The 134,783-nt window shown below is 37.2% G+C and overlaps 15 protein-coding genes and 2 long non-coding RNA genes across 20 annotated transcripts; 8 read left to right on the top strand and 9 right to left on the bottom strand.

Moving 5' to 3' along the window:
- Positions 1 to 16,937: 16,937 nt before the first annotated feature.
- Positions 16,938 to 53,459, top strand: LOC137574276 (putative uncharacterized protein DDB_G0282129). Its single transcript, XM_068286511.1, has 4 exons — positions 16,938 to 18,307; positions 45,965 to 46,126; positions 51,577 to 51,968; positions 52,038 to 53,459. The coding sequence occupies exons 1-4, from the start codon at positions 17,780 to 17,782 to the stop codon at positions 52,948 to 52,950; spliced, it is 1,995 nt and encodes a 664-aa protein (XP_068142612.1). The 5' UTR covers positions 16,938 to 17,779; the 3' UTR covers positions 52,951 to 53,459.
- Positions 53,460 to 54,381: 922 nt separating this feature from the next.
- eIF4E5 (eukaryotic translation initiation factor 4E5) lies at positions 54,382 to 55,532 on the top strand. The gene is given in 4 exon segments (XM_068286512.1): positions 54,382 to 54,947; positions 55,007 to 55,194; positions 55,275 to 55,334; positions 55,337 to 55,532. Coding segments are annotated over 4 exon segments (636 nt in total). The 5' UTR covers positions 54,382 to 54,657; the 3' UTR covers positions 55,435 to 55,532.
- pbl (epithelial cell transforming 2 pebble) lies at positions 55,521 to 68,064 on the bottom strand. 2 transcript variants are annotated; one of them, XM_068286489.1, is made up of 12 exons: positions 67,703 to 68,064; positions 67,589 to 67,643; positions 64,414 to 64,654; positions 59,731 to 59,866; positions 59,556 to 59,662; positions 59,239 to 59,488; positions 58,103 to 58,234; positions 57,666 to 58,031; positions 56,655 to 57,599; positions 56,472 to 56,582; positions 56,268 to 56,417; positions 55,521 to 56,194 (listed from the first exon to the last, which is right to left on the bottom strand). In XM_068286489.1, the coding sequence occupies exons 1-12, from the start codon at positions 67,724 to 67,726 to the stop codon at positions 56,081 to 56,083; spliced, it is 2,631 nt and encodes an 876-aa protein (XP_068142590.1). In that variant the 5' UTR covers positions 67,727 to 68,064; the 3' UTR covers positions 55,521 to 56,080. The 2 variants fall into 2 exon arrangements, with proteins under 2 accessions (XP_068142590.1, XP_068142591.1); XM_068286490.1 differs by lacking the exons at positions 64,414 to 64,654; positions 67,589 to 67,643; positions 67,703 to 68,064 and adding an exon at positions 61,099 to 61,212.
- On the top strand, positions 65,317 to 66,057 carry LOC137574323 (uncharacterized). The gene is made up of 2 exons (XR_011031976.1): positions 65,317 to 65,467; positions 65,772 to 66,057. It is a non-coding gene; the product is annotated as an uncharacterized lncRNA (long non-coding RNA).
- An 841-nt stretch (positions 68,065 to 68,905) lies between the features above and the next one.
- LOC137574273 (protein ECT2-like) lies at positions 68,906 to 82,702 on the bottom strand. Of its 3 annotated transcripts, XM_068286486.1 has the most exons (12): positions 82,184 to 82,702; positions 79,053 to 79,293; positions 74,355 to 74,490; positions 74,177 to 74,286; positions 73,862 to 74,111; positions 72,768 to 73,694; positions 71,471 to 71,602; positions 71,034 to 71,399; positions 70,023 to 70,967; positions 69,840 to 69,950; positions 69,636 to 69,785; positions 68,906 to 69,562 (listed from the first exon to the last, which is right to left on the bottom strand). In XM_068286486.1, exons 1-12 carry the CDS (start codon positions 82,215 to 82,217, stop codon positions 69,449 to 69,451), a joined length of 3,516 nt encoding a protein of 1,171 aa, XP_068142587.1. In that variant the 5' UTR covers positions 82,218 to 82,702; the 3' UTR covers positions 68,906 to 69,448. The 3 variants fall into 3 exon arrangements, with proteins under 3 accessions (XP_068142587.1, XP_068142589.1, XP_068142588.1); XM_068286488.1 differs by lacking the exon at positions 72,768 to 73,694 and having other exon boundaries at positions 82,184 to 82,698; XM_068286487.1 differs by lacking the exons at positions 79,053 to 79,293; positions 82,184 to 82,702 and adding an exon at positions 75,722 to 75,830.
- LOC137574324 (uncharacterized) lies at positions 79,955 to 80,695 on the top strand. The gene is made up of 2 exons (XR_011031977.1): positions 79,955 to 80,105; positions 80,410 to 80,695. It is a non-coding gene; the product is annotated as an uncharacterized lncRNA (long non-coding RNA).
- Positions 82,703 to 82,820: 118 nt separating the features above from the next.
- Positions 82,821 to 85,280, top strand: Mo25 (calcium binding protein Mo25). Its single transcript, XM_068286301.1, has one exon. It carries the CDS (start codon positions 83,199 to 83,201, stop codon positions 84,216 to 84,218), a length of 1,020 nt encoding a protein of 339 aa, XP_068142402.1. The 5' UTR covers positions 82,821 to 83,198; the 3' UTR covers positions 84,219 to 85,280.
- Positions 85,281 to 85,537: 257 nt separating this feature from the next.
- On the bottom strand, positions 85,538 to 86,004 carry LOC137574217 (protein anon-73B1). The gene has a single exon (XM_068286386.1). It carries the CDS (start codon positions 85,935 to 85,937, stop codon positions 85,638 to 85,640), a length of 300 nt encoding a protein of 99 aa, XP_068142487.1. The 5' UTR covers positions 85,938 to 86,004; the 3' UTR covers positions 85,538 to 85,637.
- Positions 86,005 to 86,211: 207 nt separating this feature from the next.
- Tmem43 (Transmembrane protein 43) lies at positions 86,212 to 87,839 on the top strand. The gene is made up of 4 exons (XM_068285825.1): positions 86,212 to 86,386; positions 86,459 to 86,809; positions 86,869 to 87,452; positions 87,531 to 87,839. The coding sequence occupies exons 2-4, from the start codon at positions 86,484 to 86,486 to the stop codon at positions 87,740 to 87,742; spliced, it is 1,122 nt and encodes a 373-aa protein (XP_068141926.1). The 5' UTR covers positions 86,212 to 86,386; positions 86,459 to 86,483; the 3' UTR covers positions 87,743 to 87,839.
- On the bottom strand, positions 87,751 to 89,213 carry LOC137573788 (uncharacterized). The gene has a single exon (XM_068285824.1). The coding sequence runs from the start codon at positions 88,983 to 88,985 to the stop codon at positions 87,852 to 87,854; it is 1,134 nt and encodes a 377-aa protein (XP_068141925.1). The 5' UTR covers positions 88,986 to 89,213; the 3' UTR covers positions 87,751 to 87,851.
- A 230-nt stretch (positions 89,214 to 89,443) lies between these two features.
- On the bottom strand, positions 89,444 to 90,826 carry Gorab (Golgin, RAB6 interacting). Its single transcript, XM_068285724.1, has 3 exons — positions 90,664 to 90,826; positions 89,846 to 90,545; positions 89,444 to 89,781 (listed from the first exon to the last, which is right to left on the bottom strand). Exons 1-3 carry the CDS (start codon positions 90,752 to 90,754, stop codon positions 89,550 to 89,552), a joined length of 1,023 nt encoding a protein of 340 aa, XP_068141825.1. The 5' UTR covers positions 90,755 to 90,826; the 3' UTR covers positions 89,444 to 89,549.
- Positions 90,827 to 90,937: 111 nt separating this feature from the next.
- Positions 90,938 to 96,355, bottom strand: Coq4 (Coenzyme Q4). The gene is made up of 5 exons (XM_068285725.1): positions 96,220 to 96,355; positions 91,744 to 91,943; positions 91,481 to 91,685; positions 91,190 to 91,413; positions 90,938 to 91,116 (listed from the first exon to the last, which is right to left on the bottom strand). Exons 2-5 carry the CDS (start codon positions 91,938 to 91,940, stop codon positions 90,960 to 90,962), a joined length of 783 nt encoding a protein of 260 aa, XP_068141826.1. The 5' UTR covers positions 91,941 to 91,943; positions 96,220 to 96,355; the 3' UTR covers positions 90,938 to 90,959.
- Positions 93,501 to 95,908, bottom strand: frc (fringe connection). The gene has a single exon (XM_068285723.1). The coding sequence runs from the start codon at positions 95,577 to 95,579 to the stop codon at positions 94,422 to 94,424; it is 1,158 nt and encodes a 385-aa protein (XP_068141824.1). The 5' UTR covers positions 95,580 to 95,908; the 3' UTR covers positions 93,501 to 94,421.
- A 25-nt stretch (positions 96,356 to 96,380) lies between the features above and the next one.
- On the top strand, positions 96,381 to 101,354 carry LOC137573713 (transcriptional regulator ATRX homolog). The gene is made up of 6 exons (XM_068285721.1): positions 96,381 to 96,665; positions 96,730 to 96,874; positions 96,944 to 97,000; positions 98,861 to 98,920; positions 99,475 to 100,529; positions 100,606 to 101,354. Exons 1-6 carry the CDS (start codon positions 96,468 to 96,470, stop codon positions 100,897 to 100,899), a joined length of 1,809 nt encoding a protein of 602 aa, XP_068141822.1. The 5' UTR covers positions 96,381 to 96,467; the 3' UTR covers positions 100,900 to 101,354.
- LOC137573715 (uncharacterized) lies at positions 97,002 to 98,975 on the bottom strand. Its single transcript, XM_068285722.1, has one exon. It carries the CDS (start codon positions 98,773 to 98,775, stop codon positions 97,081 to 97,083), a length of 1,695 nt encoding a protein of 564 aa, XP_068141823.1. The 5' UTR covers positions 98,776 to 98,975; the 3' UTR covers positions 97,002 to 97,080.
- A 1,480-nt stretch (positions 101,355 to 102,834) lies between the features above and the next one.
- Positions 102,835 to 121,550, top strand: LOC137574206 (uncharacterized). The gene is made up of 4 exons (XM_068286372.1): positions 102,835 to 102,933; positions 103,584 to 103,802; positions 116,931 to 118,048; positions 118,140 to 121,550. Exons 2-4 carry the CDS (start codon positions 103,715 to 103,717, stop codon positions 121,533 to 121,535), a joined length of 4,602 nt encoding a protein of 1,533 aa, XP_068142473.1. The 5' UTR covers positions 102,835 to 102,933; positions 103,584 to 103,714; the 3' UTR covers positions 121,536 to 121,550.
- Positions 121,551 to 130,919: 9,369 nt separating this feature from the next.
- Positions 130,920 to 131,519, bottom strand: LOC137574020 (uncharacterized). Its single transcript, XM_068286125.1, has one exon. The coding sequence runs from the start codon at positions 131,517 to 131,519 to the stop codon at positions 130,920 to 130,922; it is 600 nt and encodes a 199-aa protein (XP_068142226.1).
- Positions 131,520 to 134,783: the final 3,264 nt, after the last annotated feature.

The following is a 134,783-nucleotide window of genomic DNA, read 5'->3' as shown; positions in this document are numbered from 1 at the left end:
CCCGCGTGTTTAATTTTTATTTTTGGCAACTTTTTTAGTGAAGCGCGCGCAACTCACTACAACAACAAATAGCCTTAAAGACAACAACAGCAACAATAACAAAAACAACAGTTGCTTGCAATAAACTTTAAATTCTATCGAAGTTTCAAATACCCTAGGAGCAAAAAAAAAACTTTGGGTATAACCAATGCAAACACTCATCCGGTTATAAAGAATTTAGCACAAAGCCGATAACAATTGCCGTTACTCTTACTCAGCTGTAAGCTAACCGAACTGGACTTGATTTGTCAGAAAAATTATTTATCATGCGCACACACACACACACACACACATAAATATGTAATAATTCCTTCAACTAGATAAACTGATCAGGAATGAATATGTATGTATGTATGTATGTCAATGTAATACGTGTCAATGCATTAAATATTTACTTAAAATATTTGGCTAAAAACTTATATACCCCATTGTAAGTGTGTACAAAAAGCTCTCTCAAGCTTAGACAGAAGCTTACAGAACGTTTTTGAAGTACAAATTCTAATGGCATTTTCCATTTCAAAGTTCAATGTGATATTGCTTGCTGTCGCTTGTCGCTCTCTCTCTCTCGCTCTCTCTCTGTCGTGCTCAGAGGGAGAGCAAGATCGCAGCATTAACCGGCGGCAGGCAACAACAACAACATCACACAACTCGTTGAAATTCATTTTGTTTCTGTTTCGGATTCGGTTTTTTTTTTTTTTACTCATGCTCGGGACTTTGTTGTTGGTGTTTTTGCTATTACGTCAATGCTGACGTTTGCTTTTGTATGAGCATTTCGTATTTCGCATTTCGCATTTGTATCTGTATCTACGGCACTACGGCACTGCGGTTCTCCCCCTTCTCTCTCACAAATGCCATCTCTTTTCCACACTTGCTTGCTCTCTCGCTCTCTCTCTCTATCTCTTGCTCTCTTGCTTTGTCTATGTGTGCATGTGTGTGTGTGTCGCTATTCTGATTTATCTGTTGGGCTGCTTCTAATATGTGTATTTGTGACGCTGGCAACACTCACGTGAGTTTGATTTCATCTACTATAACAACAACGAAAACAATTTTTAATGTGCGGTTGGAAATTTTTTTGTTAGTTTTATTTTGTTTTTATTGTATGTATGTGTGTGTAGGTTTTTTTCTATTATTTTTTTTTTTTTTCTTTAATAGTTTTTCTTATGATTTTTGCATTATTCATTGTAAATGTGCAATTTCTCATATAAATAAACTACTCCACCAATGTTGAAAAACCGAATAACATGAAATGTTATTAGAAAATTAGCACAAATAGCCTTGAAAATCGGCAATCGGTTGGCAACAGAGGGGGAGGGGGAGGGGTTACGCGAAAGGTTTCATTTGGAATAGAACTTTTTTAAAACCCATGAAATTTATGTTTTATTTATTAATATTCAAGTATTTTACTATATATTTATTAGGTAGGGTATATCCCCCCCCCTGCTTTTAGTCAGTTATTTATCTTGATGAAGTCATCCAATACTTAAACCTTTGTTAGGTCTCTATTTTGATTTAATGTCGATTAAATGGATTCAATTGAATTCTTAGAAATTTGATTTGCATAGTAATTTAATTCAAAGAAAACTTTAAAAACTCTTTTTCTGTGACTTGCAAGCACTCTGTCTCTTTCTATTTCTATTCCAATGTCATTCACCTGCAATATCCTTTTCATTACAAAGGCGTTGCCTACTTCTAAGAGAACGCCTAATGATAGGCTACAAATATTGCAATTTTCCTTTCTTTCTTTGATTGATTTTGTTATACTAGTTTTTAATTTCCACGAACTCGATATCGATAATGTGTGAAAATGTGAAATTTCCATTTGCAAATGACATCTGTTTATACTAATTATACAATTTAGTAAGTAAATATATGATATTTACCCAAAAACATGTACATACATATATGTATGTATCATTTGACATTGTTAACAAATTACATACTCTAACTCGCTTGCACTTTAAAACTTGCTATCTATCTCACTCGCACATCATGAAATACTAATAAACTAAAAATTCTCGTAGTTTGGTGTTATTAATTCATTTGCGTGATGTTAATAAATTGCTGCAACATTCAAATAATCGGACTGCCAGATCACACACACACACACACACACACACACACACACACACACACACACACACACACACACACACACATTTAAACAAATGTTTGTTTGTATGTTATTTCCATGATCCAATAATGTAACTGAGATTATTTATAATGTAAATATACATCAAAATTTTCGACATGTTCATTTACATATACATACATATGTACATTTACAACCCTTAAATGACTATAACCTCCAACTTCTTTTACTTTTTCACTTCCACTCTTCTCATCTATCTTTGCCTTCATCTCCATCTCCTCCTCCTAGTCCCCTAGTTCATTATATTCCTCACTGATCTAACAAAGAGCACACGTACTAATTCCGTCATTCATTTGTACGTTAATTTGTACAAGTTTGTTGGGTTGTCGTCGTCTTCGTCGTCGTCGACGTCGTTTCGTATAAATGTGCGAGATTTTCAAAATGTAGTTCAGATCGTATATATATGCTTATATATGCATCTAGCTGATAATGGATCTCTATCCCCCTCAGACAAATTAGACAAGCAAACATATAGAAAAAAAAAAAAAGGGAAAAACAAAATCGATCCGAAACGTAAATCAAGTGTTTTTTTTTTTTTCTTTTTTTTCTTTTTTTGCCTTCTTAACAAGTCGGTGTTAATTTTTTTTAGAAACTTTAATACTTAATTATAAATGATTCCATCAAAGAAATTTCAATTAAATTTATAGTTTATTTTTTTGTATTATAATAATATGTTTCATCAATTTATTATTTAATACCATGATTAATGAGGCAACTATTAACTATTAGACTTTATGTACATATATGTGTAAATATATGTACATACAAACAAACATACACATAAATTTCGTGTTTTATTTTTGTTGTTTTTTTTGTTACAATGATAAGTAATCAGTCTCTCTCTGTGTCATTTGTTTCACCGACTACTTGGTTAATTTCCACTAGACTTCAATTAAAATGTAAAAAAAAAAACCCCATCAATGGTTAATCAGCCTATAGAAGTTTGTATACCCTTAAACATATGTATGTACATGTGTGTATGTGTGTATAGGGTATAGTATTATCGTCTGGATCGTGAATATTGCATTTTTTAGGAATAATTCTTTTCTCGAGTTCGAGCTTGAGGTGGACTTTCTCCCCGATGAGGCAATACTGAAAGGTTGGTTCTGTCGGGGATAATGGAAACGATTGTGGATAACGAACTTAAGACCCCAAATCCCATTCAAGATCCATTTCCCCCTTTCAAAAAGGACGATCCTCCTCAACTGGTTAGAAATTCTCTTTCAACACCAAACAAAAAGGTAAAAACATTGGCTAGACATTCTTTTACCAAACAATTACCATTCACATTATAATGGATAAAGACATTTGATCAATTTACATTTGGTAGTAGTGAATCCCTCCAAAAGGAAGAGGATAATTGTAGGTTCTTACAGAACTCAGAACTTGCACTTTGCTAAGTAAATCTGATCATCGATCCGACTTTGGATCCTTTTGGGGACTTTGTTTCGATTAGATTAGGAATGGGCATCCACAGGAGAGAAGGACCCCCGAATCTAACTTGGTTTCTAACACATTTTTTTCATTTCCCTGTCCTTTTTTCGTTACATCAAGGGAAAATGAAAAATACATAGATTTACCTATGTGGAAACTCTTTTCAGTAAGAACTTCAGTGTACTGTGTACAGAGACTTTAATTGAGGAGGTTTTTTGACCCTAAAGTATGCAATAGTTTGTCAAACAGAAACAACAAGCCTTCCCACTTATCACATTTAACTTTGTTTCTATATCAAATATCATATCATTCAAAGAATTCTTCATTTGTTGTCAATTCTTTGACTTTTGGTGGAAAATTTTTAACTATTTCTAAGGTAAATGTTAAAATCGTTGTTAGAGAAGTGAAATGTCTGTTTTAATTTCTTATTTTTTTTGTTTTTTGTTTCAAGGCTGTGGCGATTTGTCTTTTACGGCATGTAAAATGGATGATCGTTCCCATGTCACATAAAACATACATATAACATTTACATTCACATGTATAACTATATAATCTTTAAGCACGTTGCAGCCAAGGCAATTTGTGATGATTTTGATAAGAGGAACACTAACAACAACAACAAGAACTACTGCTCAAAACTCTCTATATATATATGTATGTATGTATGAAGGTATGAGAGAGTTTCATTTCATTTAATTTCGTCTGTTTATTTTGTGATATGCAATGCGTGTATTGTAGATTCGTTTCCCTCAGAGTTCCTTCATTCTGATAAGACCTACGTACACACACACACAGACACACACACACACTAAGACAACTGTGTGTACAATATTTGCTAGGGAGAGAGACAGTGAGAAAAGAATTTCCATCCATTTTCGGGTTGCCGGCGACATTTTAAATGCCAAAGCAAATAAGTTGTGTGTAGGTACACACGATATATCTACAAGATATATCGTATATAAATATATATATATACATATATATATATGTAGGTATACATATATAGGTATGTATATATAGTTCCTTGACAGTCGGACAACTCGCTGACGCTGATGGCATATACCTAAAACACATTGTTGGAACTATTTTTTTTTTTTTTTTTTCTCTAATCTAATTTCTGTTTTTCAGAAAATGCGTGCCGCTAAGCGAAAGAAAAACCGAAACATTTTTCAGCTTTGTCTTTGTTGCATTAGCATTTAGTTAGTGGGGGCGTTAGATGTTGGGAGATGTTGGATGATATACACACATACATATGTACATACATATAGGCAGATGGATACCGGGTCGAAACGGGAGGAGAAGGTGCCTTGAGGGTTGGGGGTTGACGGGGGTCAACCCTCTGGTTTTTTGGCTGCCAAACTTTGCCGTCACTCGACGTTGGGGCTCATTTATAATTTATTGCGCTTGAACACGTTTGCCTTTCTTAATTTTTTTGTTTTTTTTTTGTTTTTGGGGGTTTCATTTTGGATGTGAGATGACATTTCCGCGTACTACTACTAACACAGACCATACATACCATACAATGTACAATACTTTTTGTATTTCTTTTGAAATGTCTCTATATATGTCTCTATGTATGTGTATTAGACTAGTAGTTGTAGTAGTAGTAGTAGTAGATCGGAATTCTGTTCTTCTCCTGTTCACAAGTTTCCTTCAGTTTGAGAGAAATGTCACATGAAAACTAATGACATGCGACAGTCGTGACGAGAACGTTAAGGAATATACACAACAAATACATATACAAATTTGTCTATATGTATGTATGTATGTGATGGCAAGGGAGAGAAAGTCTTTAAAAGTTTTGCCTAATTCTTCTTTAACGCGTACTCAATATTCTGGCATATCTCTGCCCTGACTCATACCCCATAATCTGTCAGAAATAGATACCAAAAGAATAGATATACATATATCTAAATGTATGATCCTCAAGATTTTTTTCTACATATGTAGTTTAATTTTAGTTTTCGCTTTGTAGTTAAATTAGTTGAAGGCTCTATTAGATACTTTGGATGGCAATTTTTCAAAAAAAAAACATATGTATACAGTGGAATCTGGTCAAGGGACCGACGATTTTTGTCATTATATTCGGAAGACCCACTAAACGGAGGATCTTTCATATATAAGTTTGTCTTACAATTCGAACCAACCAATCACTAATCGATCTTTAGTCGCTATAAGCGGACTCTACTGTATATATATTTAGATGAAACTTTATTATTATGGTAATGAATATTAACTGAGCTCGTAAACTAATTTCGTCCTCGTTGCATTAAATTGTCTGCCATATAACCAATGTTGTTAAACTAATTGGCCACAATGACTTGTCTGAGTAGACAATTAATTATCTTATATATTTAAAGACATTTCGAATTTAAGGATCCTTGGTGTTTTTGAGATCCATACACTACATGCAGTAACTTTTGAATGGTTCTTCTAGCTAAGTGACTTCAAATACTATCCCTGAATGTTGAGACTAATCACAAGTCCTTCTGAATACAATAAGGATTCGGCATGACATACAGGATAACCAATATGGCAGAGTCAATAAATGTTTTGTCGATTTGCCAACCAACCAAAAATGTGTCTTAGCCAATACTTACAAAACTAATAAAAAAAACAATATTGATAATATCAACTGCATTTTGTTATAACGTGAAATGCAAACAGAATGTTTAAAACAAACTCACGACACAACGACGACGCAAATCAACTATTTTTTTTTTTTTTTTTTTTTGGAGCACGTGAGGGCCAACAAAAAAGTGAATGAGTGGGGGGGGGCAGGGGGGAGATAAAAGCGGCAACAGTAGCTAAAGCAAACAAAACGACACGCACGACTTGGCCAGACCCCCTTTCTGGCCTCCTCTGCCATTCTACTCACAGTTCCCACTTCGACCACAATACCATCCAATTCTACCCTCCCTCTGCTCGCCCCTCTGGCCACAAACTTAACATTTTCCACCCACGCACGATCATTTATAAACTGTCAGTGTGTCAGGGCAACAAGGGCAGTGGCAACGGAAGGAGGTTTAATTCAAGGCAAGGCAAGGCAAGGCATGGCAGGAAATGCCCTAAACTAACTTAAAGTGAAAGCTCACGCAGACCCTTAAAAACTAAAGGAGAACGAGAAAGAGAGAGAGAGAGAATGCAGCTTAACCTAAACACGCCAATTTTGATTGAGCTTTTTATACTTTTCCTCTCTTACATACATACATACATACCTTCTTCTTCTTCTTTTTTAACTAAACTATTTAAAGTTTACACTTATTTTTGGCCAACAGGAATGAGATTACTGTCAGATATGTACATATATAAATGTTTGTATCAGAAGGAACGCTTCTAATTCTAATACTTTTCTAATGGATTAGAATGCCCTGAACACAAATCCTAGTTCAAATATTTCAATTCATATTGGTTTAACAGATATTATAGATTGTTTTCCGTTTTTGAGGTTATCTAGGAGATTCTAACCTAAAAAGATAAAAGTGAAGTTGGATCTGAGCGAAAACTTTCGATTCGAATGTTAAGAAGATTAAGGGTTAAAACACATCGCTAAATAAAAGAAAATTAAAAAACTTAAAGATGAAAAGTAATTGTAATGAAAATTCACAGACAGAGTTTTTTGTTTTTGTAAAACTAAAGGGTATAAGATTTTCCACATGGAAATGACTAGTTTCATTGGTTAGAACGTCTGACTGTCTGGCATTTAATGGCATTTTGTTTTTATTTGTATTTTTTGTATTTTTTTTTTTTTAGTTGTTGTTTTAAACATTCTGTTAATTGAATTAGTTTTGGTTTTCATCTTTATCAAATGGCAAACTATGCATAGATATATGTTTTCCATTTTCATCTATGCTCTTCTATTCTATTTGAATTTCTCTTTCTCTTTCTATTTTATTATTCTATTTCGATGATGTTGTATTTGTTGTTGTTGTTTGTAGTGCAAATGTAAATTCAATTAAAATTTTGCGTGTGACGTCTACCAAGACAGCGCGTGTTTTGATACGGTAAGAGCAAGGGTGGAAGGGGCAGGAGGGTATTAGAGAATAAATGTGTCGGGATGGGGCGTGGCAGGGCGACGGGTGGTGTATGGGTGTATGGGTGTATAAATAATTTATATTTTCATACTTTGACCTTGAACTAAACACAACATTTTTTCGTAAAAGTTTCTAATTTATTTTACGTTATATCTTTAGACTGAAGAAGAACAAATAAATAAAAATTTCTTCATTCAGCTTGTTGCCGTTTTTGTGTTAAATGTTATTACATACAAACAAACATTCAGATTTTGAGATTTCTGTTTTGTTGTTGTTGTTGGTGTATTTTTGAAACACAATTTTAATTTACTGTCAGACAGACGGACAGAGGTGGCGACGCGGCAACAACAACAACAACAACCGAAACTGTCAATTAAGAAGAAAGAGAAAGACAGCCAGTGAGCGAGAGAGAGAGAAGCTAAATAACCGGAGTGAGAATTTCTGTGATTGATCTTTTCTTCAAAAAAAACAACAACAACAAAAAGTTCTTAGCGGGGGCAAAAATGGAAATTCCAAGTAACAGGAAAAAAAAAAAAGAAAATGTCAAATCTAAAATCTAAAAACCCGACAAGTGTCACTTACAAAAGAGTTCAAACGAACAACAACAACAAAAGCAACATTAAGAACAACAGAACTAAAGTCAAGACGACTTCAAATACCCTCGTTAATCTTGTTTTCCCATAGCCAACTCCTGTCTGAAGAATCCTTCGAGACAATATTTTCAATCTGTTTTATAATTATCCAAAGGAAATTACTTAAATTGTCCTTAGGGACTAAGGGAACCTTGGCAGGAGCAACTTTAACCAGCTTATAATCTCATTCGAATTGATTAGAGAAAGCCAAAATTCATGTCTCTAAGGACTCTTCAGGACTATCTTAATATCTCTAAATATTGTATACCCTGCAACTCTGTCTATGGGGTAGAGGGTACTTGGGGATTTGTCAGTTTGACAATTTCTCATGGCGTTCTCACCTTTCACGCACACTCACAGATGTCTGTGTGTGTGTGTGTGTGTGTGGACATGTGTAAAAGAATTTTTCCAATCTTTCCCTTTCACTGACATTGACTCCTGCCAATACATCACAGCAATAACCGCAGAAGCAGCAACAACAACAACAACAACAACGCTAACGCTCTGCTCTCAAGTGGCACACATTTTTCATCATCTGCTCAACGCGAATGAGAGACAACAACACGAAGAGCGAGCAACAGAGACAGCGAGAGAAAATGAAATAGATAAAGGGGTTTCACGAAGGGGATTATAAGTGACCATCGTGCAAACAGCAATTCAAAACATTCCCTCCCTCCCATTCCTCACTCCCACACACCCGCAGCAGCAACAGCAACAACAACAACACCACAAAACACGCTACCACGTGGTTTTATTCTTCGCATTCAAGTTGGCTTTTCAATTAAACTTTTGCCGGCGCTTTATTGCGGCGGCCTCGCTGTCTGCGTCGCTGCCGGCGTTTGCACTGTGCATTGAGATGCTCTTAACATGCGGGATAATTATGAATCATATACAGATGCACATGCACACATACATATGTACATATGTATGTGGATGTTTATGTATACAGACATAATTGCTTATTAAAATCGTGTTACAAAACTTTTAATTGAAAAGGGACGACCAATTCAAAAAAATATATGTTTGAATATATTTGGGTCAACAAGTAAAATTAATTAAAACCACTTAATTTTTAAATAGCTTAATAGTTTTGTTTCAATAAAGTTGTTAAAGTGTCATATGTATTTTTCCTTTATAATTAATGATCTCTAAAATTGATGTAAATACAATTTGACTGAAATTGAAATAAACATTTAGACAGTATTTATCATACTACTTTCTGTCTATTCTAAATTTAAAATAATGATGTTTAAATAGCCTAACTATTTCGTTTGGTTTCGTTTCCTTTTAATTAATGATCTGTAGAGAATTCATATAAATATTAAAGGAATTAAAAGGATTAAAATTTGTAAATACATTTTCGAATCCTGAGATTGAGCAAGGGGAATCGAAATTCACTTGTTCTAATGCACTTCGCACCACTGTCTTGAGACGGGCGACTTGGCGCTTTTAGTTAAAGCTCTGCCTCTGTCCCTCTCTCTCTCTCGCTCCTTAGAGGCTCTCTTTGTCTCTCTGTTTGTAATGACGGTTTCATTTAAGTTTGGCCTTGTCTTTTGTCTCGAGTCAGGGCTATCCCCATGTGCTAATTATGTTTTAATGTTTGTTTGAAAATTTTGCAGAAAGTGACAACTACATATTTTGTAGTTTCTGTTTCACTTAACTCTCTCTCTCTCTCTCTCACACACACTTACTGTTTCTGTAATCCTATCTGGCTCTTGGTCGTAATTTTAATTGTTAACTCACTGAGAATTTTTAGTATGACATGCATTTATTTTCTGTCATAAATAAACAACCGTAACAGGTCTCTCTATCTTTCTCTCTCTCTCTCTCTCTTTGTCGTTGGTTGGGGAGTGCAAAAAATAAACAAAAAAGAAAACAAAAACAAATTGATTGCTTGCAATTTAAATGCGTGGCGTAAGTTGTATCCAAATATACCGTTTTGTATGTATGTTTTATGGCGCCTTTTAATTGAGCCGCTGTTTCTCGGCATGTGTGTGTGTGTGTGTGAGAGAGGGGGCTGCCCAGTTTATTCCCTCTCATACTCTATGCAAATTTAAGCTGTCGTGGCGTGGCAGCGAACGATCTGTTTTTTCAACACGTGTAAGCTTGGCTCTCCCGTCTTCTCTCTCTGTTTTTTTTATCTCTCTCCCGCTCTATTTGTCCCCCACTAATTACACACACACACAGACAAAGTGCTAACCGCTCGTACATGTATATGTGACATAATAATAACGAGCATCAAGCTCTCTCGATTCATTCTCACCCTCTCTCTCTGTCTCACTCGTCCTAACCGCTCGTACATGTGTATGACATAACAATAACGAGCATCAAGCTCTCTCGCTCCATTCTCACCCTCGCTCTAACCCTCACACTCGTTCTAACCATCCATTCAGCCATCCCTCTCCACCGCCCACGACCATTTGCATTGACATTGCAATTGTAATTCTGCCAGCCACTTTGCCGGGAGCTCGCGAGTAAAAGAGATAGCATGCTTATTACCGCATTTGATGGCGTCGTTGTCGTTGCACAAATTGTACGTGTATTGCAATTGTTGTTGTCTCGTCTTATTTATATTGCACACGCTTACACACACACACACACACACACAAACATTGACGTAATATCAACGGGAACAAGTTAAAAGGGAATCGGTAGATAAAGTCGGCAATGATCCAAAGCTTGGTCAATTAATATGGATTTTGGTCTAAATATCGCTTACAACGGATATTGGCAAGAGAATAATCTCAACAAAACTCTCAGGGCACGTTTTGGTTTTTTGGGGGTGTTCGAAAGTCGGTTTTCTTTTTAGTTTTCAATTCAGTTTCAGTTTCAATTTGTTTTTCTTGAAACTAAATTTATGCACCAGGTGAAACAAATATTTTAAATTTCGATTTAAAACAAACAAAATTTGCGCGCCTACTAATCTAGTATACACACCAAATTCGGTGTCTCTAGCTAGTATAGTTTTTGAGAAAATTTGTTTTATTTAATTTGTGGGGGCGGAAGGGGGGCGTGGCAAAAATTTTGAATAAACTAGATAACTGTACATACTACACGAGTCTACATACCAAATTTGGTGTCTCTAGCTCTTAAAGTCTCCAAGATCTACTGGCTCATACAGACGGACGGACGGACATGGCTAGATCGTCTACTTTATGGGTTCGGAAAAGCTTCCTTCTGCCTGTCACAAACATTTTGGCGACTTTAATATACCATTTCACGCTATGGGTGCATGGTATAAAAATAAGAGTACTAGCTACAAGGCCCTAGACTCAATATTAGAATCGTACACTTTAACAACTTGAAGTCTTATATGCTCAATTTAATGTTGTTGATTATTTAAAGTTAATGTATTGTTTCATTATCAATTAATAAGCCATTAAGCTAAATTTGTTAAGCCTAATACTTAAAACACAAAAATAAATCCAATTTACTAAAAAAGACATTTAAGCCTTTAGTTTAGAAGTTTCTATACAAAATCATTTCATTTGGGATAAAATTGTTGTATAAACTTCTCCAGTCAAAAGATAACAATAATATTGTCTCTGGCTTGTGCCTTCTTTCATATATTTTTATATGGTCAATTAGATTCGGAAATACTTAGTACATAATATAGATTATAGGTGTAGGTTCTTTCTCTCTCTATCAGCCGACGTATTTTTGTTTAAGCCCAATAAATCCAACCCGTCTAATCAGTCTCCTCTTTACTACTTATTGAGTTTCATTCAAAAAACCAAAAAAAGAAGAAAAAAAAAACTAGAAACAAAGTCTTATACCTATCACACACTATCACTATCGTTGAGCAATCACAACTGTACAGAGAATTAATTTAGCCATCGCCGAATTTATCACGCCACCAAAAGTCCAAGTCCATGGCACTGACCCCAAAAACAAAAAAAATGCCTGCCTGACTCAGAGAGACCAAGATCGAGATCAGTGAATCGAAATTTTCCAAAACTGCCCCAGACTGATGATGATGATGTGGATGATGATGATATTGATGATGGCTTTGGGCGCGTGCCAAGGCTTTGCTTTCAATATTTGAATCGCGTGTTTTAATTCACAAAACACTTTTTGTATAATAAGTACACAAATGAGATTAGAAAATCTGGAGGCCCGTGATCACATTGGGTCATCATTTGCAGACCTTCTGCTCTGCTGGCTCTGTGTATACAAAATTTTTCCATATGGTCAGACATTGGCATTGTTATCATCATCGAGGTGTTTCTCAAACATGGAATCATTTTGGCGTCATTGATTGATTCTGGGTCAATCTCTAAAATGAAATGTTTCAATTATTCTGTGAGTGACTAGGACTAGGGTTTCTTGTAGTGTGTTTAGCGTCACTGATATGCCCCACTGATATTGAAGACGTAGGAGACATGTGATCGGAGAGTCAAAGCGTTAGATAGATAGTGAATAAGAGAGACAGAGAGAGAGAGAGCGCGCGCTTTTGCTATGTCTTATCAGAAAAACTGTAGGTTAATTTCCCTCAATAACCCAGAAACCAAAAAATATACGAGTCTCTCGTAAAAGTTTATAATTAAATTTGTCTTCCTTTCATCATCATGATCCTCATGCTTCTTCTTAATCATCATCCACAACTCATTTGGGTTTTATATTATTTTTGTTAAATGTATTTGTTGTTGTTGTTGTTGTTTTATAATCATGAGGGTAAATATTTATAGTCGCCTGGTAACCTCGACGCTATGGTTTTGTCTGATAACGCACCCGACGACTACAACGACAAAGCTAATAGTGCCCATGATGACAGTGCATTTGATTATTAGATGACGATGGCGTCGTCGTCAGGCTATTTTCATTTTTACTACATATTTCACCAATTCTGGACACAAGTCCATCATATCTCTTAAAGGCTAAAGGCTTCTTTCCTGCCCCGCCCACTTCCCCCCTCTGACCAAATTTTATCATAAATACGTTTGATTAGTCTGATATCAAAGGCCATAAAAGCCGATTTCGTTCAAAAGTCAATGGAGTCTATCTCTCTCTCTCTCTGTCTCTCTCTCTCTCTTTATACCAGTTTCTTGAATGATTTCTAGTTTTATCGATTCCAAGTTTTAAGTATAGGTTTTTAGTATCAAAGTGGGTGGGGCAGTCCAGCCAGACAGGCATCACTCTCCGATTCTACATACATATATCAATTAAGCGGCATCTGGTCTGGTCTACGCTAATTACTGGCACACATTGTTGTCTATTTATTATGAATTATTTACTCAAGAGTATTAGTTTAATAGACAGTGGAAGCAAAGATGACGAAGACGACGACGACGGCGACAGTGAAACCACCTGGGCAAGTAAATAAAATTTATGAAAATATCTCAAATATTTCAAAAACACAAATGACACTCGTTTAAGGAAAATGAAAATGAAAAGAAACTTGTAACTGGTATTTTATTAAGAAACTGATAACGGCATATCATAGCCAAAGTAGTTTCTTTCTCAAAGATGGATTGAAATGCTAAAATAGGACCAAATATCAAAGAAACTAACTTTGGCAATAATATTTCTACATACGATACTCAAATTTCTTTGCATATGTATTGTTCCTTCTAGAACTATATGATATAGTAGTCCGATCCTTATGACTTTCATACTTTATCTCACCTGGGCTATACGTGGCTCAAATACCAAGTTTCATCGCAATAGCTCTTAAGATGGCTGAGTAAAACGCATCCGAACCGACGGACGGACAGAGGGACATGGCTATATCGATTCAGTTCAGCTATCATGCTGATCAAGAATATATATACAAGAATATATAGACATTTCTAGTTTAAAAAGTTTGTAGAACATTCAAGTTTTCATTCGAAATGATTAATCGTTTTCACGACTAAGCAAAACTTCCATCTTCATCGGCATGAATGAGTAAAACGCATACGAACCGACGGACGGACATGGCTATATCGATTCAGTTCAGCTATCATGCTGATCAAGAATATATATACAAGAATATATAGACATTTCTAGCTTAAAAAGTTTGTAGAACATTCAAGTTTTCATTCGAAATGATTAATCGTTTTCACGACTAAGCAAAACTTCCATCTTCATCGGCATGAATGAGATTAGCTCGTGTGTACCTTTTGGTTTTTTGAACTCATCACTGAAGAAGTTTGTACATATATCATATGTATATTTGTATGTATAAATATAAATTTTGATTTGTTTATTCTCTTTTATTGACTTGTTTTTTACTGCTTTACATTATTTACATTCCGATTGCCCCCGTTCAAGTTGCACCATATTGATCTTGTTGCAAGAACCAAATGAAATAAATTTCATACAACTACAATATACCCTGTATAGCAAAAGAAATAGAAACTGGTATATGTAGGTCCTTATGATATAGGATTCATCAAGTGTTCTTATAGGCACTTCTAAGTCTTTTTGTTTTCAATTTTAGAGTACTTAGTATATGGTTATCAAATGGAATGGCATATGAAGAAGTAAAATAACAAAGGATCCCTAGGGTGGTGGTCAGGGCTTGGCTCTGTCGTCTCACTTATGTTCGTGTGGCTTCGGCAAAGGCAACCGAAAGGATAAAACTTGATCAAGACACATTGACGACTCAAATATACCCTTTATATCACTTGTGAGTTCTTACTTATTATCAATTGTTTGTTTACAACTTGAACTGCCAGAAATACACAGAATTCGAGATTGGGGGGCGAGGGGGTTAGTGTAGGTAGATGCAGCAAAAGAGTGTGTGGGTGAGGAAACAATAAATAAATATAATGAAATGAATTTGCACAGAAAATCAAATAATTTGTCACATGGCTTTGGTAATTGAAATTGAAGGGGGGTGGGGCTCGCACACACACACACACATACCTACTAATAAACATAGCAATCATACGGTAACCGCTCTCACCGTGAGAGAGAGTATCGTGTGTGTGTGTGTGTGTGTGTGTGTAAACAAACTACAAATACATATGCAAATGCACGTGTTTTAATATTATTCATTTTACCTTTTTATTTTTCCACTACAGAAATTTGAATGGATCGGAAATGGGTGGCATGGGGGGTGGTTGGGGGCGTGGTAATGCACAATGTAGAGTGTAGAAAAGTGAATTTAATAGAAAGTACTTACCTTTAATTGATAAATCCATAATTCCACTCAGCTTATTCACTCAATCACTCACTTGGTTACTCACACAGCTCAAATGCCACTTCCAACTGAAGTTCAACTCAAAATCTCATGAAATTCTGAAATGGAAAATGAATCTCTTGTAAATTAAAGATCAGCAGCAGCAAGAGGCAGTGATTTTCAGAGAGAGAGAGAGAGAGAGCGCGCGACAGAGAGGGAGAGTGCAAACACTGCAGCCGGCATAAGTGTATTGTGGGTGGCAGGAGTGCTTGGGGGGTTGGGGTGAGATATGGAAGCCTTGGCCATCACGTGGTCCATGGCTGGAGCTACAGCGGATCTCTCTCGTTCTCTCGCACACACACACAACAAGTGTGAGAATGTGTGCCAAGTGCTTGACAACTATTTCGCTCTCGCTTGCTCATTTTACCGTCACTTATATAAGCCTTATGTAATTCAAAGAGCGGGAGAGAGAGAGAGTGAGACATGCGCACTGGCACAGTGGGCTTAATACTAACGATAAAAATAGAAATGAAAATACAACAAAAACAATATAAATGTATACATATGTATATAAAAATTTAAATTCAAAATTATTTCTCATGCTGACGTCCAAGATGTTCTTGTAGTTGATGACTAATCTTGATCGTTCTATTTCTGTCTCATAAAATAGGCGGGTCAAGTTGCAAAAAGGATTTTCTTTTAACTCACATTATTATGGTCAAATATTATCTGACATAAATATTTTTTTTTTGTTGGTTCCCCCTCTTTATTCCTTCAATTTTCTTATCTTTGAGAAAAAAAAATTATTAAAAAATACAAAAAAAAAAAAAACAATGCAGGAAAAGAAACTACACAAAATCAATTTGATTGGCAACCTGTCCGCCCATTTAGATACCGTGGGCATTAAGCATGGGAATTTGTTTTCTGTCTGCTGGTTAGATTACAAAATGCTGAATATGGGCATACAAAATCGCCACTAATACCTTTCGGGGCTGGTTGGACAGGTGACGGTGGGCGAAGGGGGGTTCAGTGCTCACTCAAACATTTTCTAGGTATTTAGATAAGTCAAATGATAATTACTTTTATTTGCTTTGCTCGATGAAGAGGAAGGGGTGCAAATATTGAAAATGTTGTAATATTTTGTAAATTGTACACTGAGAAAAACTACAAAAAAAAAACCAAAACCAAAAACTGAGTTTTTCCTTTTAAAATATCTATTTTCTTCAATTGTTATCCTAGATTCCCTTTTCCTTCAAATAGATAACTGTTTTTTCATGTTGCCATGGCATAATTTTGGGCTTAGAAACATTTAAAGCATACTTTTTGGGTTGCCATGTGATCTCACAATGTGTTTGTAACCTGAATTCGCTGCGTGCAACTTCATTTCGCCGTGCCGACGTTTTTCGAGTAAAATAGTGGATCAAACAGCTGGAAATGGGCTCAAATAGAGGCGTGAGCAGAGAAACTTAAAAGCGCGATCGGTTTTTGAAAACAAAAGCTTTGCAACGATTTTATGCGCGATTTTCTTCGCCAGTGTTGTTTTTGTTGTCAAGTTGAATAGTCGTGCGGACTCTCCGGGTTCTCCGAGCGAAACACACAGCAAAATAAAACCAAGATTGCAAAAAAAACCAGGGAAACGAATTGTTAAAAAAAAAAAAAACAAAAATATAAATAAATAATTAATAATGTCAGTGTTAATAATCAATCGGAAGTAATATTAATATAAGCACTAGTTTTGGAGGTTTTTTTTTTTTTTTTGATTTTGTTTTTGTGTTATTAGTTTTTTGTGTTTTCTTCGTGTTTCGCGCGAAAAGTTTTGAATTTGAGAGAAATTGATTAAATTGATTTGTAATAAATTCAATTAGAATTGATACATTCTAAACTAAAAATCAATTCAACGTCTGTTTTGTGTCTCCCTCTCTCTCTCTCTTTGGCGGAGTGTGTGAGCCTCTGTGCGTGCACGAGTGTGTGTGTGTTTGTCTGAGTGAGTGGTAAGCAGCAGCTGTCCAGAAGCGTGAAAATATGCGAAAAACTAACAACAATGCCAATTTAAAAGCGGAAAGCACACACAGCAGCAACAACAACAACAACAACAGCAATAGCGACAACAACTAACGGTATCCAAAGGAATCTCTAAAAAGAGATAGAGAACGCAATAAAAAAAATAAGAAAGAAAAACTTGAAAATTAGAAGGACACAAGCCATAACACCTAGAAGAAGAAAAACGAAAGAGAAGAGAAACGGAAAACAAAGATCAAAACAAAAAAAAGAAACTTTGTCAGCGGCAAGCTAACTTCATCCCCTCCTCTCTAACGCTTTCTATCTCTCTCTCTGACTCACTGTTAACAATTTTAACAGTTACAAGCAGAGAGCTCTCTCACGCACAATGGATGCAGGGGATTTGGATTTTCAAATGCCGTGTCGCTATTTCAAAAGTTCTTTTGCGCGTTCGCTTTCGCTGAATAGCAACAACAACAACAACAACAATAATGGGAACGTTGCCTTGGCATTGCCCAAGAAACCGCAAACAACAATTGAGGCCAACAAACAGCAGCAGCAGCAGCAGCAGCACCAGCAGAAGGAGATAGATATGAAGATGGCAATGATGATGATGAAAGAAACACAAGCGGAGGACAGTAAGAAATTGATGTCGGATTCATTGTCTTGCCTAACCCCACCGCCTCCTGCATTGCCGGCGCGGCGTCACACTATCAGCAACAACAACAACAACAACAATTTGTTACATTTTAAACCAGCAGCAACAACAACAACAACTAATCAGCTGCCTCCTCCTTCCTCTTCATCTTTATGTTCATCATCATCGTCGTCGTCGTCAACTTCGCCTCATCCAGCTACTACTCCAGTTCCCCCTCTACCAATGCAAAGGAATCTCAATCTTGTCTGGCCATTGCAGGTTTGTATCTCGAGCCTTTTTTGTAGTAGTTGGGATATGTATGTATTTATGTCACCTTGTTGTTTGTCACGTAGCCTTGACAGCCGACCCCCAACCAGTTGTCCCCTCTCACCACCTTCCAGGAATGGCAATGGGGATCCGTGTATTATGACAGAGGTCTCCTCTTAGTTTTTTTCTCTGTCTCTCTCTCTCTCTCTCTTCTCCGGTCTTTCATTTTTTAAGGTCAACTTGATTTATGTGCGAAAAATTGTATGAAAGTAAAGTGTTGATAGCGTCTATGTGTGTGTGTGCTTGTGTGGGTTTCACTTGACCATCATCATCATCATCTTCATCTTCATCTCAGTTTGTCGTAGTCAACATCATTCAAAGTACTTAATGGCATTTCAGGAGTAGTTTTAGTAGCCAGTTCATGGGTTTGCAATTCATTTAAGTTAAAAGTTGGCCTAATTATATTAACAAGTTCTAAGGAAAAACTACAACAAATTGAAAAACTCATGACCAAATCCCTTTATAGCAATTTTCTCAACATTATTTAAGTTTTGTTGACAATTTTACTTACTAAAGTCTCCGCTTAATGCCCACAACGACAAAATTTTGTGTAGGAAAAGTCATCAACCATTTAGGTTAAAGGCTCTTTCTAGGCATCCTTATCATCATTTAGAATAGGTGACAAGTAAGAGCTACTAACCAACTAACCAGAGGTCATTCTCTTCATTTTATTAATAAGTATTCCCATTTTAAATTTCCCAAACATTCTCCATTCTGCTTACCTGGTTTTTAAAATTGATGGGCGTTGAATCGCAACTAATTTTAGGCGGATTTTCATAAAACTTGTATCATTTAAAGGGAAATTTAATTTAATTTGAACTGGTATCGTAAAACGGCGTCGAACCAAATGACCTCAAGAATTAGATATAAAAATCCAAAATTTCGTTTGGCCCCAAAACAAATACTGAACAGTTTTATCATGGATTACCTAGATCTACAACATTGACAGTGTATGTGAGACGACAGCGCTGCGGCAGAGCTAGACCCTAGTCCGGGGAATGGGCCGTGCCGACCACTGTATTAAAGATTTTGGAAAGACTTGGCTAAACTATTGACCATATATTCTCGAAAGCTGACATGATAAGAATTAACTGTCATCATCTAAATACAATTGGGAGTCGAGAAAATCAAATTCAAAACGGGCTAATTTTCTGACCACCACTGTACATACCTATGAAAATGTCAGTCTCTTTATACTGTTAAGTAAAAGATTTCTATAGAAATGTTAAATTAAAGTATGTAGTCAAAATCAGACAGAAAGAAATCTGAAATTTAGTCAGAATTATCACTTTACTTTAGAAATTAAAATTAATTATTTTATTGGTAAAAGATGTTCCAATGTCTTTTATTTCATTTGTTTATTATTTATTGCTTATCAAATGTATAATATTCATTAAAACAAAGAAGCTTAAGATCATCTTTTCATTTAAAGTAAATATTCAAATTGATCTATATAGATCATACAGTCATGATGAACGCCTAGTCGGTGGCTCAATGGAGGCCTACTAAAACTAGTTCGAACCCCGACTTAGGTGAAGTTAGTCCCCGATGAAGCAATACTGAAAGATAGTTCCGTCGGGGATAATGGAAACGATAGTGGATAACAAACACTTATGATGAAAATAATGGGTACACCCCTTAAAATTTAACTTTATTGACTTTACAACTTTCTTGCTTTAACCTTAATCAGCAAAATTTAAATGCACCTTTCTTTAGTGAACATTTGTTTATAAAAATACCTCAATTTGGAAAAGAAAACAAAGTTACAACCAAAAAAAATGATACAGCAGAATTTTGTGCTTGATCGAAATAATATTTTCACATTAATTGACTAAGTTATTTCACGGAAAATCTATTTCTGTTTCATTGTGTGTATCAACCTTTGTTTTAGCATTACTTTTCTCATCCGGTTGGGCATATTCTTAACCAAATCGAAATCTTTTTTTCGATTGTTGGCACTTGATTCTATAGCTCATCCCACAAGTTATCGATGCATATATGAATTGGAAAATTAAAGTTCAAACTTATAAATTTATTTAATCCATTCCAATTCCTATTCAAGTTGATCCGCCTACAAGCTATAGATACATACGTACGTGTGTATATCAAACTTTAAGATCTTTAAAGATCTTTGCAAAATTTCCTTTAACAAGAATCTAGAAAAATGTAGAAGGCAAACAAACAAATATACAAAATTTAAACTTTTCCATCTACTTTGGGAAATGTTTTTGTTGGAATTTTCACGAAATTTAAACAACGGAAAAGTGCAAAGAACATTTCGTGTAATATTAATGAAGCATTCAATATAAAATTGAAGGCATTGTTCAAGGTTATACACACCTCGTCCCCACCTTTCCACATATCTCCAGCTGACTGTAGTTAACCTTCAATTATGGCACACATTTTTGGCTATTTCCTCTTTCCTTTCCAAATTGTTTGAAAAATCAAACGCATATAAACATTGAAAAGGGGGGCGCACAACAAGGCAAGGTCTGGGTCTACATATACACTATTCCAAGTGGTAATAGGTAGCCTAGGCAACAATTAGAATTTTAGTTTGTGTTTAGTTTTTCCCCCTCTCTCTGACACATTCCTGCCTCGAATGCGTGATGCGAATGCGTGTGGTGAGCCACAAGGCAAAGGTCAGCCCCAAGTCGAAGATAATTTAATGATTACTATTATATGGCTAAAAAGGTGGGCTGAGAAGGAGATTAAATATATAGCAGAAAACTGAAAGTTGTTGCCAACAATGAAATGGAAACAAAAGGCAGGCGGCAGCTAAAATACTCAACAAGTTGGTTGGCCTTTGTCATAGTTTCTCGAAACGGTGGGGGTGGGTGATTGGTCGATTGGTTTGGCTGGATGGTAACTTGAAGTTGGCTCATTATGAAATGTCGTCAAGATTTGCGGCTTTAATAGTTGTCAATAAAATGTAATGAGAAAAAGTAGCACTGACTATTTCACCAGAGGAAGGGGGAAGAGTGCGAAAAAGAGAGTTACTCGAAGAGTTACAAAGTTTAGTTAGTAACTTCTTTATGTCAAAACTTAATACGTAATGTTGCAATTGATTTCACTTAGAGATTGGACTTTTGGCAATGATTAGGGCAGATGCTTCTAGAAATGCTTCACAACCTCTTGACTAATGCAGAAAAAGGAAAGCCCAGTTGGGATTCACTTGAGTTTGGTATTTAAGCCTTAGTGACAACTTTAAGTTTGGCCCTCGTCTTACTTGCTGTCTCTCTCTCTCTCTCTCTCTTTCTCTCTCTGTCTCTCTCTCATCTTTGATTGTCACTTGATACTTGCTTGGATTGCCTGGTTGCCATTACCGTGCCGTGCCATGCCATGCCATGCCTTGCCATGCCGTGGTCGTTGTGGCCACACTTCAATGGCTCTGAGGAGCATAATTTGAATTTTTCTAACGCAGCTGCTGCTGCTTTGACTTTCGCCTCCCTGCACCCCTGCACGCCCTCCTCCTTGCTCTTGCCATGCCGCCTTTCTCACCTTTTCCATCATATTGGTGGTGTAGGAGAGTTCATTGCATTTCTTATTGCAGCTTTTCACTTTCAATTGGCAAAAAAAAGAAATAAAAAAAATTTCCAACAACCGCAAGGGGGAAAAGCGTGCGTATATGTTGACAGCAGCTGCCACATGGTTTGGTTTTCGGTTTTTGGTTTTTGATTTTCGGTTTACGGTTTCTTGGTGACAATTTTTCTTCTTCTTTGTTTATTTCACTTTATGAGCCATGTCAATTATGTTGACCTCCACCGTTTTGGCTTACCTAATCGCATGCGTTTCACATAATCTTTTAGCTTTAAAGATTGTCATTCGTCGTTGTCGTCGTCGTCGTTGGTTGTCATCATCATATCAAATGTCTTCATTTTATGAGTTATAGACCATGACGAAAATACAAAACAACAACGACATCAATTCATATCTACATAAATGCTATATTATATACCCAAAGTTGAGGATGGAACCTGTGTGTATGTGGGTAGCTAATTAGACGTTTAGTCTAATTGGTTGACATTTATGTATATGTATGTATATATTTGAATGACTAGGAAGCTGAGAAGGGCAAACAATCTCCATCAATCGTCCAAAAGGTTTCAATCACGCTAAATGTCTAACTCTTGAGGCTTTAAAACCAATTACTGAATTGCGGTTAATTTATTCCAAAATTTCTTCGGCAATTCCCATACCTTGAAGGCTTTTGAGCCTGGCTTGAACTGCTTACTCTTTGCACTTAACTATTCAGTTAAGAATTTTCATCAAATCGTCAAATCGGGAGCGTATTAAAAGAGAAATGGAACCAATTCTGGGTTTTTTTGATACAAATCTTCATACTGATTTAGTAGATAGGACCGCTTTTTGAACCAGAATATCTAGTAACTAGTTTAGTTTTAATTTTAGTTGTATTTTAACATTTCGTTTCGATTGAATCCTTGAATCTACATCTATGTTTAAAGATATAAGTGCTTATACAGCCGTGGCAATAAGTATTCGGACAATTTGATCTTTTCATTTTTTAAATTTTATTCAATTAAGATAGTTTCTTACTTTTTTATAACTAGTTAGTATTTGGTTACAGTAAGTGAGCTTTACATTAAGTTCTGTTATAAATTTAAACCTATTTGTTGATGTTTCCATCCCTCCTAACCTTCAAAAAAACTTTTAAAGTCACTTGAGATAAAATTTTATTGTTTAAAGTGTTTTTCGATATACCCAAATATACTCTGAACATTAAAAAAATTGCCATATCTTGATGGGAATTTAAACTGTAACTTTTATTTATAGTATTCAAATAAATCTGGTTTTATGGGGAATAAAAACATTTACGTACACATACATACATATGTATGTGTGTATGCACATGTTTATTTATATAGTGTAAGCAAACTTTTGGCCAACAGTGTAAACATTTTTGCCAATCTCATTTCTGGCTGTTTCGTTTAACAAAAATTCATTTTAATTGTTTCGCCCATTAAATTAAACAATTTATGAATGTGTAGATGAATTTGTTTATGACTTTTTCATTTCATTTCATTTCAAAAAAGAAAACAAGATTAATGAAACTATGAAAGGAATCAGTTCTAAGAACTTTATGAGCATAAATCACAGAGAGAGGAGTAAAGAAGAAGAAAAAGCCAATATTAAAGTTCTTTAAAAACGAAAAACCACACACATTCAACACATGAGAAAGGCAAACTTGGTGAAGGTGGGGAGGGAAACGCTGCTGCAACTGCTCTTCAATCGTCAATGACATTAGCGAGGAGAAGACAGGAGGATAAGAGAAGAGAGGGAAATTGGTGGTACTAGCCTGGGGCAGGTTACATTACGCAAAAAGCCAAAACCAAATGAAAACAAAAAACGAAAAAAAACCAAAAACAAACCAAAGGACCATAAAATAATACCCTCTTTTGAATACTCTACCAACTTAGAGTGCGACAGCTTTGATCCTCACAATATTTATAATGTCATTCAGTGAATGGATCCATTATTTGGAAAGGGTAATAAAAAAAAAACGCCAACCAGAAAGAAAGAAATAAATGTGTCTGTTGATTTTACGTTGCATTTTTTGTTGGCCACCAAAGGGAGCAAGCTCCTCCAACAACAACAACTCACTCTTGCCGGCTCCCACATAAATTTTTTTTCCATTTTCTTTTTTTTTTGGCCATTGGCAAAGTGAGGAGTGAGGAGAGGGGGGTCCCATGCAAGAGAAGAAGAATTTCCTCACTTTATTTTCCCAAGTGCTTCTTCTCTTTTGCAGACAAGTGTGATATTTATTTATAGCCAGAAGTTGGAAAAGCTTCAAGATAAATGGAATTGGGTTAACATTGCATTTGAGTATTATGCCAAACCCCCAATTCCCTACCCAGTCCCTCATCACATATGTTATTCAAACGAACTCAAAGCAATGTATGAATAAATAAATGAATTAAATGATTCAACAATTGAATAACACATTAAACAAACTTACCCAAAAAAAAAAAAAACTATCCAATTACTCTCGTGATATTTTCATTCAAGTATTTTTGCAAATATAATTATTGTTATAGAATATTTATTGAATTGTGATTGTAATTTCATTTAATTTGATCACTCTGTATTTGTTATGAGCTATGACAATCATTTCAATGCTACAACCAGTTGAGAATTACAACAGTATTCAACTGAAAGAAAGAACTTTCAAAGAGCTTTGCGTTTTTTCACAAATATGCGAAATTATTTCTGACATATTTTAATCAAATTATAAAATAAATACCTACCTGAAAAATCAGTTAGTTAGTTGGAATTTTCTTTTGGATTGTGAAATTTGTTGTCGTTGTCATTGTCGTCTTCATCTCATTAGCTTCGGCTTGCCGGAAACTAGTTGACCATTATATTTGGCCATTTATTTCTATCTATCTATCTATGTATCTATCCTATCGCTCCATCGCTCTATCGCTTCAACTTGCCTATGCCAATTAAGCCACATTGCATGTCTCTCTGTCTGTGTCTGCATTTGTATTTGTATCGGTGTTTCTCTCTTCTTCGTCTTCTTCTTCTCAATTGCCAATCGGCAATCTGTCTCCTTTTGCCTATTGATTGACACATTGATATACATACACCATAACATATTAGACGTTATACATAGATAGTTTGATCAGTTTGAAAATGTTGCCTAGTTTGAATTTGGCTTTGGGTTTTCATTTGCGTTTAGGCCATCATTTAAATGCCAGTTGCACACGCATGGCCAAAACAATTAGCCTTTACTTCACTTTTGTGGCCATTTGAAAAGATAAGTTAAGTATATGGATATGGCCCATACATATGGGGATATGATTATGGTCAGCGACGAGAGCCAGTCAAGAAATGCATAAAATTGCCATTGCTAAATGTGCTATGGAATGGGTATGATGGAATGTGTGCATTACAAGAGAGACGGACAGACAGTGAGAGAGAGAGAGAGAGAGAGAGAGAGATTAACTGAGATGCCTATATGCAAGTAGTAAGCTCCTTATTTGAATAGCTCCAAACTACAATTATGATTAATTAATGTTGTAATTTAATTTCCAAGTTCCCTCATAAGGAGATCCACTCTAGAATTGGCATTAGCTATATCAACTAAGTATTTCAAAGCTTAAACTGGTTGGGAATTACAACTATATTTTGTGTTTTGCTACAGCCAATTGGGAGTTTCAAAAGAGAACCTAGAAAATTATGTTTTTCACCATATATGTACCTAGCCAGATTCTAGAACTATTCAATCTAATTCGAGAAGAAATTATTTTATTAATCTCAGAGTAGTCTCCATGTCAACAAAGTTCTTTGGCAACGTCCCAAGGAATATGTGAATATTTATTAAACATTTCAACCAGAAGTTTTTGCCAATCTAGTCAGAGATTCGTCTCGAGAAAGGTTAGAAATGTTTTTTTTATTATATTGGATTTCTGTCGATCTTTTCGAATTTTATCATTCCTTTGATTGTAGTCTTCAAATCAGAAAGTTGCATATATAAAAAGGAAAAACAGAAAAAAGCTAAAAATTAGTTTGAAGATTATAAATTTCCTTAAGACGAAAAAATTGCCAAAAAAATTATGATCCATTTTTGACGTGCTTAGTGTTTGAATTGAAATCGAACATTTTGGAGGGAAAATCATTCTTGGAAATCGAAATTCGACTAGTTGGAAAGGAAAAAATCTCAGTTTTGGGGGCAATTTACCTATTGACGATCCCTCACTGTTTATCCTAAACCAAATCGATGTTAAACGATAACAAAATATATTGATTTGTTTGAAATATTCAATCAAATTGCAAAAATATTGTTTGCACTAAATCTCTCTCTCTCTATCTATCTCTCTCTCTCAATGTATTTCAAAAACGCAAATTCTAATTCTAACACCACCTCCCCCGTGGCTTTAAGTGACGCATTAGCATTTTGCGTCTTAAATTAGGTGCTCACCTTTTCACACGGTACTTAAAATTAATGCCACAAAAGAATTCACCCCCAAAAAAGATGAGTCACACACACACACACACACACATAGGCAAATTTTTAAATAAACGGAAGGGGGCGACTTCTATTAAAAATATATATGTATTTTCCCACAAAATGTCTACATTTAATGGGCCCTTCGCTTTCGGTTCGGTTTACTCTTCTCTCTATCGCTTACCTTTTCTTGTGCGTTTTAATTTAAACACTGTTAATTTAGTTGTTACGCTTAAAAACCCAAAAAGCATCTTGATAAATAAAACAAAAACACAAAAAAAAAAAAAAAACGTAAAATTTTTTTCTCTTTTCAACAACAACAAAAAGAAAAGTTACATGAGCAAAAAACCAGAGGGCCGGGGCTAACTTCGACCGCGTCAAAGTTTGTATACCCTTGCAACTTTTTTGGTAACTCTTTCCTTACCCATTAGCCATCAATGTGGAAGAACGTTTTATCTAAAAAGGCTTAAGCTTGAGAAAGAAAGGCCTACAATCATAGGAAATAACGAAGATATTGATCAAAGTCACTCTTTTCCACCGATCGTTCCTATGGGAGCTATATGATATAGTCACCCGATCTTTATCAAATTCGACACAGTCATTAACAGATATATTAAATTAAGAAATGTTTAATTTGAAAACAATCACGTTAAAAGTAACGAAGTTATTTACAAGTCACTGTTTTCGACCGATCGTTCCTATGGGAGCTATATGATATAGTCACCCGATCTTGATCAAATTTGGCATAGTCGCTTATAGGCGTAGTAAACTCTCTAATATTAAGTTTCACGATAATAGCATAGAAAATAACGAAGTTATTGAGAAAAGTCACTGTTCGTGACTTTGGGGTTTGTATGGGAGCTATATGATATAGTGGTCCGATCCGGCTGAATCCGAGATATACAACGCCTGCAGTATATACAAGCCTACGTGCAAAATTTCAGCTCTGTAGCTCTTACGGTCTAGGAGGAGTTTGCGTTGATCCAGACGGGCGGACGGACGGACGGACATGGCTAGTTGAACTCGTCTCGTCGTGCTGATCAAGAATATATATACTTTGTATGGTCGGAGATGCTTCGTTCTATGCGTTGCACACTTCTGACCAAAATTAATATACCCTTTTTGCAAGGGTATAAAAATAAAGAAGAAAAATGAAATAATTTCACCTCCAAAACGAGTGATATCAATCCTTTTGATTTCTTCTTGACTCATATGTGTGTGTCTGTGTGTGTGTGTGTGTGTAGAGTAGTATGTATGTAATTTGGACAACAACAAAAGCCAAAGTCGTCGTCGTCGTCGTCGTCATCATCGTCTTCTGTTGTGTCGAGCTAGAATTTATTATTTCCGCCAACATGTTGCCCGAAACTCCCTTTTTGTCTTTCTTTAACCTCCCTTCCCTGCCTCCCCCTCCTTCCCCCCACCCATACATACACATAGTTGACAAGCATTCGGTGGCGTTATTCCATTGAGTCAGAGCAACAGGTACGCATGCGCAACATCATGATGGTTGTTGTTGCTGCTTCTACTGGGGTGTCCGCTGAAGAGGAACGACAGCAGCAGCAGCAGCAGCGAAGTTGACGTAGATTTGCGGCGCAAACGCAGCGAAACGTGTTCACTGCGGTCCCTATATACAGATATATATATACATATATATGTAGCTATATGCCGGCTGCTGTTTTACTTTAATTTGGTCTACCCTGATGTTGTTGTTGCTGTGTTATCGGCGCAATTCCGCCTTTTGAAATTTGCTGCTCCGTTGAGCTTTTTTTTCTTTTTGTTTCTGTTTGGTGAGCTACTCAAAAGCACGGTGGAAAGGGTGCGGGAAGGGGTTTTAGTTAGAGTGGGGATTTGTATTTATTTTACACTTGATGAACACTCCCCAAAACGTCTACACCTCCACCTCCTCCCCCTCTAGAAACCACCCACCTAACATTTTCAAAGAACTTTATTTTAGCGATGAAAGCGTGACAAATACATATAAATTCTATATAGCTTATGAATCTCAAAAATATATAGAAAATGATTATTCTTGAAAATATTTGTGTGGTTAAGCTTTCAAATTATCCGATAAAAACATTGGTTTCTTTTCATTTTGTTATTAGTCAACATTTTCAATTTCTCATCATCGACTCAATACTCTTCATTAGATTAAGCTTAACTTAGTTATTAATGTAGTTTAAACTATGCGCAGAAATTCTCAAATATAATTAAAGATATTCCATTTACAATTGAAAAGGATAATGGGGTCCAACTTTGTCCCGTGCCCTTAATATTCCTCCAAAAGTAAATACTAATTATTTTTCAGATCGATCTTTTCTATGATGAGATGAGATCTTGATCAAATTTTGCAAAGTCACAGATTGTTGTTGTTGAAGTTTTATTTCAATTGTTAATTGATGAATCATAAGGAAATCAAATCAAGAAACCATAAATCATTATTGAATCTTTTAGGAAACCATTTGTGAATCATTAAAGAAGAAATCATTCGTGTGTTTAAAGATAAACATTTTTTTCAAAATTTCAAAAAATTCTTATCCAAATTAGCTCATTTGAAGTGCAAATAAAACTAAAAAGAGTTCATAGTTAGTTAAGCTATAGAACGCCGTTTAAATAGAAGAAGTCAGAAAGGAAAACGAAATCCACCAGGCACTCATAGGGTAATATGGTATATTAAAGTTGCCAAAATGTATGTTACAGGCAGAGGGAAGCATTTCCGACTCCTTGATCAGCATCAACAGGCGTCTGTCCTTCCGTCCGTCTGCTTATGCACCTAGATCTCCGAAGCTATATAAGCTAGAGCCACCAAATTTGGTATATGGACTCGTGAAGTATATCAAGTAATCAAGTTTATTTCAAATTGCCAGAGTTTATCTCACAGACTAATCTATTTGGTATGTTAATTCGCTTAGTAAAGGCACACAATTTTTGTATGTGTAAAATTTGGCCAAGCCCCCGTTTTTTTGCAGTCAATTTTTTGACACTTAAATTTGATATTAATATTTAGCAACATATCAAATTTGAACAAAATCGGACCAAAAATAGCCAAGTTATGCTTAAAAACGTTTCTCCATAAGGCCGGAATAGACCGTTGGCTGGTGGGGGCGCCAGAGTGCTCATATGATTAAGAAAGCGAAATACTGAGAAATGCCTTTAAAAACTGAAATACCTTTTTAATATTGCAGGACATATTTTTGATGATTTCTTCATCATCATTCTACATCTTAAGTATCCTTTGAAAATTGTAAACTTTGTTACACTTTTCATTGAAGAGTTTTATATGCAAATTATTTTACTCAAATTTATTTGGTAATATGTTTGTATATATAAAAATCAATTGGTTTTCTGCCCTATTGCTTTCTGTTTTGCTGGTTCGTCTTTTGACATCAACTAAGAGCTCAATTGATAATAATAACAATAATAATAGCAGCAATAATATACATATAAGAAGGAAAACTTCCTCGAGGTCAAAGCAATAATCATGAATTCATTCACAACAACAACAACAACAATAAATTCCTATATATTTATAAAAAAAAAAACAACAATCCTCAACAATTTTTGCCATTACGTGGATGAGGGGGAGGAGATTTCTTTATGGCCAAATACTCAAAACTAATTTCATGGCTTTAGTGTTAAGCTTCAGTGCAGTTAAAGCAATAACAACAACAACAACAACAACAATTTGTAATAAGGTCAACTGCGCTGCTTTATAAAGGTCACGGCATTCCTTGACTATGGTGAATGGATAGATGGTATATAGAGGTAGGTAGTTGAGTGGGTGGATAGGTGGCTTGAGTGGGTGGCTGGGTGGTTGGTATGCTCCTCGAGCCGCTGCTGGTTGGCTTGTCGCCCCAAGTGGCTTAACGAAAAAAAAAAAAGAAAAGAGATTTTATTCGAGGTTTTTAGTTGTTTGTTTTGCCATTGCAATTCCTTTCCTGATGCAACTGCATCAACAACAACAACAACAACGAGAAGTAAGAAAAACGTTGAAATAATGACAGCCCCAGGGTGGCTCTTTTTTTTCGTGGTGGTGGTGGTGCGCGGAGAGACAGAGCAGATGCTGTGGCTGAAATCAAAACATAACCCAAAACAATGCAACAAGCAAGACAATGCCATGAGGTGGATGAGTAGCAGCAGAAAGATGGGGGGCAATGCCGGAAGAGGGGGGCAATCCACCACAATGCTACCATTAATGAAAATGGCCAGCATGGAACTGCGAAATAGCGATAGTGAGATGAGATGAATGAGACAGAAGAAGAAAAATAGACAGAGGGAGGGAGAGAGAGAGAGTAAGTGGCAAACGGCGTAGTTAGCAGGGGGCAAAAGTCTACCAAAAGACAAACTACCAACTAATCTCAGTTACTCCTGCTAATTCTAAAGAGAGAGCCTTCTAATGGATTTTACTTATGACCAGTTGATTATAATGAGATATTATGAAGATTGATCCTTTTTGATGAAAAACTGTTTTTCTAGAGTGATTAGTTTAAATTACTAACATTTAATTTACTATCTAAAATAAACTAAATTGATCTAGATTAATCTTTTGAAAAATGTCTGAATCTTCAATTCAAAGAGTCAAAGATTAGCCCCAAATGCCTTTAATGAAAGAGTACTCAGAATTTTTATATTTCCCTGCTTAAGTCCTATTAAAATCGGAACACATTTAGAATTAACAATCCCGATCATGATATATCACAAAGACATGACTTTTTCTAAAGTATTCTAAAGAATACCTAAATTGGCCACATATCATAAAAATTTCAATACATTTTATAAGAATACACTCCTGGGCAGCCGATTAGCGCCACCCTATCCATATTTAGTTAAGGCTTTTGAAGTTTCATGCTTAATAGTTATAGAATTTCCTCGACTGTTGTACTTATAAGAAGTACAGACATACATATGTAAAAGTATATACCCGTGTACACCTATATAAATCGCTTAAGACAAGTGATTTAAAAATTAAATTTTTGAATTTGAAAACTGAGCCCCATTATCAATTGAAAAACGTCTGTTAACGACGCTCTTGAGATTGGCGCCCCATAAGTATCTCTAGTGTAGAGAGAAAATGTATCTGTATCTCTCTTTCTCTCTCTCTGTGTGTGTGTGTGTGTTAGACCATGCCCGCATTGTTTTCATTTCAGAAAACTGCTCCGTTTTCGCATGCTTAATTATGGCCATTGACATGCAACGTGTTGCAGTGATGACTGTGCGACTATTTGTTGGTGTTGTTGTTGTTGTTGTGTATCTATGAGATACACAAAACTAATAAGCACACTCTGTCTCTCGCTGTGTGTGTGTGTCCCTGTCTTGGCAGCAACAACAACGACAAGGCCTATCAAATTAATCATGTCGTATCGCATTTCGCCAGCCCTGTGTGCCGCTTGTGTGCTACAGTTACATTTATAGCTCTATTCGGTTATTTAGTTGGTTCCCCCACCTCCCACTTTGCCGGAATTTATCTTTTTTGGCTGCGACATAAATTACTCGCATTTGCAACTTGCAAATGGGACCCAGGCAGAAAAAAAAGGGATGGGTAGACGAGGATGGTGTGATGGCTAGTTGTTGTTGTTGTTGTTGTTTTGCCAGACACTTAGTCAGGCAGAGAAAGAGAGCTCTTTAAATTTAGTTTACGTCTCTCTCTCTCTGTTTTTATATACTCCTTTAGCCTCCTCCTCCCGCCCTTCACTACCCGCAATCACAATTTTGCTCTCTCAATCTCCATCTTTTGCTTCCTTTTACCATATTTCCCTCTATTTCTGCCATCTCATAAATCAGCTGGTTTTAGTTACAGTTTACAGTTTTGTTTACAGTTGTTTTTTTTTGCTTTTTCTTTTCGTATCTTTTGGTATGCACATATTTTAATTAGATTTCCCCACAGCCACACTTTGCCTCAGGGCACTTTGATAGTGGCAAATATGCTGAAAGGCAGCTAAGTTATATATATATTTGATAATTAGGGTTCTTCTTTTTTTTCCCCCCATTTCGAGTACTTTTGAGGCAAAAAGTGGGTTTAAAATTTTGTTTACATTGAGATTTGGTTTAAATTTATCATTAAATACATTCAAACTGGCAATGTTTAATAGAAAAATTTAGTGTTTTGAAAGTCGTTTGGATAACTTTTATTTAGGAGCTAGACTTTTCTCTCACTTTCTGGGAAATGTCCTGGAAAAAAGGCACTCAATCAACGGTAACTACAAGCTTAACTAGGATTATTTAAAAACACACAAATTCATTTTTCAAAACTAACTTTGTCTTACATTATTTTTGATGGTCATGGCTTTCGTGGAGTCATTTTAGGCCCTTAATTTCTCGCTTCTCAAAGGACAAACCACACAGCATTAAGTCAATGATGTAATCTGCTCCTTTAGTCTAATGATGAATGATTCAAAGATCAGATGAATCAATGATGTGTCAGATCTGTACGAAGATCTATGACTGATTCTATGACGACATATTATAAGAACCTTTAGATTTGAATGCCTAAAACAAATGCCTTGAAATCGTCAATAAAAAGTTGTCCCCAAGTCTCGTTTGACAATGGTTCTTCATTCTTGGATGGTCCAAGGGTAGCTCATAGTTCAGTAGTCTCCCATAAGCTGGACATATGAAGACAGAGTCATCCAGAGTGGATGATTTCTATCATCATTTTCTATTATTTAAAACCAACGAACATCGAAAAATCCTTTGAAAAAAGGAAACTTTCCATATATTATTAATTTTTCAATTAAATATCAGAAGGAAGAAACTCCTTAACTCAAGCCTTTCTTTCTCTCCGACCAACGCCATTTGGATTTAGCTCAAGTTTTGGTAATTGAGTGACTTTACTTTTAGTTTACTCAACTAACAATAAGATATTTATAAGTTTCTAATGAGACTGAGAGATTTTCAGTAGAGAGAAGGAGAAAACTAAATGACATTTAACTTTAAGACGTTTAAACAAACAAAAATTCACTAACTACTCGACTTTTATGTATAAAAATTTACAAAAGAAGATATCAAATATAAAATTTGGCAATGGAATCTCATCTCTGATAGAATTTGTTAGAAAAATATTTAAAAATTTAAACAAATTTTTAGCAAGCGCCAAGCCAAAGAAGCCAAATGGAAGCGTACATAAGTAATAGGCAACAGCAACAAAAATATATGTTAAAAGGCAATTAAACGCAATTAGCCAATTAGCATGGGTCATCAACTTGGCCAACAGCAGCAGCCAGCAATACAAGCAATAGAAGGCGAAGGAGGAGGAGGGAGGGTGGGTAAGACGGGCGGTTAGCAGCGCCATCAACTTCCGTTAGAATACAAAAAAAAAAAAAAAAAAACAAAATATGTACATATATTTAAATTGTGTTTGTATATTTGTTAGTTACTTTTCATTTTGGGCTGTTGGTCGGTTGTTGTTGTTGTTGCTGTTGTTGCTATTGCAGAGCGTGCAAAATGTTGTCCCAATTTTTCAAGCATAAAAAAAAGCAAACAAAAACAAAAACAAAAAGTGTCTGCCAGCCGCTTGTTGTAGCCCACATGAAGTTGAACATATAGATAGATAGAGAGCGAGAAGGAGAAGGAGAGAAACATAGACAGATGCATATATCCACCATATACATATACATATGTGAAAAGTTGTTTTATTTTGCAACAAAACAAACCAAAAAAAAAAAAAAAAAAAGGCAGACGGCATAGACATAATAATAAAAAAGAATTATTATGCAATATATAAAGTTTGGTTTTTTTTTTCTCCTTTAATTATTATTTTTATTTGTTTTTGTTGTTAGCCGGCACTCTTTTTTGTTTCTTAAATGGTTTTTGCTTTAAATGATTGTCCAACAATTGAAGATGAAATAAGAGTTTTTGTTGTTTTTTGTTGTTGTTGTAAGTTAAATGATTAAGCAAATAACTTATGAGACTGAAAAAGTGATCAAGGTAATTGCTTAGTTACCTAAAAACACAAATCTCTATAATAATAATAATGATTTGGCCAACACCCACCCAAAAAAGAGGCAACTCCATGACTTCCTACTGATGTTTTCTTTCAGAATTTTCAACTTTAAGTTTAGGTCTAGTTAGAAGTAAAATGAACTCATTGACATCGTTAGATTCTCAGTCAATAAGAATGAGAAATATTCCATATTAAATATCATTAACTACATATATGGATAATCTTACATAAATGATGATAAAGTTTTCAAAATTTACAAATAAATAACAAGCCTTTAAGGTATTTGCCAAATGTTACCAGTTCGTTGAACTGTTCAAAAAAAATTGCCTTAAAAAGTGAATTCTTTCATCCAATGATACATTTAATAGCAGTGAGTTTTATAAATAAATTATAAACATTCAGCAAGCAAACGTGTTGAAAATTTTTAAGTGACTTTAACAGATCCGCTAAAAGAAAGAAAAAAAAAAAAACTAGAGGACCGCGCCGAAGTTTGTATACCCTTGCAAGTTTATTCTGTTAATCTTTTCTCAGCTATAGCCGTCAAAGTGGAAAAGTTTTATCTTAAAAGTCTAATGGACGGTCTACAATCATGCCATATAACGAAGGCATTGACAAAAATCATTGTTTTTCTACCGATCGTTCCTATGGGATCTATATGATATAGTCACCCGATCTTGATTAAATTTAGTACAGTCATTAATAGCTATGTAAAACTGAGAAATATACATTTTTATGACAATTGCGTAAAAAGTAAGGAAGTTATTGACAAAAGTCATTGTTTTTCCACCGATCGTTCCTATGGGAGCTATATGATATAGTCACCCGATCTTGATTAAATTTAGTACAGTCAATAATATATATGTTAAACTGACAAATGTTTAATTTTAAAGCAATCGCGTTAAAAGTAACCAAGTTATTTACAAAAGTCACTGTTTTCGACCGATCGTTCCTATGGGAGTCACCAGATCTTGATCAAATTTGGCACGATGGTTTATAAGTGTTAAGAACTAACCAATATTAAGTTTAACGACAATATCTCAGAAAATAACGAAATTTGTAAGAAAAGTCACTGATATAGTAGTTCGATCCGGTCGAATCGAAAACTCTATCGAAATTTGAATACCCTTATGGTCAGAGAGAAACAATCATTCTCTATATGTAGAGAATCTCTATTTTAAGAGAAGGTTTAAGGAGAGGTTTATTCCTTCCTTTTTTTTTAATATCTATTTATAACCGGTTTAAATCTAAATAAAATTAATTAACCAATTAGAATGGTTGCAAGCTAATATCATTTATTAAAGTTAAGTTTGAAGTAAATTTCAAGTTACCCCATTGATTGTAGGGTATTTGGTAAACTACATGACATCGTTAAAGAAAATATTGCAACATTTCCGAAATACACTTAAGTTTTATTTTGGTAGGCGCGCAAAAGTGTCGTCATGTTGGAGCATCTGCTGCGGGTATATTTCACATTAAAGGCCAGGACATCCACCAGGATAACCAGACTTGACTCGATTCTCTTCTGTTGCTATCTCCCTTTCTCAATCTTATCTGCCTGTTTGCCTGGTGCTTGTATGTATGTGTGTGTGTGTGTGTGTCTTCTATAGAGTTTGGCCAGCCAAGTGAACCAATTAAATTGCACTTTTTTTGTGTGTGATTTTTTTTTTTTTTTTTTGAAAGCAAGCAGCGAGGCAAATTAATGTTACTTCACACTCTGAATTATGAGTCTTGCCACAAGCGGCGCATAAATAAAATCAGTCTGCCAAAAAAGCAGAACGAAAAAATCAAAAAATAAAAAAAAAGGAACAAAATGAATCAAAAAAGAATCAGAAAAACACACGAATGAGGGGCGGAAAGAGTGAAGAGTGGAGAATCGTGCAGAACTTTGCTCTCCTGAGCTCATCGTATATGCAGGGCTCGTCGTTGGCCCACTCAGTTGTACACCACCCTACACAGTCCATCCCAGAACCACCTCCTAGTCCACCTCCCTGGGCTACCTCCACCATTGTAGCAGCAGCGGTAAAATTTGCTGCACGAGTGTCGAACCTATTTGTAGTTATCAGAAAATTAAAAAGAACGTGAAAGAAGAAAAATGTTTCAGTTTGCCCGCTACTCAGCGGGTGAATCAGGGGCCGGGGTAGGCGGAGTATGGAGTACATACTATGGGGACCTGGACAGAGGTGCGGTCGTGCCATGTGTTTAACTGTGAATTTCAGCTATAAGTGAAATAAATTGTTGAGAGCACACAGAAAAAAAAATGCCTACACTTTGATTTCGATGGATACCACGACATGCGAGATACCCATCACTTTATTTTTAGCATTAGTTTTCATATACCAACTACAGATGGAGAAAACTGATATACCCTTTCTTACATCAACTTATGCCCAAAAGGCTATGTAGAAGAAGAACAAAAAAGTACCAATTGAAGGCTGAAATTTGAAATGGGTTGAAATGGGTTAGTTAAAGGGGTCTTAAGGTTTTTGGATATAAATTAAATTCTCAAAGCACGAATTGGTCGCTGAATTGTGATATGATAACTGTAAAGTTATTATACAAAATGATTTTTTTAATACAATTTAATCTATATCTATTGCGCATTTAGAAAGAACTTGCATTCAGAGCGTTCCTTTAATTTGAAGTGTTGAACCAACTTTTAGGAAGTTTAGTTTGAGGAATTGAGTTTAATGTACATTAAATAATAACCTACTTTAAGAAAATTCCATATACCATTAGTCTTACTGATCTGGTATATACATACATATAGAATAGTCGAATCGTTGAAGCCACTTCTGTCCGTCCGTCTGTTTAAGCACTTGGATTTCGGACAACATAAGAGACAGAGCTATCAAATTTGGGATGTGGATACGTTTAGCTTGTATGTAGATAGAGTTTATATTAAATTTAAATAAATAAAGATTTCCTTCCAAAATATTTAAACTACAGCTTTTAAATTTGGGACACTAATAGTTTCTATAAATATCCATCTGGTATCCAAATTTCATAAAAATCGTATTTAAAATAATCAAGTTATAACTCGTTTAGTAACGATTTTAAATGCTGCCCACAGGCAACACTCGTCCTGCAAAGGGGATTTAAAATCTTTTGACTTTGATCAGAATTAAACCCTTATTTGCAGCAATGCCAATTTCAATCGATATCATCAAAAACAAAGTTGAAACCATTTTGAAAAAAAACACAAAAGAAAAATCATCTTTAAAAGTTACTCAACAAATCCGAAATCGGTCAAAATCATCGACACAATCAGTCCGTAGGCATTATTATTATTATTATTATAAATGTATTATTAATTTGAGACATTTTTATTGATTTGTTAGCCCATTCGAATCAATCAGTTCACAAAAATGTTTTGCTACATTTTTGACAACTTGAAGTTTTGTATTTTTCTTTCGCTTGATTTTCGACTCTTTAAAGTTGATTTTTGTTGTTGTTTTGTTTCGGTTTTTCGATTTTTGGATTTTTTTGATTTTTTTGATTTTTCGTGCCTTGCGGCTAACATTTCTCATAGCCGTTTTCAAGTAGCTACCAAAATTCGAATTTGGTTTTTGGCCTGAGGCGGCAATTGAACACTTGAGAAATGGTTTTGCCTGGCGGGAAGACTCAACTCGGCTCTTGATTCAACTCTTTGGCCTTTCTCTCTACACATCACCGCGTTTGCCAACTCTTGCTCTCCTCCTCGTCTCCTTCTCTCGTTATTTAGCACAATTTTCTTGCAAATCACGCAAATGGATTGATTACGCCTTAAATTGATTAATTTTGCTGCCAAAAGCAACTGGAAAACAAAAAAATGTTCTAATGAATTTCAACCCGCAGAATTCGACTCAACTCAACTCAATTGAATTAATAAAGCAAAAAACGAAAGAAAGCCAAGGAAAACGAACAGAGAATTCTTTTTAGTTTTTTGGGTCCAGTTGTTTGAATTGGCCTGTGTCAAGTGTTTGATGCTCTAACGCTTTGAAGTTGTATTACTTGTACGCTTGAATTAGTCTAGATTCGAAATAGAAACGGACAGGCCGGCCAAGATGCAACATCATCATCATGATCATCATCAATGGTTAAAAGGGGAAATCAATTTAAAAGGAAAAACAAAGAACATTGCCACTAAAAGCAAACACCTTAGCAATTATCACGTTGCATCTTTTAGAGAGAATATTTTTCCGGTAATCAAAACCATTGGCCAATCGAAGGCATTGGCCTTCCAATGACCAAGCCTAAAACGAGCAACAGACAACGGGTTTATGATTAGGGGATGGGTAGGCGGGGGATATACATACATACATATGTATGTATGTAGGTAGGTAGCCAGTTGGTAATAATAATGCCTTGAAGAACGGAAATGCAAAAGCGACACGCGAGAGGAATTGATACACGACGCCAATGTAGTGAATTGAATATATCAATAGAAGTGCACGATCAACCGATCCATTGAGCGGAACTTGAAAATTGTCGGTGTCCCTGTGTGTCTCTCTCTATCTCTCACTCTAGCTGTGCCTCTCTTCTAACTGCGTTTTGTTATACCTGTTTTTCGAAATTGGTTAACACACAAATAAACACAAAAAGGTGTGCTACTAGAGGTCATTCTTTTTGCCGTATTTGAAAGTTGTTTACCAGACAGAAGAGACACCCTCAAAGGGCCAGTGATGTCAGAGTTGTAATCAATATATGTAAATATAACTATTACGATTCATTCAATTATGCAATGAATATCATTGCAACGTTTCACACCGGGAAAAAAAGAGGTGTTGATCAGCATGAGTAAAGTTTCTCGACTACTGAAATGGAGTTATGATATTGTTTGGAGTAAACTTGAATCATAGGCCATACTGGAACTTGCATTCGATGATCCTTTTTGGCTTAAGAGATGGCTAACGTTAGTATATAATTAAATATATAGGATATAGTTTAATGTACTAAAAATTATAACTATAAAAAGTTATATTAATTTATGTTTAATTTTTTCGTTGCTAAATTGAGGACAATTGATTTTTAAGGTAGATTGCTTGATGAATTCAAATGGAGGGGTGAGAGAGAGAGAGAGAGAGAGACAAATCGCTGGTAATTTAACTGATTTTATCTGTAATAGAAATCAGCATTGTTGGAAATTGATTAAGCGGAATGACTATAGCTTCCAGTAATTGTAATAATAGCAGCAAATGGCAATCCAAGCCAACGCCCACACACAAAGAGACAAGAGACAAACAACAACAGACAATGCAATGCAGAAACATAATACCAATAACCAAATGAGTCAAAACAAAAGCCGCTTAAAGGCACAAAAAAAAAAAAGGGTTGACTGGCTGGATGAATGGAGTACGGAATGAAAATTGGGAATGCCACATTAGAGGGCCATTTAAAATGCATTTGTTGGCCAAAGCTTACACAACAATAGAAAAAGCCATGGCTAACTAACTAACTAACTTGCCCATGACGACAAGATGATGATGATGATGATGATGACAATGGCCAGGTTCACTGTCAAACCGAAACATTGTCAGGCAGTCAGGGAAAGAGATGAAAATAGAAATTACCAAGCCAAGTTAAATTGCTGACTGATTGACTTGGGCCTAATCAAGGTCGTCCTAGCATTTATCTCTTGTCTTTAATGCTGTACGGAAATACATTTTTTCCTCTCTCTCTTCTGTAACTAACCCAATTTCGTGCAAATGATTTTGTCTCCATGATACCCCCAAAACGACAGCTGAAAAATGGCAATAACAATAATAATAAAAAATAATTATGCTCAATAATAAACAGCAATCAGTGATTGCAAAAGGCAAAACACAATTGAAGAGTTTGAAGTTTTCAACTTTTTTATATTGTCAACATTTTCAGTTTTGTCATTGTTTTGTTAAGCTTTTAAAGTTTTCAGTGTTCATTCGTTTGCCCACTCATGTGAGAAAGTCGTGCCAAATGCAGATTTTTCCATTTAATGATCATGATAATGCTATACAAATATTTCACATTTTATACTCTTGGCAAACGGGCATTATAATATTGATCAGATGTTTGTAACAAAGAGAAGTATCTTGATTAGCATCAATAGCCCTCCCTCTATTCGTCTGTTTCAACAGACTCTTCATTATCAGTTTAAGAGCAATTCGTATAAAACTTGGTATTAAAGAGTCTTTTGGCCATACGTAAGTCAAGTTTGTAGGATCTCTTCTATATATCTATTCGATCATTGTTTAATCAGTCCTAACTATCCAAAGTTCCATATGCATATAAATGGGCCACTTTAACTCTATTAAAGGGTATATAAACTTCGCCATAATCGAAATTAGCTTCTATTTGATATTTATTACAATTTCTGGACTGTGTTTGACAATTTTTGTACAAAAAAAATTTTTATATATATATATATTCACTTTGATGCTATCTATCATCAAACGAAACCATGTTGAGCAAATCTTTGTCTTCACTTTTACACAATAGAAACGACCCTCCGAAACTTCTCCTCCTTTTTCCCCCCAATAGTGGGCAACAATGCGGCTGGATTTCTTTACTCTTTGCCTTGAATTACAACGTTCATTACAATAGAAAATGGAAATTAAAGTGTGTGTGTGTGTAAAGCATACCAAATTGCTGTCTTTAAGCTTTGATACGATTTACTTTTCAAACAAAAGCAAAAAAAAAACCCACAAAAAAATGTATTTCAAATATTTGTAGTTGAAAAAAAAAAACTTGAGTTAAAAGCGGAATATGTCTGCAAGGAAATGTTTTTAAATTTATCAAATATTTGTGATTAGGATAGCGTAAATCTTTAAAAAAACTCAATGATTGAATTAAACAGAATTTGGACAAAAGAAGTTGAGGTTAAAAAGTTGACTTATAAGTTTAATAGTCTATGAAAGTCTGTTCTATTTGAGTCCTGAGAGTTTAGGTATTCCTCCTAATGTATCAATTCAATTAACTTTTCATTCAAATATACACATAATAAAAGTAATTGCATCTTGAAAAAGTTCCTGAGGGAAGATACAGATTACTTTTGATATACTTATATATAATTATATTAATGCCCAACACCTAACTAACTAGTTCACATTAAGAAACTAATCAAAGACTATGCAAAGTTGAAATTATCTTTAGATAATACCAATTTAAGAAGTACTGCAAGAGTAATTAACATATTCATAAGACCTACATACATACATACATACATATGTGTGTGTATGAGGAAAATTGCCTAAAGAATTCTCAAGATTCAGTTTTAGAAAAGGCATTTCCATTAGCCAAAGTTCCCAGTTTCTTTCTAATATGTACATACTTATATTTTTTTTTATTATTATTTGCAACATCCCACCAAAAGAATCTAATTAAAATGCGCGCTAGAAATACCAGAACAAGTTGCAGCTAAAGTAGAGAAGCTGCAGTAACACTGAAGCTGACGACCGACCTCAATGCAGAATGACTTTGGGATGCAAATTTTGTTCTATCTATCTGCCTGCCAGTCTGTCTGTCTGTCTGTCTGTCTATCTAACTGACTGTCACGCTGCCTTTCTGCCTCTTTGTCTGTTGGTTGGTTACCAACAAAATGTCAATTGTAAATGCAACACCAACAGCAGCAGAGCATCAGCATCAGAAGCCCAAAAACCAGCCAACCTAACCAACTGCGGGCTCTAGTTACAACAAACAAATATTCCGTAAATTAAAATTAGTTGTTCAATGCTGACTTTAAAAATACCCTTTACTTAACAAAGATACTGCAATAGTTGTCTGATGCGTTTCGCTTTGGATGGTTGTTTAAATATAAGAAACACTATTTCAAATAACAATTGAAAATAATTCAATATGTTTTTTTGTTTGAGATATAATCCGCTGACTTTCTTTACTGTAATACTAATATGGATAACAAAGACGAGAGACTTAATTAGCTTTATAAACCACTTCAAACTTCTGAGTTATAAACTACGTTATTCATTTTTCACATCATTTAGTTATAATTCTCAACTAGTTTTGGCTTTGAAGACTTTAAGTCGTTGTCATTAGAAGTCTCTGGAATGCTGATGATCAAATTCAATAGTTTGGCTATAATTTTCGCTTTGATTATCAACTTAGTCTACTATTTAAACCTATTTTGAAACTTTTTTACAGGGTATAATCAAGCTTACCAGCTTTAACACTGTCTCTGTCTCTGACTCTACATTAGTTGTCCTCTCTCTCTCGCTCTTTGCCTCCTTATCAATGTGCTATTTATATGTAATGAAATCAGTTCTACTACCCCATCTGAACCCAGCATCTCATTCCGTTTGGCACGATGGTTTACTCCCCCGTCATCGTCATAGTTAAGTTGGTTGCCAACTTTAGAGTAGAAGTGCAAGAAATCTGCATTTCAAATCAGCGACAACAAAACACAGAGAAATAAAAAAAAAAAAAACCCATATATATATATATATACTTACATATGTATAGAAAAAAAATGTAAAATAAAAGCAGCTCTTACAATTGCATGCTCCAGTAATTTTCACCCAAAAAGGGGGGCACAGAATGCTGCGGATGGGGCGGGGCGGTTCAGCATCAACAAGTGTCTGTATGTGTTTAAAGGGTTACCACATGAAAATGAATGAAATTCCCAGGCCCAACAGAACGGGGCCTTCCATATAAATGCATTTACTTACATACATATACATATATTTGAACCGTCGTCTCCATTACCAACTCACTTACCGACAAAGCTTGTTATTCAAATTGATAGAGCAACACAGAAACAAAGAGAGCGCCAGAGGAGGGGGAGGCAAAGAATGGGGCACTGCAATTGTCGGGGGGGTGTGTGCAACATTGCAACAAAAAGGGTCAAATAGAATTTCATGCTTGAAGAGTTACGCCGGCAATTTCCACCTCAACATCTCTGCCTCCTCTTCCATCTCTTTTACGTTTTCAGTTTAGTTAGTTAAACTTTTTAAGTTTTTGATATGTTTTACAAAACAATGAAAACTGTCTCGCTTCTCTTTTGTGGCTAAAGTTATGACCAGACCGGACTAGACCAAAAACAAAAAAGCACAAACACACACACACACACACAGAAAACCGGAAGTTAATATGCAGTAAGGCAAACAAAAGAGAGAGCAAGTGAGTGTGGGGTAAAAACCATCTCAATCTTAGTCATGGACTTGAAATCTTTTGGCTTTTTTTTTTTTTTTTTAAGTCAGTTGACGATCTCTATTTGACATTATTCTTTAATTTACTTTGTGGAAAGTTGCTGATAAACATTAGACTAACTAGAATTTCATCAAAAATTTTAATGGAGTGAAACCACGTTGTAAGAGACTGAGAAAGAGAGACAAAGAGAAATCTTAAATGCCATATAGAATACCTACTATTTGAGGGTTGGACTATGTTTGCCTGAATTTAAATTGACTATAAATAACTTTTCTGTTAATTACCCAGTTTGCTGATAATCCCAACGAAAAAACAAGTAAATTTCGCATCGCTTAATCCTTTGGAAACTATATAAATAGTCGTCTGATTCTTATGAAATTTAGTACATTTATTAATGACATTATAAAGATCGGTGGAAAAATAAAAAAAATATTAAACAAAAACTTCATTTTCGATCGATAAGCGCAACCATTCAGGAAGAAGAAGGTTATTAATGAGAAGAATTAGAAAATTAGTTATGACTTGTGACTTTTTTATACCCTTGCAGAGGGTATGATAAAATGGTCAGATGTTTGTAATGCACAGACGCCATAAAGTATATATATTCTTGATCAGCATTAGAAGCTGAGTCGATATAGCCATGTCCGTCTGTCTGTCTGTGCAAATCAACATCACGCCGCCATTTTAGGAGCTATCGGGATGAAACTTGATATTTGAGCTACTTATAGCACGGAGCAGATAAAGTATGAAAATTTTCAGGATCGGACCACTAAATCATATAGTTATAGAAGGAACATAAATTAAGAAATTGAAGTATCTCTATGAAATTTACTAATATGATAGTTTTGGATATAAAACATCAGATCGGATAAATTGAAGCCAGCCTACTACGTCATTGCTTGAAATCCACTTGAATCCAACGCTACAATCGCAGCATGCAGAAGAAGAAGAAGAAATGGAAATTGTATTTGAAAGAGTTGAAAGATTTGCAACAAGTAAAAATATAATGGCCAAGGACTGCAAGGGCATACAAACTTCGGCAGCCGAAGTTAGTTTATTTAATTAGAAAAAGGATTTGAATAATGGTAAATGTTTTTTTTTCTCTCCGAAATGATCTTCGGACGATAATAAAATCATATTAATTAAAAGTAAAACCGCACCTTAAAAATTCTTGTAAATTTTGTTTGCCTTTTTGCGAAACATTTGCACATTCTTTGGTGAACATTTCTAAATAACCAATTTGATATGCACATTTTGTACATCAAACAAGCCGCTCACAGACTCCCATATAGAATGCGATAGATAAATCAAAATTACATTAATTACCAACCATGTAAAATTGCGGCAAATTGTGTTTTTTTTTTCTCCTTCTTGTTCGTTTTTCTAAATTGACCACAATTTTTTTTGTTGTTGGTAGGGCGTGTCCAGCCAAAAACCACAAATGGTAATTTGACTAGTTGTTTGGTTGTGTTTTTGGTTGTCAGTTAGTTGGTTAGTTATTTGGCAAAATGAAATTTGCAATTTCTGATTGTCAAAGTTTAGACACTGACACACTCACACACACACACACACACAAATATTTCTAGATCATCAACTAGTCATCAGTTATTAGGTTTATCGTTTATGACAATATACCCTAACTTAAAGATAAAGGTTTTTCCTAGGGTATGTAAATGTATGTACTTTTCATTTTCCGGATGTGGGTGTGGTTGGTTAGGGAGGGTGGGGCGGTCATGTTGAGCATAACAGATTACATCATAATTTAGTTTAGGACAAAAATGAAGAAAAAAAAAAAACAAATTAACAACAACAATTTTCACCAACTTTAAACAAATAGTTTTCATTTTTTTTTTTTTTGCGTTTCTTTCGTTAAAGTTGTGTGGGTCAAAGTCTTTGAAAAAATGATGTTATAAAAGAAAAAGTAAACCATGAACATAAAAAAAAATCAACAAAAAACAGAAACAAAACCAAGTTATGTATAAGAAAACATGGCGCATAACTGACAAACGAGTTCTGCAGCGACAACCCTCCGCCTTCTCCTCTATATCATCATCCCCTTGCCAATCCGCCCCCCCCCACTCCCCCTCCACCATTTGCAGTGCACTCTCTTCGCTTCAATAAATGTGGAAAATGTTAAGTATACCAGAAATTTATTGCAACTATTTTTTAATGTAGTGTGAAAAAAATACGAAAAAATAAATCTGAATTAATAATGAATGAAATGAAAAAAAAAAAAAATAAACAGCAGAAAAACCCCAAAATAGATGGAAAAGAAAAAAAAAACAGCAAAGCGAGCAGAGTAAAAAATAATTTCTCTAATTAATTGTACATGCGTTTAAAAGGGGCAGGGGGCGTGGGGGGGAGGTTGTTTCTTTTCGAAATTTTCCACCATTTTTGGCCAAGACAATTTTCTTATGAAAAACCACGCCAAATGAAAGCCAACAACGATATATCTGTGTGTGTGGCAACAACTTGGCGACACTTTGACAACATTTTTAAAATTTTTATTTATTTCTTTTCATCTGCTCGATCTCTTGGCTAATTTAACGCGCATTTTTTTTCTTCCATTTATTAAAATTGTTTTCAGGATGCCAACAACATTGGCTGCAGCGCACCCAACTATGGACAACAGCAGCAGCAGCAGCAACAACAACACCAACACCAACAACAACAACAACCACCGCAACTAAATGTCGAGGCTGTCATATTACAGAATCAGGTGGATTCATTGCAATGGCAATTGAAACAGGTGAGTTGTGAATTGGTTTTACTTACACGTAGCTGACTAACAAATGGAAGGAGAAGAAGGTGGGAGAGAAGTGGGAGAAGAAGCGGGGTGGTCACATAAATCTTGGCTGAAAAAAAACAAAAAAAAAAAAACGAAAGACTTAAGACACAAACGTGAGTGCTGGGTAGTCAAATGCTAAATGCCAATACCAAACCAAACCCAATTCCCATTTCAAGTGAATGGATCTGAATGTTTTTATTGTTGTTGTTGTGGGATATATGTTACACATGCTTTGCATAAACATTTACATAAATATATCCACAGACATCCGTCTAACCAACCATCCATCCATCCAGTTGCCATTAGTTAGAGTTGTTTCCTTGTCTTTGGACTTGCCTTTCTTTCCGCTCATTCTTTTAAATTGTTCTCACGCCTAATTATCAAATAGAATTCTACTTTAGCCATTTGTCTGTCTGTCTGTCTGTCTGTGTGTGTTGGGTCTGTGTTGGATAAGTGGATTTTTAGCATTTCCTTTAATTTTTTTTAGTCTTTGTCTATTCTATTCTTTTCTTTTTATTATTTCTTTTTCTTTTTTTTTTTTTTTTTGTTCGCTCCTCTTTGAGGGCCACAATTAGTCGGCATATTCTGGTCTGAACGCTTAATTATAGAGCTTCACCCCCCTCCCACCCCATATACAAGAAGGAGAAGAAGAAGTCGGATCTCTCTGTCACTCTCTCACTCTTCTTCTCTGTGTTTATTCTATTCTGTTGTGCCTTGGTCTTGGTCATCAGATTGTCTTGACTTTGACCATTTCCTCTACATGCAGCTGGCAGCTGAGAGTTAATTTTATACTTCCTCAACCTCGAAAGGTTGATGATAATGGGGGCTAAGACATCGTCTTCCTTGGATTCTTCTTTGCTTTGTATTGAATATTCTGTGATGGTCCATCAAAGATTTCTAGTAAATGATTAACTTTATGTGTATGTTGAAAAGCAAAAGCAAAACTAAAAGAATTGATGCTGTACACAAGATGATAGTGATCTTATATGATATGGATGTATGTACTTGGAATGAGGGACGACTTTAATAACTAATTGCTTACAATGTAGTCAAGTCATGGAATGACTTGTCAATTAAGCGTTATAATTTGGCTTTGATCAGAAATCGTTTTCATGAAATAACAGCAAGTTTTAAAAATTATTGCTAAAATAGGTACACATAAATCTAAAGTGCCCCCAAACGTATGCTATGTAAACTTTTATGCATGCTTACTAAGGCATTAATTGATAGTTAATGGGATCAAAATAGTTTAACCACACCACACAAAGAAACAGATACTTACTAAAACTTAAAACCATATTGACCCCTAAAATATGCAACAGTTTATACAAATTTAAGCTATAAAGGCAATTGACAATTGTTTCATTTATAGACTCGATGGATATTCGATGCTTTTGTTTTTAATGAAATAAACTAAAGTAAAGTAATAAAGTAATAACAAAGATTATTTGCCCCTTAAAGTTGTCTATGAAAAATATTGACATTTAAAGTAAAACTGTCTGTATCATGTTTTTTTCGTTTTGGACTTTTTGTGAAATCAATTTCATTTTAAGACTGTTATAGAACTTATAAATCTACACACACATACACAAACACACACAAACACACACATTCATAAAATTTAGGTCATTTTCTATTTTCTTTTTGGCTCTTCTTTTTCTATATTCTATCAACTAAGCTTTCTCATAGATTTTCCACTTGCCAGCATCATGAACTAACCCACTTAGCACCTTTAAGCCGATTTTACTTGCATCTTTGCACCTGCTGACCTTCAATGTAGCATCACATACAAACACTGACACACACACACAAACACACACATAGATACACACTTCACTTTCAATTCCAATTCCAATTGAGATTCTACTAAAAAAAATATATATATATATTTACGCTTTCCATATCGATTTAATGCGCTCTCAAGGGGAAAGCAGAGAGAAACATAGACTGATGGAGAGAGAGGTAGAGAAAGGGAGTAAGAAGGGGAGGCGTAACTGAGAAGAAGGTAAAGCAAAGAGCATTGCAAAAAAAGAAAAACAAAAGCCAAAGAAAAATAGAAAGAAAAACACATATAATCAGTGATAAATATTTTTCCTCTTCTATCGAGAGAGTTGTGGCCAAGGAAAAGACTAGGAAAAACTAGGTTACTCTACGAAGAGAAACAAAAACAACAACAAAAAAAAAAAAAAAACTTCATTAAGAAGAAAAACATCAAGTTCGTGTGGGCAGACGTGATTTTTTGATTGATTGATTGATTGATTGACTGATTGATAGGCAAAAACCAAAGAAACCATTGAACGAACAGTAAAATCTAAGGTGGATGGGGGGGAGGGGGCAAACGTTTGCTTTTTATTAAAGGAAATGCGTAAGTTAAGCAGCTGACAGAGCGGAACTAAGCCATGAAAATATCCAACAAAATCTGGTGCAGCAATTCCCCAAACCAACCCATCATCACCCCCACCCACCGCTCCAATTGCACATTAATGAATTAAACAAACCATAACAACAAAATTAAAAGAAAGAAATGAACGCCAGACAAAAAATAAAATGCATTTCCACATACTTTTTCAAATAAATCAGCAACACAGCAAACGATTTTTCCAAAAAAAAAAAAAAAAAAAACAACAACAAAACACGCAGTAGGAAAAACTGCCAATGAAAAACATTAAACAAAACAAAAAAAAAAAAAAAAATTACACCAACTTGCTGCAAAACTTACATAATCATCTAAACGGGCTTAAAAGAGGAAAAACAGCTAACCAAAATTAACATTTTTCGCCAGCTTGCCAACTCTGTGTGAACCTTTTTTGGCCAATTTTCAAATTGTTGTCGCCAAGGCGTGGCCGCGCCCTCTCTATGTTGATGAGGCGAAGGTGGCAAATGTTGGCCAATTTGGCAAACACCTTTTTAAATGGCTTTCGATAATTGGCCATAAGACAAGACTGGCTTTTGGTCTTGGTCTTTTTTTTATACCCTTGCAAAAAGGGTATATTAATTTTGGTCAGAAGTGTGCAACGCATAGAACGAAGCATCTCCGACCATACAAAGTATATATATTCTTGATCAGCACGACGAGACGAGTTCAACTAGCCATGTCCGTCCGTCCGTCCGTCCGTCTGGATCAACGCAAACTCCTCCTAGACCGTAAGAGCTACAGAGCTGAAATTTTGCACGTAGGCTTGTATATACTGCAGGCGTTGTATATCTCGGATTCAGCCGGATCGGACCACTATATCATATAGCTCCCATACAAACCCCAAAGTCACGAACAGTGACTTTTCTCAATAACTTCGTTATTTTCTATATTATTATCGTGAAACTTAATATTAGAGAGTTTACTACGCCTATAAGCGACTATGCCAAATTTGATCAAGATCGGGTGACTATATCATATAGCTCCCATACAAACGGCCAAGTCACGAACAGTGATTTTCTCAATAACTTCGTTATTTTCTGAGCTATTGTCGTGAAACTTAATATTAGAGAGTTTACTACGCCTATAAGCGACTATGCCAAATTTGATCAAGATCAGATGACTATATCATATAGCTCCCATAGGAACGATTGGTCGAAAACAGTTACTTTTGTAAATAACTTCGTTACTTTTAACGCGATTGCTTTTAAATTAAACATTTCTTAATTTAATATATATGTTAATGACTGTGCCGAATTTGATAAAGATCGGGTGACTATATCATATAGCTCCCATAGGAACGATCGGTGGAAAACAGTGACTTTGATCAATATCTTCGTTATTTCCTATGATTGTAGGCCTTTCTTTCTCAAGCTTAAGCCTTTTTAGATAAAACGTTCTTCCACATTGATGGCTAATGGGTAAGGAAAGAGTTACCAAAAAAGTTGCAAGGGTATACAAACTTTGACGCGGTCGAAGTTAGCCCCGGCCCTCTGGTTTTTATATTTATTTGGCTCTCGAGAAGTGTAGCAAAACCGATATAAACCAAAACCAAAAAACAAAAAGAGAAGCGAAGCGACTTTTATTATCTAGATTGAGTTGATTTTATCATACTCTATTTAGTCATAAACTAAACGGGTTACTGAAGTAGATGACAAAAAAAAGCCTTAACTCAGTTTCATGATGTTTTCGAATTGAAAATTAAAATATTTGTAAGAAATTTCAAGATATTCCATAGCCAAGCTAATCGAAATACTAAACTATCTTATTTATTTTAATCACTTGACTGTAAACGGTTGGAAATATATAGAAAAAAGTTCAAAAATCTTTTTAAAGATATGTAAATCTGTCCAAAAATGAGTTAAAAGCAAATCATGTGAATCAATAATTGAAATCATTTTCAAAATATACAAAAATTTTCGAATGATTTAAATAGATAATTCTAGAATAGTCAAAAGAAATCGTCAAAAACCGTTGGGATTTAGAAAAAAAAAGACGAATTTGAAAACTATGCCAAAATGAGAGAGGAAACAAGATGAACATTAGTTTTTTTTTTTTACTAAGTTATGCCTTCTATATATATATCTTAGGAATTTATGTGTCTTTCACAACTATCTTAAAGAAGTTTTCACTTCAACAGAGAATTTGGAGAATACAAAGGAAACCCTAAAGTTGTAATATTCTAAACAAAGAATAAGAATCAAAAAGAATATAATATTAAAATAGGGAAATCGGAAAAGTAAAAATTTTGAAAATTGTAGAAAAAAAGGGAAATGCATTTAAAAATTGAATGAATATTTCACTCAGCTAAACAGAACGAAAAGAGACTTAATATAATTCAATATGAGGGTATCTAAAAGTCGTTTAGCACTTTTGTTTATTAGTGGCCCACAGACCCAGAGATCAACAAAAAAAAAAAAAAAAAGAAAGAAGGAGGGTAACAGAAGTGAAAAAAAAAAAAGAAACAAAAATCAAACGGCATTTAAGTGAAAGTTATAGCCAAGGAGAAGGCCGGGCCGGGCCGGGCCGAATGTTGATGCTGCTGCTCCACTAAGATAAATCTGCATTAACAACAAGTCAATGTAAATGGCTTGATACAGATAACCAGACACACACATATGATTATTAACATAAATTATGAATTTATAAGCATTTTTAAATCACACTTAATACACATTTCATCTTTGTGGGCAATTTGAATTCATTGACCTTTTGATGCTGGTTACAGCTCAAGACATTGTCTGATGATCTAACTTTCGCCACCACACAAAACAAACTCACGCCTACACATAAAAAGTCTGAAAAGAAGAACTTAAATAAGCCAAGTTTTCATAGCCATTAATTGTTAGTTTTAGCCACTTGCCATTTTAGGGCATGAAAGTTATCTACGTTTTATAAAGATGATTGTGATGAAGCAAGAATTATGCAGAATTAGCAATAGACGAACCATGAAATGATATTCCTTGTCTAATCTTAGCCTTCTCTCTCTTTTTTTTAGACGGAAACCAATTGCGACATGTATCGGGCCGTAATGGAGGAAGTGGCCCGTTTCTTTGATCGTTACCAACAGCAACAACAGAATTATAGAAATATTTTGGCAGCAACCGAAAATGGACATCAGCAGCAAATTTCACGCTCAAAGAGTTTGCATCATGTCCAGGCTGTGGGCAATAATAGCCCAATGCAAATGGATGGACACAATCAATTGGATATTGACAGTGCTGGTGGTGGTGTTGGAGGCATCGGAGGCAATGATAGCGCTGCCTATTTGAGGGCCAGAAGTAGCACCAATTTAATGTTAAATAAATCAATGTTAACCATGAATGATGAGCATAACTATGAGAGTATAGCTCCAGCTGGTAGCTATAATGCATTCAAGGATTTCACATGGTAAGCCAAAGCTTAGATCTATGAATATCAATAATTTTTACTAATGATTCGTCTCTCTTTTTCGACCAGGCGCCGTTCACCCAAAAAACCAGGCGGTTGCAAGGCACGTCTTTCCTCACCCGAGGCCGAAGCAGAGAAACTAAATCAGGAGGCATTTCGTTTGGCCAGAACCATACGCAATTTACTGCATACGAATCAACAACAGACGGATCTTATGCAACAGTCACGTCACTCATTGGCCTCCACATCGATTGGTTCGCATCATTACAGAAAGATGTCATTGCACAATTCCACTGCCCTAATGATGGAGACATCAATTTCCCCGGCAACGACGGCCAAAACAAATGCTGCAGCCGAAATGCTTTTTCTGCGAGCCAATAATATACGAGATTCACGTCTTTCTCTACGCAGTTCCACCGATAGTTCTGTTCATTCCACCATCTCATCATCGACAGCCTCATCATCGTCAAAAATTGAAACAGATGATGAAACTACAACCACTACAACCACCACCACCAACAACAACAAAAGCAACACTAATGTCATTAATCCCACCACCTCAGCCAGCACCATCACATCTTCCTCGTTGTCCAAGAATACATCAACAGCCATTATCAATAAGCAAGCAAATGTCAATCATCATGGTTCAAGCACTGAGGATGAAAGTGGTTTCAGTTCAATTAGCTCATTTCATGATATTGGCTTGCCCCTTAGCTCCACATTGATAGCAACAGATGAGAAGCAACAACGTCGTTTATCCCTATCCAGTAATCTATCCACCACCAACAACAACAACAACACAGAGAGTCGCAATTCTACTCTGAAATCAGCATTAAATGGCATTGGTTTACCTCCACCTAACAGCAGCAGCAGCAACAGCAGCAATAGTTCCAAGACCATCTATCGCAGTACGGGCAGCAACCATTATAATCGTTTCTCCACCTTATCGAACGAAGATGCTGCAGCTGTTCTGTGGGTCTAATGCCACAACACATTTCAACACACACACACACATACAAATTTCTCCTACCCAGTGTAATTTGTAAGTTTTTTTTTGATAGTGCCTCATGCTTAGTACTTAACCATAAGAGAGGCCACAAAGAGTGTGTGACAGAGAGAGACAGAGAGAGAGAGAAAGAGCTAAGATATAAAATCTTGCCCAAATCAGTTATGATTACAAAATCATATAGCAATCGCTCTCTCTCCCCCCTCTCTCTCCCCCTCTCTCTCTCTCTCTCTCTCTCTCTCTCTCTCTCTCTCTTGGTCTCGATCATTATCATTTTGAATACTGTATACTTTTTTTCTCTCTCTATGTTATTTAATCTATTATTATTATTATCATATTTTTTATGTGAAGCCCAAAAGCATTTTTAAGTTTAAAACAGCAAAAAAAAAAAAAAATACACTTTTTTTTAACGTTTTTTTTTTTTTCGCTCTCTGTTTAAGTTAGATTTTTGCAGTATTTATAAATAAAATATATGTCGAAAAACATCATTGTTATTGTAAAATTAATGGAATTATTGTTGGTGATTTTCGAAACAGTTTAGAATCTGATTACAGGGACTCAGTTTGTTGTGGGTCTTTTATAAGAAATATCTATAATATTATTTCAGATATTATAAAGAAGATTTATTTGGAGATTTCTAGATCGATGAATAAAACACACGATTTTATTCCTTTTTGGATTATTGTTGGATTTGTCATTATATTGCCATCTGAAGCTATTGTCCATCTATTTTTCAATATTTTCTAAGGGTACATTTGAAAACCAAATCAATTTTTCAACATTGAAACTAAATAATGACAGTTAGCAATCCTTTTTGAGGTCAAGGTTTAAAATTTAAATATATATCGGTCTAAATTCTAACGAGAAAGAATTTTAACAACCTTTCCGACTGCATTTACTTGTTTTTAGGAAATTCTGTTCCGATTTTATTTTGCTGGATATTAGTAAGTAAATTAAGTGTGCCAAATTTGATTGCACAAGGTAGAAAATTACGGGAGATAATCTAGTTTTTTCAAATTACGGGGGCGAAAAGGGGCGTGGCAAAATCTTTACACACACACATAATGTGCGCATTTGCTAACAAAATATACATAGCAAATATGGTGTCTTTAGCTAGAATAGTTTTTGAAATAAACGCTTTTTTTAAATTACGAAGGCGAAAAGGGGCGTGGTAAAACTTTGAAATAAACTTGATTACTTTACATACTACACGAAACTACATACCAAATTTGGTGGCTCTATCTTTTATAGTCTCCGAGATCTGCTGGTTCATACAGACGGACAGATCGACTCGGCTGTTGATGATGATCAAGAATATATATACTTTATGGGGTCGGAAAAGCTTCCTTCTGCCTATTATATGCTATTTAAGTTTTCATTTTCAATCTATTAAACTGTGATGTATATATCTATTTAGTATTGCTTTCTCATTCTGAAATTGAAATTTTTGTGTGTGTTTCAAAATTTATTGTTGGATTTTTCACATTTTCCGATATATTTTGCCGTTTTGTCTTTTAAAATATCCTTTGGCCCAAATTAATCAAACAAAATTATGTGCACAGTTATATGATTTAAACACCAGCCAGCCTTTCTTATCTCGCCCCACGACCTCCGCTGCAACTTATTGGCTTTTCATTGGGAATTAGAGTGCTTAAATAGATATATTGGAGAGAAGGATCCACAATGGAGACGTTGACCTTTACGCCAAATAAATATGTGAAACGAAAACAAGGGAATTTCAGCAATAGAGTAACGAATGAAGTCCTGTATAATGCACAATTCAGGCATCCTCTCGAACATATATGGACATTATGGTATTTAGAGAATGATCGTTCCAAACATTGGAAGGATATGCTTAATGAGATAACACAGATTGACAGTGTAGAGATATTTTGGAGCATGTATTATACTATTAAAACGCCATCGGAGTTGAAAATTGGTTGCGATTATTCCATGTTCAAGCGGAATATAAAGTAAGTGAACTAACAGGACTCACCAGGGCTTGTAATCCTTGTTTCGTCCGTGACTTTAGACCCATGTGGGAGGATGAGGCCAACATCAAAGGTGGTCGCTGGCTTATAACTGTTGCCAAAAACTCGAAAGCGGAACTCGATCGCATCTGGCTCGATATATTGCTTATGATGGTGGGCGAGAATTTTGACCATTCTTATGAGATTTGTGGAGCGGTCATCAATATTCGTGCCAAAAGCAATAAGATTTGTAAATATCTTCACTTTTTTTGTCATATTTCTTTATCTATCTTTCTCTTCCTCTCCTCCCTCACTCTATCGACCTGTTAGCTGTTTGGACAGCAAATAGTTCAAATGAATTGGCCATTTTGGAGATTGGTCAAAAGCTTAAAAGCTATTGCATTTGCCAACGCAAAATCTACATTATCAATTACACTCGGATGCAATGTCTAAGATCAATTCGGGCGTTAAATCGGTTTATACTCTATGATTGAAAACCAAATCACCAAATCAGAATTATTTATTTTGTATTCGACTGATCGTGAGATCAACTTAAGGAATAAAAAAGGCTGTGTGTTTATATAAAAAGTTGATTCTTTATATATGTATGTATATATATTAAAGTTAAAATTATTTTTATATATTAAATATTAAAATACAAAAAAAAAAAAAAAAAAATTTACTCAGTAAACATTCACAGCGATTCGCGGCGTATGGATCGAAAGATCATCATAAGCGAATGCGTTTTCTAGTCACTATTTAAGATTAGTTACAATGGGACATACAAATATGTACAGAAATATATGAGAGAACTAATACGTGTGGATGATATATACAGTTAATCAGTAGCGATCGGGGCAAATGGTTCAACATTTGCCTAAAGAGCTGAATAAGAACTCAGCAGAAACAGAAAAATTAGCTTAAAACGAAGAATGAGTGTATACATTTTACAATTGAGGATGCGTCCTGTCTTCGATCAGTTTGTGGTGCGATTAGAGTGGGAGCTAGAGTGAGTGTGATTTCGAGTGTGTGATTTCGAGTGTGTGATTCCGAGTGTGTGTGTGTGTGTGTGTGGTGTAGCAGTAGTGCAGCGAGATTCTAGTTTGGAATACATTGGCGTCTCGTGGTCAACGGATTTATATGCGGTCAACGCCTGGTTTATTCTTGCGTGTGGGCTGCACTGAAAGCGGCGGCACCGATTGCGTTGAGGGCGAATTGCTGCGCATATCCTCATCGTCATCATCCACTTCCTGTTGAGGAGAAAACGAAATGAGTCATTAATTACTGCTATACGATGTTCGAATTGGTTTTCCTGCCACATACATTGATGTTAGTGCAGCTAGCCAGACGCATTTGAGACAATTGGGAGGCTGGCGTCAATGAGTTGTTGCTGCCAAAGGGCGATGTCATTATAGTAGATACAGCCCGTTTCAATTTGTTTGGAGTTTTGTTGAAGGAGAACGCTCGACCGACCTGAAAAAACGATTGCACATTATTCAAGTATATCAATTCTCTTTTGAGACCCACCTTAAGGCGTGTCCTTGCAGCCAATTTGAAAGCCTTGCTCAAAGTACTGACATTTGTATCACTTATGTCCACTTGCAGTTCCTTGGAAGTGTGGCATAGCAAGATATTATTCTAGATTAGAAGTAAACACACATCAAATAAATATACAAAAGTGATATATCCTCGCAGCAAAGAGAAACTTACAGCATCAGTCCGACATGTGTGAGCAGCAATTTGCATGGACAACTTCTTAACATAGACCGATTTCTCCGTTTCCTCGTCTGTTATGCTAAATGCATATAGATTCTCCTTCTCATCGCGAAGCAGGAGGCCAAATGCACGAGAGCTATCCGTTATATCGATCACAAATTGAACCGTATTCAATGAAATAAACTTAATATGCTTGTGCGTTTTGGCCGTACTTGGCGATTTGGCCGTATTGAAACCTCTTGATTTCCGCTTGCACAACTCAATGGAATCGGAGAAAAGGAATAACAATAAACTGTCGCCACGGCCGCTTAGCGAATCGGATAACTCATTCACTTCGCATTTCGATATAAAACTCCTGTTGGAGCTGACCAAATGCGCTGGACAACCTTCGATGTCGTTGAATATATCGAACATAGCCATTCTCGACTCGGTGCGCCGTTTATCCTCGTTAATGTGTAACATAACCTGCTTGATTGCCTTCAGAGCCTCCTCGAGCCTCGCATGGTCCACATTAGAGCCCGTGGTGTGTTTAAGGATGTCGTTTAGCAATAGACTTATGCTTGGCAATCGCTGAACTGGTCGAATCATTAGATCCTCCAAGCTCTGGCGACCGCATTCCGGTTTCATCTGGTTAATCTTGAGGAATGCATGGAAGCGAGGATATTCCCGGTCACAACGATGCAGTTGCTCTTTCATTTTCTCAAAGAAATTCACATAGGGAGGATAGGCCTTAACCAATTGATCCTGATGTTGAATGATAATGTCACCAATAAGACAATCCTCATGCCAATTCGAATGCATATCGCGTAATTTTTCAAGCATTGATTGATGCACCTCATGTATGGGTTGAAAATTACCAAAAATCGATTTGATTTCAGATTTATTTAGTAATTCATCTTCCTCGGTTTCGGCCAACTCATCGAGTTTGTTTTTGAACAACTTTTGAATGGAAGAAAAAGGACATTAGTGAAGTCAAGTTAGTTTGAAAATAATATTGCCGCTCACATTCAATATGGTATCCAATATCCCGACATAATTTGATTCCGTGGTAAAGAAATCCATAAAATGATTAAACCGCATTGATTTCTTGGCCGGCGTTGAGGATTCACCACCAACTTCCGTCTCTCCCGCCTGCATTAACAGCTTGTCTCCCTGCGATTTATCCGGACTGGTTGTACAATCGAAAAAACTATTCGAACCAGACAAGAGGCCAGCTTCTGATACAGAAGACCGTCTCTTGCTGGAGCCCAATGGAGTCCCCTCCAATTGCAGACGCTGTGAAATACGTTTGCGTTTCCTTTTGTTATTGCTAAACAGCAGCGATTCGGGACGATCAGCTGTACTTGGGGTGTTTGCAAAGGTATCCAGGTACTAGAGAATGAATATAGACATAGATCATTTCGAATATTATTGAATAAGTTGCAGTTGGCCAGATAACTCACGTCTCCAAACAAGTAGTCCCGTTCGTTGGCATAGCCATCCTTTATGTAGTACCAAAACCAATCCGATTTCAATATATGGGAGCTCTTGTTATTCGGCTCTGGTTTCGTCGTAGTTGTATGCTCATCAACCACCTAAGCAATGAGCAACGAGGATCGGGCAATAGCAGAATCGAGAAATGGGAAATGGGAATTGAGAAAAGAAAATATTGTAAAGATTTTTTCAATTAAAAGTCGCGCAACATTAAAATTAGTTTGGAAAAAATGTGCTAAAATGTTTTGTTTGTTTTCAAATATATAAATATTACATATTGTGTGCATGTCAGTGGGTTCTTATTTATCTATATATATTTGTATACATATATAGAGTTATAATCAAGTTAAGCATCGGCATCGGCAGCAGCAAGCACAATAAATTTTTCAAATAGGCCCAAACAAAACATTTTTATTATGCACATTTCTTTTTGGCAAACACTTTGAAAAACGATGAAAAGCGAGCAAGGAAAATCGAATATATATATATACATATATACATACATATATGTATATGTGGAAAGAAAAATAAAATATAAAAATCGAGTGCGCAAAATTGTTTATCAAAAAAATTCCTCAATGTGAATGAAACATTTGTGCAAATATTTGTTAGTTCATAAGCTTTTTTTCTATTTGCTAATTTTTGCTTCTTTTTTATTTTTGTCTAGTCTATATTGTTCTAGCTTTTTTTTTTTTTTTTTTTGGTAAATGTTTTTTGGTTCATTCAAGCTGAACCGAACGTGTGTGTTGCTGTTTGGTATTTATATATGTATTATTGTATTTGCTATGCGCTCTTTGCATTTGCATTTACATTATGTCTGGTGAATAATGCTTAGAGATGGAGGAAAAAGTAGAATTATTTCAAACAAGAAACTATCAAGAAAAGATAACTAAAAGGGGGCGGGCACTCAGAAATAAATGAAAAGTTGATGGGTGTCTAAGTAATTATGATGAACTTAAGTATTGAATAATAACAGACAATAGAGGAAAAACGTACATATTTTTTTCAAACAAAAGATCGACTGAATTGTTTGTGTCTCAGTTTCCTTTGGTTAGTGGGAAAGTAGTAATACCTTAACTAGGAAAGAAACTAAACTACCACTCACCACATGAGAGCACTCTGGATCATCCAGTTCGGCATACATTCCACCATTCTCCAACAAAACATCCACCATATGTTGATGATCCTCTGCCGGGAAACCGAAAAAACAGATTTTATGGCCTTCGAAGGGTTTCAATTTGTGCGATTTAGTGAAATTTTCTTTTGTGGCATCAAAATCTAAGGTATTCCGCTCATCCCAGGCGGCATAAACCCAAGCTGGTCTGACTATGCCCAAACGAAAAGTCTTTGCGTATCTATAGGAAGCAAAGAAACAATCATTTTGATATACGATTCACTGTAATTTATGTATGATTAACTCACTCGTATTTTTCTCCACCACTTTGATTACAAATTAAATGAGTTGTACGCTTATTCAAATCCTTTTTAATACACCCGCCCATTGAGTGGATCAAATGCACCATTTTAGTCTGTGGACAGAAAGTTAGTTTAGCACAAAGATCAGAGTGCGCTGCCATCGATCCATCCGTCCACTCACCAACTCTTCCCGCTTTCTTATGCCAGTGAAGCTGGTCACAACGCCCTGCATGGCATAATTGTAGATGGGTCGTGTGTTCTGCCCAATGGTAATTTTCAACTGAGCCGCATGCCTTAACGCGGGAGGACCCAAAATACTGCAGAGATACAAAGAGGAAAGATACAATTAAATATTTATGTGGCACACTTTGAGTTATGCAAGGCAATCTGGTTTTTATGTCCCAATTGACCTTGGCAGTTGGCCTCCCCCATAGATAGATACACATTTCAATACAACATCAGAAGAAATCAATTCCAATCACCTCCAGCCCTGCTCCAGCTCCTACTCCCACTGAGAATAGAGAACCAAGAATGGAGGAGAGATCAAGTTTTATAGGGAAAAGGGCTTTTGTTTATTACCCCAGACGGACTTGTAGCTTCTACTGAGAACAACAGCTGCTGACTGCCTGTGCCTCCATCTCTGTCTCTGCCTCCTTTCCCGAAGTGTCTGGGCTGGCTCTCTTGGGCGAAATGCCGGAAGTTTTCATAAACAAATCAATTGAACGGAAGTGGGCGGCCTGCCGCCTGACTGATGACTGGGAGAGGAATTAAATGGGATGTGATGGGATGGGATGGGTTGGATTGGGGTGGTGTATATTTATGATATTTTAAATGGCCAATATAATGAAAATTAATTTATGTGCATCATCAATGCGTCGCGTAATTGTGCGGTGTGTGGTTAAAGATTTTGTTTGTATTTCTTTCCCAATTTTTTTTTTTGAGAGAATTCAGAGTCTCATTCTGCAGATTGTGGTGGAAGGGGCTTTGTAGAAATGCTCAAATATATAGAAAATTAAATGAGTAATGTAAAAAATTATAAAAAGATGGATTTATATTAAAATTAAGTGTGCCATTTTCCATTCAGATCGTAATTACTAATTGTTCGACAAAGGATAATTATGTATTTTGACTTAATTAGACTCCGCCCTAACTGTTGACAGAGACGTACATGGTTAGATCGGCTATATCAAGAATTTCATCGGCTCGGAAAAGCTCCCTTAACCTTGTTCCGCACATTTTATAGATTTTGATATACCATTTCATGGAAGGGTTATGCAAATAACTACAGAATCACTATATATGTACACTATAAAATAAGACTATTTCTGAAGGTTTTTACTTAGGGCGCTTCGTTTTTCACACCAGAAAAGTATTTTATAATGCTAATTAGCATTACTTCACTTTAAATAGAGAGAAAAAAAGTTAACTCGCATAAGTTGAATCCATTCATACATAGCGTATAGTCATGTTGCATTAGTTGATCCACAAACACACACAGACAGACCACACCCACACTCATTTCTTCTCACTTATCACTTTTTGTTCTTACCAATAAAGGTAAATTTCCATGATATTTTGTCACTTGTTGAATAAACAATAATAAAAAACGATCCGCCAAAACGATTAAATTCGATTCTTGAGGGCAGCTATACCCAGACAATTGTGACACTCGACTAGTGCCTGGCGTCGCGACGCCTCCGATTTGCCTCGGAAAAATAATTGAGAATGAACTGAAAAAGCAGCAGCAGCCCCAGCCAGAGTGAGTGTGTGAATATGAGTGTGAATCCGAGTGAGTGGGGAAATGGAAATAGAAAATGCCAACAGAGACATCCATGTATCTGTGTGTATGGGTGTGTGTATGTGGCATGATGATGAATTCTCATAAGATGAGCAAACAAACAAAAAATTATGATGATGCTGCTGCTCCTTGCCACAGAAAATAACAAAATTGGAGACACACTCAGAGAGACAGATAATGAGCAAGAGGAAAAGTGGGAGGAGGGGGAAAACAGCGGGCAGAGAGTAAGCAAATGTAAACAAAGCAAATAGCAAGCAAGCAGCAGGTGACAAATATTTCGTATCCAAGGAAAACCCATGGACAATCGAAATTCTTATCTTGCTTAGTCAAGAGTCAAGAGAGATGAAACACACCAACAGAAGCGTGGCCCATGATGATTGAGTGGCCTCCAGATGATCATCACGCAACAACAACAATAATAACAATTTGTTGGGGGGGACCCTCTGTATATGTAAAGTAAAGTGCGGCGATCTTTTGCCTTTCCACTCGAACTTTGCGAGGGTCAAAACTATATTCCAGTCAATGACATATCCGTCCGTCCGTCCGTCGGTCAGTCCATCTATCCATCGTTCACTGGTTGACGGTTCGCAGTTGATTCTCGCTTCTCGTCGCAATTAATTTGCCATATCGAAACTTATAAATTATAAAATATATCTACTTGAGGCATTTTCAGAATAATATAAAAATATATAGAAATAAAATGAATATCAGGAATGTCTTTCAACACTTTTTCCACATGATTTGACATCGTTTTTTTTGTTTCTCATTTATATACACATTTTTTATAGAATCTTGGCGCCAGTGCGACAACATTGCGGCAATCCCCCAAACGATTTTCTTTTGCTTTTCTTGAAAATTGTCATTGTAAGAAAGAGAGAGTGAGAGTGACAGAGATCAACACAGATCCGAAGGGGCGGGAAAACCCAAAATAGGCAATCCGCAAAGCATTCATTCAACTAAATGCTTTTGTTATTGCAAGCGAATTCCAATGATTCAGATAGAGAGAGATATGTATCCTATATACACACACAGAGAGTTCATCATCGGAATGGCACTATAATATACACAGGTTGGGAATATTGATTCTCAGAATTATTTTAATATTACTTTTAATCTCCACCACATTCATTTCAATTAATTCATTTCTGAGAAGGAAGAGTTACAACCTCTGCCCCTCCCGATTGGGAAACTTTCGCAAGTGCTTAAGACTTAAGCACACAATAAATGAATTTCCTTTTAAAGTGTATAATTTGCCATTTTTATGTGGAAGAAGAAAGATATCTACTAAAACGTATCTCAATTATGCAAATTGTTAGCTTAGGTTATGGCAATGGGACAGTGGGACCTACATACAACAGACGGTACCTCCTGTAAATTTCAATAGAATTGCCCCAAAAAGTATGCCATAAATAGAGGCATAGGTTGGGTTAGATCTTAGCCTTGAGGACGCACATAGACCTGGTCTGGTCCGTTGATTGGAGTAACTAGAGATTTAAATCAGTGATCCAGTCGATTATTCCAGGGTTGTGCGTGTGTCTTGCCCTTAGGCAGTGCCCTGTGATCTATTTGTTGTTTCTCTAGAACCTGAATCGATTTTTTGGGCCCCGATAGTGTTGATAGTAATATATATATATTCTTGGAGCTCCTGGCGAATAGCGCTTCTCCTCTATAGCCCTTTTGGAACAGAATAGCTAAAAGGATCAAGAACGGCTTGTGCCATAAGTTTGTTGGTTTTCTAAGACAGAGAGAAGAGAAGATCATTAGATATAACGATGACACACGACCCGTTTAGGATCTCCTGCCTCCAAGCAGTCGTTTATGTCGTTGAGATGATTCTGATGGAACTTTTCTGTTCGTTGAGTCTTTGTGTGGTTATCTTATTGTAAACAGATTCTTAGATTTCAAAGCACAACCAAACGTCCACATATTTCCGTTCCTTTCCCATATCCATAACAAATTAAATTAAAATAAGGAAAATTATCGCACATGTATACAAATCTGGACTCATAAAAAATGTATAATTATCTCGCCCGAGAACGAAAACAAAAACAGAAAAAAGAACGAACAAAAACATTTGTTTACGCACCTTTTTTTGGCGAAGAGTGAGGGGATAGGGGGAACAAAACACAAAAAGTCGAAACATGAATGAAAATCTAACCAATAAATAATAATTTCTAATGACCAACAAGTCGACGGAGGCGGAGACTGTTTTCTTTAGTTCCGTTGCTAATTTTCCTTTACATGTTCTTGGTTCAAGAGCAACAAATTTTCGCACTGAAAAACGCATTTGGTGACCTCCAAAAACTAAAAAACGAAATGATACTTAAAGTCGGGATAGCGACTTTTGTGATACCCTATAGAAAAGACATAAACTGCCACAAAGTACACCTCAAAAGTTTAATTGCATATGTGATATCTTGACTCTTTCAGTCGACTTCAGTTATTTGTGGGAAAGTTCTTAGCTTTGGACGATCTTGGTCTGGATCTTACAGGGTATGCAAACAGCTCGTTAATAAAATGAAATATATGAAATATTTTCTCAATTGGAATGGAATGGGAGGAGTGGAATGGAGCGTAGTGGGATGGGTCATAGGGAGACGGGAGCGTGTAGGTTATTACTGCGCAGCAGGCAAATTAATCAACCATGAATGGAAAAGTAGATAAATATTCGTATATATGCGCAAAATATAAATAATAAAAAATTGAAAATTGTTGAAAAATTTGCGCAAGTTTCAAATTTGACAACAATTTGTAAAAGAAAAGAAAAGAACTGCTTCTGATATTTAGGTTTGAGGCGGCGGCGCATGGAGCTGCCGCTGTCAATCTTCCCCAACATCTGCCCCTTTCCCCTCCCCCATGGCTCTTAGAAGGGGAGTAGGGGGTTGGGTAGGTGGTACTCGACTCGCATGCGTGTGTCTCGATTTCAAATTCAACAACGAGACGACAACGCGACACTGACACATTTGTTTAGCTTCAGCTGCTAAAATTAAGCAGATCTCTTGATTTATTTTTAGTACCCACCTCCCCATCACCGTCTCCCTATCGTTCTGTTAATCTTTGACTTACCATTGCTTCTGGCTGTTCAATGTCTCATATAGGGAGCCTTCGAAATCTGGCAAGACGAAGAACGTACGCCTTTTGGCTCCATCAGCGTTACCACTACTATCGATGAACTCCATTCCTGTTTCAGAAATTATCACTGGCATGCCAAAGGAGTGGGCTGCCTGCAGCGTTTCCATATCCCTGCCGGCATCGCCCACCAAGCAGATTTGAGTTGCTGGTGGTTCCTCCCTTGTAATCGACATTTCTGTAAGAAGACAAACAGAGAAGAGAAAGCGCATGAGATTATATATTTTTGACGTGGAAATGCGAGAGTCCTCGGCCAGAGACAGGTGACTATACGAGCTGATTCAAAGTCTTAACCAATCGTAGATATAGAATTCATTTAGGGTGATCCTCATTGAGTTCCTCTCATAAGGGTATTTGTATGCGTGTCATTTCTTTTGGGAATATTTTTTTGTTTTCTAGATGATTTATGATTGCTTGCTCATTCAGTTTTTGTTTGTTTATGCGCAATTGTGGCAAAAGAGCCACCAAAAATGAAAAGGAATATACGAAAACGAAAATAGAATTGCAAACCACAAGTATTCAAAGAAGAAGCATTAGAAGGGCAATAGAAGATCGCTTCTACTGACAGAGAAATGAGAACTTGTGAGTGAAACTGTCGACATGAATTTTAATTGTGCTAAGAGTAGAGAAAGTGGGTGGTTGGGTTGGTCATTTGAGTCAACCTTCAATTCAATAGAACTTTTGACACACGCCGAAAAATGCAGCAAAATACAAATTGCATCGCCCACAACAAGACATTCCGCCCGTCCGTCCCAGAGGGTCCGTGCTCGCTTCCAAGTCCGTGTCCATGTCAAGAGTGGAGGAAAACATTTTTCAAGTGCAATTCATTTGCCCCCCAATCGCGGCATGGTACAAGAAATTGCAATGAAGATTGAGGGGACGGCGTGTGGTGGTGGTGAATGGTGCAATTGATGCATTTTATCCAGAACTGTGCAGCTGTAACCGATGCCAATTGTCTCATTCCACTGAACAAAGTCCAGAGAACGATGGGGTAAGATCGTTCGTTCCTTTTCCCTAGAAACGATTCTTTTTTTTACTTAGACTTAAGGTAAAAGCGTAATTGTATTTTAACTAAGGGAAATTTCAAATGAGTAGCCGTTTGTATGCCAGGTTTACAGGGTATCTATGAAGTCGTGGTCGCCTGGTATCAATAGTTAGACACTTTTGTTGTTGTTGCTTGGTGTGCGCTTTGTAAACAATTGATAAACATGGCAAAATTTTACTTAATGAACGATTTATGAGCTAGCCAAAATGTATTTTCCGTATAATAAGTGCAGGGGTATAATGTTTTCTAGATCGTACCAGTCAGTCGTCGCCGTTGCCAGTGAACAAACTCAATTTATATAAGAAACTTAAACAATTTCGTTTGCGTATAAACAAATTGAAAACAATGGGACATCAATTTAGGGAGAAGACGAAGGCGGTGCGAGAGAATCGATCTGTCAGCACTTTATGAATAAAAACACTAATAATTAAAGCTACTCACTAAGATTTGGATTGACACTTGGTTCAGTTCGAACATTTTTCCCCCTATCTACGTCCTCAATGTTTAATAAATAAAGAAGTCCTTCACATCCTCCACTTCTTAGTCCACGCTTTGTTGGGTTGATGAAATTTTACCTGTAAAGTCCTCATACACCTGGCAAAGGCAAAGTTTTGCTTGCTTGAGTTGCTTTTCATAGGTGAAATACGACAAGGCTTCTCGACGAACTGTGACCAATTTCTTACAGTCAGTCCCTGCTTTGACGAAACTGAGTCGCCGCGGTGTCGGCATTAAAGGTGAGTGCAACATCATGCTGAAGGATCACGAACTACACTGAATTGCAACTGAGACGATGGCCTAAGAAGGGCGCAAAAACGATATTTTTGCATATATCCAGAGCCACAGGTGTTCGTTTTGGGTTTGAGATGGGAAATTTGTGTGTCTCTATGTGTTTGTGTGCGTGCGAACCTTTCTCGCACAGGTGCGCGCAGGCTGTATATTACTTTGCTTGTGGGAATTCAGAAATTTCGTCTCTTTTTCTTCTTTTTTTTTTGGCTTGTTTTCGTCATTTGGCCAACTTCCAAAAATGAAAATACAAACACGATGACAAACTAATTGAATGGCACTTTAAAAATGACAAAGCGATCAAACAGGCGTAACTCAGAATGGAAAAGGCACAAATAGACTCATCAGAGAAAAATCCCGTAACGAAAAATTCGCGATCTCTCTTCCGGAAGCAAAAGAAGGACCTTTGATGCACACACACACACACCCATTCATAGTGTGCATGTTGATGTAAAAATGCCATTAACATTGAGGCAGACAGCGCCCCTAAGCAGCAACATGTGTAAGGCTGCAGAAAGATAGACAGAGTGAGAGAGAGACAGAGAGATCGTATGCGTAGGGGGTAGGTAACTCAGCGGTAAATAACAACAAACCCAAGCATGCACAACTAAGCAAGGAAGAGAGGGAGAGCGAGTTATGTTTTCTACCTGTGTGAGAGCAAGCAACAGCAGCAGCAGGCAGACTCCCGACTCCAGGACAGTGATGTCACTAGCTAACTGCTCATTGCTGAGAGGAATCGCTCTCTGGCGGCTGCGATTGCGCTGTGCCAATGTTGTTGTTCCTGTATTTGTTGTTGTTTGTATAGTTCTTCCTGTTAACTCACACACATTACTGTCTCTTTTCCTCCTTGGTACAGTGCCGGTGAATGGAGCAGAGAAGAGGGTCGGTCGGGTGCTGCTGTTGGTCACCACTCACGATAAACATTTTCTACATACAAATAAATTCAACGCAAAGATAAAAAGAGCTTAAAATTCCCTGTCGTTTTGCCGTTTCTTCTTTCGTCCCCCACAAAAAAACAACAATTAAATGAACAAATTAAACATGAAATAGATGTACTATGTGTATACATATATTTTTTAGCTGCTGGCAGCGACATATTTTATGAGCATCGTTTGGCCTCGAATGTGGTTTTTTCTTGGCTCCCTCCTCACCGCCTTCTATACATTTAAAACACTCCCACAACCCCCTTTTCCGTTTGTTCCATCCTTCGCATTCTACAATCTCAATGACTTTGGAGTATGCAACTATGTATGTACATATATATTTATTATGAAAATAACTTACCGATTTTTTGTTGTTGCGTTTCACATATTCCACTTTCCATTTTTATTTGGTTGTTCTTTTAATAAATTTATAGTTTTATTTATTTAATAACTATTCACAATGCACAGCACTAACCTTATGGAACACAGTATGTATCATATTGATTTTCACCGATTTATTTATTTGCGTTTTGTTGTCTAAAATGTTGAGACATAACTATTATTCTATTGTTTTCAGTTAAAAGGCGGCGCGCAAAAAAGTAAACCACGCTACCGCCTGCAACACTACACACAAACAAAAACACGCGAGAAAGTTTATTGGCGGCACTTAGTATTTGTTATACTTTTAAATAGTTAAGCAATTGTTAAAAAATACGTTCAAAATTCTTGCGGCGCGTTAATTTAGTCCATATGTTTCTTGGCGGAGCGTCGGAATTACAAAACAAAAAAAAAGTCAAATTTTTTAACGGCGAAGCGCGTCTTTTGGATTTTTTCTTGTCTCTTTCTAACATACAAATTATAAGTACGCGAATTCGCTGTGCTGAAGTGAGTTCGCTTATACAATCGAAAATTTGGTCTGCACATATCGATAACAAAATATCGATATATTTTGCATAGTCTATCAACAAGCTCTTAATAATAAAATTGATCATTAATTAAGTGTTAATCATTCTTATTTATTAAATGGGAAATAGCAAGAGAAAATTTGTAATAATTATTAAAGTAGAAGATGAAGCGAGACAGACAAACAGCAACAACGACAGCACTTCGCCTCACCAACAGCTAAGGAATGTTGGTGGAAGAAAACTGTGCAAGGGAACAGGGAGAGTGAGCGAGATAGAGCAATTGAAATGAACCATCATTAGCAGGATGCCGATTTTTGGAAAATCACACAAGACTATTAAAAGGCTTAAGGCTTTAAAGGCCCAAGATGGTGTAAGCAATGGCACAATTCTTCATATGGTTATTAACCATATCAACATGACAATTGTTTAAAGTTTTTCTTTCTCTGTCTATCTCGTAGGCGGAAGTCAATTCTGGAATATAATCAGCTAGTGCAACAGCAACAACACAAATAAAACAGCCGGGAAAAGGCCACCTTCGGCTTGTGGGCAACTGCAGAATGATAGAAGAGCATCAATCTGATGCTAAATAAATCATTGATGGTCGAACCTTTGAAAGCACACTTCAACACTTTGAAAGATTGCGAACATCGCATGGATCTCATTGAAGAGGCGTTAAATCGGTTTATACTCTATGAAAGAAAATAGAATCACGAAATCAATCCCAGCATTCGACCATTCCTGAGGTCAATATTAGAATTAAAAGAGGCTGGGTGTTTATATAAAATGTTGTTGCTTTATATATGCAATATATTAATGTTAAATTTATCTTTATATATTAAATATTAAAATACAAAAAAAAAAGAAAAAAATTTACTCAGTAAACATTCACAGCGATTCGCGGCGTATGGATCGAAAGATCATCATAAGCGAATGCGTTTTCTAGTCACTATTTAAGATTAGTTACAATGGGACATACAAATATGTACAGAAATATATGAGAGAACTAATACGTGTGGATGATATATACAGTTAATCAGTAGCGATCGGGGCAAATGGTTCAACATTTTGCCTAAAGAGCTGAATAAGAACTCAGCAGAAACAGAAAAATTAGCTTAAAACGAAGAATGAGTGTATACATTTTACAATTGAGGATGCGTCCTTGTCTTCGATCAGTTTGTGGTGCGATTAGAGTGGGAGCTAGAGTGTATGTGATTTCGAGTGTGTGATTCCGTGTGTGTGTGTGGTGTAGCAGTAGTGCAGTGAGATTCTAGTTTGGAATACATTGGCGAGTCCTTGGAGTCTCGTTGTCAACGGATTTATATGCGGTCAACGCCTGGTTTATTCTTGCGTGTGGGCTGCACTGAAAGCGGCGGCACCGATTGCGTTGAGGGCGAATTGCTGCGCATATCCTCATCGTCATCATCCACTTCCTGTTGAGGAGAAAACGAAATGAGTCATTAATTACTGCTATATGATGTTCGAATTGGTTTTCCTGCCACATACATTGATGTTAGTGCAGCTAGCCAGACGCATTTGGGACAATTGGGAGGCTGGCGTCAATGAGTTGTTGCTGCCAAAGGGCGATGTCATTATAGTAGATACAGCCCGTTTCAATTTGTTTGGAGTTTTGTTGAAAGAGAACGCTCGACCGACCTGAAAAAACGATTGCACATTATTCAAGTATATCAATTCTCTTTTGAGACCCACCTTAAGGCGTGTCCTTGCAGCCAATTTGAAAGCCTTGCTCAAAGTACTGACATTTGTATCACTTATGTCCACTTGCAGTTCCTTGGAAGTGTGGCATAGCAAGATATTATTCTAGATTAGAAGTAAACACACATCAAATAAATATACAAAAGTGATATATCCTCGCAGCAAAGAGAAACTTACAGCATCAGTCCGACATGTGTGAGCAGCAATTTGCATGGACAACTTCTTAACATAGACCGATTTCTCCGTTTCCTCGTCTGTTATGCTAAATGCATATAGATTCTCCTTCTCATCGCGAAGCAGGAGGCCAAATGCACGAGAGCTATCCGTTATATCGATCACAAATTGAACCGTATTCAATGAAATAAACTTAATATGCTTGTGCGTTTTGGCCGTACTTGGCGATTTGGCCGTATTGAAACCTCTTGATTTCCGCTTGCACAACTCAATGGAATCGGAGAAAAGGAATAACAATAAACTGTCGCCACGGCCGCTTAGCGATTCGGATAACTCATTCACTTCGCATTTCGATATAAAACTCCTGTTGGAGCTGACCAAATGCGCTGGACAACCTTCGATGTCGTTGAATATATCGAACATAGCCATTCTCGACTCGGTGCGCCGTTTATCCTCGTTAATGTGTAACATAACCTGCTTGATTGCCTTCAGAGCCTCCTCGAGCCTCGCATGGTCCACATTAGAGCCCGTGGTGTGTTTAAGGATGTCGTTTAGCAATAGACTTATGCTTGGCAATCGCTGAACTGGTCGAATCATTAGATCTTCCAAGCTCTGGCGACCGCATTCCGGTTTCATCTGGTTAATCTTGAGGAATGCATGGAAACGAGGATATTCCCGGTCACAACGATGCAGTTGCTCTTTCATTTTCTCAAAGAAATTCACATAGGGAGGATAGGCTCTGACTAATTGATCTTGATGTTGAATGATAATGTCACCAATAAGACAATCCTCATGCCAATTCGAATGCATATCGCGTAATTTTTCAAGCATTGATTGATGCACCTCATGTATGGGTAGGAAATTGCCAAAAATCGACTTGATTTCAGATTTATTGAGCAATTCATCGTTCTCGGTTTCGGCCAACTCATCGAGTTTGTTTTTGAACAACTTTTGAATGGAAGAAAAAGGACATTAATGAAGTCAAGTTAGTTTGAAAATAATATTGCCGCTCACATTCAATATGGTATCCAATATCCCGACATAATTTGATTCCGTGGTAAAGAAATCCATAAAATGATTAAACCGCATTGATTTCTTGGCCGGCGTTGAGGATTCACCACCAACTTCCGTCTCTCCCGCCTGCATTAACAGCTTGTCTCCCTGCGATTTATCCGGACTGGTTGTACAATCGAAAAAACTATTCGAACCAGACAAGAGGCCAGCTTCTGATACAGAAGACCGTCTCTTGCTGGAGCCCAATGGAGTCCCCTCCAATTGCAGACGCTGTGAAATACGTTTGCGTTTCCTTTTGTTATTGCTAAACAGCAGCGATTCGGGACGATCAGCTGTACTTGGGGTGTTTGCAAAGGTATCCAGGTACTAGAGAATGAATATAGACATAGATCATTTCGAATATTATTGAATAAGTTGCAGTTGGCCAGATAACTCACGTCTCCAAACAAGTAGTCCCGTTCGTTGGCATAGCCATCCTTTATGTAGTACCAAAACCAATCCGATTTCAATATATGGGAGCTCTTGTTATTCGGCTCTGGTTTCGTCGTAGTTGTATGCTCATCAACCACCTAAGCAATGAGCAACGAGGATCGGGCAATAGCAGAATCGAGAAATGGGAAATGGGAATTGAGAAAAGAAAATATTGTAAAGATTTTTTCAATTAAAAGTCGCGCAACATTAAAATTAGTTTGGAAAAAATGTGCTAAAATGTTTTGTTTGTTTTCAAATATATAAATATTACATATTGTGTGCATGTCAGTGGGTTCTTATTTATCTATATATATTTATATACATATATAGAGTTATAATCAAGTTAAGCATCGGCATCGGCAGCAGCAAGCACAATAAATTTTTCAAATAGGCCCAAACAAAACATTTTTATTATGCACATTTCTTTTTGGCAAACACTTTGAAAAACGATGAAAAGCGAGCAAGGAAAATCGAAAAATATATGTAAAAAGAAAAATAATATATGTATAAAAATCGAGTGCGCAAAAATTGTTTATCAAAAAAATTCCTCAATGTGAATGAAACATTTGTGCAAATATTTGTTAGTTCATAAGCTTTTTTATTTCTTCTATTGTTTTGTTTTTTGTATATTCTGTTGCCTGTTTTGTTTTGTTTTTGTTGTTAAAACTATATAATTTTATTCAAGCTGTTTGGTATTTATGTATATATTTATTGTATTTGCTTTGCGCTTTAATTTCAGTGTGAGAAAAGGAGGAAACCCATACCAAAAAAAATGAAGGTTATTATTATTTACAAGAGAAAAAATAAAACACAAAAAACAAAACCAGAAGAAGCAATTAGGTTAAAATTAAGTAAGGGGGGTGGTGGGTGTAAGTGTGTGGGTTGGGTTCATGTGAAGTAAATAAGTAATAACAATTAACATAAGACACATTCATATTTAGAAAGTTGAAAAAAAAAAAACAACAAAAACTGGGGAGATTCTATTTCCCAAACATCACAATTTTCGCACGCAAATGTTTCAAATTCAAATTAAAGAGAATGACTGACAATGAGACTAGGACTGTTATCCTTCACAGAAGTCGATTCCATTCGTCAAATCCGTTAAACCGATACTTAAGCCTACAAAACTACATTTATAACATTTATTCTTTATGCTGAGGGCATAATTTTCATGATTTTCAAAGTATTTTCCCCCAAATGTAGAGGATGAAAGAGTGGAGAGATCGTTTCGTTAATATGTACATATATATATTTTTATTATACCGTTTGATTATTCGATTCGACTGCATTTTGGGTTTGACTAGATAATGCATTCTGTTTTGAGCTACATGGAGGACTCTCCCGGCGACGTTTGCGTGTCTTGGGAGTTGAAATTGCCGAGACGTTGCCAGTGACGATGCCACCATCTACAACTGCTGATCCTCCTCCTTCTGCTGCTGCTCCTGTTTCTACTCGTAGTCCTCCTCTTAATACACGACGTTCCGGTGAGGTCATCATTTGACTTAATGGTGTCTCCGGCGTGACAGACATTCGTCTGGGAGGTCTTGGTGGTGTGGCCATATAGTCCAAATATGGACTATTTGTCGAGGCCAAACGTCTACGGAATCCGGTCCAAGTTTTTTGTATCGATGAGGTCAATTTACCAGGTGTATTATTATTATTATAATTTATAGGATTTTCTGCAAACAGTGAGTCAAGATCTTGAACAACTGTGCTGTTACGTCTGGGTTTCTTGGATTTTGGTTCCAATACAAAGCTAACCGAACGTTTTATAGTTCTCGATATGGAGGAGCCAACGCTTAACAATTTTTGTTCCTTATGTCTTGCAGCAAAAACGGGCGAATCAACAATGGAACAATCATTGTTGATGTCGTTCTCAATGCATCTGCGTTTCGGTTTACGCGGTTCAATGTATGTTTCATCCTCTTTAAATTCATCATCGGATTCGGGAAGCACATCATCATCTTCATCATTATTATCACAAAACAAGCGTTCGTCAAAATGTATGTCTTCCAGTTCGTCGGAATGTTTCTCGTCAGTTGTAGTCATTTGTGGTGGAGTCGTATTTGGGGTGGTAGTAGTCGTTGTTGTTGTTGTTGTGGTGGAAGTAGTTTCAAAATGAGAATTAGTATTACTACAATGGGATGAAGGTGGGGGGTTAGTGAATACAGCTCCCTTATCGGGTATCACCTGGAAGACAACAGGACACACATGAAGGTGAAGAACACATTAAATTAAAAAAAAAAAAAAAACACACCAAAAACCATGCACATTAAAACTCGAGCACAAACTACGTCTTAAAAACTAATCAGAAGCACCATAGGAAAATTCAAAGGTGGCAAACCATCGTCACTCACCACATGAGAGCACTCTGGATCATCCAGTTCGGCATACATTCCACCATTCTCCAACAAAACATCCACCATATGTTGATGATCCTCTGCCGGGAAACCGAAAAAACAGATTTTATGGCCTTCAAAAGGTTTCAATTTGTGCGATTTTGTAAAATGTTCCCTTGTGGCATCAAAATTTAAGGTATTCCGCTCATCCCAAGCGGCATATACCCAAGCTGACCTGACTACGGCCAAACGAAAAGTCTTTGCGTATCTAAAGCGAAGAAACATTTTTGTTAGTATCGAATTTATTGCATATTGTCCATTATTAACTCTTACTGGTATTTTTCTCCACCACTTTGATTGCAAATCAAATGGGTTGTGCGAGTATTCATCAAGTCCTTTTTAATACACCCGCCCATTGAGTGGATCAAATGCACCATTTTAGTCTGTGGATAGAAAGTTAGTTTAGCACAAAGATCAGAGTGCGCTGCCATCGATCCATCCGTCCACTCACCAACTCTTCCCGCTTTCTTATGCCAGTGAAGCTGGTCACAACGCCCTGCATGGCATAATTGTAGATGGGTCGTGTGTTCTGCCCAATGGTAATTTTCAACTGAGCCGCATGCCTTAACGCGGGAGGACCCAAAATACTGCAGAGATACAAAGAGGAAAGATACAATTAAATATTTATGTGGCACACTTTGAGTTATGCAAGGCAATCTGGTTTTTATGTCCCAATTGACCTTGGCAGTTGGCCTCCCCCATAGATAGATACACATTTCAATACAACATCAGAAGAAACCAATTCCAATCACCTCCAGCCCTGCTCCAGCTCCTACTCCCACTGAGAATAGAGAACCAAGAATGGAGGAGAGATCAAGTTTTATAGGGAAAAGGGCTTTTGTTTATAACCCCGGACGGACTTGTAGCTTCTACTGAGAACAACAGCTGCTGACTGCCTGTGCCTCCATCTCTGTCTCTGCCTCCTTTCCCGAAGTGTCTGGGCTGGCTCTCTTGGGCGAAATGCCGGAAGTTTTCATAAACAAATCAATTGAACGGAAGTGGGCGGCCTGCCGCCTGACTGATGACTGGGAGAGGAATTAAATGGGATGTGATGGGATGGGATGGGTTGGATTGGGGTGGTGTATATTTATGATATTTTAAATGGCCAATATAATGAAAATTAATTTATGTGCATCATCAATGCGTCGCGTAATTGTGCGGTGTGTGGTTAAAGATTTTGTTTGTATTTCTTTCCCAATTTTTTTTTTGAGAGAATTCAGAGTCTCATTCTGCAGATTGTGGTGGAAGGGGCTTTGTAGAAATGCTCAAATATATAGAAAATTAAATGAGTAATGTAAAAAATTATAAAAAGATGGATTTATATTAAAATTAAGTGTGCCATTTTCCATTCAGATCGTAATTACTAATTGTTCGACAAAGGATAATTATGTATTTTGACTTAATTAGACTCCGCCCTAACTGTTGACAGAGACGTACATGGTTAGATCGGCTATATCAAGAATTTCATCGGCTCGGAAAAGCTCCCTTAACCTTGTTCCGCACATTTTATAGATTTTGATATACCATTTCATGGAAGGGTTATGCAAATAACTACAGAATCACTATATATGTACACTATAAAATAAGACTATTTCTGAAGGTTTTTACTTAGGGCGCTTCGTTTTTCACACCAGAAAAGTATTTTATAATGCTAATTAGCATTACTTCACTTTAAATAGAGAGAAAAAAAGTTAACTCGCATAAGTTGAATCCATTCATACATAGCGTATAGTCATGTTGCATTAGTTGATCCACAAACACACACAGACAGACCACACCCACACTCATTTCTTCTCACTTATCACTTTTTGTTCTTACCAATAAAGGTAAATTTCCATGATATTTTGTCACTTGTTGAATAAACAATAATAAAAAACGATCCGCCAAAACGATTAAATTCGATTCTTGAGGGCAGCTATACCCAGACAATTGTGACACTCGACTAGTGCCTGGCGTCGCGACGCCTCCGATTTGCCTCGGAAAAATAATTGAGAATGAACTGAAAAAGCAGCAGCAGCCCCAGCCAGAGTGAGTGTGTGAATATGAGTGTGAATCCGAGTGAGTGGGGAAATGGAAATAGAAAATGCCAACAGAGACATCCATGTATCTGTGTGTATGGGTGTGTGTATGTGGCATGATGATGAATTCTCATAAGATGAGCAAACAAACAAAAAATTATGATGATGCTGCTGCTCCTTGCCACAGAAAATAACAAAATTGGAGACACACTCAGAGAGACAGATAATGAGCAAGAGGAAAAGTGGGAGGAGGGGGAAAACAGCGGGCAGAGAGTAAGCAAATGTAAACAAAGCAAATAGCAAGCAAGCAGCAGGTGACAAATATTTCGTATCCAAGGAAAACCCATGGACAATCGAAATTCTTATCTTGCTTAGTCAAGAGTCAAGAGAGATGAAACACACCAACAGAAGCGTGGCCCATGATGATTGAGTGGCCTCCAGATGATCATCACGCAACAACAACAATAATAACAATTTGTTGGGGGGGACCCTCTGTATATGTAAAGTAAAGTGCGGCGATCTTTTGCCTTTCCACTCGAACTTTGCGAGGGTCAAAACTATATTCCAGTCAATGACATATCCGTCCGTCCGTCCGTCGGTCAGTCCATCTATCCATCGTTCACTGGTTGACGGTTCGCAGTTGATTCTCGCTTCTCGTCGCAATTAATTTGCCATATCGAAACTTATAAATTATAAAATATATCTACTTGAGGCATTTTCAGAATAATATAAAAATATATAGAAATAAAATGAATATCAGGAATGTCTTTCAACACTTTTTCCACATGATTTGACATCGTTTTTTTTGTTTCTCATTTATATACACATTTTTTATAGAATCTTGGCGCCAGTGCGACAACATTGCGGCAATCCCCCAAACGATTTTCTTTTGCTTTTCTTGAAAATTGTCATTGTAAGAAAGAGAGAGTGAGAGTGACAGAGATCAACACAGATCCGAAGGGGCGGGAAAACCCAAAATAGGCAATCCGCAAAGCATTCATTCAACTAAATGCTTTTGTTATTGCAAGCGAATTCCAATGATTCAGATAGAGAGAGATATGTATCCTATATACACACACAGAGAGTTCATCATCGGAATGGCACTATAATATACACAGGTTGGGAATATTGATTCTCAGAATTATTTTAATATTACTTTTAATCTCCACCACATTCATTTCAATTAATTCATTTCTGAGAAGGAAGAGTTACAACCTCTGCCCCTCCCGATTGGGAAACTTTCGCAAGTGCTTAAGACTTAAGCACACAATAAATGAATTTCCTTTTAAAGTGTATAATTTGCCATTTTTATGTGGAAGAAGAAAGATATCTACTAAAACGTATCTCAATTATGCAAATTGTTAGCTTAGGTTATGGCAATGGGACAGTGGGACCTACATACAACAGACGGTACCTCCTGTAAATTTCAATAGAATTGCCCCAAAAAAGTATGCCATAAATAGAGGCATAGGTTGGGTTAGATCTTAGCCTTGAGGACGCACATAGACCTGGTCTGGTCCGTTGATTGGAGTAACTAGAGATTTAAATCAGTGATCCAGTCGATTATTCCAGGGTTGTGCGTGTGTCTTGCCCTTAGGCAGTGCCCTGTGATCTATTTGTTGTTTCTCTAGAACCTGAATCGATTTTTTGGGCCCCGATAGTGTTGATAGTAATATATATATATTCTTGGAGCTCCTGGCGAATAGCGCTTCTCCTCTATAGCCCTTTTGGAACAGAATAGCTAAAAGGATCAAGAACGGCTTGTGCCATAAGTTTGTTGGTTTTCTAAGACAGAGAGAAGAGAAGATCATTAGATATAACGATGACACACGACCCGTTTAGGATCTCCTGCCTCCAAGCAGTCGTTTATGTCGTTGAGATGATTCTGATGGAACTTTTCTGTTCGTTGAGTCTTTGTGTGGTTATCTTATTGTAAACAGATTCTTAGATTTCAAAGCACAACCAAACGTCCACATATTTCCGTTCCTTTCCCATATCCATAACAAATTAAATTAAAATAAGGAAAATTATCGCACATGTATACAAATCTGGACTCATAAAAAATGTATAATTATCTCGCCCGAGAACGAAAACAAAAACAGAAAAAAGAACGAACAAAAACATTTGTTTACGCACCTTTTTTTTTGGCGAAGAGTGAGGGGATAGGGGGAACAAAACACAAAAAGTCGAAACATGAATGAAAATCTAATCAACAAATAATAATTTCTAATGACCAACAAGTCGACGGAGGCGGAGACTGTTTTCTTTAGTTCCGTTGCTAATTTTCCTTTACATGTTCTTGGTTCAAGAGCAACAAATTTTCGCACTGAAAAACGCATTTGGTGACCTCCAAAAACTAAAAAACGAAATGATACTTAAAGTCGGGATAGCGACTTTTGTGATACCCTATAGAAAAGACATAAACTGCCACAACGTACACCTCAACAGTTTAATTGCATATGGGATATCTTGACTCTTTCAGTCGACTTCAGTTATTCGTGGGAACGTTCTTAACTTTGGACGATCTTGGTCTGGATCTTACAGGGTATGCAAACAGCTCGTTAATAAAATGAAATATATGAAATATTTTCTCAATTGGAATGGAATGGGAGGAGTGGAATGGAGCGTAGTGGGATGGGTCATAGGGAGACGGGAGCGTGTAGGTTATTACTGCGCAGCAGGCAAATTAATCAACCATGAATGGAAAAGTAGATAAATATTCGTATATATGCGCAAAATATAAATAATAAAAATTGAAAATTGTTGAAAAATTTGCGCAAGTTTCAAATTTGACAACAATTTGTAAAAAGAAAAGAAAAGAACTGCTTCTGATATTTAGGTTTGAGGCGGCGGCGCATGGAGCTGCCGCTGTCAATCTTCCCCAACATCTGCCCCTTTCCCCTCCCCCATGGCTCTTAGAAGGGGAGTAGGGGGTTGGGTAGGTGGTACTCGACTAGCATGCGTGTGTCTCGATTTCAAATTCAATTTGAAAAGACAACAACGAGACGACAACGCGACACTGACACATTTGTTTAGCTTCAGCTGCTAAAATTAAGCAGATCTCTTGATTTATTTTTAGTACCCACCTCCCCATCACCGTCTCCCTATCGTTCTGTTAATCTTTGACTTACCATTGCTTCCGGCTGTTCAATGTCTCATATAGGGAGCCTTCGAAATCTGGCAAGACGAAGAACGTACGCCTTTTGGCTCCATCAGCGTTACCACTACTATCGATGAACTCCATTCCTGTTTCAGAAATTATCACTGGCATGCCAAAGGAGTGGGCTGCCTGCAGCGTTTCCATATCCCTGCCGGCATCGCCCACCAAGCAGATTTGAGTTGCTGGTGGTTCGTCCCTTGTAATCGACATTTCTGTAAGGAGACAAACAGAGAAGAGAAAGCGCATGAGATTATATATCTTTGACGTGGAAATGCGAGAGTCCTCGGCCAGAGACAGGTGACTATATGAGCTTATTCAAAGTCTTAACCAATCGTAGATATAGAATTCATTTAGGGTAATCTCCATGGAGTTTCCCTCATAAGGGTATTTGTATGCGTGTCATTTCTTTTGGGAATATTTTTTTGTTTTCTAGATGATTTATGATTGCTTGCTCATTCAGCTTTTGTTTGTTTATGCGCAATTGTGGCAAAAGAGCCACCAAAAATGAAAAGGAATATACGAAAACGAAAATAGAATTGCAAACCACAAGTATTCAAAGAAGAAGCATTAGAAGGGCAATAGAAGATCGCTTCTACTGACAGAGAAATGAGAACTTGTGAGTGAAACTGTCGACATGAATTTTAATTGTGCTAAGAGCAGAGAAAGTGGGTGGTTGGGTTGGTCATTTGAGTCAACCTTCAATTCAATAGAACTTTTGACACACGCCGAAAAATGCAGCAAAATACAAATTGCATCGCCCACAACAAGACATTCCGCCCGTCCGTCCCAGAGGGTCCGTGCTCGCTTCCAAGTCCGTGTCCATGTCAAGAGTGGAGGAAAACATTTTTCAAGTGCAATTCATTTGCCCCCAATCGCGGCATGGTACAAGAAATTGCAATGAAGATTGAGGGGACGGCGTGTGGTGGTGGTGAATGGTGCAATTGATGCATTTTATCCAGAACTGTGCAGCTGTAACCGATGCCAATTGTCTCATTCCACTGAACAAAGTCCAGAGAACGATGGGGTAAGATCGTTCGTTCCTTCTCCCTAGAAACGATTCTTTTTTTTACTTAGACTTAAGGTAAAAGCGTAATTGTATTTTAACTAAGGGAAATTTCAAATGAGTAGTCGTTTGTATGCCGGGTTTACAGGGTATCTATGAAGTCGTAGTCGCCTGGTATCAATAGTTAGACACTTTTGTTGTTGTTGCTTGGTGTGCGCTTTGTAAACAATTGATAAACATGGCAAAATTTTACTTAATGAACGATTTATGAGCTAGCCAAAATGTATTTTCCGTATAATAAGTGCAGGGGTATAATGTTTTCTAGATCGTACCAGTCAGTCGTCGCCGTTGCCAGTGAACAAACTCAATTTATATAAGAAACTTAAACAATTTCGTTTGCGTATAAACAAATTGAAAACAATGGGACATCAATTTAGGGAGAAGACGAAGGCGGTGCGAGAGAATCGATCTGTCAGCACTTTATGAATAAAAACACTAATAATTAAAGCTACTCACTAAGATTTGGATTGACACTTGGTTCAGTTCGAACATTTTTCCCCCTATCTACGTCCTCAATGTTTAATAAATAAAGAAGTCCTTCACATCCTCCACTTCTTAGTCCACGCTTTGTTGGGTTGATGAAATTTTACCTGTAAAGTCCTCATACACCTGGCAAAGGCAAAGTTTTGCTTGCTTGAGTTGCTTTTCATAGGTGAAATACGACAAGGCTTCTCGACGAACTGTGACCAATTTCTTACAGTCAGTCCCTGCTTTGACGAAACTGAGTCGCCGCGGTGTCGGCATTAAAGGTGAGTGCAACATCATGCTGAAGGATCACGAACTACACTGAATTGCAACTGAGATGATGGCCTAAGAAGGGCGCAAAAACGATATTTTTGCATATATCCAGAGCCACAGGTGTTCGTTTTGGGTTTGAGATGGGAAATTTGTGTGTCTCTATGTGTTTGTGTGCGTGCGAACCTTTCTCGCACAGGTGCGCGCAGGCTGTATATTACTTTGCTTGTGGGAATTCAGAAATTTCGTCTCTTTTTCTTCTTTTTTTTTTGGCTTGTTTTCGTCATTTGGCCAACTTCCAAAAATGAAAATACAAACACGATGACAAACTAATTGAATGGCACTTTAAAAATGACAAAGCGATCAAACAGGCGTAACTCAGAATGGAAAAGGCACAAATAGACTCATCAGAGAAAAATCCCGTAACGAAAAATTCGCGATCTCTCTTCCGGAAGCAAAAGAAGGACCTTTGATGCACACACACACACACCCATTCATAGTGTGCATGTTGATGTAAAAATGCCATTAACATTGAGGCAGACAGCGCCCCTAAGCAGCAACATGTGTAAGGCTGCAGAAAGATAGACAGAGTGAGAGAGAGACAGAGAGATCGTATGCGTAGGGGTAGGTAACTCAGCGGTAAATAACAACAAACCCAAGCATGCACAACTAAGCAAGGAAGAGAGGGAGAGCGAGTTATGTTTTCTACCTGTGTGAGAGCAAGCAACAGCAGCAGCAGGCAGACTCCCGACTCCAGGACAGTGATGTCACTAGCTAACTGCTCATTGCTGAGAGGAATCGCTCTCTGGCGGCTGCGATTGCGCTGTGCCAATGTTGTTGTTCCTGTATTTGTTGTTGTTTGTATAGTTCTTCTTGCTATCTCTTTTCCTCCTTGGTACAGTGCCGGTGAATGGACCAGAGAAGAGGGTCGGTCGGGTGGTGCTGTTGGTCACCACTCACGATAAACATTTTCTACATACAAATAATTCAATAATTCAACGCAAAGATAAAAAGAGCTTAAAATTCCCAGTCGTTTTGCCGTTTCTTCTTTCTTCCCCCACAAAAAACAACAATTAAATGAAAAAATTATACATGAAATAGATGTACTATGTGTATATATTTTTTAGCTGCTGGCAGCGACATATTTTATAAGCATCTTTTAGCCTCGAATTTGGTTTATTTTTCTCGCTCTTTACAGCCCTATTCTAAACAAACCCCATTCCTTTAGCACCCGTTCATTATTATGACTAAAAAAATTTGCAAACTACAATTTGATAAAATTCATTAAAATGAGTAAAACTTACCAATTTTTTGTTGCTGCTTCTCGGTTGTTTCCATTTTCCCTTTTTGGTTGTTGCTTTTTTTAATACAAAACTTTAATTCTTTTATTTTAAAATAACTATTCACAGCACATATTAAGCAACACCAACTAAATAACACAAAGTATGTTTCATGTCAACATGACTTGTTCCGCTTGCTTTGTTTATTTTTGGTTGATGTTTTCTACGTGGTTTGGTTGAGGCTAAGACATAACTTTTCTTCTTTTTTTCCAGTTAAAAAGCGGCGCGAAAAACTGAAAGCACGCTACCGCCTGAAATACACACTCACACACACACAAAAAAAGAAAACGAAGTTTATTGACGGTAGCTTGTATTAATTATATTTTCAATCGTTGAACACTTGCAAAATACGTTCAAAAGATAGCGCCGCGTTGTTTTTGTGTAAATGTTTCTTGGCGAAGCGTCGGAATCACAAAATAAATCAAATTTTTTAACGGCGAAGCGCGTCTTTGGACTTTTCGGTTTGTCTCTTTCTCACACACGTACCCAATTCGCAGGCGTGAATTCGCCACGCTATAGTGAATTTGCTTGTGTAATCGATTTTTTTAAAAGTAAGTATCGATAATACTCTTATAACATCGACGTACAGTGAACAGTCCGGCATTGTTCTTACAAGTTCTTAACGCATTACAATCAGCTGGTATATTTAGCAGCGTCGTCGCTGGCCACACTGAATTATCAAAGAGCACTGAGCAAGAAAAGGAAAGCAAAAGTCGAAAAAAGTTAATATATAATAATATAATTATTAAACCGTGATATTTGCCAAAACATTAATTTCTTTTGCCCTGCACAAAGACGGCAACGACAAACAGCGACCAAGGACGATTAGAAGAAGGAACAGAATTGAGGCAAGACAAACAGCAACAACAACCCTAATACCACAGCAGCAGCAACAGCAGAAAGAAGTGTGAGAGAAACAGGCGCAGAGAAACTGAGAGAGAGAGAGCGATTGAAGTGAACCATCATCATCATCAACAAGATGCCACTGTTTGGAAAATCACAAAAGACGCCTGTCGAATTGGTCAAGGCTTTGAAGGAGGCCATTAATGCCTTGGAGGCCGGCGACCGTAAAGTGGAGAAGGCGCAAGAGGATGTTAGCAAAAATCTGGTATCTATCAAAAATATGCTGTATGGAAGCAGTGACGCTGAACCGCCAGCCGATTATGTGGTCGCTCAACTGTCGCAGGAGCTATACAATAGCAATCTGTTGCTTTTGTTAATACAGAATCTGCATAGGATTGATTTCGAGGGCAAGAAGCATGTGGCATTGATATTCAACAATGTGCTCCGACGACAAATTGGAACGCGTTCACCAACGGTTGAGTACATCTGCACAAAGCCGGAGATATTGTTCACTCTGATGTCTGGATATGAAGATGCCCATCCTGAAATTGCCCTCAATTCGGGCACAATGCTCCGTGAATGCGCCAGGTATGAGGCATTGGCCAAGATAATGCTCCACTCGGATGAGTTTTTCAAGTTCTTCCGCTATGTGGAGGTATCCACATTCGATATCGCCTCCGATGCTTTTTCCACATTCAAGGAGCTGCTGACGCGTCACAAATTGCTGTGCGCTGAATTTCTGGATGCCAACTACGATAAGTTCTTTGCCCAGCACTATCAACGACTTTTGAATTCGGAGAATTATGTGACACGGCGTCAAAGTTTGAAGCTATTGGGTGAATTGCTACTGGATAGGCATAATTTCACGGTGATGACACGCTATATATCGGAGCCGGAGAATCTGAAACTGATGATGAACATGCTAAAGGAGAAGTCGCGCAATATACAATTTGAGGCATTCCATGTCTTCAAGGTCTTTGTTGCGAATCCGAATAAACCGAAACCGATACTGGATATTCTGCTGCGTAATCAAACAAAACTGGTCGATTTTCTAACTAATTTCCATACGGATCGCTCCGAGGATGAGCAATTCAATGATGAGAAGGCATATCTGATTAGGCAGATACGCGAACTGAAGCCGCTGCCCGAAGCTTAGTTAAGATCGATCGATGAACGATGTGCAACGAGTGCAAGTTTGGGGGGAAAAGAAAATAAACGAACGACGAGTAACGATTGACAAACAAATAAACAAACAGACAGACGGTGAGAAGCAGAGAGAGAGAGAGAAAGCGATATAGTAAGAAAGAGAGAGAGAGACAGAGATGTTGATTGTGTGTGAGCCAGAGCGAGAGGGGTAAAGCAAATATATGATATATATTTAACTATATTTTGTGACGATGAGTAACTAAACAATAATTTAGACAACAACAATGATAATGATAAACAAACAAGAAATTAACGATAAAGAATTTAATATTTCCCTTCCAAGCCTACCAAAAACCCTACAAATACCCTCTTCTCTCCACCATCCCGCTCTCCAGTAACTTTCTTCTTAGCTTTCTAAAAGTTATATATACTTTTTGAGTTGTTGTAATTTGGTAACTTTTTTAATATACCTATATATATATATATATATATATATATATATGTATTTTTTTTTTTAAATTTCCTATGTAGCGTTTTTGAAACGAATTTCCCTATCTGCCTTCCCCCTTCCGATACCCGAGCAACTACTCTCCCATCCTTTTCCTTCTGATATCCTTTTGGAAAAATGAGTTTTGACTTAAAAATATAATTCCACGCAAAATTCATTAAAAACAATTACAAGAAAAAAAAAAAAAAAAAATAAATAAAGTATAATTAATTAAAATAGTGATAAATTGTTTATGCATACTTTTTGCATGAACTTATATACTATATTATATATACATACATATATATAGAGAAAGAGACAGATAGAATGAGAAAGAGAGAGAGAGAGAGAGAGAGAGTGCATTCAATACACCTTCACACACCCACACAAACACACACACAAACGTTTATAGTTAAAAAAAAAAAAAAAAAAAAAAAAAAACAACATACATATACGAAAAACGGGAAGTAAAACAACATTATTACGTGCAGCATAATAACATATACGATTATTATTATTTATATTATTCCCAAAATTAAAGATAACAGCCAAACAGAAAAACAACAAAAAAACGAAAGAACAAAATTATTGCTTTTGTGTGTCATTTTTCTTGTTCTTTTTTTCAGGGGGTAGGGGCTTTAGCTTTCCCTTCTTGCACCTGAGTCATGTGCCCCATCAGATGGCTGACAGTGGGACACATGGTGCCGAAAAGAAACTAAAAATAAATTGGTCGAGTAATTTTCTTCAACATCTCAAACCACAGTGCAGGGCTGGCAATTCGTTAATATTGCATGTGCAGGGATAGACAATTATAAGAATAACTACATATGTACATGCATATGTTTAAATAATAAATTAAGTTTTATTCGATTTAGTTATACATATAAATAAATTATTAGATTAATTAAATTAATACTTAAATTCTATGGAATTGGCTCGAGTCTAGCGTCTCTTTTTCTTTTCAAGTTTGCGCATTTTGTGTAGGCGTGCCCTTGCCGTTGCATTGCCATTTCCCTCGCGTTGCTCTCCAATCTCACCCCGGTTGCCATCAGATTCGTGATTTTCCAAAGATGAATTTTCATCACCGTCGCCGGCCATCAGAACAGCTGCCGAAATGCATACAAACTGGAAAATGGCACCCACATACAGGCCATATCGTATAAGGAGGCTAAACCAATCTTCATCACCGTATTTATCCAATGCTCCAGCAGTCAATATATGTTCAGCGGAGGAAGCGGCCATTATGTTTGATTTAGGAATATACAAATTGATATTTGTTTATAGTTCGTTATTGTTGTTTGTTTAGTGTTGCCAGATGTTGTGAACAGGGCCGAATCGATACTTTTGATATCGCTCAAAAGTATCGCCAAGTTGCAGGAGATGGCACGCTCAACAAACTATATGTGACGTCATAAAGTGTCTTGCGGTAATGTTATTTCAACGCCCGTTGAGATTTATAAATTACAATACTTTTGTATGATTTTTCTTTACATTAGTATGATCGCCCATATCGATGATTAACTTGTCAATTTCGAATTGTTTAGCTTTTGAGTGTGAATCATTTGAACGTTGCCATAATTTGACGACGTCATTGAAATTTCGTTACCTTTTTTTTAAGCGAATAAATCTGGTAATCAGCTGTTTGTCCTCTTACGTGTAGACCAAGTGCTAGAGAGGATTCAGAGAGTCAGGTACATTCACTACTCATAAGTGCAAGAAGGTATAGGCATAAAAATATTCTCCATTTTGTATTGCCACCGCAGAAAGTGAACTTTTACGTCCAATGGAATGGCTAATCTGGCTGAAACCTTTCGCTCCCACTGGTTTATATCATTATTTGGCATAGTCCTTTTTATAGCCGGCTCGGCGATACTCTATTGGAATGAGGGTCACGCTGTACACATGATGCTGGCCCTGGATGAGGTATATACCAACATCTATTCCATGCAATTCACCAGCGAAGAGTTGGACCAAAGTTTTGAGCAGCGAATTGTTCATATATCGGGTGGAATTCTAATAGGTGAACCGCTAACCGAACCGGACTATAATATCCAATTGATGGCAGTGAAACTGAAAAGACGTGTGCAAATGTATCAATGGGTGGAGGAGACTATGTAAGTCGCTCAATTAAATCCGAAAAAAACTTTAATTGTCATTTGTGTTTATCTTTCAGAGAGCCTCATTTTGGCGAGAGTTCCCAGTCGGAGACGCGTACTTATTATTATTCGCGTGAATGGCGGGATAAAATAGTCGATTCGCGCAACTTTTATAATCGTCATGGTCACAGAAATCCTCCGAGTTTTCCCATTGAAAGTCATGTTCAGATAGCCGATGCCGTCTATATAGGCAAATATGAATTGGGAACAGAAGTAAAGGAGAAATTTAGCAATTATCGTGAGCTAACGTCGGATATTAGACCAGAAGATTCGAACATTAAGCTCCATTTGGGTCTCTACTATCATACGAATGATGTGTTCAATCCGGAAGTTGGTGATTTGCGTATACTTTTCAGTTTTGCCGGCATGGAAGGTGAAATATTTAGTGTTGTGGGAAAATTGGAGGGCAACAAAGTAGTGCCATATACCACATCGCGTGGTGCATCGATTTTATTGGTATATCCGGGTGGATTAAGTGCCACCGAGGTATTTAAATTGGAGTCACGTGCCCAGGTATTAAATACTTGGTATTGGCGTTTCATTGGCTGGTTACTGATCTTCTTTGGTGTCACTTGTAACTCTAAAATCATAAGAATATTGTGTAAGTACAGAGAATCATCAAATTTTGACACTTTTATCCAAAGATTGTTAATGTCTATTCTTCTTGCTCTTCTTCTAGTTCTCGATGTTCCTTTACTCATAAATCTAGCACCTGATTCTCAATATCCGATTACAGGAAATTTTCTAATTGCCTTCTCATTGGCTTTAACCATAGCCGCTGTCGCTTGGATACTGCATCGTCCTGTGATTGGTGCTTGCCTCTTTCTGGCTGGTGCTTCGCCCTATGTTTGGGTCACCCGAAATTTGGTGGAATATCAGCGAGTGGATTAGCTAGCATCTTGTTTGTTTGATATAAACATTATTATTATTATAATTTATTTCTTTTGTGTGTAATGTGTCATAACAAATAAAACAAAAGTAAAAATTACTTTAGTAACACTTAAAAACTATTGCCGCCGTTAGAGGCAGCTCCTACTACGCCACCACCACCACCACCGCCACTGCCTCCGCCACCACCACTACCAATTACTGTTACATTTGGTTTTGTTGAACTACTCTCGGTGGATGTGTGTACACTGGGACTTTGAGATTTATCCTGCTCTTCCTGCCCTGACGTTGATGTGGTCGCTGGCTCCTCATGGAATCTTACATAAGGCTCAAAACTATTGTTAATCTGCACAGAGCCACGATGCAGATTATTGGACTCCGCCTCGAAAAGGATTTCATTGATGAACCGTTCAGCTAATAGTCGTTGCTCCCGCGGTAACCGTTTTAATTTATGGGTCCAAGTGCGGGCAATGGATTCCTCTTCGGGATAGGAGCCAGCTAAATACTCACAGGCCATGCTAAGTAACTCATCATTGCCGGCATTTGGTCCACCGCCTGGGGTACCAGCATTTGGAGGTGGCGATAGGCGTGTTCTTTTGCCTAATGTATAATCTCCACTATGTCCTGGCGGCTGATGATGCATCATGGTTGCTGCTGGTGCCGAAGTTACACCCAATCCATCAACTTTCTGACCATGACCGAAGGATTTGTGAAACATTTCGCTGATATTTGGTGTCTGTCCCCCCACTCCCCTATAAGCATAATGACCGCCCGCCTGATCGGCTAGAAACGCCGTTGTCGACGTTGAGTTCTCATTGAAAGCGAAAGATTGTGGCTCATTCTTGAATGTGGGATTGACGGCCAGAAATTTCTCGGTGTTCCGCAGGAAATCCAATTCTTGAAATGTCCAACAGCGCGGAGTGTGCAAGCTACCGGATCTAATGGCACTCTCCACCACTTTCAGCTCCTTGCGGTAGTTGGTGCGCAGCGTATTGATCTTCTTTTTGACATCCTCGACGGTGGCGTCTCGTTTCAGGTAATGATAGATTGGTACCAATCGTTGATAGGCCTCCGCTCGTTTCTCTCGATTTGTGTAGTCCCGCAGTGAGGTGTCCCACAGTACGGGCAGATCTTTGTACATTTGGATGAACGTTCGCAAATACTGTCGATTCTCCTCGGCCCCTGACATGAGTCGAATGCTATGCGGGGGCGGATGGGGCTGTGTATGGGCGGGTTGGTGGTGCATTTTGTTATTGTTTTGCTTATCTTGATTGCAATTAAAATCTCAATAAAGCAAATACTATTTATGTATTGAAGAAATGCCTAAAATATTGATGAAATGGCAAATTTTTGCTGCTACTATTGTTGTAATTGGCGGTTTGACAGATTGCCATATTGACGTAATGTGTGGCTGTGTGGCTGGGCCTAGTAGTTGCGTTGGTGTTGGTCTGTATGTGTGCGTGACGTCACAGCAACAAGTTGCCTAGTGGCAACATTGGTGCAATGGTATCGATATTCGGCAGTCGATAACATCATCTGTTCACACTTCACTGCGTTTCAGTGGGTCTCGATTCCGAAACGCAAAAACGGTTTTATCTCCGAATCGTTTCAGAATCGGAATATCAATTTTAAAATTATGCCTAGGTGATATATTGATATAAAATACAAATTTCTTGAAGTTGCATTTATAAATTTAGTTGGCAATTTTTTAACGACATTTAAAATTTGTAATTTATTATCTTTACGAATAGTATTCATATATATATATGTATATTTGTATGTTTGAGCCCCTCGTTAATAGCTAAATTTGTTAAGTTCTCGGCCCCGTTGGCCCATCCGATTGATTGTCTGCAGCATCAGGCTCATCTGTTGGCGCCAGGCCCACTTTTTGCATAAGCTCTGTCAATTTTTGTGCTTTGCGGTCCTCATTGTGGGCAATCACCGTACAAAGATGCTCTGTTAATAGTTCTTTCTTCTCTGCGGCATTGTGCAGATCCATTTTAGCCTTCAGAAACTGTGCCTCGATTTTAACATAATGTTTCCTAGAACAATAAAGATATCATGGTTAGCCCCGAATTCGATATATTGGAGTTTTTGTCAATTTACTCAATATTGGCAAAGTTTATGCACGCATTATCAATCTGTTTTCTTAAAAGGGCCACATCCACAGCGAGATCACTCTCCAGTTTGGATAGTTCGTGGCGTATTTCCTCAATTTTACGAGATTCGGCAGCAGTTTTCTGAGTATGTTGCTCAATGGCCTGATAGAGCATTTGTTTCTTTTGTTTATTTTGTTCTTCAATCATTTTACGATGCTGTTCGAAATCCTTAAGAGAAATCCCCTTAAAGGGTGAATCTGTGTTAAGATGTGGCGAGGAGCTCGTTGAGCCTTTTGTGCTGGGCAAGATGCTGGCATTATCATCCTCTGTAGTGGCTGTGTTGGCGCTTATCTTAAGAATTGAACTATCATCGATCGTCGTCTCGCTACCAGAGGAAGGGGCCAACGTGGCACTTCCATTTGTTGTCTGTTGATTTGGCTTCTGATGGCCAAAGTAGAGAGCTTCGACAAGGGAATCACTAATGCCACGTTCCAAATTTAACGTTTCATCTGCCTTGACATCATCAACAGCATTACCTTGGGGTGTGGGCGTTGGTGTGGGAGCGGTGGCTAGTTTGGGCAATTGTTTCTCCTTGGCAGTTTCTGTTTTCTTTTGTTTGGCCACTTGGGTTTGTTGTTTCCGTAGCTGATCTGCCTGACGGAACATCTTATCGGGCATACGCCGGATACCGGGTTGGCTACGAAGAGCTACAAAGAAAAAAACAATAATCACATACACGCACACACACACACGAAAACATACATGGATACAAATAAATGTTATTATTGTTTATGTCTTTTGATTTGAAACGGAATAGGGATTTACCTGCTTCCATATGGCTCTTGGTGGTCACATTCGTGATGCCCGTGATCTTCATGATCTCGTCGTGGCTAAAACCATTAAATTTTTCACCCATAATGCAATTATAAACAAATTAACTTTAGTTCCATGTTTCTTTTAACAAATACACCCGTCGCGTCTAGTGATGCGAAGCGCTGGCAACATGATCGGTGACGTTTTCTTAGCTAGATCTGGCTACGGCTAGATCGTTTTATGTCTTATCGACTTATCGATACTTATCGAACCTCACAATGTAACGTATTTTTTTGAAAATTTTATTATTATTGGTATTTTAACAACTTAATTCCTAATTCTGCACGCAATTCATTAACATTCTGCTCCCACCGCTGCTCCCAGTAAACGGGCATCAACGGCTTCATACGCTTGCCATTATCAATGGCCCAAGGCAAATAGCGTTTCAAGTACTCGCGACGTTGCCTAAAAACCAAACAATAAGTTGCTGCGAGAGAGCTTATGGGAGAGCGAGTGCTCGGTAGAGCATTGAACTTACTTGGGTCTTAGGCGTACAGCACCAAAAACTGCTCCGCCATAGCACATGGGCAGATCCGTATTGAGTGCCTCCACCCATTTGACAGCCACCTCGCCCAGCATATTCGTTGGCATATTCAATACAGTGTGAATCAGGTCATGGCATTCGCGATAACGAGTCATTAAATAGGCCAAAATTGGATCTTCTAAGAAACGCACTGGCATACGACTATCGGGAGTTACATTCTGAAATAATAAAATCACAATTAGATGCGACAAGGAGAGAGCGAGAGACGCTCCATTTACTACTCACATTATCTTTGAGAAACTTGACATAGGCCGCTCCAAAAGTATCTGGAGGTAGGGTTTCCAGCCTTTTAAAATCTATAGTGGATGTGTGTATGCGTGGCTTATCGGCCAAAATGCGTTGCCCCTCCTCGCTGGCCTCCATGCTGTCGAGTATATTCCAAAGAGCCCCCTCTCCAGTGGTCTCACCCAGACAGGCAATCATATCGTGGCTGCAAAACCACAAAAGAACTTTAACATGCTTCAATACTAATATTCAATTCAACTTACCGCCTTGGATCTAGTATGGCAGCCACAGAGGATCCTGCTCCCAAGAGCATTCTCTGAAAAGGGGTTATCTCAATGCGTTGCTTTAGATATTCCCGCTCATAGGCATCGAGGGGCTCCTCCTCGCCGGGGACAACTGTTTGCCTTCTCACCGCACTTAAGGCCAATCCGCGGCGAGCTAAGCGCAAACGCTGCATCATTCTCTGTGAATAGACAACATGACGTAGTATTTTGGTTCGACATCACTAGGCATCATCTTCTATTCGACTCCACTTCAGTCAGAGTTGACTTCTAACATGACCCTGACTACTACCTGTTTACATACATACATACACATCTCTATACTGTCTATAGTTTCTTTTTTCAAGCCCGATATACATATGTATGAAGATACGTGTACGTGCCGCAACTTTAAGTAAACAATTTGTCCATAATTGTTATTTGTGTAAGAAAAATGAAGAAACAATCGTAAGCGCCCAACGGTTAAATCTGCAAAAACCAGTTTTTGACCAACCTCCACACTACCGTCGTCCTCCCTCTTCACCTTCATCATTAATATTTGTAGAAGTCCCCCCAAAAAAAAAAAAAAAAAAAAAAAAAAAAAAAAAAAATATAAAAATGAAATAAATGCTGCGGGGCAATGCTTCCACTCTATTGGGTTACTCTATTATCTGAAACATGACTTCTACTTTACAATATATACATATACATACTTATACATATGTATATTATATAGTTTTTTTTTCTATCATTTGATCTTTATTTGTTTTTAGTACTTATTCCACACATTTCCTGCCACAAAATCATTTAAACTCATTAGTTTTGCTTTTCCCTTGTACTTGAACAAAAATTTCATTTAATCCCTCATAAATTCTATGTTTTTGTTTAGATAATAAAATATTTCTATTTCAATTTCCTTGATAAGAACATAAAATTTGGAATTCTTCCTCACAGAGATTAAGAGTTCTACAACTTTAATATTTTAAAGCCTAAAACGTTAAAATATTAGGTGATTGAATCATTTCTATCCATTATATGTATAAGAAAACATGGATGGTCCATTCCAAAAAAAAAAATATAGTTTTCAGAGCATACACATTTCGTTGTATTGTATATACTCAATGACCTTTTGACTAATTTGATGAGTAATTGCCGCCAAATGTATACAACGCAATTGGTTCTTATTGTTAGGCATGCACCTGAGCCGGCCCAAGTCGAGATATGAGAAGTTTAAGTAAAACCCAAAGATAAGCCCCCATCCACATACACAAGAGAGTGAGAGAGGGACAGAGAGTGTGTGTAAGAGAGAGAGGGAGAGCCATCAGTAAAATGACTTTGTATGGGAAATCAATTACTTTTGTCGTCGTCAAAATCAAAAGAATCTTTATTTTCTTGTTTTTTTTAGTGTTTTTTTTTTTTATTTATTTATGTGTGTTCGTATAGAGGAACGCGTGGCAGTTCTACAAAAGACACTGCGGTGTTTCGCAAATAAGGAAATATGAAACACACTTTACTGCAGTAGCTCCTCAAAAAACTTGAAAAGAAAAAGGGGCTACTTGGGGAAGTGGGTAACAATTCTTATCGGGAGCAATCTTATCAAGAAGACAACAAAACAAAAAAGTCATACATAATAATCATAGTTCTCTATTCACATGGGTGTAGGGAGTGGGTTTTGAAACGAAGAATAAAGTGTTGGCACTTTTGGTCAAAGCAAAAGAAAGAATGACTCACTTTAATTAGATATTAACAAGTCGTTGGGATTAAGATTTTTTCCCCGTTCATTTATTTACATAGAACTACGTCAAATTGGGAAGAATTTCCCATCCATTCCTTGTTGTAAGAGGATACCTCATCGCTTCCCCCCTTTTAAGCTACTTCCATGTCTCTGTGTAGGTGTGTGTGTGTGTGTGTGTGTGTAAGTTTATGACACTTGTGTGTTGTTTTTCATTTTGTTTCTTTCATCGTTTTGCTTGCATACAAAAAGTCAATTAAAATTACATAATTGCTAATTACATATTAAAAATACATAACTTTTTGTTTGTTTTTCTTGTTGGTTTTTTTGTTTTTTGCCTATATACACAGAGGATTTATATAGTTCGAGGGGATATTCTTGGTTGGGATCGTGTTTTTTTTCTTAACCTTGTAAAAAAAAATAGTAACATTTGAGAGCTGTTTAAGTTATGAACCTCCAAAGCTAGCTCAAAAAAAGGTATCCTGCTGACGGCAAGGATAACCCGACGAATGAACTTCTGAAATTTGAATTTAACCCGGCGTTAGATTCAGCAAATTCTTCACACGATCTCAATCATAATTTTAGGAATTATTTTTTTAAACAGTAAAATCTGTTAACCAAATTGTTGTCTAATGTTAAAAAAAAAAATCCTAATATTATGATAAGAACGGGACCAGAATTGTTTCGGTTCAGAATTACGAGGTGTATCCTTGCGGCCAGACATGAGGAAAGCATGGCCTAATAAAAAATGTCAGATTTTTTAATAATTTAGGCTAAAAGCAAAAATTAAAAAAAAAAAAAAAAATATTGTTCCCAACCAAGAATATCCCTTAAGGATATACAAAGTACAATTATAATTATACGACATACGATACGATACAATATATGTATAAGGATACGACATACGAATACGAATAGAATTATTATATATTATGGCTTTGGCTTGAGTCTAGACACTTTGGGTGCGGAAACTGCTGCTGCTGGATACAGCTAATTGTTGTTGCTGCTTATCTGGAGCTTGCTTCCTCCTGAAAGTGACATATGTGTAGAGTAAACTGGCCATGACACTTATGTTAATACCGATGCAATTGAGCCACGAGAAGACATAATCACCGCCAATGAACATGCCCAGATATGTGACACAGATGTTCTTCAGACAGCCGACTATGGTGGTGGTCAGGGCGGAATTGAATTGTGTACATAGAATGGTGCTGTAGGATAGAATGAAGCCCATAACACAGCTAAGCAGGAATTGTGATAAAAATGTCGGATTATTCCAACTGGGAAAATTTAAGGCTTTCTCCAGATCTCCGGTAGCATAATTTAGGGCCAGTGCGGGCACAAACATGAACAATGAATTGTAGAACATTAATCCGTATTTGCCAATCTCCGACGTGTCGAGCTTCTTTTTCACATACACGCCATTCGAAGCTGTCAGGGCGTTTGTGATCATTACATAGACATAGCCCTGCAGGTTGAAGGACAGATCATCAGAGGCGGCCACCAGAGCGCCTCCAATCATGCAATAGACACTGATCTGTACAGCTGTTGTGGGCCTTACTCCAAGGATTTTCAATTCCAGCAGCATGGTCATCAGAATGGAGAATCTACGCAGAGCAGCAAACATGGGTAGACTTAGGGCCTTTGTTCCGCCCAATCCGAACATCATGTTGCCCAGAAATATCAATGGTAATGGGAAAATCTTATAGAATGTGTTGCGTTGCAGGGGCGGATATGAGACTAGTTTTAAACGTTTTCCCACACCCAGCACCACAATACTCGCCGTCAGTTGGCCCAGGCTGAGGAATAGGAACGATGGAAATTGATAATATGTCAGCACGGTTTTGTTCACCACCGTGATCATAAATGATGAGATGCCATAGAAAAAGGCACTGCCGATTTTCTTTAAAAATAATCCAGAATCCTCTCGATCCCTTCCATGACCGCCAGGGCCACCATTTCCTCCTCCTGCTCCACGAAACTCCTTGGAGGCGGATCCATTTAGTAATGAGGCTTCCACATCTTTGTCAATCGGTCGGCTCTTCTCGTCGTGCAGCAGCGGCTCCAGATCATCCGGCGCTTGATTACCGCCACGCGAGACACTCATTGCTGATTGCTTTGCACACTTTGCTTTGATTCGTTTTTTTTTTGTATTTTCTTCGTTTGGTTGGTTCGTATATTGTTTTCTCACTTCCGCTCGCTAACACGCTCGCTCTTTTTCACTCAGCCGCACTGGGCTGAATTTTGTAGATAAATATCCACAGTACGGATGTTATATCTATCTCCACATGCTATTGCTTTTTGTTAACTTCATTTACTTGAATCTCAACATATCATGCAGGCGATTTGCCTTCATTCGTCTTCTGATTTACGATTCTTAACAATAATATCTTTAACTATTTTTATAGAATGCTCCTCTCTCTCTCGCCTGCTCCGACATTCTGCGAACATATGGGAGAGCTAGAGATGAGAGAGCTAAATAAAGCCAAAAACAAAAAACGATAAACACAAAAAAAAAAAAAAAAAAACAAAAACGCTGACCATAATTAGTTACTAATTAAAAAAAACACACACACACGCACATAATTTAGAAATTACCCATATTAACTATTCTTAATTAAGCAAGTAAAATCCGTTATGATATTGCATAGAGTGGCTAAAGCTGCCAGCACTGCCAACGTAAGCGCAGTTACCGGTAAGAACAGTAATCCCATTCATTTAGTGTAAAAAAAACTTGTTCTACTTACTTTTGTTTACGTATAAAATAAGATTAGTATCGGCACATTAAAATAAAAAGAATTTAGTTTTTTTTTTTTATTATTTTGGCAGAGATGAAAACAAACAGCTGATGTTTTTCGATAACGATAGCCGAGTGTAGTTAAGTGACAGTGTTGATGAAGGTGCAACTGCAGCAGCTGATTGTCAGTGTTGCAAAAGCAAGGCCAAGAAAATAAAAAAGTTGACGTTTATGTTTTGAACATTATTAAATGCAAAAATGAGCACCTCAAAGAAGGCGAAAAAGGGAAGCGATCAAATTCCCAAACCAATTGGCATTAAGAAAGAGAAACTCGAAGAGGATCGTACACTGCATCATATTTCCCACTACATTGATGACCGCTTGGAGCTGGTGAAACAAATCTTCGCCACACTGAAGCCGAAGACAATTATTAATTTGGCTCCAGAGTTCTTAAAGGTAAACCAATACACCTGAAAACAAAATCTATTCAATAAATAATAACTCTGTGCTCGTGTGGCAGAAAGCACCTTTGGAAGAAATTGAGGAACGCTGCTTGGATGAATTGCTGTGCATATCCACTAAGCGCCTGAAGTCCATCATAGAGGACAAACTTTGTCCCTCAGACACAGAGAGTTCTGAGGATTCAGATGTACAGCATAAGGAAGGTACGTGGGGAGAGGCTAAAAATTTAATTAAATTTTTAATTTGTAATCATGTCTTTTTATGATCCTTAGAGCACATATCCCTAGAGGAGATATCATCAGACAGTGATATAGGTGACTCACGGAGAGGTTAGTAAAAAATAGGATTTATTACATATAATTTGGACAAATATCGTGGAAATACAACTGCACATACTAGGAAAAGATTTCTATGTGCCATGCTGGAACTTCTCGTAGGGTAACTGAGGAGCCACATAGAAAGCTCTCAGTATCCAAACATCCTCTCCAACACCAAGGTTCACATTTTCGTCATCTTCCTTACCCACCTCCAGTGTGACTACGAAATCGCCCACTTCCAGGCAACCTTTGCGCCTCATATAATCGACCCCAAAGTCTATGGGATTCAAATTCTGCTCATTTATGTCCTTGGTATAGAGTACCGGATGCATATTTCTTCTCAGATGCAGAGCTCTGGCCAAATTAAATTTGCACTTGATGGTCTCCTCGTTGTCATCTTCTTCATTGTCGTTCAATGGCATCATCATATAGACAGGGCAATAAATTTCGGTTCGAGCCAAAGCCACGCTTGCATTTTCACACCTTGTATAGATAAATATAGCCTGGCATTCGATGGAACTTATTGTTCTAATAATAAAATTCACTATGGTCTGATATGAAGTGAGGATATTCTTGACCATTCTCTCAGATTGGACAACGCCCGCACGATAGTCTCGCACGGGCATTAGTTTCTTTACAATAAGTGGATATTTATTGCACCACGTGCTCTTCTGTATGTGAATGGCATCGATTTTCCAAAGGAACTCATGCAGCTCGTAATATTTAAAGTCACTGCAACGCTCGAGAGGCACAGTGCCAATTACAGGCTTTTTCTGGCATTTCGATATAGGTAGAACATCTTCCATAATGTAGTTATAGACACAGCAATTAATACTAAACATATCGGGTATCCATATATAGTCTACTAGCTTGATTATACCCAATAGATCCAACATATTATTTCTTACATATTCGAAATCAATCATGCCAATCAATTTCATATCAAACTCCTCATTTAGAGCATGACGAACGGCACGTAAGAAGCTCTTACACCTAATTTTCGGCAGCACCACATAGTCCGCTTTTAGAGACTCGACCAACTTGAGATCGGACATAAAGAGTTCCTGATAGAGTTCGGGTTTTAGGCTATAACACTGGCGCGGCAACTCAATGAAATCATACGAGGCCATTAGCCCAGCATCGATGATCATTACGGCTATGGCTTCAGATAGTGTCTTTAGGACACGGCAACGCACTTCTCGGCCAATGTATAGAATATCGCCCAGCTTCAATGAACTCAAATAGGCCTTTAAGTTAATCACATAGGCAATCTCCTTGAATCCCGCATAGCGATAGGCCTCATTGGTAGTCAGAGTAACCACAGAACCACGGGCAAGCATCACAGTGCAATTATTCCTTAAACGACCAACGCGACAGCATTCACCATTAATCTCCAACGCTAGTCCAGTGGCCAGCTTGAGCTCTCTTTCCACAAAGGTGGCCGAAATGGCTATATTCATGGTCTCCAGTATGCTGGTCAGTTCATTTGGCTTATTGGCCACCGTATCCACATGGAATGTATATGTGCCATTCTCTAGCATGCGACGCAATTCATCATGGGTTGTATCCGTCACCAGTTTGGCCACCAAACCCATGTGATAATAGCTTCGCCTACGCCGCTTTAGTGTATGCTTCTCATGGGCATCGCATGCAGCCTTAAATTCATGTAATCGCGATTCCAAGTCCTGTTGACCATTTAGTTTTACCTTGAATTGATCAATTTGATGGTCATCGCTATCCGGTTGTTCCGCTGCCTGCTGAGCACTGAAGCTAGTTTCGCTATCCATCTTCTTCTATGTGTGTGTGTGCAGTTTAATTTTCAATCATGAACAATTACTTTTTAACAATTTTAATACGTGTTTTACTTTTCAGCTAAAAAAAGAAACTGGTTAGTGGCAAAAAAACCTATCAAAAAGGAACAAAACGAAGAAAGTAAGTTTATGTGTGTTTTCTAACAGAGAGAGAGAGATCGAATAAGGTATGAACTATATAGAAATCGACATGATGATTATAGAATGCCTACTATATATAACTATATATGTATTTTCGATTCTGTCTCGTCTCAAACATTTTTAAACTGGGCTACATTTTGAGGCAGCGGCTCAATTAACCCACAAAAACAAGGCACCACGAAAGGATCATTTAAATGTTAAAAAAAAGGGTTAAGGGAAGGACAAATAAGGCCAGGAATTGACAACTTTCTTCACATGGGCGTAGAAAGTACAATTGTAAAAATCTTTTCCGACTCGAGAATTGATTTAGAGTAGCAAGAAAATATCTTTTTATCTCTGTCTAACTCAGAATGCCTGAACTGTAGTCGTAGTCGATGAGAGGATAAGTTGGTTCAGACTAAAGTTAATCCAGAATTTAGATAGCTGTTAGCAAGAAAATACATTTCTTCTTCTCCCACTGAATGCCATCTCCTTTTTGTCCTCATTTCAATTGAGTGAACTAAATGCTTAAAATGTTTTTAAAAATGTTTGCAGCCGATGGCCAAATTAGCGTTTTGGAACTTTTGGAGCTGCAGGCTCGTGCCAGAGCCATTCGCTCTCAGTTGGCCATGGAACCGATAACTAAAATTGAGGTTAAATCAGATGATGAAGATGAAGATACTCCCTCTAATGTGGATAGACGTAAACAAGCAGAAAAATCGAAAAGTAAATCTTCGAAAAGTGCCAGTAAAGGCCGCGAAAGATCGGAATCTCAACGGAAACGTAAATCTATCGAGCGACTTGTCCACATAACTGATGATAATAGCCGAGAAGGCGTAACAAAAAAGATAAAGATCAAGCGTAACTATCGGCAAACTAACAAGACGCCAGAGAGGCAGGTAATAGAGGAGATTACAGAAGTGACCATAGGAGATTCCCCAGCAAAAGACCGATCGCGCTCAGCTTCGCCAGATGTCATACCCATACAAACAGAGACTGAAACATTGTTAATTAGCGATAGTACAGATGAAGACGAGCAGGTGAGCACGAATAAAGACAAAGGCCAACAACAGAACAACAATCAAAAGGCCGCGTTGGAGCAGCTACCGCCGGCGCCATTGCCTCAGCCAGCTGAACCAGCTGTGGAAAGTGAGCCAGAGGAGGGCGAGGTGAGAGATGAAGTGGAAACTAAAGAAAAGCCTTCCGAAAATAACGAGGCGCCTCTTCCCGAGAAAGAGGCAGAAAAGGAAACTACTACTGAAGCTAAGGATCCAATACCAGCAACTGAGGAATCTCCAAAAGTGCCAACTGCTGTGGAGGAGAATTCCAATTGTAGCCAACAGAGTCAAGTGGCTAGCACTGGCGGAGCAGTAGCTCTATCTCTGATTGAGGATGAGGATCAAAACGATGATGTCATCTCCATTGGAGGTGATCTAGAGAATGAAATGATTGAACAACTGGCCAAGGAAGAACCAACGCCGAGCATCAAGTCCGAGACGGAAAGAGAGAAAAAATCAAATGATAGTCCAGAAGATGAAATGGATAACGATGTCATATCCCTGGACACCAGCGAGGATGATCATGAAAAGCTACAGCCGGAGAATTCAGAGGTGGCTATCATCCTTATCAATAACAACACATGTACAATCTAAACTCGTACACAATTACGAATTGCTTTCATTTCAGTCCTGGCGCACACGCTACCTAAAGAGCTCCAAGGTCAGTCAGGTACTTGCCGAATCGCGACTAGGTAAACGCGTGCGTGATAAAATCAAGAAATCGAAGCGTGCCCAAAAACATGATAAAGACGGTAAAGACGCCTCCGCCTCCAATGCCGGCAACGATGAGCAGAAATCAAAGGCGGGAGGAGACCAGCAGTTTACCTCCAAGCATGAGGATGGCTCCATAGAGCAATATCAAGAACTTTTACAGCACCGCCAGCGTAAAAGTTCGAACAACAGCAGCAAAAGCGATAAATGACTCGCACCACAGCAATAAAAGCTCACAACAGAAACGCCCTCTGTTGTACCCTGTAACTAACTTAAATAAATTAAATGAGACAATTAAATATTAAACTTTATAATAACCACTGATGTAGTAACTCATCTACTACCAATTGGACTAATAAAAGCCCTCATGTAAGACACAGTTTAATCTCAATCTTAATAACTTTTCCACAAGTTATTTGTCTTAACTTGGCTTCTAAATTAAGCTGCTATTGCTAATTATAGTTAACTAAACAGAAATCTCAAAAACTAGTTAAGTTATTGATCATTTTACTTTACTTTACTATACAATAGGGAATAAATTTCAATTATGATTTAGATAAAGTTAGTTTTTAAATTTATTTAAAGCATTTAATCCCTAAAATATTTAAGTGTCAAAGCTTTTCTTAAAAACTATGAACTTTTTAATATACCCTACTTACCATTTAACAGGGTATGAGAGAAATTTGTTATTGAAAAGTCTCATAGACCTCTTTAGGCCTTCTTGGAACGGTTAGAGACGGTTGGGGGGTTGGCTTACATTATATGGCATATAAAAATGAGGAATATAAAAAAAAATAAAAAACCAACATCAAAAAACTAAAACAAAAAGCCAGAAAGGACGAAATAGACGAGAAAAAAATTTGAATATTTCGTGCTAAAGGCATATTTGATTTCCCATTCGTCTTTTTTTGGTTTTCGTTTTTTGTTTTCAGTTTTGTTTGTAATTTAAAAAAGAAATGCGAAAACTATGCCTTGTCATTTCCGGCCTGGATTTTCTTAGTTTTTTTTTTTTTTTTTTTTTAGTTAAGTAAGGGGAAGAGGTTGGGGAGGGCAAAGTCGTTATTTGGAGGGGGAATTAACAAGCCGCACGCAGGTTACGCCTTTGCAATGATATTTCTCTTTTTGTTTGTCATAAAAACTTGCTCAAAAATCATTAACAATAAACAAACACATACATATATACATAGAAAGAAAATAAAATATTGAAGTTAACCCAGTTTTTTGTAGGGACTTTTTCCTTCAAAGCATTTTACTGGCAATTCCAATCATGTGGTTTAGCGGTACATGGTTTCACTCCATCCCCTGCTGCGCTGCTGGACTATATCTCAATTATGCTTAGGGGGGATGGGATGGGAAGTGGTGTGGGTGTGGGTGGGGGTGGAGACGATTGGTAGGGGTAGGTGGCAGAAGGGAGCGTGTTGCACCATAAACGATGATTGTTTTATCAGAGACTTGGCCGATAAAGTGTATTAAAAAAAAAAAACCCCACACACACACACAAACACTCCTCTGTAAAATTTACTCTCTCGCTCAATCTCAACTACGCATGTCCTGTGAGTCGAGTGTTTGTGTCTGTGTGTGTGTGTGTGTGTGTTGGCGAATCCATCAAGTGGGCGCGCTGTATACATATAATTATGGCAAATATTTTAAAACTTTTGTATATAGTCAAAAATATGATCAAAATTATGTTAAATAAATGTATTAAAAATATTTGCCTAAAAGTAGGCAATACATTTGGAGTTATCACCATTTGGCTTAAAGGATCAAGCTGAGAGATGGATATAGCAACATACATATATATATATATATATATATAGATTTACCTAGTTAACACATGTCCGCAACCCTGCCGCCTGTCTCAATCCCCATCCCCCCTCCTAACGCCCCCGCATCGAAAGTAAACAAAATAGCAACAGAGCGTCTGTACATTTTATGTTGTTGTTGTTGTGTTTTTTTGGGGGTAGGGGGTTGGTTTGGTGGTTGGTTTAGTTTTTTTTTTTTTTTTTTGGTTGGTTGGTTGTTGGCTCTCTTGTTCGTTTTGCTCTCAACCTGTATGCCAGAGTAACAGAGTGTGTGTGTGTGTGGGTGTGCATCCTTTTGAGTTTCGTTGGACAAGAAACTGAAAAACTCAAATCAGTCTACAGAAAACGCGTACGTGGTGCAGAAGTAGCCGCGCGTGGCTACCACAACGTCGTGCTAGACTTTGTCGGTATGATAAATAAGTGAAACGCCCTGTACAAGTTCTGTAAGTTTCTTCACAACCAAAAAAAAAAAAAAAAAAACAAAAAAAAAAAAAAAAAAAAAAAACAAAACGTATAAATGAAAATTACAATTTCGTCATCTCTAACAATAACCACGAATCAAAATTCAAATGCAAATGTCAAGAAAAATAAAATAATACCATAAAATCCAATAAAAATAAACAACAAACAAAAGCAAAAAAAATGAAGTAAAACGTGTTTTCTGCTGTTTTTTCTGTGTGAAATCGAAGTGAGCCAAAAAGAAAAGCGAAAGAATATCAAGGATTTGTAAGCCTAAATGAAACTCCTCGCAGGATGCAAAGAAAAAGAAGAAAAGAAAAAAGAAAAGTGTGAAAAAGAAAATATGCAAAATTTTTATAATATATAAAATTTTCAAAACGCTGTGCTAAAATAATAACTATACACAAACACACACACACACATGCACCCATACACCCATACACACACACACACACACACACACATATATATATATATATATATCATATATATATAAATTGAAATGAAGTGCTTTAAATGTTAACATAAAAACAAAACAAAAAACCAAAATAAACATTTATATATATATGTTTGTATATATATATATAGCTGTATATATATAATGAGAGAACTTCTTTGATAATTTTGATACTAGCCAAAAACAAAAAAAGCCATAAACAATCCAGTATAATAATTATTAACAGCCGCATAATAATAATAATAATAATAACATTAATTATAAATAAAATAACTAAATACTGTGCACAATCAAACGAATTTACGTTCATGGTTAATGAAAATGTTTCGCGTTTATTTTCATATAAGTTTTTGTATAGGATTATTAACGATGATGATCTCTCTGGCCAGAGACATTGTGAGTGAATTTTCTTCCCTCCTCCCTCCAAAAAACTATATACATTTTGACAAATGCTAATAAAAACAAACTCGAAACTCAAAATGATTGGCTTATAAACTAAATTAACTTAAAAATTGGCTTACAAAACAATTACAAAAATTGGCAAAACGCTTGAAAATGCTTTTTCTTCTTTAAAGACGTTAATTTCCAGCTAAAATGAAATTGAAATCAATTCAAAATTAAAAATTGGCTATAACAAACACAAAATAAATATGCAGAAATTGACGGATTGTTGTATATATCTATATATAAACAAAAACAAATATACCTACATATATATAGTCCTTAGAAAATTGCCATACTTATTTATCATTTAATATCATCACCCACGAAAACAATTGCCCCATGCTCCAAATATATATATATATAATCATAGTTGAATCTAGGATTGTTAAATAGGGAATAACTTTGCCCCTAAAAATATGCAATAGATTGCAAAAGTATTCAAATTAATAACATTTCGATTATCTCCAAACAATCTTTGCTTTAAGGATTATATTTAATTCAATTCTTTTCCTTCTTAGCAAATGTTTTGCATACTTTTGGGGTGGGGGCAAAGTTTCCTCCTTTTTTACAGCCCCAAGTTCGTTCTATGTCTATCCAAACAAATGCATGTACATATAGAGGGTAGGTATCCTCTTTTAAATTGGTAAATCAATGTGCCGAAAACCTTTTTTTTTTTTGTTTTCGATGGGGAATAGACTATAGACCTTTTAATGATAGTAAAGATGTATTAGTACAGATTAGTTCAACATGTAGAGTCTTCAAGTTTGTCAAAAGGGTAGTGTAAGGGGGGAAATCTCCTTGGAATTACCAAAAAATCTACATTCCTTTAGTTCAATTTGATCATTTACATAGCTAGATCGAGGCGTCTTTAGTTTAGAATGAATCTGAAAAGTCAGTTCTCTCTCTTTTCCAAAAAGAGGGTTCTGAGTTTAGTGATCTACTTTAGATATTTTTTGTAGGAAAGTAGAATCAATTCCAGATAAGTTTTAAATGAAAAATTAAACATTATGGATGGGAATTATTCCTTAATACACAATCCTTTCCATTATCTATGATGTAACTTTCCGGGGGGAAACAGGACAACAACAAGAGTATTACAAGTATTTCATTATGGTAATAGGAATAATTTTACCCATATTCAGGAGCTGAACGAAGTTTCTATATTTCTAATATTATAATCTTCTTCTTTGTAAATTTTGATCTCAAGATGGTTAATATCGAACATTTTTAATTTTAATCATAACAATAAGAACTTTGGATATGAAATACTAATACTTTAGAAAGGCAAAACAAAGAATTAAAAGTTTCTTTCGATTTCAAAAAAGTTACTTAAAAACAGAAATGATTATAAATCCAATTACATAAATTTATCCGCCAAATTTTGAAAATAAATCTTTTTAAGTAAACAATTTAAGTTTACAGAATCTTAGACGCGTTTTTTTTTTTTTTTTTAAATTTATATCCATTAGAAGTCAAATTAGATAATATCTTGGACTATATATATAACATTCTAAAGGAAATGTCATTTTTATGTGGAATATTTTCGAAATTCTTCTTTATATATGTTTCGAACGATTTTAATGAATGAATTGTAATGGTAGCCATGAAAGCTTTCTATGTGTGTTTGTGTGTGTGTGTGTGTGTGTGTACTTTTTCAGATTTTTTTTAAGTACCCAAGGCCACAAAGTCCGAAATGACAATGTGCACTTTGATATTGTCATGACGCGTACACAGACACACACACACATTCACACAAATTAACTTATGAAATTTAATTGGAATAATAAATTCTGTGTGCTTTTCTTTTTTATTAAACAAAATACACACACACACACACAGATTAGAGAGAGAGAATGGTAGATATAGAGAGGATGAAGGGGACGAGATACATACATACATGTCTGATATATATGTCATAAACTTTTATTAATAATGAAAACTGTACTAAAAATGGACGGGGCAATTTATTAAAAAGTCTCATTAGCCTTCTGACACTCATACCAAAGCGATATATCTATATGTATGTGTGTGTGTGTGTGTGTGTGTGAGTTTTATCACACAATACGCATACGCCACGAGATCCCTACGGGTGCTAATAATGTGGAAAAATAATAACGTAGAAAAAAAACACACACACTCACACACACACACACACTCACTAAAATGGTTAGAAAAACTGCGATAAAGTAAAAAATTTTTGATATCAACACACAAATGATTAAAGAGGAAAATATATACTATATACATATTGAGGAGGGGTTGGATGGGGACTAACAATTTTTATGACCAGGGTAGGCAGGCAGTAGGCAGATGTAGGGTGCAGGAGTTGTCTGTGTCTGTGTGTGTGTGTGTGTTTTTAGTGCCATTGGAGATTAAGTATTTTTAATGCGAACTGCGACTGCGACTCTGACAATAAAAAATATTTATATATATGTACATACATAAATGTTATAGGTATATATAATATCGCAAAAAAATTTCAGTCAGCAATATCAATTTCCATATGTGTGAGTGGTGCATCTGTCCCACAGACAGACCAGAGCGAGAGAGAGTGCGACACTGAGAGAAATCAACAATCAATGTGTTTTGATTTGATCTCAATAATAATAGTACACTGTGAGAAAATGTATGGCAAACTTGTTTCTTTAGCTTTTCGCTTGAAATTTGTTAAATGTTTATTACTATTCGTTGCACTTTACGTTTTTTCTCTCGGTGTAGTTCATATTATGTGTAAGTTCACTTTGCCATGTGCTGTTTGAACAATATTTATTCGCTTTTGTATGAAAATCAATAAATTCTCTACAATTTTTTTTCTCATTTCTTCTCTGTGGCTGGCGCTGGGGCTGGGGGGATGGCACTGTAAGAGGAATAGAGGGGGGTATTGGAAGGGGCAGCTCATTATTAATATTTTCCTTTTTAACATTTTATATGCCTTTTGATATTGTATTTGGTTTCGCACACACACACACACACACACACATATATAGATCTGCAAAGGGCTGCTTCAGTGTTTCTCTATTACGTCTAACCTCGTCTTTATTCTCATACTTATGCGCTACTACTTCTTAAGCATTCGGCCAATATAATATTTGCTTTTAAATATTTTGATACACACACACACACACACAGAGTGATTCGAAGAGGATACTCACCCAAAGGCAGGCATTTTCTCATAAAAATTTCGTTGCCAAATAAGACCAAGTAGCTCCAAGACCTTCCCCGTCTTAACCCCCTTTACACACAGACACATACAAAAGGGAAAACGAGAGAAAGAGAGAGATGGTGAGCGAGAGTGAGAGAGAGAGAGTGAGTGGGGGGTAAAAGTAACCCGCAGGCATATCGCAAAAACTTTGTGCCCAGAAAAATAAAGTAAAGTAAAATAAAGGATGTGCCATGACGACCAAGAAACGAGAACCAAGGACCCAAGACCCCAAGACCTGACTGTAACTGGAAAATAATATTTCTTTCTTTTCTTTTTCCCTTTATTTTTTTGTCGTTCGTCCTTTTATTTTTTTTTTCTTGCCGTTGCTTGTGTTGTTGTTGTTGTTGTTGTTGTTGTTGCTCTGTCTTACTTTTGCGTTTTTCTTTTGAGTGTCAGAAATGGAAAAGAAAATAATTTGATGGTTTCATAAAGTTGCTTTGGTTGTGTGTGTGTGTGTGTGTGTGTGTGATAAAATTGCAAACTTCCCCCTCAACAATGCCCGAGTATGTATAATATATATATGTATGTGTATGTATGTCTCCCTCTGTGTGTTTGTGTGTGTGTGCAGGAGACGAAAGCATAGAAGCGAAAAATTTATGGAATTTTTTTTTGTTCTGCGCTTCTGTGAAAATTTTTCTTCTATAGATTTCTTGAAAATATTGCTGCATACTTTTTGGGGTGGCTTGGCCACGGTGAAAGGCGAAAAATACGTAGAGAAGTGTGAGGAGAGGAGAGAAGAGTAAAGACACTAGACGAGACGAGACGCGACGAGATGCTAGATAAGATTGCGAATGCGACTTGGGACTCGGACATACGATAATTATTATAATGCCGATAATGAGAATGACCATAATGATGATGACACACACACATACATACATATTGTATACATATGTATACATATAGTATAAGATGGGATAGCCCCGCGCAAGTTTGGCATTACGCAAAAACTTTTGCTCAAAATACACTTGCATTATTATAAAAATGATTATTATTTCCATCTTCCTCTACTCAAACACACTCACACACACACACAGACACGGAGAGAAATAAATAGCTTGGCTTATGTACGTATGTATGTACATATATACCATTTGTCCTTGTGTCTGTGTGTGTGTGTGTGTGCTTCATTATTAATTTTTCTCGTATTTTTTTCATATTTTTCGTATTTTTATTTTATCATGCCCTCACACACACACACACACACATGGGCACTGGGGGGTGGAACTCACACACACACACACACAGGCATATACATATATACACACACTTACTCATTTTAGTTTATTGTACAAATAATATTTGATAGAAAAGAAAATTTTAGTGCACGAAAGAGATGGAAATACTAGTTGAGTTGGCTTCTTGTTAGCTTTTGCCTTTGGCTTTTCTATATTGCGAAGGAGTGGGGGATAGAGGGGCTGATGGGGTGGTGTAGGCTTTACGATGGAGGGCCAAGGGGTAAGGGGAAAATTAATTTTTCACTTCATTCGCCATGCGCCAAAGAGATGTGAAAGTGAAAATGAGAAACAACCAAAAAGAAGAAAAAAAAAAAAAACTATATACATCCTATATTATATATATATATATATATATATATATTAAATTGAAAGGCAAATCGAATACAAGTATGGGTAGTGCTCATTAGAGACGAGAGAGTGTTTTTGTCTCTATGTGTGTGTGTGTGTGTGTGTGAGTGCTCGTTCATTGGTTTCTAATGAGATTTCTTACTAATGAGCATTGTACATAGAAATTCGAAATGTTTCCTTACAAATTTCTTTTGTTTTTAGTCCTTTTTTTTGGGGGTTTTTTTTTGGTAAAGGGACAACAACAATGTATGTCAAAAGTTCTCACAATCTCTCGTTAAAGTTGAACTAAATATACATATATTCACAATCTATATAGAAATCAAAGGAGATCATCTGATTCTGATTACATTATTTATTGTCCTTTTTGAATTTTACAAGAGATTTTTGAAATATTTTTTGTCTTAAATCTGAACTTGGCATTTATTTTCATTAGTTGAAGATTGTTCGTCAAGGCAAAAGGCAAAAACCAAAAAAACATTTATGAAAACAAAAATCTTATTAAATGTAAGTAGGAAGGATTTTTAGCCATAAGAAAAGCAATTTTAGATCCAAAAGGGAAATTGAGGTAAAGAGAAGGAAAGTTGGGGAAAAATCAGGCAAAGGTGGAGAGGGAAAGAGTAAGGGCTGATGATGGTTAGGGGAAAGTAATCCATCAAGTATTTGTTGTAATAGGAATAAATACGTTTAACAAACAAAACCTCACGAAATTCGGTTAGTTCTTAAAATCAATTTGTCGCACACATTTGGCCCTTAACAACCCAACCCCAACCCCAACCCCCCAACACCACACACCCGCCCTCGCACAAGACCCTTTAGAGAGTGAGAGGGGTTGATTTAGAGTTTGATGGTTCGTTGGTTACTACTGCCCCGCCCCCTCCCTCTCCCATTCATCAGGCATTGTATGTCCCTTTAATTTTTCAGCCAAATGCATAATTTCAATTTGATTTTCAACAAGAATATTAATTGCAATAAAAGTGTGGCATATGGGCGCGGCATTGTCAATCATAAGCTAGCCCAGAGTTTTCTATATAATTATATTTTGTGAAAGTGAGAGTGAAAGGGAGTGCGACGACGAGGAGGAGGGGAGGTGGGTGGTGAGTAGGCTGATGATTGAGTTTGAGTCATTTGCATGTCTCGGTCGCATTGCGTGTTGCGGCAGGCGTTCAAAATGGGCGGTAGATTGTTGTTTTAAAGTTGATAATGATTATTTTTACTGAAGGAACGAGAAAGCGAGAGTGAGAGAGAGAGAGAGAGAGATAAGGGTGAGGGAGGGTAAAGAGTTAGAACCATTTGTGGGTTTTGTTTACGTTTCGAGTGCACACACGTGTGCGGATGAAGGACATGCGCCTACAATTTGGTGTGGAAGAGGAGGTGTAACTGTGTGTGTGTGAAAGTGAAAGTGCCGGCAAAGTCGTCGTGTCGGCGTCATCGTCACACTGGACATGCCGACATGTGAAAGTGAAAGTCAATAGCAAACCTTGACCACTAGACGTGCAACACACACACACACACGCACACACACTCATATAGAGAGACACACAACATTCGAATCCCGAACACATACAACTGCCGACCAATGAGTTTTAAATGTTGCTGCTGGTTGGCACATTTTGTTCGCCTGGTCGTTCGTTCAACCGGCGATTTCAACTATACACACACGCACACCGGGACACACATATGGCATACACACACACACTCTACAACTGACTCTCTGGGATTCTCGCAATTGCCGGCTTGCTTCTCATGAGAGATGATGTCCAAATGCGCAGACTCAAAACGCAACTGGACGCAATGCGTAGGGCAGGACAACACGAGTATAAACAGGACAGGACAGGACAGGACAGTTATATCCTTGGAGACGACAACTTCTTTGCCAAGTCACTTTCACTTTCCCCCTTCGTATGAAGATGCCACTGGGTGAATGGATAGATGGATGGGATGAATGGGTGGGGGGCATCACAAGTGTCTGTATATACATATATCCTGTAAAGTCAAAATCAATCTGTGAAAATAAACACTTTGTTGTTGTTTTCGTTGTTCTTGCTGCTGCTGGTTTAACCATTTCCCAGGGGAAGAATTTAGATACCACAAAAACTGAAAAAAAAAAAAAACAAAACAAAACCAAACAAAGCGTAAGAAGAAAACGATATGAGGAAAAGAAATTGATAGAACGTGCCGCTTTCTAGTTAAAGGATATAAGAAAAGAGCATGGGTAAAGCAAGTCACTTTCTGTCTCAAAATAGAATCTTTTAGTATCTTTAGTTATAAGGGTAAAATTCAAGTAAGGGACTTTCCCTTCCCCCCATTCTAAAGACTTACCTTGAAAAACTGCAGAGTCTAGTCCTTAAACTAGCAACATTTTTCCAAAAACTCATCTTCCGCAAGTTCAAAAATAAGGTTAGTCAGAGGACGAAAGGATACGTTTTCATATATGTACCTATATACATTCATGATCAGCGGGCTTTGCAGAGTCCAAATAACTTCACGATCTTAATTGGATTGAAATGAAAATTGTTTTCAAGCTTTTTATAACCCAATTGAGAACTTTGACAGTTTGTTGGATCCGATCCAGCTATCGAAATAAAGAAGAATCTTTTAGGCTTATTTCTCATACCATGAAAAAATCTTTAAAAATATTTATTTACTCTTCTCATCTTTGTGAGAGAACTTAAAAATATTCAATACAAATCAATCAAAACACATTCAAAGTGAAACAATTTGTACACAATTGTAAAAGGTAGTAAAAAATTGCTCAGATGTTTGTATAGCATGGAGAAAGTATGAATGAATATATATTCTTGTTCCGTATGGAATATTGAGTCTATTTAGCTATGCCCTTTGTGTTCATATTAGCTTCACGCTCTCAATGTGAAATTTAATTGCATAATTAAGATCAAGTAGGCCAAAGATGATAAGGGAAATATTCTGTCTGCCCTTGTTTTTTGATGTATGTAAATCTCAAGGGCAACAAGTAAATCTTTGAAGACAACGAACCACATCGACCTTTCTTCCTTTCCCTTCGTCCTTGTCTAATCTGATCAGTGTCAATTTTACAGAACGATCAACCTCAAACCAAATGCTATTGAAAGTCAATTACGTTCCGGCCTCTTTAAGGGCCAATTAGATGAGGGTTACCTTGTCTCAAGTAGAAGTCGGTGAGATCATAAAGATGTGACAAGATGATGTTGATAATGATGATGATGAGATTGAGCTGAAGACCGGGGTACGGGTCTGGGTCTGGGTGTGGGTCTGAGTGTCTGGGCATATGAGGGTTGCAACAAAAAAAAAAAAACGAAAAACTATTGTGGCTTGTCAGAGAGACCTTTGCGAAAGCAATGCAACATGCCATGTAACATTCAAAAAATTATAATAATAAAAATATAACCAACTGACTTGACTGCTGCTGCTGGTCGCTCTGTTGTCCTGGTTCTCCTCCTCCTCCTCCTTGTTCTGCTACTGCTCAGCCAGCAACCTCAACAACAACTGAAACGACTCCCGACTCCAACTCTGAGCAGTGGCAAAACTACAAGGCAGGCACAAAGGGAAAAAAAGGGAGGGTATGGCACAGAGAGTGGGGTGAGAAGAGGGGCGAGGGCGAGAGGGGAAAAAAACAAATTGAAAAACTATCGAACAATGATAAATTGGCACGAGAGGCCAGGAAAAAGTCGACGTCGACGAAGTTGTCGCTGCTTTTAAATACATATACACAATATGAGCGTATGTGTGTGTGTGTGTGTGTGTGTGCATATGTGTGGTGTGTGGTGGTTACTAAAAATTTGAAAAAAGGGGCGGAGCAATAATGGTTTTCCGAGCAGAGGCCGTTGCTCAGTTGTCGCCGTCGCGTTGCTTTTCTCTATTGTATTTGATTTTTCTCTATTTTTTTTTAAGGGAAATTCTATGATTTTTGATATTTTGGGGTGTTTTATTGAGGTTTTTTTTTTTGGTTGTGAAAAAATATCATGATATGGGTAACGTGTGTGTGTCTGTGTGTGTGTGTGTGTGCATTGATGGAAAAACTATTAAATGTTCAGTACAAAGAGGGGGTAGCTGTGTGTGTGTGTGTGTGTGATTTTAGTATCAATGTTATTACTGTGTTTTGATTTTGCGCTCGTAACTGTTTCCATTTGGGGATTTTACAGTTGTTTTTTTCACAGTTTTTACGCTGCGTCATGCGACAGTTGACAACGAACGAGCCACTTGGCAGGACACAGCGGAGGCATTAAGTGCGCATGTGCCGATCACTCGAGAAACCATCAAAGCGACGGCGCGACAATACGACACTACGACTAAAAAAAATCAAATCCGCGACAAAACGAAAACAAAGACGACGAAAGACTCCGAAGTCCTTTTTCCTTTTTCGTTTGTTTTTTTGTTTTGTGGTTTTTTTAAGTGCATTTACAACATAAGACGAAAGTGTTAAGAACAACAACTAAAATTTAATGAGTATGTTTAATTTTTCAAGGGAAATTACTTAATTAAGACTCTCTTCTTTGTTGTTTTTGATCAGTGCTTGTTAGAAAATGAAAAGGATCAAAGAGTTTAAAAGTATAGTGAAAGCTTGGTAAGATATTTATGACATCCAGTGACAGGACACACACACACACACACGATCGTAGCGTATAAGATGAAAGGATCAGTGAAAGATCGTACAAAAGTTTTCAAGTTTTAAAGTTCATTACAGAAAGTCTGTCAAGCAATGGCTAGATTTTCAAAAGATTTTCTTTCATTCTTTGACAAAGGGTCTGAAGCAATTGAAAGTTAATATCCCGACTCAAAAAGGATTAAAGAAACAATCTTATTAAAGTAAAGATTGTAACGAAATGACTGTGAAGATCCTCAAAACACGTTCATACCACTTGAGGATCTGCCAATGCATAGAAGGGATCTCCTAATACCATGGACGTTATCAGGGTGGGGGAAAAAGTGTTTAGGGATCAGGACATCTCTCGATCATTTAAATTATATTCATCCTTTTTTGAGTATCTACCTTGACCAAGTATCAATAATGTGTACATTTATCTTGACTATAAAGTAAATTCTTCTGAAATTTCCCCTATTCGAATAACTTCATTGAGGTTCGTGTATGGATATGAAAACCTTTATGTTTGTATTGAATATTTCTTTAAGAGGATATGAATTCCTTTTAATTTTATTTATTCGACTGATTTTCAAAATATTAATAGATTTTAATGATATTCAATCGATATTTAGTTCTATTTGATTTGGGTTCAACTGAAGAAGGCTTTATATAACTTGTTCCATCTATGCCTATAATAAATATTATTATTATTATTATAAGTATAGGATATAATAATCAACGTAACTATACTTTACAAGCACTGGCAACTAATGCCTTTGGCTTAGATGAAAACTACATCCATACTCTAGCCTGGGGGATTCGAACCCGGGTCCTCGTTGTTCAGTTGCCCAAATGCCTGGACAACTCATCTACCGAGGACTGCAATATAAATATAATTTTCAGTAACCTCTAAAAGTAGGATTCAAAATGATCTCAAGTTGGCTTATTCGAAGGATCACGAGTCTGAAGAAAAGTGTCGAAAACTTTGTTAGTGAAATTACTGATATATATCTCTCTGATTTTAATTGGATAGACTGAAAGTAGGCAATTAGTTTCAAGTCCTTCTATACATATGTATATAAAGATGCTTGGTGTGTGTGTGTGTGTAAGAGTAAGAGATAGGTATATGGTTTGTCTGTTTACACTCTGTTGCCATTTTCATTTAGAACATTTTTCTTATACATGCAACACCCCAAAAATACCCCACCCACATCCCCCCCCCACACACACACACACACACACACACACACAGACACAAAGACAAGTAGTAGGCAAGAAGGAGAAGAAAAAAAATCAAATAAAATAACATCAAACTACCTTAGGCTTTATAAAAATCCCAACCAAATACAGCAACCAGAGACCACCCACACCCCACACCGCACACCCTGCCCCCTCCATACATACATACATACATATATTTACAAACACACACACACACAGATACATTGAATGAGAAATGCGCACATCCTGGCAGGCATTTTTGCTTAACTCCTCCAAAAAGTACAAGACCCACACAGAGGAGGGGGAGAAGCATGATGGTGGGGTGGCGGGAGGTAGGAGGATTGCAGAAATTGTATAAAAGGAAAGTCAACAGCAACAAGAGGAAAATCTACGAGAACCAATTTCCAACCATGGAAACTTAATTTATGTCTGCAGCATAGTTGAGAATATTTTTCTTTTCTGTTTTTCGAGAAAAATAGGAAGAAAGAGGAAAAAAAAAAAAACAGCAAGAAGAAAATTTCGGTTTATTTCGACATTTTTTTTTTTTTTTTTTTTTTTTGGCTTGCCTCACGGCCGTTGCCTGGTTGCTTGGCCCCTTTCCCACAAAACTCCACCCACTCCACTCCACCCGCCCCCTTTCCATCTCTCTTGCTCCACTATGCCTTGTCGCCCTTCCATTTGTCGTTCCCCCCTTTTACTCTTGGTCTTCCTTTACTATATTGGCTTTCCTTCCTCTTTTTTTTTTTTTTTTTTTTTTGTTTCTTCCTTTTTTTGCTGTTTTCTTGAGAATCAAATTTATTTTACCAAGTCATGTTGAAGAAAATTTTTATAAGTTTTATGCTCAGCTCAAGTGATGGGTGGGGGGAAGGATAGAAGAGGAGAGGCCCGAATGTTTCTGGGGGGGAGGGACACGGGGACTGGTAAATATTACAGTGGGCGGTTGTCAGGATATATATGTATATATATTCTTTCTCTCTCACCCACTCTCTGTATGGGTGTGTGTGTGTGTGTGTGTGTGTGAGGCGCAAAAAGTTTGTGTGTGCCACACACAAAATAAGCAAAATTTGTATTCCTTAAATCGGATGACTTTGTATAAATTTTCGTGTGCGCCCTGGCAATGGGGTTGTAAGTGTGTGTGTGTGTGTGAGTGTGGGTAGGTGTGTGTGTGTGTGTAAGTGTGTGTGCATGGCAGCTGGGCGCATAGCAAACAAAAAGTTTTTTTTCTATACATGTTGGACACACACACACACACACACACACACACAGAGATATACATATGTATATGTATTTGTGTATATAATGGAAAAATTTTTCATAGAATTTGCACAAAAATGAAAAAGTGTAGCTAGAAAAGCTAGAAGAAGAATGAGGAGGAGGAGGAGGAGGAGGAGGGGAAGGAGAGAGAAACAAGTGTAGGGAGAATGATGGAAAAGCAGCAGCAGAGAAATGAAATTAAGCTCATAAGGAAATGAGACACAAATACCATAAGTGCGTGTGTGTGTGTGTGTGTTTGTGTGTGTTAGTTGAAGGAAAAACATTTCTCGCAGGATTCTTCTTCAAGGGTCTCTGGCCAAATAAAATTGAATGGAATTTGGCAAGCTTTTTCTCATTTTTCTCATTTTATTTTTTTTTTTTTTTTTTTTTTGCCATTTTCATTTTCTTAGTTGTTGTTTTTGTTGTTCTTGTGGTACATACTGGTTTTTATATATATATTACACATAATACAATTTAAGCCCCAAGCTATATATTAGTTACACTGAAAGAAATTCCCACCAATCTTTTGTCTCTTGTATGGTCTAGAACTGAAAGAACTGCATCAACAATTAAGTTGAAATCTCTATTTAAACCAATTTACATCCTTCTCCTTCTATCCTTATGTATATATAGAAAACATGTTGAAATTTTCCAATTTTTTTCTTGGCAGAAACTTCTTTATCTAGTAAAATCAGGAATTACGAAAAAGTAGCCTCAGGATTCAATTCGACTTAGTTTGGTTTTACATTAAATAGTCTCTTATCATCTTTCATTAAAACTCTCAAAGGACGAGAATCAAACTTAAGGGGGTTAGAAATTGTTAGAATTAACTAAAAGGGAGAGGGTCTAAGTTAATTGTAAGTTTAGAAATATCTCCTCTATACATGCATTTGTTGGCACAACAAAAACAAATACAGTAGAATCCAGTTATAACGACTCTTCAGGGACCGACCATTTTCGTCTTTATATCCGGAAGACCTACTAACCGGAGACCCTTTCATATAAGTTTGTATTGGAACCAACCAATCACTCATCGATCTATAGTCGTTATAACCGGACTCTACTGTATATATGTACATACATATATTTGTATATACACTTTAATTTAGTTAGTTACGCTTAGCATGGTCCCAAATGAAGTAAAGTGAAAACCCTTTTGGGGCTTCCTTTATTTTTTGTATTTGTGCATTGTCATTGATTTGTTGTTTCTTTTGCCTCCCCCATTTCATCTAATATAGTAATATCATCCAAAATGGCTGCTTCTATATATGCTACCCCACCGCCAGATCTGAGTAGCGAGGACACTGCTCTTTCCGATGTATCCAATTCATCGACACTTAACACAAATCGTGGCAACAACATCAACAACAATACGACACAAGAAGCCTCAGCAGCAGCAGAAGCAGCAGCAGCAACAGCAACAACAACGACACCAACAGCCGGAACAACAACAACAACTACTACTATAACAACAACAACAACAACAACACCAACAGGAGCGAGGGAAACAACCGAAGAGTCGAAAACTGAAGACACAGACATTGGAGCCATGTCACCCAATCAACAATTGGATAAAGAGACGGAAACCGAGCTAGAAGAGTCAAAAGTCACAGCGGGAAGCAACACAAATGAGTCGCTGGACGATGGCGACAATGAAACGGGAACGGGAACGGGAATGGGAATGGCAATGGGAATGGGCGTGGGAGTGAGAGTGGGTGCTGGATCTGGTCAGCAGGAGGCCAATGCCATGGCGGCAATGGCTGTGGCAGCAAATGCAGCAGCCATGCAGCTGCAGCTGCTGGAAGCCCTCAATGATGCGGCCAAAAAGCGACGCAAACAACACAATCCCAGTCGTCTGGATGCCTTGAATTTGAGTGGTGGTGAAAGTAATATACCCACTGGCATGGACATAGATGGAGTGGATGATGCGGAAGCGGATGCTGGTGAAGATTATGAAGAGAAGCTATCGAAAATGTTTCTACCCAAGTCCATAGAACAGTTGAAAGAGACATTCGAACTGCTGCAGCATCAGCAGCAAAAGCAGCAACGTGAATCCGACGAGGAGCAGGAGTTAGATGAGCAGCAGGACCAAGACCAGGACATATCACAATCTCAGGCGGAGGGCAAAAAGAATGATGAGAATGCAACCATTAGACAGAATCCGTATCAGACATTCTGCAAGGAATGTGGCGAGAATTTTGAAACAGAATTCAAGCTAAGTCTACACATGCTGCAGGATCATGGCAATCAGGATCAAGAGGGTAATGAAATTGAGCCCATGGATTTCTTGGCCTCAATCAAAGTGAAGCTGGAACGGGAGACAGACAGTCCGCAGCAGCAGCTGCAGCAGCAGCACCACCATCAATCACGTGGCCATCATCAAGAGGGAGCAACAGTTGCAACAGTCACAACAGTCGCATCAGCAACAGCAACAAATGCATCCATCGGACCTAACTAATGGTCATGCCAAGGAGCAGGAACTTTGGTTCAATGCCATGTCACAGCAGCAGGCAGGAGGACATCCTGGCTTCCCCTTTGGCCCTGATGCAGCAGCAGCTGCTGCCGCCTTGGGAGTGGGCCATGGTGGCTACCTTCCACTATTGGGCATGCCCGGTTTTCCCGGTGTCGATGGCTTGAATCGTCCGCCATTGCGTATCTTCAATCCGGAGGCCTATTGCGAGCTCTGCAACAAGGAGTTCTGCAACAAGTATTTCCTTAAAACCCACAAGGCCAATAAGCATGGCATCTTTGATCCAGTAGGTGATGGCATCTCCTCCTCCACCCCCAATCCCGGCAGCATCATCAACAACAACAATAATAATAATAATAACAATAATAGTACAAATACCATTAACAATAACAATGGAAACCCAGCGTCTTTGATGTTTCAAATGCCGCCACGTGAGATTGGAGCTTCAGCTGCCATACCAAAGCCCGAGCAGCAACAGGCAGGTCCAGGATCTGGATCATCAGCTGCTGTCGCCCCACCGTCAGCTTCAGTTCATTGCGATATCTGTTCAAAACGTTTCACCAATGTCTTTGCCATGCGACGTCATCGGGCCAAGCAGCACGATCAACAGCAGCAGCAGCAGGTGATAGCAGCCGATTCCACGGGACCAGCAACAGCCGCCCCATCACAATCATCATCCTCGTTAGCACAAAACACATTGCAATCACAGCGGGATAGTCCCAACGAAGCGCTTATCAAGCAGGAAGAGATGTCCGAGATGAAACCATTGAAATTGCCCGAAGGCTTTCGTGAGGACTTCACTGTGGAGCAGGAGGATATGAGTTTTGCTCCAACGCCCAGAAAAATGTCATCGCATTTGCATCAGCAGGCACGTGACTCCAATTTCAGTCCGGATAAGCTACGTCGTTTGGGTGTCCAGTGTCCTGAATTCTTTTGCGAGATCTGCTTCAAAGAGTATGCCAATCGTTATTTTTTGCGTACCCACAAATGGAAACGTCATGGGATATTTGTACCTCCGGAGGAGTCGGCAGCTTCGAATGCTGGCAAGGACTTAGAGCTGCCTCCACCGCAAATCAATTCTTGGCCCTTTATGCCACTTAATTTGATGTTGGCCAAGGCAGCAGCTGCCAGCATGGAACAGAATGACATGGAGCAGGATGGCAAGGATCATCTGGAGCAGGAACAGCAGCCCAGCAAGCGTATCAAATTGGAGCCACTCAACGATAGCTACGACGACGAGAAGACAAACGGAGGAGTAGGAGGAGGAGGAGCAGCAGCAGCAGCAGCAGCTAATCCCTCCTCTGTGGTTGGGCTACAGAATTTACAGAAGCTTCAATCGATGCTGCAGCAGCTCAACGATTTCAATGGCAAACGACCACTGCCCTGTCATCTGTGTGGCCGCGAACTGGAGCATCAGTATGCCCTGCGAGCTCACCTGATGACCGAGCATGCCGGGCAAATGCAATTACCCCTGCCATTGGGACAAATACCCCTGGTGGCTGGAGAGCCACCCCATCCGCTGGCCGCCATGTATGGCCAGTCGCTGCCCAAACTATCCCCAGGAGGATCAGTCGCGGATGTGGGCCCAATGCCCATTGCCCCATCTCCCACCAATGAGCTGCGCTGTCAGCCCTGCGAACGTGACTTCTCCAGTCCACAGGAATTCAAGCAACATATCGCCGAAATGCATTTGACACGCTCCGGATCTCTGATGCCCGGCGGTGGGGAGGGTTTCTTTACGCCCGCCGACACACGTCCCGCCCTACCGCCGGCCGGGGTTGTTCCAGCAGCGCCAGCCAATCGTCCAGCCTACACCATCACGCCGACCAGCAGCTACTGCGAGATCTGCAACAAGGAGCTATGCAACAAATACTTCATGAAGACCCACATGCAACGCATGCATGGCATTGAGATCGAGAATGGGGCACAGATTGGCGGCGTTGTGTGCAACATATGCAACAAGGAGCTGTGCAGCAAGTATTTCCTGCGTGTCCACAAGCACAATACGCATGGCATTGTCGAAGAGGGATCTCCCCTGCCTCAGCCACGTGGACAGAACGGCGTGAAAATGGAAGCAGCTGCAGCAGCAGCCCAGCAGCAGCAACAACAACAGCAGCAGCAGCAACAACAACAACAGCAGCAACAACTCTTGGAGCGGGAACACAATCTCTCGCCATCAAACACAGGAGCCGGCCAGGGCGATGGCCCTGGTGAGATTTGTCCTCTATGCGCACGACAATTCCGTAGTTTCAAATGGCTACGCTCCCATCTGATAAACGAACACGGTCCAGCTGGCCTAGAGAAGCTCAGGGACATGGAGCCCTCATCCCTGGCCGTTCTGTCGAATTCGGCATCCAACAATTCCAATCATTCCAGCAAGCCAAATAGCCCCACGCTCAAGATACCCAATGGCCATGCGGCGGCTCCGGTTACACCAGCTGCAGCAGCTGGAGTTTCAGCTGGAGCAACTGCACCCAATTTGGCTCAGGCTCTACAGAATCTAAATGCGCAGCATTTGTTTGGACAAATGCAACAGCAATTGCCCAAAGGCTTGCCCTTACCCGGACTCCCCAACATGTTTGCTGGAGCCGAGCAGCAAACGCAGCGATTCAAGGACTACCAGTGCTCCCTGTGTCCCTTCACGACACCCTACTATGCTTTCCTCTTTATCCATGAGCGTTCGCACGCCTTGCTCAACAACGGCGGGGCATCTGCTGAGACATCTGAGAATAATCCCCCATCGACGCCAGCCAGCTCCAGTTCGGTAGCAGGAGCAGCAGCAGCGGCGGCAGCGACAGTTGCAGCGGACATGCCAAACGTCAAGTCCTCATCATCATCATCATCTTCTTCAGCGAATTCAACAAAGTCGAAAAGTAAATCAAGTAAATCGGCTCTAAATAACGATACGATGATGATGATGGATCATGCGCTGGATGTGCCCACCAATTTAAGCATCAATTCCCATTCCCAGAAGGCCAACTCGCCCATACAATCGCCGAAAGCCCATTCGAGATCACCCAAGAATCGATCGACCTCATCTTCTTCCCCGAACTCATCGCCGCCCAAGGGCAATACACCGAATGGCCTGGTCCTGGCAGCAGCGGCTGCATCGTTGGCCACATTTCAACAGCGTTCGGCGGCCACCTCACCCTTCGAGGATTGCAATCAGCTGGCCAATGGCAGCGGCAAGCCGGTCTCCTATGCCCAGCCCGAGAAGACAGAGGAAGCATATCAAATGCAGGCCTTTCATCTGCAACCAGTCGATGCCGAAGCTGAGATACATTTTGCTCCAGCTCTGGTGTATTTACCAGTGCGCGGAGGTCGTCCAACGGAATCGTCGGCCATCATTAGCTTTAGGCTAACGCCGGCTTAAAGTCCCGATACCCTACCCCCAAAACACCTCCCCCCTCACACACACACACACACAAGGAACACCCATATAACCCCTATATGAAATGAATGAAAGCAACATTTGATGTACAGTGTTGCCAGCGTAAGTGAATAATCCCTTAACCCTGCACCCCCCACCCCCCCACCAAGATCCACCACAAAACGACACCCGAAAACTCCATCTCAAGAGAATCCTCCATTTAACTAAGTATATACATATATATAGTAAGAAATAGTGGAACTACAAAAGACTGAGTGCGCATATTAGTTGAGCTCATTATTAAACAAAAACTAAACAAAACTAAAACTAAAAACTAAAAAATTATATACTTAACCTTAAAGCATAAAACAAAAGCATCAAATAACAATGAAAAGAAACTAAAATCTGAATTGGTTTTATGTCCAACATGGAACTAAACGAAACAAATTATAATAATCCATATAACTGAACAATAACAAGTCCGTTTTAGCTGGCAACACTGGCCAATACCCACCCCTAAATCCCCCTCCCCTCACCCCACCGTTCCACCACCCCCTTCCTACTTCCAAAACACACACTCACCCACACACACACACATGAAAACAAAAAACAATTTTTTTTTTTTTTCATAAACAAAAATGAATCAAAATCAAAAATATAATATAATATATATACATAAACATACATACATATATCTCTCTAGTGATTAAATATCAAAGTTCCTATGCGTAAATGGTAAATATATCGTAAATGAAAATGTCAGAGAGGAAAAACCAAAACACAGAGAAAGGGGAAAATGGAAAATTAAATACGTACATTACATTTTTAAGGCTCGATGGATTGAAGAGATGATCCCAACATATGGACATATGGACAGCAGGGCTAACAGATTATATAGTAGTAGTAGTAGAGAGGGCACTAACGGCAGCAAGAAGAAGCAGAAGAGATAACACTAACCTACATGAAAAACACAGCATAACAAAAACAAAAAACCAAAAAACAAACAAAAAATCTCTCATGTAGCAGGAGCAGCTTAAAATCAAAATTACAATTATACAATACAATTTATATACATAAACTATATACAAAAAAACAAAACTATATATAGGTTATTTGCTATATATATACATACATATATATATAGATGGAAAGTATATGGCTGGGTTTTCGTGTGCTTTTAGGTTAGAACTTTCAATTTCGGTTTTTTCGTAGAATGCACAAAAAATTTTGCTCAAGAAAAAAAAATTTCAAGATAGAAATGATTTATAGAAAACACACACACACACACAGTCAACAAACAATTGTATATAGCATAGATCGAGAAAAAATATATGTATATATATATATTGATATATATATATACATATATTTTAAGTAAAGTGGGAGCCAGCAAAGTTTTTTCTATGAGTCTAAAAAAAAGGAAGAAGAAAAAAAAAACGCAACTCAGGGCAAAAGTACAATGACCATTAGTACTTTTACTTTTATAAACAAAAAAAAAAAAAAAAAAAAAAAAAAAAAAAACAATATATATACATATATATATATATATATATATAAATTGAAATAGCTAAAATATAATTGCATAAATAATTAATAAATATAACAACAAAAAGAAAAACCCCAAAAAGAACACACACAAATTGCTACCTCAGACGGACTTGAAAACAATAATTTAAATAAATGAATTTATCAATGAAAAAAAAAACCAAACAAAATGCTAAAAATTATAAACGAAAAACCAAAAGTAAATGAAATTTTTTTAGAAAATTTACAGCACACAAAAAAAAAAAAAAAAAATGACAAACCAAAAACAAAGAAAACAAACCAAAGCACAAAGAAAACTAATTTTAATTCATTCCATTTAGTTTAATAATATATAAAATATGTATGTTTTTTTTATTTTTTTTTATATTGCCTAATTTAGTTATACAGATTTAATAAGTAAGCAGAGAAAGAGAATGAAATGAGATTTGCCTTAGACAAATCTTTCTTCAATCCCAAAAAAAAAAAATGAAACTAGTCCAACCCCCTCCCAACCCCCTCCCCGTCATAATCTAACGATTCTAGTCAGAGAAACCATAATATATAAATCTGGTTGCCAGATTTTGGGTTGAGCTTTTCTTTTTTTTTTTTTAACTCTCTTTTAATTTTAGTTTATTATTCTTCACTTGGGAAAAAGACTTTTTGAAAGCAAAATTCATAAGTTTTTGTTTCTTTCAAAAAGTTCTATGGCTTTCCCTCACACACACACACACACACACACACACCCACACACACACAGAAACAGAAATCAAAAATTTGAATTCAAAAATATCATAAAAAAACTCACAAAAACTCGACAAACAGCGACGATTTATTTGCTATAATTTAAATTTTTTTTTTTAAAAACGTGTGTTTTTTAAAATGCTGCGTGCCTTTTAGCAAATGCGTCGCTGTTTGTTGTTAATTAAAATATAAAAAAAATAAATAAATAAATAATAAATCCAAAGAGAGCAGCAAACAAAAGTAAACAACATTTTAGCATATAATTTGATTTTTCTTAGTTAATTAAATACATATACACACACACACACATACATACTTACATAAATCTATATATATTTTAATTTTGTATAAATCATGAGAGTATAAAAAAAAAAAAAAAACCAAAAAAAATAATAATAAAAAAATCAGCATAATGTTAAATTTCATTTTGTTTTCTTCTCATTTTTTTCCCATTTTTTATTTACTTTGATAATATTATTTGTTTTATTTTATGAGTTGTTGTTGTTGTTGTAACGAAAGTGTGCCAGACCGAGAGAGGGAGGGGGGGAAGGAGCCCCGCCCAGAAACCACAAATTGATTTGACACTTTCCAATAATCATCTTATCGCCCCTTAAAAAGTTGTCATTGATTATTGTAAATTGCCCCATAGACAAGACCTTTTTTTTTATGTTTTCTTTAGAGTTTCCTTCTTTCGTTTCGTTTCGGTTTTTTTTAGAAATTTTATAGGGGTCGTTTGGGTTTTTTTTTGTTTTCTTCAAAAGTCTTCATATATGCTGGCCCTTTTGTATGGAAATGACCTTAGAGAGGGAGAGAAAGAGATAGATAGAGAGAGAGAAGTTTGTATCAATTAATATATTGATATTTGATTGAAATTTTCATTTATAATTTGTCATGTCTTACTCTCATTTAGATTTTTCTATTTCTTTTTTTTTTTAAATCAAGCAAAGGCAGCTGCATTTTTTTTTTATATTTTGGTTTTCTTTTTTTTTTTTTGTGGCACCCTCATAAAAAAATGAAAATGCTTCCGGTTTTGACCAAAACTACCCCACTCCAAGTCCTCCTCCTCCGCCACAGCAAGAGAGGTTGGCGATAACACACACACACACACACACACACAAACCCAGCATGGTCAAATGCATTTCTATCGAGGGTCAAGCCCTTGGAAAATTCAAATTGTGCAGCTGCTGGTATTAAAAAAGGAAAATGAAAAACAGAAAGAAAAATAGTTAAAACGAAAGGAAATTAAAAAAAAAATGAAAATTCCCTACCCCCCTCTCCACCCCTCACACCATTCGCCCTTCTCATAAAACACATTTAGTTTCTGGATGATTCACATTAATATTCAGATGTAGATTCTCTGATTCTCAGATTCTCTCTCTCTCTCTCTCACCCTGTACACATTTAATTATTTGTCACGTGTCCATGCAAATTTCATCTCATTGATTGGTTATTCGATACATTTGCCAGCAGCAATCGGCGGCAATTAAGGCAAAAAGAAAAAGAAAAAAGGAAAACCCATCAACCATCAACCACCCCACCCCACCCCACCCCTCAACACAAATTTACTTTTGCAGGGTGGAATGCAAATTGCAAATATTCTATAGATTTTCTATTGAATTTCTTTGGCAATTTATAATGGAGTGCAATGGCAATTGTTGTTATCCTGGCTGGCATCCTGCCAGAAACTACAAAAACTGCCAAAAATTGCCAAAAACTATTGCTTAGAAGGGGATGTTTCCATTGTCGTTGCAAATATTTGCATGTTTAAAAATATACAAAGAAATGCGAAAAATGCAAAAAAAAAAAAAAAATTTATTTTGCTCCGAAGGGTGTCTCATGCTTTCTACCCTCCCGATTCCATCCCCCTCGAACCAAAATGAGAAAATCGGGCACAAAAATTCGAAATGCAAATTTTTGCAGAGCATGAAAATGAAGTGAAATGAAATGACATTTTGTTAATGGGTATATTGAAATTATGACCAAAGTAATAGATGACATTTTAGTCACGGACTACTGTACTTTTCTTTTCTATACATATATTTTTTTGGGTTGGGATTATTGTATGTATTTGGTCTGGACTTGTGATTATTTTGCTATTCTTTTTTGTTTGTTTTTAGTTCTTCCAGCAAGCACAAAATCAAAATAAAAATAAAAAAAAAAAAACACAAATTAACTAACTAAATAAGTAAACAATTTTACAAAAAACAACAACAACACTTGCAACGTACCTTTAAATGAGCATAAATCAAAATTTTTTTGGCCCATTGTCAGAGATCATTTCCATTGAGATCTGAGACAGAAAATGGGCTAGCAAAATGAGAAAGAATCAAAAAACGAAAAAAAAAAAAAACCAAAACATTTTATTAGAACACTAAGAAGCAAAATTTAATAAATATTTTAGTTAATAAGCTTTTGGACAAAATTGAAGAAAAAAGTTGAGGAAAAATTCAATGTTGAAACTATGAAAAATTAAGATGAAAATGAAAAGAAAAGACGAGCGCAAAAATCAAAATTTTCGGAAACGAAACAAACACAAACAAAAAATTTCTAATTGGCAAAATAAAAAAAAAAAAAAAAACTATTGGATATATTTAACATTTTACTTTGTTAACTTAAACAAAATAAAAAAAAAAAAAACAAAACAAAACCAAAAAAAATTATATATATTGATATATATGTATATGTAAAATTGTAACAAAATCAAAAAACAAAAAACCAAAAAAAAAAAAAACAACACAAACAAATTATTGTCGAAATCGAGCAAAAATCAAAAATGCGTAACACGTAAAACAAAAAACAAAAAAACAAAAACAAAATAAAAACAATGCCCCCTTTTTTCATTTTATTGTAAGCGAGCATTTATCAAAAATTGTATGTGTTTTAATGATTATATTAAATATGTATATATATATACATATATGTATATATATATATACAAAACCAATATATATATTGTATGAATTTAAACCATTAAATATAACAAAACAAAAAAAAAAAAACAAAAACGAAAAGTCAAAGTTTCTTATTTTTGTTCATGTCTTTTGATCGAAATAGATTCCCGATTTCAAATATCATATATATTTCTAGATTTTTAGATTCCCGATTTCAAATATCATATATATTTCTATATTTTTATCCACTGGAACAAGTTCATTTCATGTTATACCCTTGCAAAAAGGATACATTCATTTTGGTCAGAAATGTGCAACGCATAGAAGAAAGCATCTCCGACCATATAAAGTATATATAAGTAGTATATATAAGTATATATATTCTTGATCAGCACGACGAGTTTGAGTTTGAATAGCCATGTCCGTCTGGATCAACGCAAACTCCTCCTAGACCATCAAAGCTACAGAGCTGAATTTTTGTATTTAGGCTTCTATGTACTGCACAGTTTCTATATATCAGATTCAACCGGATCGAACAACTATATCTGTGACTTTTCTCAATAGCTTCCTTATTTTCCGAGACATTGTCGTGAAATTTAATATTAGAGAGTTTATTACACTTATAAACGATTGTGCCGAATTTGATCAAGATCAAGTGACTATATCATATAGCTCGTTGGAAAACAGTGACTTTTGTCAATAACTTTGTTACTTTTCACGCAACTGTCATAAAAATTGATATACCTCAGATTCACATAACTATTAAAGACTGTACTAAATTTGATCAAGATCAAGTGACTATATCATATAGCTACCATAGGAACGATCGGTGGAAAAAATTGACTTTAATGCATTTTGTTGTTACTTCTGACGCGAATGCTTTAAAATTAAACATTTGTCAGTTTAACATACATATTAATGACTGTGCTAAATTTATTCTAGATCGGATGACTATATCATATAAGAACGTTCTGTGATCACTGTGACTTTGATCCGTTAACTTCATTATTTGCTATGCTAACATTGTAGGCCGTTTTTTCGCAAACATTCGATTTTTTTGTTTGAAACGTTTTTCCCCTTTGACCTCTATTAATAAGAAAAGAGTAACAGAAAATTAGCAAGGGTATGCAAAGTCGAGGTTAGCCCTGGCCCTCTGGTTGAAATCAATTAGAAGAACTTATCTAGATGATAGAATTTTTGAATAAGTTACAGGAAACCAGGTAAGAGTGATTCAGTGGTCTAGTAAGTTAAGGTAGTTAGTCAGTAAGGGAACTACCAAGTCAGTGAATAAGTGAATCAGTGAGTAAACAAGTAAGTGAGTGGAAAGGCACTGAACTCTTTGAAGGGAGTCAATCAATTCTGTTCACTTACTCACGAGCGATTCAATACCATGAAGTATCATAATGGATCAGTAAGGATGTGACCCTTAAAGAACATTCCTCGTCGTATTGCAATCTTGATCAGGTAAGGCAAAGCATCAAAAGGTGTTGACAATTCCTTCTACCATATCATCAAGTTTCATAGAAAATCATGGTATATTTTCTTTTGATTTATCTATCGACAAAATTGAATTGAGACCAGGTAAGCGTGTCATCAGCTTTTCCCAGTGAGTTACTGAGATTCTTTATTACTGTTTTGTTTTAAGCTGATTGTGTGACCCTTGAGACAGAGACAGGTCTCTGGCTTTTCCTCCCGTTCATTCCTTCTCCTCCTCCTTCCTTCCCAAACTTACCTAACATCAAGAGGAGGAGGAGGAGGAGAAGAAAAAACAACACCAAAAAAAAACAACAAAATTCAACTTTTCGAGTTTTGACATTCGGCTTTTTGGATTCGAGGATTCCACCACCAAAATCACATACACTCACCCCAAGTCCTAGAGCCCTTAGCATCCTTGAGCATCCTTCGTAGCGAGGCCTCGAGCCTTTGCCAAATCAAAGTATGTCAATATTTGTATTACATGAGCAGGACAAAGCTTGTGAAATGTCTTATCAATAATTTCTATAAAGAATAGGAAACCCAGACCAAAAGAACTGCAAACACATTTTGTAATTTTTTTTTCCCCCCTTCTTCCATTTCTTTTCTTATTTTGTTTTTTTCTTCTTCCTTTGGGGTGGCGCATTCCTGGCGCGTGTTTCTGACAGCTCTATAGATGGGCATATCCTGTGCTTCTCTCTCTCTCTCTCTCTCTCTCTGTGTGTGTGTGCATTATGGCATAGACTTGTTCATAAAATATATGTTTAGAAAAGAACTAATGTTAATAGATTTCCACATCAAAAGATAATAAATGGCATGGGAAAGGTTTTTGAAAGAGGCCAGCAAAATTAACTCAGCCCTAGTCTATGATGATAGAAAGTTTATACCTCCCAAGAATGTTGCATGAAAGATGCAATATTACAGAGAGAGAAAGAGAGAGAGAGACAAGCAGGACAAAGTGAACTAATTGAAGTTTCGAGCACCAAAGCTGATTTCCTCTGATTTCGTCTCTTTAAAGGTGACTGTTTATAGAAGTTTTTCTTCAGGCATAAAACTTAAACTACTTACCTAGTAATTAAGGCTATTTTACTTCTATTTCATGAACTACAAATGAAAGTAGATTCAATTCCTCATCGAATGATACATTGTTCATTAAAATCCGTTAAAAATTAGATAGTTTTTAGATGGTATTTATATCTTTCATTTCAGAATTACCATGAAACCAAAACTAGTTGGAAATTATAACCAACTAAAGCAATAATCAATGCCTTACAATTCAGGTCCCTCTGACCATTATATTAAGTTTCTAATCATTTACGAATCTTTTTCTTATGCTCTTTCTGATTTGCCCTTTGACTCCCCTTTGTTGAAAGAAAATGGGAAAACTACAGGGTGCGCATGGTATTTGAGGACAGGTACATATGTTACTATATCTTTCAGAAATCACTTTTTCTTACAGGAAATTTTTCTTAAATAAGAGGACTACAACTTAACTCAACAAATGAAGAGACATGCAGTTATTGTCACAGTTATTGTATAGTCACAATTCCTCTTGATGAGTTGCTTAGGATCTCAGCTTTTAATCAGCTTCGAACCATTTGAGAGCCTTGGCCTTACATATTGTTATTGTCCTTTCTATAAATCAAATTTTGAGGATTTGCATGATCCTTAATCATCAAGTTGATTTCAGTTGAAAAACAATCCTTCAAATGCTAAGTGCGAAATCCTAGAATCTAAAAGGGTAATCCCATCCTATTACTCGTATCCATAGTTGCGGGTTATCTCAATTGGATAGCTATCAAATTGGCTTTGAGCCGAGTTAAAACTCAACCATCCATATTTTATATACATACATACATATATGTATGTATGTATTTGGTTTTAGTATCTCAAAATCTATTATTTACGAGCTTCTGTCTGGTTTCCATTAAAAACATTTTAATGTTGTGGGCTACATTAATCGTTAATCAATTATTTAAAAACCCAAATACAAATATCAATCAAGTCATTTGGTTTTTAGTGCTTGAAAATTAGTTTTTAATCGATTTGACAAAGTTCACACACACACACATACACACACACACATAGAGGCACACACACGCAAGGACAACAACCAAATTAGAGGCCAATGGACATTAAATACAATTATACGACGCCCTTAGACAATAGCCCCCTTCCTCACACTCGCACACACACACACACACACACACACACACACACACTATGCATATTGTGTATATATAATTTCAACTCTCAATTAAATTGTTGAGGCGGAGAGACGAAGGCGCCAAACAACGACGAAAACAAAATAGAAAAATATTATTTTTGTCACCATATGCCAGGACCTGGTTCTGTGTCCTGGGTCCTGGCCATTGGACATTGGCTTCTTAGGTCCTTGGGTCGTGTCCGAGCAACGTAAAAACTTTAATAATTTAACTTATTATGGATTTTTGTTGTTGTTGTTGTTGTTGTTGTTGTTGACGCCGTCGTGAGGGTGCGTTTTTCATTTATTTAGTTTTACCCTCCACACTCCGCCCCCCGCTGTTCACCTTGTTGTTGTTGTTTGGTTTTTTTAGTTGGCATATGCACATTAGTGCCAGAAATGCGGCAATTTAAATAAATGACGCAAAAGGACACGCATCAGGGGCAGGACGGTGTGCCTGTACGGTGGGGGGTGGATAACTACACTAATGACTTTTCAGAACGCAAACTAAAAACTTTGTGAGTTAGTATTTGGTTTTTAATCAGTTATATGTTGTTATTGCTGACAACCAACCAAATCCAACAACATTTCCACTGTAACATCAATATCCCTTTGCCCATAGCCAGCCTCAGTTAGCTCCGCCTCCTCCTCGGCCAGGACAAAGAACTGTAAATCCCCATCGGAGCTTGACGGACGTTCCACTAAAAGGGCATTTGCATCACGACGGAATTCAGCCACGGCCCTATAAGCTGTCTCTGTGGCCTCATGATACTTGGACAGATTCTCGCCAATGGGACCCATAATTCGACTGGCCACATCCAATTGATAGATGAGACGACGCACTATAAAACTGGCGAAACGTTTCCGCTGTCTTCCGGCCAGATACTCATTCAAATGTCGCACAGGTGAAAAGTACTTAATCATCATTGCCGCAAGTAGCGCAAATTTGCATACCATGCAAAAAAAAACAGCGCAATAGGGTATGTATGTGTCTCTGTTCTCGTCCTTATGCTCGTAATGGGTTTGCATGTAATACCCAAGAGTTAGGTCCAGCGACAGAATGGACATCAGTCCGACCATATAGACAGTGGTTATGTTCGGATGTCGCATCATCCATTCCCGGAGGTAGGTCACAAGGTAATTCAAATTGTACATAATTCAAAAAAAAAAATTTTGTTCCAAAAAAAAAATATATAGGAAAAACTAATTTTTAATAATTTTCACTTTCTTTCACAAGAATTTTCCAAAAAAAAAGGAGAGAAAAAAAACGAAGAGAATTAAAATCCAAAATCGAGACTAGACGAACTGGGCAAAGTTTCTTTTGGTTATCATCTGTTGTGATGTGTTACTTTCCAGATTTTCCAAAACGGGTTACTTGGATAACCTTTTTTTTTTTTTTTTTTGTTTTTCAAACAATAATCTTTATAGGAAATGAAAATTTTTCCATAAATCGCTCAAGAGTTGAAAATTACCGACTTATTCTTCTCATTAGCAGATTTCATCTTTGGAATCCTTTGACAAACAACTAGGCTTTGGAGGACTAACTAGATCTAAACTAGACCAGAAGGGAAGTGGATAAGCCCTTGCAACATTTTTCCATTTCTTTTTCATTAATCCTGTCAGGATCAGAGTCGCCCATGGGCAACATTTTTCTTTGGATCCACTAAAATTCGTTCCTGAAAGGGGTTAACAATAGGAGACAAAGCCAAAACTAAAACCTTATATCTAAATATTTAAATTTACAACAAAAATTTGTACAATTTAAATGGTCAAATTACAAGCAAACTACTCCTTTTGGCAATGACCATCGATTTGCTTAATTTAAACTCAAAGGACAACAAGTTTGAACAGAATTTGAATCCTTTTCTTCAATTTATTGTTACTGCATCAGAAAAAATATATATACAAAATGTCTTAACTACATATGTATGTATGTATATACGCTATATGTTTCGATATTTTGCGGCAGATTATATTAAAAATTAAGCCTAAATGAATTAATGACTTAAAATTAATAACTAAAGGCAATGCTGTTAGAGCCTTTGACTTGAAAACTTGTCTTGATGTACATATATTTATGATGTTTTCTTGGATAAATTGGATTAAGATTGTGTCCAGTTTTGGAAATTCGATGAAAAAAGGTTCAAAAGGGTTCATCGGGAGGGTCTTCCATCGTCATTTGCTGAGACCGAGTTGGGAGGCCTACGAGTTAGGATCAGGCCTGAAGGGAAAATCCAGAGGATGCAATCCTTTTAGCCTGCGAGGAATGTTTTCATTAGGCAGGTCTGCTGGCAAGATGATGATGGGTACTTATAGAGGGACAAGTCAATATATTCCTATCTATATATAGGTACATATATCTGAGATTTTAACCATGGACTTGACTTGTGTTGAAAGTATTGCCTGATAGTTAATAGTTTTGTTTTACGAATGCCTCATCTTAAACCCTCTGTCCACCTCCGCACCTTTTTCCTGCCATATATGCCAATTCGAAACAAGTTACAGGACGATGGGTGGACGAACAGTGTGGTAAGGGAGGGCGGGGCGGGGGGGGACACAGAACTTTCACTTTCCATTTGGACAGACAGGCGCAAGCGAACCGAAGCCATCAAACTAAACAGGGATTTCGTTCAGTTTGTTGCGTTTTGAGATTTTTTCTTTTTGCTCCTTTCCTTTTCAATTGGATACACACACACACACACACACACACACATACGTAGACACATTCGCATTCACCATGTGCGTGTGCGGGCGTTGATGAGTTCAGGAATAAATTTTTTTCTTTTCTTTTTGTGGGAGGGGTAAGGGAAGTAGGCATAACAGGCACACACAGAGAAAGGGAGAGAGAGAGAGAGAGAAAGAGAGAGTCTTACATATCTCGGTGTACTTGTATGGTTACGTTAAGTATGTCCAGGGGAGCGGTGGTGGGGGGATGCGATGAGATGGAATGGAATGGCAGAGGAGGGTTTGGGGCTGGGGATGGCGATGGGTAGAGGACACACGGCCAGTGAAAAGAAAGGAATGAAACAGGCAGGAGAGCAACAAGATGGCAACATTTTTGTATGAAAGTTGAGAGAAAAATAAGAAGAAAATTCGTAATTTTCATCAGCAAAAAAAAACGGGGATGAGAAATACCGTAAATATGTACTTAACAGCATCGACTTGTGAATATCCTCTATTTGTGAGAGAGAGTGGCAGAGAGAGAGAGGGAGAGAAAGAAGGAGATAGAGGAATGTGAAGAGAAGACAATGTAGAAGAATCCAAACACTTTTTATCGTTTTTCTTTAGAAAAAACGATCCTAAAAGTTCCCTTCTTTGGCCCATTGAAAATGTTTCCAATGCCCAAAGAAAAGTATATACTCTTTTCTACTCTTTTTACTTTACAGGGTATAGAAAAAAGAAAACTTTGTTGTTTTTTTTTTTTTTTTTTTGTATTTTATTCCTGCTTGACCTTAAAAGAAAATTAGAAGCTCGTGTGGGGATGCTTTCTCTTTTATCAATGTGTGTGTGTGTGTGTGTATGACCGTGTGTGTGTGTGTGGCATCTGTGTGGCATGTGTGTGAGTGATATGGTGAGGCTTATCGAAAAATTCCAAAATAAAAAGAAAAAAGAAAAATTTAACGCAAAAGGCAAAAGTTTCGGTTATGTATGTATGTATGTACGGTGGATGGCAAGGGGGAAGGGAGTTGAGGCGGATCGGTTGAGGAGGTGGTTGAGAGTGGACAGCAAGGATAAGGATATGCGGCTGCTGTGGCAACAGCAACGGCAACGGCAACGGCTTCTCCAATTTCAGTTACAGCCTACCAAGATGAGGGCCAAACTGAGGGTGAGGGTAAAGGAAATGGGGGGATGGTGAGACTGAGGCTGAGGGTGAGGCTGGCCTCTGTCCTGTGCTGTGTGTGTGTGTGTGTGTGTATGCTAAAGTGAAAAGTAGTAAATTGAACTTTTCTATTTTTTTTTTTTTTTTTTTGTGGGGGTTTTTTATTTTGCTGGCTTCTTATTTTTCTTATTTGGCTTTGGTTTTGCGGGTTGCCCTTCTATCTTACTCTCTCTCTCTCTCGAGCTATCTCCCTTTCTCTCTCTCTCTCTCTCTCTTGCTGTCTCTTTTACTTTTTGTGGGCAATTTGTACTTTTCTGCGTTCAGCACTTTTTCTACTTTCTTTTCACTTTCATTTTATGGGTAAGCTTCTTGTGTGTTTGTGTGTGTGTGTGTGTGTACTTATTGTAGTTTTTGCTAAGGTTTTTGGATGTGGGTGGAAAATAGGGGGGGTGGGGGTTGTATGGGAACATTTGTTATTTATCGCTTTTCAAATTAAAGTTGAGCGACTTGTGGGCCAAATTATTTATAGCAATAAATATGAGCTGCATCTTTCACACACACCAAAGGAACACGCAAACGTTACACACTCACCCATACAC

The sequence above is a fragment of the Drosophila tropicalis genome, unplaced genomic scaffold, assembly GCF_018151085.1.
Source record: "Drosophila tropicalis isolate 14030-0801.00 unplaced genomic scaffold, ASM1815108v1 contig_443, whole genome shotgun sequence".
NCBI classification, from domain to species: domain Eukaryota; kingdom Metazoa; phylum Arthropoda; class Insecta; order Diptera; family Drosophilidae; genus Drosophila; species Drosophila tropicalis.
This window is presented reverse-complemented; position numbering and strand designations above follow the sequence as displayed.

Bases quoted from the DNA above. Each gene is read 5' to 3' on its own strand.
- Gorab (XM_068285724.1), bottom strand. From the start codon at position 90,754: ATGGGTGAAAAATTTAATGGTTTTAGCCACGACGAGATCATGAAGATC. The intron at 90,546-90,663 runs GTAAATCCCTAT...TTTTCTTTGTAG, and splicing joins CAAGAGCCATATGGAAGCAG to CTCTTCGTAGCCAACCCGGT. The intron at 89,782-89,845 runs GTAAATTGACAA...TTATTGTTCTAG, and splicing joins ATAAACTTTGCCAATATTGA to GAAACATTATGTTAAAATCG.
- frc (XM_068285723.1), bottom strand. From the start codon at position 95,579: ATGAGTGTCTCGCGTGGCGGTAATCAAGCGCCGGATGATCTGGAGCCG.
- Mo25 (XM_068286301.1), top strand. From the start codon at position 83,199: ATGCCACTGTTTGGAAAATCACAAAAGACGCCTGTCGAATTGGTCAAG.
- LOC137574020 (XM_068286125.1), bottom strand. From the start codon at position 131,519: ATGTACAATTTGAATTACCTTGTGACCTACCTCCGGGAATGGATGATG.
- LOC137574217 (XM_068286386.1), bottom strand. From the start codon at position 85,937: ATGGCCGCTTCCTCCGCTGAACATATATTGACTGCTGGAGCATTGGAT.
- LOC137573713 (XM_068285721.1), top strand. From the start codon at position 96,468: ATGAGCACCTCAAAGAAGGCGAAAAAGGGAAGCGATCAAATTCCCAAA. The intron at 96,666-96,729 runs GTAAACCAATAC...CTCGTGTGGCAG, and splicing joins TGGCTCCAGAGTTCTTAAAG to AAAGCACCTTTGGAAGAAAT. The intron at 96,875-96,943 runs GTACGTGGGGAG...TATGATCCTTAG, and splicing joins AGATGTACAGCATAAGGAAG to AGCACATATCCCTAGAGGAG.
- LOC137574206 (XM_068286372.1), top strand. From the start codon at position 103,715: ATGGTTAATGAAAATGTTTCGCGTTTATTTTCATATAAGTTTTTGTAT. The intron at 103,803-116,930 runs GTGAGTGAATTT...CATCTAATATAG, and splicing joins TCTCTCTGGCCAGAGACATT to TAATATCATCCAAAATGGCT. The intron at 118,049-118,139 runs CACCATCAATCA...ATGCATCCATCG, and splicing joins AGCAGCTGCAGCAGCAGCAC to GACCTAACTAATGGTCATGC.
- LOC137574276 (XM_068286511.1), top strand. From the start codon at position 17,780: ATGGATGCAGGGGATTTGGATTTTCAAATGCCGTGTCGCTATTTCAAA. The intron at 18,308-45,964 runs GTTTGTATCTCG...AATTGTTTTCAG, and splicing joins ATCTTGTCTGGCCATTGCAG to GATGCCAACAACATTGGCTG. The intron at 51,969-52,037 runs GTAAGCCAAAGC...TTTTTCGACCAG, and splicing joins GCATTCAAGGATTTCACATG to GCGCCGTTCACCCAAAAAAC.
- Tmem43 (XM_068285825.1), top strand. From the start codon at position 86,484: ATGGCTAATCTGGCTGAAACCTTTCGCTCCCACTGGTTTATATCATTA. The intron at 86,810-86,868 runs GTAAGTCGCTCA...TTTATCTTTCAG, and splicing joins CAATGGGTGGAGGAGACTAT to AGAGCCTCATTTTGGCGAGA. The intron at 87,453-87,530 runs GTAAGTACAGAG...CTCTTCTTCTAG, and splicing joins TAAAATCATAAGAATATTGT to TTCTCGATGTTCCTTTACTC.
- Coq4 (XM_068285725.1), bottom strand. From the start codon at position 91,940: ATGATGCAGCGTTTGCGCTTAGCTCGCCGCGGATTGGCCTTAAGTGCG. The intron at 91,686-91,743 runs GTAAGTTGAATT...GTGGTTTTGCAG, and splicing joins GCCATACTAGATCCAAGGCG to CCACGATATGATTGCCTGTC. The intron at 91,414-91,480 runs GTGAGTAGTAAA...TTATTATTTCAG, and splicing joins TCAAGTTTCTCAAAGATAAT to AATGTAACTCCCGATAGTCG.
- LOC137573715 (XM_068285722.1), bottom strand. From the start codon at position 98,775: ATGGATAGCGAAACTAGCTTCAGTGCTCAGCAGGCAGCGGAACAACCG.
- LOC137574273 (XM_068286486.1), bottom strand. From the start codon at position 82,217: ATGGAAACAACCGAGAAGCAGCAACAAAAAATTG. The intron at 69,951-70,022 runs GTAAGTTTCTCT...CTTCTAATCTAG, and splicing joins ACACATGTCGGACTGATGCT to AATAATATCTTGCTATGCCA. The intron at 69,563-69,635 runs GTATGTGGCAGG...TCTCCTCAACAG, and splicing joins CTAGCTGCACTAACATCAAT to GAAGTGGATGATGACGATGA.
- pbl (XM_068286489.1), bottom strand. From the start codon at position 67,726: ATGATACATACTGTGTTCCATAAG. The intron at 56,418-56,471 runs GTGGGTCTCAAA...TCGTTTTTTCAG, and splicing joins CTGCAAGGACACGCCTTAAG to GTCGGTCGAGCGTTCTCCTT. The intron at 56,195-56,267 runs GTATGTGGCAGG...TCTCCTCAACAG, and splicing joins CTAGCTGCACTAACATCAAT to GAAGTGGATGATGACGATGA.
- LOC137573788 (XM_068285824.1), bottom strand. From the start codon at position 88,985: ATGCACCACCAACCCGCCCATACACAGCCCCATCCGCCCCCGCATAGC.